Source organism: Perca flavescens, chromosome 9 (assembly GCF_004354835.1).
Source record: "Perca flavescens isolate YP-PL-M2 chromosome 9, PFLA_1.0, whole genome shotgun sequence".
Lineage (NCBI taxonomy): Eukaryota > Metazoa > Chordata > Actinopteri > Perciformes > Percidae > Perca > Perca flavescens.
The window spans coordinates 29,656,007-29,800,185 of NC_041339.1; the positions used below are offsets into that span (position 1 = coordinate 29,656,007).

Consider the following 144,179-nt stretch of genomic DNA (forward strand, 5'->3'; position numbering starts at 1 on the left):
ATTTCCCACAAGCCACACCTACGACCAGCCTACACTGTACACCAGTTTTATTTAAAGTGCATTAACCATAAAGATTGCTCCTGCCTCATGTGTCCTTCCTCCACCAATGGATATTGGCCACCTTTTTTCCACCTTATGTAACAATTCAGATACATTTTACACTTGGAGCAATCAAAGCATCACATTGTGGATTACATGCATCAGGTCAAGTTTTTGGGGGGGGTTTCTACAGAGTTTAATTCTACAGTACTTTAAAACACAACTACACCATCTATGGCTGCCCAGTTGTAGTGATTCTGACTTAACTGATGAGATCTGCTCCCCCTTTTTTTAATTAATTAATTAATTAATTAATTAATTAATTAATGCCTTTTAAATGCTAATTTTCACCCCTCATTCAGTGTTAAAACATGGTCACTGATGCACATGTTTAATATAAAGTGTGTCACTGCTGTTAAAGAACACATGTAACTTTGTAACTGTGATTTTTGAGTTTCACTGTCAACACCCCAACCCGCTTGGTTCCCCCCCAATGACTGAATGAAGAGTTTGCCCTTGAGGTCGAAAATCAATTTCTTTCGTATTGTACCCTTCTGTAACAAGACCCTCAGAGAGAGACTGTGCTAGCAACCTGCAGCACATGACCTTGACAGGAAATGGCGTGCAGTGGAGAGCAAGGTTTAAGGATTGTGTGGGTGAACACTAGCAAACAAAGCTACTGACGCTCCCACTGCTGCCCTTCCCCGGGAAACACAGAAGCCCCACTGCTGTTTGTTCCTGGTTAGAAGGTCAGTCCAGAGGTATTTGTGGATGACTGACATTTGTGGGTGTTAATCTAAAGTTTGTGCCGGCCTATGTGTGGTCTAAATTTAAATTTGATTGATGGTCATCTTATTTTAAAATTCAAGTGCTCACGCGCTGAATATGTCAAAATAGTGCATAAGTGCATCATTATAAGTGTTTTGGTACTTTCTGCCAAACATCCTGAGTGAAATCGAAATGTGGTGTGTCAGACTAAAATATTCATTAAATGTCTAAATATTCAGACTCTGCGGTGTGGACTGAGTGTGAGGAGCTCAAGAGGTGACACTTTCTTTGGTTGTCAAAAGATTTCTTCACTCTGTGTTTTTGAATACACTTTCTTGTCTCTTTTTCCTCTGAATTTTCTATGAAGGCAGACAAATTGGAGGAATTATAGTTAAGAGAGTACTTGGTAGCTTGGTTAACGACATGCTCCCTAAATATTTGGGATGAAAATATACTTTTCTAAGTGACCATCATCTTCTAACAGAGGAAATGTTCTTGCACTACTGACCTCTTATTAGGATGAATATGTCTACTTTTCAATTCAATCAGGAGAGACTTTGTTGAAGATATGCAAAGATTTATTGAACATATGCATAATATAAAATGTACAGTCTTTGGAGATTAGACTCCATCGTAATAAAATTATTTTTAAAGGGGTAGAGAAGCAATGACATATTTAATATTTTCTAAAATGAATGTGTTTCAACATAGTACTGCTATTTCTTGATCATTTCACTTTGCCTAGAGTTATATTCACCAAAAATGAATGAGAGGTCTGTTTGTTCTGCTTGGGGCTTTTATTTGCTGCAAAGTACTGTGTAAACTCCCCAGATGGATGAGAAAACAGGTTTTAAATGTCACACTTGTTCTCCAAAAATATTTATGTGAGATCTATTCCACCTATTCAGGTTTGCATCACCTGTAATAATTAGATTTTGAGATGGAGAATCTGTTAATTTAGATTTAGATAGATTTACATTTGCATGCAAAGAAAGCGCCCACATTGTCCAAACATATCAAAGAAAAGTGATGATTGATCTCCGAAGGGGCACCTGGGCTGCTCAAGTGCCCCTCTTTTTTTGTGAAACTATATTATAGCGGTGATGTGTAACATTAAGACACAGACATACATTATCCTGTTCAACAAAGCTATGAAAGAAAACCTGGGCTGAACCTGCATGTTTCAGATGCAGACGACCACTACTTTAACTAGGTTGGGTGTCTTGCTTCTGGATAGGCGCGGAGGACTTTTACCAATGACAGTAAAATAAATGGACCAACAGATCCCGTTGCTCCGGACGGAGACCAGTGAAGGATATTAGAAGCACTTTTCCGGTGCTGGCTGAGCGTTACTGCGCAGCCTCCAACTGAGCTTGAAGCCGTAGATGTGACTTGAGCAACCTGTCTGAAAGTTGTAAGTCTTCTGGTAGCTGTGCCAAAAGAAATCTCAATCATTCCCAATCTTGCAGAGACGGAGAACGTAGGTATATGTAAGGAGATAACATGGGCACAGGCTAATTATTGCTAACTAAAATGCTAGTTAACTTAATTAGTAATTAAACTTAAACAGCTCATGTAAGTCGAAACTGCCTGCGAGGTTCTCCTGTACTATATGGTAATTCCTCTACTACGTGACAGTAAGTCGCGTTATGACACAATCGCTAGCCTATTTTTACAAAAACATCTGCTACGGAGCCATAACCTGAGATACAAGGTAATGGAGCCTTTTATACATTGTTGTGTTTCTTTAGAAATAAACAATGGACAAATAAAGTCTTTAAACGCTTCAGATGTAAAGTTATTCACTGTCAAAATGAATGGCAGTCAATGGAATGCTAACGGCGGGTGATGGCTTGTTACCATCAAAATGGCGCCATAGGAGGTACGTGTTGTGGAGAGAGGCTTACCCCCTTGACTTTTACATGTCTGTGCCAGGCACCCATTGTCTCATAATCAGAAACCCCGTCTCATGCAAAGAAAGAGTGAGTCTTGCTTTTTGTTAGCTCACAACTACATTAACAGTTAAAATAAGATATGATTCCATTATTGTCATTGCTTTCACATCCAATGAGATTCAGGTGCACTACCTGAGACGGTGCTCAAAAATATCCTTTAAACATATATTAAATATACCTATTCAAAACATCTCACATTCACACACATGCAACTCACATACACATGTCAACACATGCATGTTAAAAGTTTAAGAGTAAAACCGTTTTGTGTATTGCACCATTAATATTAAATTAAAGATGACTCCAAGAGAAATTCATATTGCACAGTTGTGTCTGAAAGGTCTTGGATTTCAGTGTGGTGATGGCTTTAGGGTAATAACTGTTCATCAGTCTTATGGTCCGTGCTCTGATGGACCTGTATCTCTTCCCCGAGGGGAGGAGTTCAAACAGTTGAGTTAAACAGCAACCTAAAGCCACATGCTCTCCCTGCGCTGTAGTGAAACCAGTCCTGGCACTCAGGAACTATATCTGAGCTTCTTCAGGATCTCAGTGTGGGAGGCGTGCGCTGGACTCGGACCCGCAGCAGTCTCGTAAAAACACTCCCTCATCTTTTCCTCGTTGCTTCTTTATTTCCCCTCCATCACTTGGCGGAGGGCAGGCGGTGTGAGAGCATCCTCCTCCTCCCCACTGGGTACCGACCGGCCCCTCGTGGTACGCAGGGCAGCAGGGCCACTTCAGCGCAGCGCACCGGAGCGCAGCCAGAGGAGAGAACCGGAGAAGAGAGGAGGAGGAGGAGGAGGACGGACAGACTGTCTCCCCTCCGACTGGTGGGATTAAACTCTGCAGCATCCCGTCGCTACCAACATGCCTCAGGGGAGTAAAAAACTCGCCGGGATTACTGCGCTGATCGGCTCGCTGCTGCTTGGCTCCTGTGGGACAGGTGGAGAAGGTGAGCGGCTCTCTGTGCGCTTCCTCAGTAGGAAGAGCGGGATGTTGAGTGCGTTGTTTAGTTGAAAGGGACCACCACGGTTGATTCTTGCACTAGACTGTAGGGATACTGGCTAACATTGAGGAGGGGGGGCATACTGTATTTGGCTGTGTTGATGCCATGTGGCTGTTGAGACTAAACTGTCTGATAAATCAGCTCTTTCAGGAAGAAAAGAAAAGATGAAAGTTTTTTTAATTTTTTTATTCTTTGTCTTGATATAATAGCTAATAGCAAAATGGAATTGGTCAAACATGATAAGGGCTACTTTCCATAAAGCTAGAAAGAATCCAAATAACTGAAATATTTTTTTCAATATCTCTATTGATTAATCAAGAGAATCCAAACTCAAATATTCTAGGGCTGTAATGAGGGGTTATTTTGGGGTAATTTTTTTCCATGTCAAATGTTAATTTAAGAGGATGCCTTCAGATGTCCTGTTTTTTTCTGACCAGCAGTCCAAAAACACCCAAATATCTTCAGTTTTGATGTCAATCAGAGAAAAGCTGCAAATCCTCACATTGGAGAAGCTGCAGTTTTGGTAATTTTGCTTGAAATTAATTCAAAACAGTTCATCTAATGATTTGACTAATTGTTTCCAACTCTAGCCTATGTTCCTAAAAAAAAGTCATGTCATTTTACCACTCTTCATTTTGAGCTCTCACTTTTTATTCTTTCTAAACAAAGGCATGTAGCATAAAAGAGGGAAGTTAAGGCAGCAGCTGCCTGCAAGTCCATTCTGATCTGCGTTGCGACCCGTTTCTACACTTTTGGGAAGAAGTCCTACTGTAGCTCATGCAGTTTATTCTGTGAATTTAGCGAATTAAACAGTTGGCTGGGTGTGAGCCGACCACCGCGGGGGGCTTGTTGTTGAAAGGGAGCTCACATCCTCTGGGGATTTACGGTTGTCAAGTTTTCAGAGAGTGAATCCCACAAGTTGTGTTCTTAGCTTTTTTCCCTGCATTAGATTTTTCCTCATGAGAGAAAGAGAGAGGCGGAGAGACTGTGGTCTTTCTGTGGAGATGTGGGAGAGTGGCACAGGAGGAGGATGCTGCTGCTGCTTCAGCACCGTTTTTTTAGGCTACCGTAAACAGGTTTCATAAAATGTCCTAAAAAGTGGGTTCTTGAGTAAACGGAATATTTCATAAGTGAAGTCGCTGAAAAAGTTGCTAATTTAATGTCTATGCGAGAAGACCGATTTTTAAGGAATCAGAGAATTTACCCTGCAACAAGTGTGAGAAATAGATCTCCCATTCACCACCGCTGTGAAGTCCCCGAGTGCATTTATATACAGTGTATGCTGTCTCAAGAGGTTTTAATGAATAGTTCCAGTAGCTGCACTCTTGAAGTAGTCAATCTGATGAACCTTCCTCCCCACTGTAATTATACTGTACTCTCTTGGAACGATGCTGTAAATAAGGTCATCTTTTAACGTTAAATCCCTGTAGGCAGATCGACAAAAACCTCACTAATGAGCCTTTTCTCCACAGATTGGTGGTGCTGGGCATGGATGGTACATAGGAGGGATGTATTCATGAATAGGCATCGTGGTTCTTAAACTGCATTGATTCTTTGGGAAGACGCGGCCGTAAAATGGAACAAACGTATGAGTGGTATCGATAGGAATGAAATGATCCCAAATCCTAGATGAAATGGGTACAGTGTCTGTGTTGGCTCAGACACAACAATTTCCAAGAGACAAGTCACAAAACCTGAGACTTCACTGTATTTTTCACTGGGCTTCATATATTTTGCTCTGCAGCATACTGTCTTATCAGTCAGAGCGTTCATCATCCACTTAATGACCTGTCTTCTGTCCAGATTATGCCTCCTAAGCAATGAAAAGGTTTCAGCTCATCACTCATCCTGTTTTGTACTTGAAGGACAGGAGGTTTCTGTCATTGTCACATTCATCATCTTCAGCGATACGCTGTCTGTCTTTTTCTGTTGATATACTGTATGTCGCCCTCTCTCTCTTGCACACCCATTTATACTAAAGCTGCCAGGATGGTTCATCACAGGTTGGACAAATAACTTATGCTGCCATTTGTGTGGTGGGTATTGTCAACCAATCATCATCTTATCATCATCACCATTACTAACAATTTATCTGGAAAACAATCCTTACCTTCTTCCTCCCTTCAACTTCAACTCAAAGGGGGGGAGGGGGGGATGTGTCATTTTGCAGTTCCCATCGGTACCACTTCACAGGTAGACAAATTGATTTTGCATTTTTCTAAAACATTACAGAGAACACAACTTTTGCGTTCATTTTGATGTATTGCACTGGTGGAAGCAGCATGGTGTCTTCAGGGGTGTTTCAATTCTCAGATGGCTGAGACTGTAGGTTGGGTAGATGTGCTTGATTATTTAACTAGCTGAGGCTGAGGAGGGGAGCATTAGGGTGCTATTATTTTCTCAACCTGCTGGAAATTCATCTCCTCCTGTCCACCGCCAGACAGAGTAAAATAAAAACGCTGGGAGACGAGTTGATTTGAATTTGGGCTTAGCTCCCTGCTTCATATGCGAACAGCCCTGTCTCATCAGAATGTATTACTTTTCAATGAGGTGGTGCTGTGCACTGAGAGAACATAAACCTCTGAATAAAATCAATTTGGTGTGAATGTGTGAGACATTTTCTCTGCAGAACCCCGCTGTCCTTTATGCTTCATGAGACGACGGAGTCTTGGAGAACCACCGCGAGGAAAGAGTAAAGCAGTTGGGGATAAATCGCCCCGTACTTTTCTTCTAGAGTGTCATTTATGAAAATGTGTTTAGTAAAAGTGGAGCCATGAAGAGGTTTTGATTAAGTCAAGGTTACATAAAGGTGGCAGCAACTGGCGGTGTGAGCCTGGAGCTGCCAGTCATGAATCTAGATTGATTAATCCACGGACATGTAGTTAAGCAATAAAAGTGACAGAGAACTGCAGTCCATCCATCTGCCTTTGTGACCTGAGGGATTTTGTGTTTGCCCAAGGCCGACTCCACAGTGGATGTCTGCCTCCCTAAAAACAGACCCATTCATCAAATGGCCCTGTCATTATCTCAGATGACTTGTTATTGGTCTGAGAATCAGCCACATTCTGCTGAGGTCACTGTTCACTGTCACTCTCTAAAGCAGGAGCAAAGTAGAGACTGTGGGCATCAGCTATTAAAACCCCACTGTGTGGTAATGATGTGACACGTTGATATACTGTGAATTTATCACCTTTTTTTCTGACAGCCTGTTGGAGCTTTTCACCTTTTTTCTGACAGCCTGTCGAGGCTTTGTGTGACACACAAACACAGCGACAGTTGATATCCAACTCCTAAAAACTGTATCGCATTGTTTTTGCTTTTTGAAAAAGCAAACATGGTGAGTAAGAAATTTCTCTCAGGAAAAAAAAAATGTTCTTTACTTTTAGACTTATTTATATTTATATCATGTTAGGTATTATGATGCATTAACACATAATGTGTTTCTTGTGTTTATGTGTAAAATCATAATCTGTAACGTAACTGCAGTAGAACAATAGCTGTGAGATTAGTATAGTAAAAAGTACATTATCGTTCTCTGAGATGTAGAAATATAAAGTAGCGTAGAACTGAAATACAAAAGTAAAGTACAAGTACCTCCAAATTGTACAAATGTGTAGTTCAGAAGCACTAAAACCTTTACAGAAAACCTTCAGGAAAAAGAACTTACAGTGCATGATGTGTGATTGACAAGTGTAAAGAGTGCTTAGCACCAAAGTTATATTTTTTGCTTAGCTTAAAAGAGTATGATTTCAAACCCGCATTCATTTTCAAATTGCTTCTTTGCCACTTGGGGGCAGTACAACAGGTTGTAAACACAACATTGATGGAACGGCAAACAGTTGTCAGTTTAATATGATAATACATAATTTGTAGAAATATTGTTCATAGCAGCTTTAAACTAGTCATAACTATAATATGTACTTAAATATTTCAATTAGAGGCCATGTCAGGGAAAGAGTTACATTAGTAATCACCAGCCAATGAAATTATTGACTTGAATCACAAGTTCTTTAGCCTGGCAAATTTCTCCCTATCCCCTTTTTCAAGAACAAAAAAAAAATCTGCCTTGATTATTGTGCATTGTAGGGGTTATCCAACTGGTTTTGAATGTCTCATATACCAAAAAGTTTTAGGACTTTTTTTTATTAACTGAAGGAGATCAATGTGATCCATCCATGGCCAAAATGACGTTCATTATTAAGTAAACAGGTGGTAACAGTGGACAACGCTGAGCTCAAGCCAAACATTGGAAGTGAAACAAGAGATGTATGATTTAAAGGACCACTGTACAGCTGGAGTTTGAAGAAGAGGGAATGCACACAAAAAAGAAGTGGAGTTTGGTTCAGTGCCCTCTGTCTTGCCATGCAGTGAAACTCCTTCTCTCATTTCACCCATCAGTAGGTTTTTCTTTTTTTCGTGTGTGTGTGTGTGTGTGTGTGTGTGAGTGAGATGTCAGATTAATTTGTCTGACTCCCCTCATCTCACCTTCATGCAGCTCTGTGGCGCACAGCAACACAAGTTTCAGCAATAAAGTCCTGTTATTCTGTACCATGGTGCTTTCGTGCAAGCGGTGTGACATTACTGTAACATGTTTTTTAGTTTCTTTTTTTTTTTTTACACGCAATTGCCTTTTTACTTTGATAAAACCCCTGCTGTTGTGAAATAGGTTAAGTGCTTTATTTGAAGACATTGTAGCTTTCTCCATGGTAACGATGATGATCTGCAAGCAGAACAAAATTCATACAGTAGGAGATGTATCAGCACCTCAATTCTTCTAGACATTTTTAATGTTAAATGGCCTCTCACGATGGAAACATTTAATGTTCGGTGAGGTTCCGTTATGTTGATCTAATTTCTTAGCTTTAACTGTTAGAGTAAACCAATAAAAAAGCAAAGTATACATTGCAGAACATTTTAATAGATGTCATGTGCCTGTAACAGACTTTTCTTTTGCTGAAAACTGCCATCACATTTTCTCCAACAGGTCTTTTGCTATTTTCCTTTCTTACAGATTATTTAGTACTGAAACTACAAGCATGGTGCCTTATCATAAAAAAGGCAAATACCTTAAAATGTAGTTTATTTATCAGCTTAAATATGACTTTTAAAAACTGCCTAACAATGTTGCTTATCTCCAAACTGCCAAAAGAAGACTCAAGTTGTAATAAGCTAGTTTAAAAAAAAAAAAAGTTATACAATGTAGTAATGTGTTACTGCAAGCCTTGTGCTACTGATCCTCCCTCATTACTCACATCTCAATCAATTAAATAGCAAAATAACATCAGATTAGTTATGATTAATAATTACTTAACCTGCTGCTTTGACCTTCCTTCTTTTCCGATTAAATGACAGCCTTGATATTTGTTGGCTTGAGGAGTGGAGTGGTGCAGTGGGAGCAGGCCATGTAAGTGCCTCTTGAAAATAGTAATCATAACCATCAAGAGTCTTACTCATGAACTGATTCTGGTCTGACCTCCCCCTTGTTGGGAAAAGAGCCTTATGTAATGACACTAAACTTCTGCTCACCCTAAACAAGACACCATCAAATTAATTCTATTTCTGTAGGTCATCACCCCATTTTCTTATGGTAACATTTTACATCAGACAGGTTTAAAGCCCAGTTATGTTAAATATGACCAACCAGAATGATGACCAAAACTACAAAAGAGGTAAACCCAGGATGTAAAATAAACCTTGAATTTTCTTTTTTCACAAAAAGCATTTATCGAAGGCTATTTTGTAAGATGTGAGAGTTGGGGAAGAGGCCTTGGGGAATGGAGTGGTTTTTCAGTAGCTGGATCTCACCCAAAGAAACTCTGTCCTTGCTCACAAATAAGCAAATACAACAAAATAGGAGTCAGGAGCATGTACTGTAGTATTTCAATTTACATAGTATTTGTGTGTGACTTTGAACATAGAGAACCTTTTCATATGTTATTGTTTTAGAACATTGAATCAAAGAATTTAATGCTGCTTTTTTCACTGATTGACAGAATAATACAAAATACATGTTTGCCAAATTATTAATTCCATAAAAGGACATGCTTGAATTCTCACAGTGACATAATTAGTAAAACAGAGATCTCTTGTGTGTAGTTATGGGGTTTCAGCTGATTGTAAAGGGAGTGTGACTTAGTTATAGAGCCACAAAGTATAGAGGGAGGAGGTCGGGGTGGATGGGTGGGTCAACAAAACAACAAAAACACTGCTGTTCATCTCCTGTTTCCCACCAACAGTCAGCATTGGTTTCCTTTAAAGACTGCAGTCGTTCACTAACCTTAACCAAGAAGTTCCTATGATGGCAAAGGTCTCCTTCACTAAACAAAGTAGTTATTTTAACCTAAACCATGTGTCATTTTGCAGATCAATTACAACATATTTTGTAGTTTAATTAGGAAGACTTGTTGCAATTTACCCACATCGTCTTACATTATCTATGTATCTTAAGGGTTAAGTCAAGCACAGATTCTTGTCTCAACTGTTGTCTTTCAGAAAAGAAGGCAATGCTTTGCTGTATCATTAAAAACATTGTTTTAGAAAATTTTAGTTCTCCAATAATTGGGAAAGCCAACCCTTAGTGCTCGAGGCAAAAAAGAAAGAAGAGCATGATAATTTGTGTTTAAAAAAAAAAATATTGTTTTTAGCAAAGTGACTTAATGTCCTCTCAATGACAAAAAAGTGCCATTCAATTTCTTGTCCCTATTTTGAAATGCAAATATCATCCATTAATGAAATGCTCATTGCATACTCCACGTAGTAGCTCCCGTTGGGTCCAATAGTAGAAGTGATGTAACCTGCAGCAATTCTCCAAAATTTGCATAAGACTGACATATTTCATTGTGAATGATTTTTGAATCTCCCTTCTCATTACTGATGTGTTTAGCAGTCATTTATTTTGTTGCTTGTCTCAGCACTCGGCATGTGTGATCATGTGTTAAACCTCGCAGACTCCAGATAAATGTTTTAATTGCTGCTTTGTTACAGTGCGGTTTTCTTTTGATCATTCTAATTCTGCCCATTAGGTCTGCCTCCCATGGAGCCACATATTAATGCAGTTAGCACGGAAGAAATTACAGCATTGTTTTCATACCATTTCACAGAGAAAAAGTAGTTCATTATGTTGCAGAGAACAGCACCTACAAGTGTATAATATCATTTTCTAACAGGGGAGGTCTTAGATGGTGAGAGTCAGCAGAATTACGGGGCCTGCCTGGTGTGTCATCAACAGACAGATGAAGGGCTGGAAATGAGGAACAACTATTTCTCATTGTTAGCAGTCAGACCGGCAGCAGAGCGTCTCATTTAAGCTGTCAGGCTCCAGTCTGCAGCATTTACATCAGTCTCAGCCAAACTACTTGACTTGCAATTTTTTGATGACTCATCAAAATACTTTTAGTTGACGCCTCAAAACCCAGATATAAAGTCACAAACTGAGTTAATAAGTTAAGTTAATTTAGTTATAAAGGCTTTTGGAAACCTAATATCAATTATAGCGGACTTGTAGTACAAAGTGGGCCTAATTTGGTCTGTTTTAGAGGAAACTATAAACTTTGAGTAACAGATCCTTAGAAACAAGATTAGAGTTACAGCCATGCTCGAGGCTTAGTGAAACTACAACGTTCATTTTATAGAAACCAAAGTGTTTGATAGTTGAGGTCCTTTTCTTTGGATGGAAATGTTGGTCTATTGGTTTGATCTTTCCACCACTTTGGTCCAGACTCAACACATTTTTGATAGATTGCCATGAAATTTTGTACAGAGATTAATGTTCCCCAGAGGTAGAATCCTATTGACTCTGGCAAATCCTTTGACTTTTCCTCTAGCACCATGAGGTTAAAATGTTGGTTTACTTTACAATGGATTCCTCTGTAATTTGGTACACACATCCATGGTATGAGTATGAATTGTAAAAATAATTTTCTCCTGACCTTTCATCTAGTGCCATCATCAGGTCAACATTTTAGTTTGTGCAATACTTTGGTTTATGATCAAATACCTGCAAAATTAATTACATTCCCAGTATTTCAAATTTTCTACTTTGTGTTCAGTGCTAATTATCAAATGTGAGATTGCTAACATGCTAAACTAAGATAGTGAACATCGTTAACATTATAACCTGCTAAACACCATTATGTTAACATCATCTCTGTGAGTATGTTATCATGCTGAAGTTAGCATTTAGCACATTTGTGCCTAAGTATAACCTCACAGAGCAGCTAGCATGGCTGTAGTTTTGTTGATCTTTGCAATGTAGGTGGGGAATACAGTCTTTATTTTTCTGAACATTTTGGCATGAACTATTTATAATATTTATAGTACTGGTTGTCATTTCTATATAGTTTAAACATTGTAAAGAACCACTAAACACAACATACAGCTGAGGCTGACGGGAAGTTCTTCAACGTTTGAAGGTTGCCTGAAGGATATTTGGTCATTAACCAAAGTATTGGGCAAATTGAAATTTTTACCTGATGAAACTAAAATCAAAGTTAAGCGATCACCAAAGTCATTAGGGTTCATCCTCTGGGGATCATGGATGTCTGTGCATTTCATGGCAATTCATCTAATAGTTGTTGAGATATTTCAGTCTGGACCAGCCAATTGACTGCCATTGCCATTCCTAAAGCTAAGCTGCTAACCTGGCCAAGTTTTTCTACAGTGTGTTGATTTTACCATTTTCTTTATAGCTCACAATAAGAGTTTTTTCTTGACATTTCTGCAGTGACATGCTTATTAGTGAGCCTCACAGAGATGACAAGATATGTGACATATCACACAGATTTGCAATCTGCAAAAGACTGCTTGTTTCTAATTAAAGTTGTAAGTTGTGTGATTTTTGACATTTTTTAGGCGTCAACCCACTCTTTCTTTAGATACAGGTGGGTTTGAGTTTATGTGGATTAGCCTATTTAGAACCCTTTTAGTTTGAGTGTCTGTCACCATCTCCAAAACCTAGACATACCTGTCTAAAATAAACTCTTATTGTTTATATCCATTATTGTGACGACAACATTTCAGAAGTTTTGATTCCAAGTCCTAAAGTGTATGTGTTTGGGTTCAGGTAGTAAATTCAAGTTTGAAATTAATTATTTTAGTGTTACCTCCCAAAGTTAGAAACGTTGTTTAGTGTTGTAGTGGACGTTTGTGCTCTTGTGTGCATTTTAGTTTTCAGCAGTGTTTCCAACAGTGTATGATAAAACAAAGGTTTGTAAAGACACAAACAAACAAGCACAGCTGTTTTCCAAATGACAATGTTGTTAGATGCTGGGACAAAAATTCAGCACTGGCACTGTAGCCACACCAGCCCACATTACCACGCCCATGCAGCCCCTTCCACGGACACGTGCATTCACTAATTACATTTGTGTACAGATGGTGAAATAATATAAGCAGGACCTTAACAGATTTTTTTTATTTAATGTAAGTAAAAGATTTTGAGGGTAAAAGACTTCAATTCCTGCATTCTGATAAATTTTTAGGCACCAATTTATGGTAAAAACGTCTATATTTATGGCATGGAAATCACAAAATTCTGGTGTGGCAATAATATTCCATTATATTATAATATATTATAATATAATGGAATATTATTATATTCAGTAGTCCAATAAGGAGGCTTTCACATCTGGGACATTGGCCGGATACGACAACACTTGACCTCAAAGTCCAATTGTTTAATTAGCATGAACAGGGATTTATGGGAACGTTTTTCTTTGGCTCCCAAGTTGAACAATGTAGGATTGACTTACATAGGCTACTGCTTTTACTGCTTAATTGTACAATAACACAATCATTTTATGAATACAAAACGTTGTGAAGTGTAATGTTTTCTACATTCTATTGATCAAAAATGATCAGTGACGTTGAATATAGCCTACAGTGTAATGGACCACCACAGTTCATGCATACATGTGAACCGCGGATTAATTGCAGAGTTTAACCTACATAGTGTAAAACTAAACACTGCGTGAATGGGGGGGATAGTAGTCTAGAAGTCTACCAAATTAAACTACAAAATATTTGGTAATTGACCTGCAGAATGCACTACTTACATGTCCTTACAACCCTTTGTGACATTTTAGGTTTCTGTAAATGCGATCTGTATTGCAATCGAATCCCCTTCTGCTGTCAGTCTAGCGCCTTCTGTCAAGAATTGAGTAAATAAATTGTGCATTCTTTGTAGCTCTGTTTTAGAAATGCTTTGTACATCCACATTTCCGTGTCTGACAAAGCCCTGGTCAGTGGCTGACAGTTCATTTACATTCATTTTCCTCTAAACCTTCTGTGTTTGTGCTTTTACCTTTTTATCACAGTCACCTTTTAAATGTCACTCCACCTCGGAAAAATCAGCCTTGCCTGTTTAAACTCCTCTGCTTCTAACCAGCTATTCTTGCCAATGCAGTGCTCTCACGACACATTATCCCCCTAAGGTCTTACAGTGCTCTTTTCACCTCTCAACACTAATTCAACTGTATCGGTGCTCTGCTATAATCCATAGCTTGCTCTGTGTCTTCGTCAGCTTCAGACCTGGCTGGATGGGGATGAAGAAACAGCAGCATTATGAAAGGTGTTAGGATCCAACAATATCTACAGTATACAGGTTGTTTTCTTTAATTACATATCAGAATCAGGAGTGAATTTTTTTTTAATTCATTTTTGATAAAAAATAAACAAAATAATGATCTCTGATAGATCCTAATAGCGAACGGTCAATAGACTTTTTTTTTCAGCTCACATACATCAGTATTCTAAAACTAAAAGCCAAACCGGAGTGTTGCATCTTTTTTTATCCATCTGTAATCAAATGGAAACATTAACCAAAGGTTTGAAAATTGAGAACTGACACATAAATACCAATTAACAAACAAATCAGGGGTGAGCAGAGCGATGATGGTTCAAAGATTTTCCAATATATTATTGTGCACTACCACACAAAGCCGTGAGTTTCCTGCAGATATCTTTCTGTCTGAAGATGCTGCAAATGGCCTGAGCTTGAATGGAAATGCACAAACAAGCTCTGAAGTGTCTGCAGAGACAAGAGGAAATAGATCGGGTAGACTAGAATATGACAGGCTATTCAAAACTGTCAACAGCCTGTGGTTTATAGTCTCAGGTAATGAAAATCCCTCTGTGATTGAAATGAAGTACAATAATGTTGACAAAGTAATCTCAGCTGAAGCCTTGCTGTTGGAGGAGGGAGACAGGACATGGCACTTCTGAATGGGTTGTAAATAATTGGAACTAGCTCTTTTCTCAGGGGTGGAAAACAACATTCGTTAAAAAAAGAATTTTCAGACACTCATGCAGTAATTATGGAAACAAATGGACATTTGATAATTTGTTAATAATCAGGTATTCTGGGGAAACTGCTCGCCCATGGATACATGGCAAATCAAGTCACCGCTCCTGTCTAATGGCCTCTTTACCAGGGTAGATCTGGCTGATATAGATTTTCTACTGGACAGGTGGCTTCCTACTTTCCATGTAAACTGTTGTATACTGTATTGAAGTGGCAGTAGAAGGACTGTTGCCATTGCCTTGTTTATTGGCGCATCAGCGTCACGTGTACATACATTATACTTACTGGCTGTGGTCGAATAGTCTTTTTTTGATTAGGAATTTTCCTAAATGAGTGAAATGACCCTGAAGTATTTAAGTGGCAGCCATGATAAGAGCTGGTCGAATTCTCTATATCTATCTATCTATCTATCTATCTATCTATCTATCTATCTATCTATCTATCTATCTATCTATCTATCTATCTATCTATCTATCTATATCTGTTGGGTCTTTGTAAATTATAGAGTGTGGTCTAGACCTACTCTATCTGTAAAGTGTCTCGAGATAACTCTTGTTATGATTTGATACTATAAATAAAAATTGAATTGAAAAAATGTATTGAATTGAATCTATGGAAAGGTGCTTTAATTCTTCCTTTCTTATCGCCCTTAGCATAGGTGTTACACTGGACCAGAAAAAATGCTGCCCCACAATTCCTTAACGAACACAAACAATATCTTGCCTATATTTTCCAATTGTTTCATATGATTATAGTAAAATATGATGAAAGTATGATTATTTTAATATCAAACTTGGTGATGAAGTAATATTTTTTGAGTGGGTTGTCCATGTTAATAATAGCCTGCATGAAACATCACGGTAAGAAGGCACAGGGCAGAGTATCTAAGACACACTTTTAATAGTTCATCTTTGGAACATTTAGTTTTAGTTTCACATCAATAACATCTGTCGTTCACATAATGAGGTAGCCTAGTGTAAGTGCAGTTGGATTCTCTTACCAGCGCTGTTGTCTTTTCCTGAGTCCTTGCATGCATTTTCCGTCACATCTTTCCTAGATCTCATGATGTTTTCCATCAAGATCAAGGAAAAGTGTTTATGAATAGAACATACTTTTTCAAAGTGTATGAGGCATGAAAAGGTATCCGCTGACTTTCCTCTCACTCTGAAACCAAGTTGTCTTATTCATGTTCCTGCTCTGTGTGACCCATTATCTGCCCCAACCTTCAATTATCTGTTCCGGTGTACTTGAGAGAGCTTCAAGTTAAAGGTTAAACTATTAGAAGAAATCTTCCTCGCTTCCTTCAGTCTGCTTACCACCGACATTAAAATTACACTGTGACATATTGATCCATAAGTTCAATGACACGATCAATGATTCTAAACTGTCTTTTCTTCTTTGTGATTTGTTAACAGAGGTATGTGACAACCCACTGGTGGCCAATCTGCCGCTGTCATCATTCAGAAGCTCCTCCCAGCTAACCAGCAGCCATGGGCCAGTCTTTGCTAAGGTCAACAGGAGAGAAGGTGAGGAATCATTATTTGCTGTGTCCATTGTCCAGCTTAAATATTTTACCATTTGCAGATGCGGCACACTTTGAGGCAGATTTATTGTCATAAATAATGACTGAGCTGATCCAGACATTGAACATGGTAAATACTTTACTTGGTGCAGGATGTTGTTTCAGTGTCTCATATTTAAAGCTACACTAAAAAGCTTTACACCTTGGCAAACCCAAGTGTTTTAAGTTTTAAAGGTTTGAGGGACTTTATTACCCAGAATTACTCAGAGTTAATCTAGCAGTAAAATCCTTTGACATAAATGTTGTCTAATGTTCAGACATTGCTGGTGAATCCAGGTTTTTCCCTGGAAAGGAGCTCACTCACTGCAGTTTATTAGACTATTTTCGGTTTGCTAGTAAGAGATACACCTCTATATCATATCATGCACTTTAACTTTAAAGGTGCAATATGTAATACTGACCGCTAGTGTTTAAAATAGTTACTGCAGTACAAATTCAAAATACTGCAAGAGTTGTCTCCCCTGCCCCCTCCTCCCCAGTCTCGAAGTTCACGGAGGTTGCCAGGCTGAGACCGCAGCATCCACAACAATGTTGCTAGACGCTTGTCTCACATAGCCAGACATTTCTTCACAGCACAGCGGAGTAGCTAACATTAGATGCAAGCTATATTGACAGTCATAGAAGCCCGTGCTCACGCGGAGCTCTGTACCCAACTGACAGACACACCTTTTCAGCTTAGGACGGTAGCAGCCGCTAAAAATACCACTACCTTGCCGTCCTCTCCACCTGACTGAACACAATTTATTGGCTTAGAATTATGGCAACGATCTCTAAACACACTGCAAACTCACAGTCCTCTCTTCCCGATTTACAGCCACCCTCTCTTGGCTTAAAATAACTTAGCATTGTCGGCTACGGCCGCTGAACAGGCTACACGTTGTAAACAGCCGTGGCCCGCTTGCCTGGTTCTCTGGTAACGTTAGCAGTTAGCAGGGTTAGCATGGCGGCATTAGCCAGGGCCAGTCGGGATCACTTTACTGGCTGTGTCTCAATTGTTTTTGTGAATAACCAACTTGGGTACTCTAGCTATATAATTCAATGTGAGTACACAAATGTTAAAATTACATAAAATGCCCATCCCTTGTAGCTGTGATAAATTAGCCTGAAGCTAATGCTTAGCTACCTGTTCAGGAGGAAATTAGCCAACTCAGCATCCTTTTGGGCTCTAAGCTCTCTCCATCTTTCAAATATCTCCAATATTTACCCAAGGTTTGTTTGTTGGTCACGCAACTGTTACAAACATGCAGTTTTTTTTTATGTCTGGTAGAATCTATCTCAATTGATCCTGTTCATTTGTTTGCTACTTTCATGGCTGTACTAATGTTACAGCTGTAGCGCACTGGGTTTACGTTTTTACATATCTGGCAACCCGGCCTGGATGTCAAACTGGGCAGTTGTTAACAACACACAGGCTAAAACGCAAACAGAAATTCCGTCACGGAACGGAAATTTAATTAGGAGCAGATACTGGCATTAGCATTGTTGTCAGAAAAGACTTAGCATGTTTCCTTAATATCTGATGACGCATTATTGTCATTTGTGGATTTATTACAGTAAATATATTACATATTGGACCTTTAACTAAAGTGATATTTTTCAAGTTTGTTTTGTTGGTTCGTGTTTTAAATCAGCTGTGTAAAAACAAGAGTGATATAAAATGAGAGAAAGAGTGCATGAGATGAAAGCATTAGAGAGACAGAGAGTGAGAAAGAGAGTGGGAAAGACAGCATGCAGCGGTTGAGAGAGCTAGCGAGTGAACAAGAGAAACACAACGTTATATGCTGAAAGCTTAAAGGTGCCCTGCCATACAAAACCGTTTTTATTTGCATTTTTTTAAATATGTTAGGTCCATATGTGTTTGTGTTATGTTGTGAATTTGAAAATGAACTGCTACCTCCTTTGTCAGCTCTAGCCACTGAAAAGAAATAAGCAGAGAAATCAGGCCAATTACAAAAGCTGGTCAGTCTGATATCATGTTGCCTGAGCTCATTACTATTCATTAGCTCGCCCAGTTGGGCTGGGTAAAGGATTCGGACAGCCAGGCTCTCATTGGTTAGCTGTTAGCAAATCAGATTCAAACAGAATGAATATTAATGAGAACTGGCGGAAATTGAGCTGAGTCTTCCTGTAGGTTTTCTATACCACGCTAGAATGGCTTGAAACAAGGAAACCAAGGCATTTTTTCCACAAAAAATGTTACAGAGTCCATGGTAGAACTTCAGACATTACCACAAAGTAATGAAATACATGTGGCAGGGCACCTTTAAATGGCAGTTACGTACTAAATCACAGCTACCATAGACCACTCAGTACTAGATTGTTTACTTTAGAGACAAACTTTGTGGAGTTTTTAGTCTCCTTTTTCATCTTTGTATCCCTCCTTTGTGTTCATTCATTACATCCAACCCAAACATCAGAGTCACACGACACATCAGTGTGACTATGTTGTTTCCTTGTGTGTGAATATTGCATTTCGAATGCTAGCGTGTTTTTTTCAAAACCCTTCATTGTTCTAATTTACCTAATCTTCACAGTTGATGTTGAGATGCAATGAAAACAGGAATGGTTATTTGTTAATTATATTTTTATATATTATAATTATATGTTATTATTATAAGTTTCGTTCTACTGCGACCATTTCCATTTTTTCACAGTTGTGTTTCAAAGTATAAACAGTGAGGGGTCTGGGGGGCCGATTCTCCATAAAAAGTTTAGTCTTGCACAGCTCTAAACCTTATGCACTCGGTTAGTTGTTGACATCAACTGTCAAGAAGCACCTTCATGCCAGTGAAATGTTGGGAGCCGACGCAAGAAAAAGCAAAAGTCCCTCGACTGAATCTCCCTCTTTTTACTGAAATGCGTTCTTTTCTGTTCAGTGGTGCATTTCCCCCTCAGTGCAGGAGGGAGTCTTTGCCTCTCTACAGGACGCAGAGCACCAAACATCAAAGGCAAACCTCAGCTGGATTCACACAGTCTGAGAGACACAGTACCTCTGTGGAGGCAAGGAATAGAGAGAGGGAGGCAGAGATAAATACAAAGATAGCTAGATAGCTAGATAGCTAGATAGATAGCTAAATAGCTAGATAGTTAGATAGATAGATAGATAGATAGATAGATAGATAGATAGATAGATAGATAGATAGATAGATAGATAGATAGATAGATTAAAAGGACAGCCGTTACTGCCAACCATCTGTATTGTATATAGAAATGCATTGAAATTTTATTAGACTAGTACATCAAAAACTCTCCACAGGGCCACCTCCTATAAACCAGAGTTATCATTCACCCACCACAATAAAAATTCAAGAGGGACCGCTATACTGGAGTGTGTGTGTGTGGGTGTGTGTGTGGAGGGGGGAGGTCTTTGTGAGGGGCTATCATGGCTGGTTTTGGAGCTTTTGGGAGGGAACGATTTCAGGTTTCTCCATATAGCTCAGTGGCTGACTATGGTGCCAGAGTCACCCGGGAGTCGAGGATTTCTTTTCCCATTACTTGTACGAAGTTTAATTGTGACGGCTGCACAGTTTTTTCCCCTGTAAAGACATTCCAACACATTGCATGAAATTATATCAAAACAAAACTGGTGTGCTCATTTCATCGGTCTGTAGGCACCACTGAGATATAAAGCCAATCATACAGCTGGACCCATTCCAGCAGCCTGCAGCAATGGTTCACAAAGTGGGGTGCCTTCAGGATGGACCAAGGGTGCCGCAGGATTTATCATATCATTGCACATTTATTGTGCATTTTTTAATAGCAATTCACCACATTAAAAAATTCAACTACATTTACATTTATTGCTTTATATTAGGTCTTCAAACATATCAAACTGAATAAAAACAACTATAAAAAACACCATATTGAAAACTCTGTACAGCTAACGACATACAGTAGCTAACGATATGACAACTCATGGTTGCCGGTTGTCGTAGTAACACAACATGCTTTCTAACTCAGGAGTATTTCAGAAGCTCAGCAGTCAAAACAATAGTCACCGTCAGAGCAAGCCATGTAAAGATTTCATACAGTAATCAGAGTTCAAAGAAACACTGACACATCTCAGCCCTCAACACAGACAACTGAATCTGAGCCCAACAAAAAAACTAAAATCTGACTGAACACTGCGTGTATAATGGCTGAACTGAGAGGTTTTGGCTGCTTGTGGAAGACGAATATCCATCATTCTCCAAAAGCACATTCACTCTGGTGTTGCACGTTCCCAACATCATATATGTGTGATATGGCTCCGTCATCCCTGTCAGTGGAGTCAGACCTGCGGGTTGCCATGTTATGCATCGTTTATTTAAATTCAATATTTATTTGTAAATCTGGAGGGCACCTGTTGGTTTTTATTCTGAGAGATTGAGAATGGGCCGTACTTTTAATTTATAAAATTGTTAAACATCTGTGTACATACAGTATGTGATATGGGGGTTTTGGGTGGCTTGGGGAGCCATGACATGAAGGGGTGCTGTGGTCTAAAAAGGCTTAGGAATCACTGGCCTCTAGTATACAGTATCAGCATATAGCGTGTCTTTGTGCAATGCAGAACCAGAAAATACCAGCAATATATGTAAAAATATGTATGTTGACCCAGGCAACATACATATTTTTATTTTTTTAAATGTTTATACATTCACCTAGTATTCACCAGGAGAAGACTTCTCTGACTCCCCACCCTGCTGAATAAGGAAAGAGGAAAGCAAAACGGAAGAACATAGCCCGTCAAAGTGTCTCGTCCATCACAAAGTAGTTATAACAGATTATTAGTGATAATCAAATCTCTATCAGAGGCCAAATGACACACTGGGGGGTGTAGAGGTCACAAAACTCCCACATGCCTACGTGGCCCTCGGGGCTGCCAGTTAGTCCCATCTTGGCTGGTCATGGGGCCTGGCATTGACAGGAATGTTCACACATTACGACCATTTAATCCCATTTCGGTGCCTCATTTTGGTGCTTCTAAAATGTCAGCGCTGCCCTCTGATGCTCCGAAACGGACGTTAGAGGCAACAGAGGCATCGCTGCATGTGACGCTAGTTAACATAATACACTTGGCAGCAGGTAAAGATACCAAAGCTAATCAAGACATAGCAAAGTCACATTAAGTGAGGTTGCTTCTATATCACATCAAAAAGAGCAGAAAAAAGCATTTACAGTAGGATGTGGTACCTCCACTATTATTGGGCCTTAACTGTGCCATGTCATTCCTTAAAATACAAAATAATGAGGCCAGTCTTGCTAAAAATGTCCTTCACAGTGGCAACCTGATTTTCCTCACAAAAAGGTTATTAAATTGGCAACAAGTGCTCTTTATACAAGCTGATTAGTGCTTCTGCAAGCCTTCAGCATTTGGTCTTCAGTAACAGCAATGTAAAATAAGCAAAATGAAGCTCCAAATAAAGGTAGTAATGGAAATATTCATAGTGCTGCAGTTGTTCTGCAAAGCCCATCAGTCCTTACACTCTGCCTTGTCATGCGTCCCAGTGGCAGCTAGGTCTGTGCCAAGACACTTGAAGTCTCGGTGATTCACCTGATGTTCAATAATCCAACTGAGTCAGTCAGCAATCTAATCTTTGGCTGTGTTGTTGTGTTAAAAAATAAGCATTGAAGGGCATTCCCCACAGGGTTGATTAGGCATATCCTAATTGGCTGCATGCCTATGTGCAAAGCACAAAGTCCTTGTGAGGTGTGGTCTGCTGTAATTGTCATTTTAACTCAGCGCCATGTGGGCTGGCAAGAAAACATTGAGTTAACTTCATTCCATCTTATAGCCAAATGTTAATGACAGCATTTAACATTTATAGGCAAATGTTAATGGCAGTATTTAACACCTAAGTGTGCTCGGTTTTTCAGGGGGCCATACTGATAATTGCATATTAGAACCACTGTAATTACGCTAAAATAGGCTTGGAACACTTCATCAATCCCACGTAATTATTTTCTGGGAGCTAATTTAGTTTTAAAAAAGGGATTTAAACACCAGCAGGAGGCTGTAGGTTGAAATTAACTATGTGGAGGGAACCATAGCATGAGGTATTGATTTTTGTGTAATGTTTATGCGCCACCTCTGCCTCTCCAGGTGCCCATTTAATGCTCCTCTTAAACACTTTATCTGGTTAAATAACACAGCTCCTCTGCTCAAATCCTCTTAATCTGAGGTAGTCACTCTCTCCATAAATCTAATTATATGTGTAAATATGGCCTGATTCCTAGAAAAAATGCAGCTAAAAGCCTCTCAGCTTTTTATATTGCTTCTATATCCCTCACTCAATTTATGTCATATATTCTTTGAGCCAGTTTCAGGCCTTTTTCTGTGTTTTCCAGATCAATAACTGTCCATTTTACTGCTAGAAAAGCAGATGTAATAAGGCACCATACCTACTGTACTTTAGCTTTACATTTTCCGAGTAAGCATGAATCATTTTTTAAAAGGTTCATGTGGTTCTTTTGGAAGATGCAAGTTCTCTATTTTCCAATTTTGTCCTTTAGCTATAATAATAGAGTTGATGTTTCTGTATGACACTGCCATCAGCTTTGCCAAGTAAACACTCTTGATGCCTCCGCAACCTGCAAACTTGATTGATTTGTTCTCCTTTATTAAACTACTACCTGTAAAGTTAGTCTAAATCCCATTACTTAGTAATCCTGTTGCTCAATGTTGTTTTAAGCCCCCAATGTCAACTATAAGGCAGCGCTGCAACTGTTGACTTCAAGGCACCTAACTCTAAACCTAACCCTAACCCTAACCATTGCCTAATCCTATAAACGACGTTGGGGGCTTAAAACACCAAAACACCAATCCTGTTACTTAATTTTCCATGTGCCTAGCACATTTTGTTTAAATTCCCCAAAGCCAGTATCTCCAGGGCCCGGTTCTAATTTTACTCTGTTGCTGGACCCCTAAAACTAGTGTCATTGCTGTACCTGTTTTGAAGGTTTTTTAATTACCTCACACACATGTTCCAGTGGCCTGCAATGTTAAAAAACGCTCCTTTTCTGACTTAGTTCCTATTTTGTTCCTTCCCATCTCTGAGAATGTTAATATGGCTGTTTGCTCTAGTGCAGTCTTTTTTTTATTTATTTTTTTTATAAATAGAAGCATATTATCTCCCATGTTGTCAGAAAAACACCTTAAGCTCGACCTTAAAGCCGCAGCAACTATGACTCTCCAACTCAAATCAGTTTAAATCCCTCTTAAATTCCCCCAAGCCCACACAGATGCATTTACAAATCTTGACCTGGTCTGTCTCTCTGCTTGGCTGTCTGTGTCTTACCGCCTCCCTTTAAAACTCGGGGGATTTTTTTCCTCCGGCAATGACTTTCTTTGTCTTCCTGTCGTCTTCCTGTCGTCCTAAGTGTTTTCCCCTTTCCTTCACCAATTACTGGGTGGAACAACAGAACATTAGTTCTAACCAAACATTGCTTTTATTTGGCGTACACATCCACTGTCTCTATTTCCCAGTCAACACTAATATGGAGGAGACTGCAATTAGAACAGAACAAATAGAAATAATGTGCTGGGTGTTGTGTTCTTTTACTGTCTTTTTAAGAGAGACGAGGGCTGAAGTTAATTCTCCTTGTGGAGATAGCTCTGTCTAACACCAGGAGGGACTAGCTGAAGGTGTGGTGTTAGAGGAACTGGCTGATAGCTTGAAGGGTCTCTCTGTGTTTTTGCTCGTACTTTACACTCTTTTGTCTTGGATGATTGTACTCACTTTATATTTCAGCCAGGTATATCATATCAGGAGAGGTTAGGCCACCCAGAAATGCCATCATTTGACATTTAAGTAGTACCATACATGTGCTATACTATACATATATGGGTTAAAAAGGTTGAAGGGCTGGGGTGGCTTCTAGCTCACCCAGTAAGAGCATTCACCCCATATTGGCTGAGTCTTGCAGCAGTGCAGTGTTCAAATCCAACCTGCTGCCCTTTGCTGCGTGTCATTCCCCATCTCTCTCCCGCTTTCATATCTATCCACTGTCTAATAAAGGGAAAAAGCCCCAAAAAATAGTCTTTAAAAAGAAAGGTTGAAGGGCTTAAGATCAAAATGTTTCCAGTTTCACACATTTTTTGTTGTTGTCTTTAACATAGATTGTAGAGTGACGTGGATCGATACAAAGTTCTTGACTAAAATCTGCTCCACATTTAAAATAATCCCAGTGGCACATGGAGGTTTCCCAGTTGGTTCCGCGAATGCAGATTCTTATTTTGATTTAAAATGACGTTAGGCACTGAGATGTTGCTCTTATCTGGAGTACATCAAGGACACTTGTAAAACGTATGCAGTCTCTGATGGGCGCAAACTGGCTGCTGTGGGATCTGAACTTGTTATCTCTGAGTTTCTGTTCCATCTCACACCCCTGCTGCCAATAAAAGAGTCATAATGCAGCCTTGACACCACACATCCTTGGCTTATATCCTAACACTGTGCCAGGAGGAAGCATCCAAAATAACATTCCCTTTGATGCTTTCATTCTAGCCCAAATAAATCCATGTTTGATTTGCAGCAATGACACATATTTACTTATTTGGAGGAAAGCACTCTTTTTGTGCAACCTGTTTTGGACTTGTTGGAACACTTAAGTTAATGAAAACATGGACATCAAAACCATTCAGGTATCATCAGTAGATTAGCACAGGATTGACCTTTTTTTTTTCATTGGCCTGCAATTTAGCTAGGATTATTTTAAATTTTAATATTTTTATTTTATCTGTTTCTCATGAGCAACCATGTACTAATCAAACTTGTATTGATTTTTAGGTCCCATATTATGTTCATTTTCAGTGATGTATTTTATTTTGGGTTTCTACTAGAAAATCTTTACATGTTTTAATGTTCAAAAAACACTTTATTTTTCTCGTACCTGATTTCACCCTCTGTCTGAAACGCTCTGCCCCCTTCCAAAAAAGCCCGGTTTGCTCTGATTGGTCAGCATTTCTGAGTCTTTTGCATCTACGCTCTCGGAGTCTCTGCACCCTCTTTTCAGCCGGGGAATGACTGTAACGGCACTGTAGCCAAATGTTCGACCTATATATAGTATAGTTGTGACATCACAACCATACGGAAGTCCTGACGGCTCGTTTAAAGGCACAGTTTCCAAATACAGTCTGTGTGCATTTCTCCGTGGATTGAGTTTTTTGATACTTTCACAGTATTTATATAGAAGCTCAATCTGCTTTAAAATAAAAAAAAGACATTGAAATCTTTTTACTATATGGGACCTTTAAGCTGCACAGTCTCCCATTGACCAGCACATACACATCCTCGGAAAATAAGGTCACACTCGTGGTTAGAAAGAACTTTTGCTTCAACAATAGGCCAATTAGTCAAATCGGAAAAATGCTTTTTATCTTTAATCTTTTTTATCGATAGGGCTCGCTTGTTTACACTTTTCTTTCCAGTTTCAGAATTGTTTTATTTAGAGACAATAAAAAGCTGATTTTTGCACAGCATATAAAATGAGGGAATGTTTTTGGGTTCCTTTTGTAAAACAAGAAAACAGGGTTTGTATAAATAAATGTTACAAGGTACTATGAAAGTCTTTTGCACAAACATGTAACTGAGTATAACTGTAATGCTGTGGTATTACAAGCTAAATCACAAATGCATTGCATGCTTACTGTAAATTGGTTTCTCAAGAATATCACATTCTTGCATCTTGCATAAGAAGGTGCAGCAGCCTCTCAAAAAGTTAAATGAACTAATTCATCAATCAATCCCTTAATTCCAACAATATCGTTTAAATAAAATGATCTCCTATTATTGTTTTTAAGGATTGGCTACTTGGCTGGTTGCCTTTATAATATCCGGGCAGCAATTACATTTCTTACTAAATGTATTTGACCAAACAATCTAGTAGTAAGTTGGTCTTTCTGGGGGACAGGGATGCCTGTTTTTACCAGACATGCTAAAGTGTTTGCATGGTGCTAAAGTGATCTACCTACTCGTAGCACTGATGTGTACTGTTTGACAGTGAACAGTTCTTCATGGTTTGTGATTGAGTGTCTTGTTCATGGACACTTAAAGGTCCCATGGCATGAACATTTCACTTTATGAGGTTTTTAATATGCGTTCCCCCAGCCTGCCTATGGTCCCCCAGAAATAGTGATAGGTGTAAACCGAGCCCTGGGTATCCTGCTCTGTCTTTGAGAAAATGAAAGCTCAGATGGGCCGATCTGGAATCTTCTCCTTATGATGTCATAAGGAGCAAGGTTACCTCCCCTTTCTCTGCTTTTTACCCACCCAGAGAATTTGGCCCACCCATGAGAGAGAGACATCATGGCGTTCAAACGAGCAAAGTGGCAGTTGGTCAAAGCCACACCCCCCCCCCCTCCACCTTGCCCCCCCCCTCTCTCCTCCTCAATAGCTACAGACACAGACATGACACATCCTAAGGAAAGCTCATTGTGGGACTGGCTCTAGTGGCTGTAATTCTGCACCAAGGCTGAATTTTGGGAAAGAGACTTCAGATACAGTATTAGGGGACCAATAAGGTCTATGTAAAAGCATCCAAAGATCACCATGTCATGGGACCTTTAAATGTTTAATTTGTGTGCAAAGGAACATTATTCACACACACTTTTTCTCTCGGTGGTTGTTTGGTCGCTTGGTCTTCTGATGTGGTTGTCCCTAAAAGTCACAGCCTCTTGACTGGTTAATTCCTTGAGGTAAGATGCTAATTTGACTGTCCAGCAGAGCAGCAATGCAATGTTCCTGACCTGTTATTAACCTCAATTACCTTCCCGAATGGAGGAAAAAAAGCATTGGTGTCATTACAGTACAGACAGTGATGTAGAAAAAAACAGCAGATTTACTGGATCAGAACTGACAGGCATGCATGACAGACACTATTGTTTTGGTGATCAAACAAGGGATGCGTGACTAACGCAAAAATGAATAATTTTCTCCACACAGCCCTTCTTCATTTTTGGCTCTTTCTATTTTCTTCTCCAGTCCTTGATGAGGTATTTACCTATCTCTCTTTTCTTTTCTCCCTCTCTTCTTATTACCTCCTCTCCAATCATGTAGATGTCAGTTTCTCTCTCTCTCTCTCTCTCTCTCTCTCTCTCTCTCTCTCTCTCTCTCTCTCTCTCTCTCTCTCTCTATCTATCTATTTATCTCTCTCTCTCTCTCTCTCTCTCTCTCTCTCTCTCTCTCTTCTCTCCCCATCACTCTTTCTATTGTCTGTGTTCTTCACTTCTTTCCTCTCCAATCCAGCCATAATGAGTAAAGGTCAGTCTGTCTGCTCTCTCCTGTAGTGCTGTCAGTGTTCATGTCTGTTACTGCAGCACTTATTAGCGCTGGCCTTTAGCTGCTGCCCTAATAAGCAGGCAGCACAGCACTGAAACACCTGCTGGAGGAAAAAAAATGCAATATGACCTCAGACACAGCTAATTCATCTCACATCTATTTCCTATCAATTATTTTGGTTTTATTTTAAAGTGCTCATATTATTCTCATTTTCAGGTTGTACCAGTAGCTAGGTCAGCACTGCTAGCTAGTTTAGCTTTTTCACTTTGAAAACCTATAACGTGCACAAAAAAGATATATAACACAATAAAGGAAAGGGAACAAGCCAAAAAGCATAATATGAGCACTTTAAAGGTTTAAAAATAGAAAGATCAAATCATGTTGCATTTGCAATGTTTATTAGTGGTGTTGACAATATATTGTAATTGTGTTGCCACCAAAAGTGTTTATGTAGATGGTAGTGTAATACTTTGCTGTAATACACCAAAATAAATCATGTCAGGAAATAGATTATATTTATATGCAGTTTTATATTAATAAATCTGTATATAAATATAATCTATTTCCTTCCCCAAAGACAGAGTTAAGTTCTAGAAACTATTAATCAATCAAAAACTATTTACCTTAACATCCCCTTTCAGCTGGAAGTAGAAAATGTGAAACTAACTAAATTTCCAAGTGGGCTTAAATGCATACATGTTTTTTTAACATTTGTAAGTGCATAATGCACATAAATATTATGGTTGAACAAGACAAAAACTTCATAGCCATGCCCCTCGAGCCTGCAATGGTCACTATACACTCTTTTCTTTGGAAAGATAAGACTTTGCAATTGATTACTTGATTCATTATGTCGGGAAATGGAGGAGGTACAGATTCAATTATTAGCAATTTCTTAAAGATGTTTTATCAATATTAATAAAGTTATGAATAACTTTATCAAGTTGATAAACACTCAAAACGGGGCACCACCCTGAACTCAGGGGCCGATAACTGATCCGTGAAGAATATAGATCTTAATTAATTTGATTAATTTTTCTCATATCTATAAAAGGAACAAAGAAGGGTGAAAATCGAGCACTGACCTGTATAACCAGTTGTTATTACAATATGTACACAAATAACCACACGACAACTTCTTGTTAAAGTCTAATAGGATTTATTTAACTTCAAAAATACTGATCGGCAATCAATAATTCTTCAATCATCAAACTCTATCGACTTGATACAATTCTAGCAAATCAAAGCAGCAAGCAAGCTTGTGTGTGTGTGTGTGGGACAGGAGGAGGGAAAAGAGGTAGGAGTAGCGGGGTCACTTGGTCAGGCTAACCACGCGAGATTCAAGATGGCGGTCGGGTGACCGCGTGAGTTGAGGCTATTTTAGTTTTAGTACAAAGGCACAAATTGCTTACTCCTAGCGCTGAAATGGCGGGGAACGCCACGATATTTCAACAGGTGTTTCAGACAAAAGGGAACTCACCACGGAGCGTTATTATGGTGCCATAATGGCATGATGACAGGACTGCTGGCAAGACCAGGTGGCCAGGTGGTCAGGTGGTGTGTGTGTGTGTGTGTGTGTGTGTGTGTGTGTGTGTGTGTGTGTGTGTGTGTGTAGGTTAGAAAAGGGAGAGAAAGAAACAGGAGGGAAACACGATTGAGAAGAAGAACAACACTTGAAATCTTGTGGAAGTTATAATAACCACTCTCTTCATTCATTCAGGGCTCTGACCTAATGTGAAGTTACGGCAGGGGTCTGAGAACGAGGGGAGTGTTTATTTCTCTGCCTCTAGTGAGCAAACAGCTGACTTCTTGCGGCGATAATAACCAAACCTTTCGTCTAACACAGGGCTACAATATAATGCGAATTCTCCGCCCCCTCGTCAAAGCCAGGCGACAAAAGCACAAAGCAAGCCGATCCACTTTTCCATGTTGATAAGAGCATTAAAATGAGAAAAAGCAATCAAGGGACATTCAGAATAGATACAAATGTGCGATTAATTGCGAATAATTGTGAGTTAACTATGATATTAACGCGATTAATCGTGATTAAATATTGTAATCGTTTGACAGCACTAATAGTAAGATAGTTGCAGCAGCAGCACTTACTCATTAATAAAACACACTGTTCTACATCTGCCCAGAACTATAAGCCTCTTACTTTTTGTGTTGCAGTCCGTTGGTTTGTCCGGCGGATTCTCCGCGGTGAACAGAAACGGGGTTAATCACTAGCCAGTGACTAACGAAACAGTTCCTTCCAGGGCAGTGGAGTGGAACAGTTTAGTCGACTTTGAAGAAAAGCAAAGCGTGATGTCCTTCCTTTTACTCGAAAAAAGGGGTTGATTACCCTCTCTGCAGATTCGGTGAGACACTGAGTTTCAGTGGCTCGTCAAGATCCCTTGTATCACGAAGGATAGAGAAACAGCTCACTCGACCAGCGAAATGATACTATTTATTCTCGTGTAAACGTTTAACGATGTGCCTTCATTCCACAACGGGGTTGCAATCGAAAAGCACTTAGGAGAGCACCCTATTGTAGCTTTCACGTGCAGTGGGTGACAATGACAAGTGGGTGACCTGAGTATTTATATCCCCGGTCACCTGGGCACGGACCCCTGCTGCGTTCAGAGACCCCTGGCCAATAGGGAATTAGAGTTCTTGAAGGTAACTTGTAGGTGTGAACTACAACTATGTAGTTTTTTAGACCTCCGGCCATCTTCTCTCATGGAGGTGTGACTTTTAGGCTATTTGAAAAGGGCGCTCACAGGCCGCATGTGGGACATGTGGTTTCCTTTGTCTCAGAGGTCACATGCTCTGAGATCTTTGTTTAAAAGATAGTGTTTTAACACACTGCTCAATTCCCAACTATTAATTGTTGCAGCTCTATGTTCTATTTAGGTCGTACAGTTCCTGGGTGTTGATTATTGTGGACACTTGCTCACTGGACTTTTTTTTACAGGGACACAAAATGGTACCGAGTCGTGTTACAACTACAATGCTGTGATAAATATAAATGTCTGCCGTGAAAAGTCATTGAGATATTTCCCTCTATTTCAAACTGACTGCCATTACCAACTGTCGCCCTACACCACTTTCATAGCATATTATGTGGAACAATCCTAATGGGGTTCACAGTGGGTTGTGTTATGATAATTTGCTATTTCAGAATAAAGTAGCTTTATAATAGATGTGATGAGATGAGGGAACGTGTCCAGTGATGAGATGAGGGAATGTATCCACTTCAGGCTGTGTGTCTGAAGTGTTGTCGTATATTGATTTGTGTCGGCCTCCTGTCAGCATGACATTAGCTTGGCAATCTCAAGCGTTCTTTAGGCTGGCTGTTTTATTGTGTGTGTGTGTGTGTGTGTGTGTGTGTGTGTGTGTGTGTGTATGCGCTCTGTAGGGGAAAAATCCCTCCATCTGCTGTTTAGGCGCCATGGATATATGCTTTGCCCTGACTCAGCACTTTTTCTTTTTAAATATGTGTGCGGGCACACACACACACACACACACACACACACACACACACACACACACACACACACACACACACACACACACACACACACACACACACACACACACACACACACACACACACACACACACACACACACACACACACACACACTTCTCAGTATTGTTATCTTGTAGCAGCCTTTTCCATCACCTCCAATGTTTCTTCATAATCAGGTTCCCATGGCTCTTGCTTTCTATCCCTCCCTCTATCACTCACTAACACACACACACACACACACACACACACACACTTTGAATAAGGGATGCCAGCAGCATCCAAAGTAGAAATGAAATTGTAGCTGGATGGATTCTGGCAATGTCTCTGCAAAGGTTAGCTCCTGTTTTAAGTCACAACTCGGTCTCCCTACCTTCCTCTGTTCACTCTCTTTCTCTAACAATGCCACAAATCACACAGCTTTCTTTTCTTTCACCTTCTCTCACCCTCTGACTTTCTGCAACAATTTCAACTTTTCTGACTAACAACACATCCACAGGATTACGAGGGTTGTTTGTTTCCTATTTGGAACCAATTGGAGCAGGACTACTTAGGGAAGTTCATTCAGAACCAAGACCTTTCTTTTTTTCAAATCAAGCCATTTCTTTACTTGCAATGTTTCTTGCTGAGCCATCTGTTTTTAAATTTCAATTAAAGGATGACTGTGCCAAAATATTAAATTTGAAATTTGAGCTTAGGACATTAACTGGACACAAGAAAGACAATATCAAACTGGAGCTTATTGTGTTTTCTTTTATCCAGGAATTTGTCATTGTTTAGTTTGTGTCTAAAGGTGAGTGAAAAGATCAAATATTAGGGTGGAAATCATATTTTAAAATACTTTTTGCTGCATAAACACAAATGTACCTTCTCCCTTATTTCATGACACAAACCACTCCCTTTAAAAGAAAATGTGTTGAAATATGACACAGTATTGATGTAGCCACTGTATAATGTCCTGCATTCCAATGAGGATTTACTGTCTTTTGGTATAACTGAAATCTTTCCAGTTTCCTGTTTTGCCTACTATTAGTGTTAAATCACATTGAACTGTGTGTTTATAATAATCATAATAAACTGAAAATGAATGTCACACTGCAGTCAAAATGTCAAAATCTAATTATTTTCATAATTTGAGTGTCTTATTTTCCATAAGAGTTTGCTAATGCGGTGACAGGCATTCTACAAGGTTCTACAGTTCTAATTGAACTAACTTTTGTTTGACTAAAATATGAAAACAGTGTGAGTTAATGCATATATCTCTGAAAGTCCACTCCAGCTGCTGCAGCAGCTGTCGCCAGGACAAAAAAGGGAGCATATTACCCTGAAAAACAAAGGAGGGACGCCAGCACTGCAAATCACTTTTGAAAAGACAAATGCTTTAGTGATTTAGGTCATACCAGCGTGGACATGTGAATGAATGATTTCTCAGCGTATTCCACTACCCTGTGGTAGTCCCATAAGACCAGAGCAAATGCATTAAATGGCAGGATACATGTTGACACTTCAGTTGTGGAGAGTCATCAAATTGCTTTAAATACCATCCTGGTGCTGCTCAGTCTAATCCATTTCCTTGTAAATGTTTGTGACTCAAATATATACCACGTAATGTCTTTGATTAGGAGGATTTATTATTTATCATCATGAAACCAGAGGAAGTGTTTGATATACTGCAGGTCTGTCAGAGTGTAAGTGGACTTAAATCAAAGCCAGAAATGGGGATAAACCTTTTTAATACTCTTTTTTTTTTTGCAACATTTAAGCTTAAAAGCAGGGTTTCCTCTGAACGTGCTGACTACTAATAACTTTAGAAAGGGCGCATTAACCCAGTACGTTAACCCTTCTCTTTAGCATTCCTGTAAACTCTTCACCACTTATCTATGGACATTACACAAACATATAAACAGTTTGTAATAATAGCCAAACTGTGAGATTTATTATTGGCCAGCTTTAAAATCGTAGCACAGAGCGTCTGCTTCAGACTATAAATTCACACTTTTAAAGATTAATTTTAAGTAGATTAAAATGTAATGAATCACATTTCCCTCCGACTTCTTCTACTATCAAACTTTGCTCTCTCTTCTGTCACCTCTGCTACCCTCTTCTCCATCAAACACACACACACACACACACACACACACACACACACACACACACACACACACACACACACACACACACACACACACACACACACACTTCTCAGTATTCAAAGTGTTGTTATCTTGTAGCAGCCTTTTCCATCACCTCCAATGTTTCTTCCTAATCAGGTTCCCATAGCTCTTGCTTCTCTCTCTCCCTCCCTCTATCACTCACTAACACACATACACACACACACACACACACACACACACACACACACACACACACACACACACACACACACACACACACACACACACACACACACACACACACACACACACACACACTTCCTCTCATCATTAACACACACTCTTTGTAATTGTCCCATGTGCAGGAGCTGGAGGTTGGTCCCCTCTCGTGTCAGACAGATACCAGTGGTTGGAGGTGGATCTGGGGAGGCGGACCCAGATCACTGCTGTTGCTACGCAGGGACGCTACGGCAGCTCTGATTGGCTGACAGCTTACCTCTTGATGTTCAGCGACACAGGACACAACTGGAGACAACACCGGCAGGAAGACAGCTTAGGGGTAACTGTTCTGTAATAATCACCAGCAAATATGTTTTGAAAGAAACGTAATCTCACTCGGATTACTTTTGTTATTACCATAATGAGGAGGACATACTGTTTTGGCCAAGATTGCTCTATTTCACTATACTAGAAAAAAAATTGGCAGTGAACATAATCCAGGTAGAAATGCAAATAAAGGCACATGTCGGTCAGCTGAAAGAACGTGATTTGTTAAAGCTTGTACTGTAGGTCAGTAGGGCTAAACACATCAGCTTGTAAAAATAATGATATTGCTTTGGACAGCAGATGTCTTTGAACAGCTATGAAGACAGCTTTGGAGGTAGTGCAGGATAAAACTCAGGTTTATTGAAGTTAAAATATATTTGGCCTCACTATCATAGACATAATTTACATGATGCGTGGGGACTGGTAGTGCCTGCAGCAGCAAGACTTCTCACCAGGAGTCTTTCACTATTTATTAATAATGGATGGAACAATGAAAGGAACCTGGTTAGGGCTCTGTCGACTGCATGGAGCTGCTGTCAAACAGTTGAACCTCTGCTGACGAGGAGGGAGGCTGGTGCTGTTGTTAGAAAGACTGCCTGGCGTACAGTCACCGCTTTGATTCCTTTGATTCCTGCCGAGGCGAAGGTGTCCATTATCATCTCCAAGCAAGACGCTGATGGAACACTTGCCAGTTCATTGTGAGCCACAATGATATACAATTATTTTGAGAAGTGTGTCAGCTCAGTGTCTAAAATGTAAATGTGACTGGAGGACTGAGACATGCATGTGGTGACTTAAATATTCTGTAGTGCAGCTGATACGTGGGCTCATGTATGAAATCCTCCCTGCAGACTGGTGAGATATCACAGCTATGGCACTTTTCCTCTGCTTTCACATCTGTATATGTTTTCGCACTCAACATCCTTATTTTCTAGCATTTTCTAGCATTCTTTAACCTAGTGCCCTTTCCATGTTTCAGTCAGAAGAGAGAATACTTGACTGCAAAATGACTGATATCCACCAAGCAAACTGTGTGTATGTCAGAATGACAGGAAGCCATGCAGGCTACCGTTGATTGAACAGCATAAGATATGATTCAGAGGCAGTCAAGCATCTCCTCTCTCCTTTATGGAAGACAGTACACCCTTCTTGTTACAGTAGCAGCCCTGAGAACAGCTTTGGATTCCGATTTGACAGGATAGGATTCTCTCACAGTGAAGGATAAAAACTCTGAAGCCTGGGAGTCATCACTAAAAAGAGAGAGAACAGGGTATGACTTCTTGCAGCTTAAAAACCTGTTAGTTTGACACTCAGCATGAAAGGTGATAAACCCAGATCAGCTCCCGGAGTGTTTTTAAAGCTCCATGTATTAGTCAGGCCAGCTTAGTGTGTCGGTTAAGGAGGAGATTTGACTGCAAAAACAGCTGTTTCAGTTGCAGCTTCTCCCTGACTTTTGATGCTCAGTCTGTCCCCCTTTGCTCTCCTGGGGTGGAAAAGAAATGAGTACATTTACTTAAGTACTGTACTTAAGTGCAATTTCAAGGTATTTGTACTAAGTAATACCAAATTGCTGCTACTTTATATTAATCCACTACAAGGCAAATTTGTATTAATTTATTTGCCAGTCAGTAGTTACTTTTGAGATGGAGATTTTACATGCAAAACATTGGTTTAATTTGCCCACATACCTACTTTCAGCCCCAACACCACCCCAGCATCCACCTGCAGGCTCCGGCCAAGGGAAAGCTACTTTATCATCACTCCCCAATATCTCATGTAAACCCAACTTGAGGTCGGAGTCTGGCCACCAAACACAATGTTCTGCTGTTATACTATACATTTCAAACATGAGTTGTCTGACTGAATGTACTTTTACTTGAGGAACATTTTTGATGCAGGACTTATACTTGTATTGGAGTACTTTACGGTGCGGTAATGCTGCTTTCACTTAAGTAAAGAACCCGAGTACTTCTTCTGCACCTGTTCTTGGAATCTTTTTCCTGCCCTCCCTCCTCCTCCTCCTCCTCCTCCTCTTGGTCTCATGCTCTACACTTCTCTCTTTCTTTGACTGAGGTCTTGTCAGAGGCTACTCGTATTTCAAAGCATGCTTGGGCAAGTATATGAGATGCTGCTCTCCTCAGCCTCCTCAGCAGGAAATGGAGCCGTTTGTTGGGTTTAGCGCACCGCTGCCCAGCCAGCTCAGCCCTTCAAAGCACTGAAGACGGCGCTGAGATCACAATTATGCAGCGCCAGGGAAGCCAATTTCACTCACGTAGCCACATCAGGACAAACTCAGCGGACACTCACTGTGAAGTATAGGGAGGTCAGACACTGGCAGAGCACATGCACACATAACCACAAATGCAGCTTGTTTCTTTTCCCTTTACCAATGTTAGTGCATGTGTCGCTCTGGGTGTGCTGTTCGCCTGTCAAGTAGAGAATCCCATTGGATTTCTACAGGCAGCTGATTGGGGAATTTTAAGAGATGCTTGGTATGGAGACTTAATGCAACTTGAAAATGCAGAAAGGTTGGGGAGGGTTTTTCTACACAAGAACTAATGAATTTTTCTTTTAAAGAATCATCACAAACGTATCTACATATTGGAGTTTTTGTAGCTTTAAACCTCTAGGACTTCAAAAGAGAGTACATTCCCTTAATTAGCAGCTTGATTATGAACGTCAAAGTACAAAAAAAGATCCTCTGTTCCTGTCTACGAAGGTACTCGAGTAACTAATTACTACAAATGGTTTACCCTCAGATCACCCCTGCTGCATCAACCAGTAAAACATGGATGGTTGAATGTAAAAATCAGGCAAACTAACATGTTGTTCTGTTGTTTCAGGCTTTTCCTGGTAACAGTAATGCAGACACTGTGGTCCAGTACAAACTTGAGCAGCCAGTGATAGCTCGCTTCCTCCGCCTGATTCCTCTGGACTGGAACCCCACTGGGAGGATTGGACTCAGACTGGAGACATATGGATGTCGATATAGTAAGTTTGATCTCTGTATTTTACTTCTTTAGTTGAAGCTCTTGGTAATCCTTTAAAATAATGAACTAATAAATCTGAAGTTATGTATCTGGTTTTTATTTTACTACTTGGGTTTATTTGATTTACTAGGATTTTCCTAGATCTACTAGAACATGTTTACTTGCTTTAGTTAAAAAAAAATAATCTTTTTCTCATACTGTCTGAATATACCCGTATTCACCCTTTGTCTGAAACGCTCCGTTTTAGCGCGTCTCCTGCCGAAAAGCCCAGTCTGCTCTGATTGGCTTGCGAGAAAAATATGGTGCTCCTTTCCAAAGGTAGTTCTTAAACCGTGGGTGGAGCTACTCAGATTTGGGGCGGTATATTCTAATGAGCCTACATGTGACATAGAAAGGGTAGCCAAATCTGAATGGCTTGATGAATTCCAGTTTGTGGGTTGGTAGGCACTCAAGATACCCAAATGTATGTGCACAAGCACTGAAAAATTGAGTTTTTCACAATAAGTCCCCTTTAGTTATGGATTGGTTTTGGCAGGACAATTAGTTGATTGGTTTATGGCACAAAGGAATGATTGCTTTATGGTTCAAACAGGCTCAAGTTCTTTTATTCATAGTTAACAGTTTTGACTTGTCACATCTTATTATGAGAATGTGTATTGGCTGTAGTTATCAGAAACTGATTGTGGGTACAGAAAAGAACAGCAAACACAGTCTTTGCTGAAGGATTGTTGGAAATATAATCTTATCTGGAGATGCTTAGGACCAAAAACCTTTGACTGTAAAGAAACCAAAGAATCCGACCGCAAATCTTTATCAAGTAAAATGTAACAAAATTGAATTTGACCAGATGACAGTCTGAATAAGCTGCAATTGGCTGTCAGTGTGCATGATTCTTTAGTCAAATTAGATGACACAATGCTGCAGGGGGGCACTTTTTACACTTTAAACATGACATCGGTTTTTAATTGGAGCTCTGAGGAAACACTGATACTGGTAACACATTTATTTTTATCTACCAGATTCACACACATTCTGCTTTCACAAGAGTAACATTTAATTAATCTCACTGGTCTCTTTTGCTGCTCTAGGCCATACAGAAGCAGAAACTAGGCCATACATACAATCAATACCTTCAAACAATAAATATACAGCCATGCACTCAAAAATATGGGCTGTTGTTTGTGAGGTTTACAGTGACCACATTGTCTCATATGGTGTTCAGTGAGACTTGAAACAATACATGACAAATTCCTCGGCAGTGAAATACAAGCGATTCCAGCATTTGAGGTCACTGCAACCAAAAAACATCCTAAATTGAATGTCAAGATTGTTCCTGTTGTGTTGTTTGCAATAATATTTCTTTGATAAGAAGTGGACAAATTCATATTCTATAGGTGTGCTTGTCTTCAAGGTACAACAGGGCTTGACGTTTTTCACAGTAACCTCTAAAACCCCACATCTTGGTCAATACAATGTCATACCTTTCAGCCAAACATTGTTCAAACTCACAGAACTTTATTTTAAATTCTCGTAGAGATTCCAAAGATACCGAAATATCAAGGCTGAGTTTTCCCCAAAATTTGTGTTTGAATATTTGACTGCAAACACACAGTAACATGCTTCAATGAACAGTTGGGACACATAATAGATGTGATACTTTCAGATAGTGCACGAAAGTCGGTGGACAACACAATTTTCTGAACATAGCCATACTAAGAAATACAGAGATAGTTTTGTGGAGCTGATAGTCTTAATTAGCTGTGTATTAACTCTTTTGGCAATGGCTTTAATGTAACGGACATTCATTACTATAAAAAAAATTACGCAATTGAGCTTTAATGGGAAAAAGGGGAAAACTGTGTGTTAAGAGGTGAAAGCTCCAGCTATGAAATTTAAAATGTAATATTGTGGTGAAATCTCAATTATTACTGTTATTGAAGAAGTGTCTCTGTTGTTTGTATAATGAAGCTCTTCCACCTCCTTATTTTAATTTCGTAGCTTCTGACGTGGCCAACTTCGACGGCAGCAGCAGCCTGGTCTACAGGCGGAGTGTGAGGCCGAGCTGGACGGCAATGGAGGTCGTCTCTCTGAAGTTTAAAACCCTGAAGAATTCTGGGACGCTGCTCCATGCAGAGGGACAGAGAGATCACAGCCTCACTCTGGTGTTGGAGAAGGGACGGCTGCTGCTCTACCACCAACAAGGTATCCCTACATTTTACAGCAGCACAGAAATGGGCTAAGAGGCAAGAAAAAGATAAAGGAACAAATCAAATTAAAGAGATTGCATTAGCAAAAGTTATATGTATATATTTATATATACTAAATTACTTACTTATATACATATATGTGCATTGTGCAAAACCTTTTGCAAAATAAATCTAAAAATCAAGTAGTGCAACTCCTGCAACCATAATGTATGTACTATAATGTAAGTATAAGTATGCAATATACACTCAGTACACATAATAATATGAATTATTAAAGTATTTAGACATTTTTATGTTCAGCCAAAACAAACCACAACATAGGCGGTGCCCTACACTGCCTAAAGGATATTTACACCAGGCGCTGCAAGAAAAAGGCCAAGAGAATCATTAAAAATCCAAACCACCCGAGTAACAGCTTTTTCTCCCTGTTGAGGTCGGGTAGAAGGTACCGGATACACCAAGCCACTACTGAGAGGCTCGGGAGGAGCTTCTACCGTCAGGCTACTAGGATCCTAAATAAGGACAATGCCTAAGACTTCCTTCTTTTTGGCCATCATACATACATAAACATATATTTATCATCATCATTATTATTATTATTATTATTATTATTATTATTATTACCGTCTTTAATGTATAAATGTAAAAAATCTGACAGGATTACATTTCACTGGAATTTTATTTTATATGACTTCATTTGACAAATTGATTGATTGATTGATTGATATACATACGTACTTACTGCAATCTCCTTGAAAAATATTGTATCTTAAAAACCAACAGCATACAAAGCCTTTGGTGTAAGCTGGCTGAAACTTTGGATATTTCAGTTTAGTTTTTTTGAAGTTGGACAACTTTTCCGGCAAACTCTGCAGCTTTATCTATCTGTTCATTCATTGCTCTGAGTAAATGTCAGCTAAACGCCTAAATCGTACAGTGTAATTACTGTATTCACTCGCTCAGGCTCCAGAGCATCCACCCCGTCTCTATATAAAGAATTTAATATCTTGCACATTTTTGTGCCTACAATGAAATGGAGGGAGCTTCAAGTCTGTCTCCGTCCATCTGGTGGATTGCTTGCGTGCTTGTCAGATGTGGTTTCTAAGATACCACTGATCCAATTTCGAGGAAACTTAGGGGAATTATGCTTCTTTCTGCTTGTGCTGATTAGCTCAGTACAGTGTTTACTTGTTTATCCATATGTCGCAAGCAATATCTCAGACAAAACTAATCAGATTGAATAAACTTGGGGAATTGGTGCAGTTCACCATTGCAGGCGTGCAGTTACAGGTCAATGACTGTGGAAGAGGACAGCATCATTTGTTGGGGGAAAACATGTTTACTTTTAGTTTTTCCCAGACCTTTTCCTCACTTTCCCTCAATGAACTGCGCCTCTCTCTTTCTTGCTCTTTCTCTCTCGGCTTGACATCCGCTCTTATATTTTCTCTCTTTTAATCTATGATGGATGTTAGCAACATGCACTATGGGTGAACTCTGTGGAGCACAGTGGGCTAGCACAGCATAGCATGATCCATGGCCTCTAACTGCACATAAGGAGCACCGTGGAGGCTCTGGGAGGTAATTTAAGTGTGTGCAGTGACAAGGAAGGAAAATCTGTCACATTTTATGCATTTTGTTTCAGTGATTAGCATGGGAGAATTGTTCCTTGGCTTTTAGCTTTTACATTAGGGCTATATGCACTTCACCTGTTGAATCACACGCTGCACTCTGATTTGGAAATTGAGCCTCCATTCTGTTTAAAGTAAGCTATGGTGCAGCTTAAGTTCATGCTTTTTTTTATTTTTTTATTTGTATTTTGGCTGGCATTTATGACTTTCTTTACATACCTGACATTAGATATGGCATGAAATGAGAGAGACATGGGGAATGATATGAAACGAAGGTCCCCTGAACCAGTGATGTTATGATCGTTGCACCTTAGTCCGCATAGACAATTCAACATCAAATGTAGTTGGAAGAAATTGCTGCAGTGGAAAAGTTACAGTGGTAATGGCATTTCAAGGTTGGAATTGAGTATGTATAGGTATCTACAGTTGCATGGTAGTATTATAATGTTGTTTGAAGAAAGCATCCTTTATTCAGAGGATGTACATTTGCTGTATTCATATATGTTTCTCTTTTGGTTTCCTTCCATCCTCCATTCTGGTCTTAACCGCCCCCTCCGCTCCCTATCTACATCCCTACAATAACAAAAAACGTCTATTCCCTTAAGTTGATAAGGGGTGGAAGAGTATAAATTCCCTGGTGGTATTGTCTCTCTGTTGCCAGAAGAGAGGCGTTATCTGCAAAAGCCATCAGTCTGACATCAGCTCCCTGAGTGACTCCTGTCACATCTCCCTGCTAGACCCGTGCTGATAGTCAACAAACTGCTCAAAGAACTCCAGGTAGCCGGGAACGGAAATAAACACTGCTGTTTTTTTCCGTTGCTGAGATTAGATTGAGCTATGATAATCCAGTGATACAGCCAATAATAAAAGAAAAAGAAAAAAAAAACTCAATCACAGCGTTGTCACTGCATGCTTCTCTCTCTGGCTCTTGTTGTCTCCCTGCCTCCCAGCCTGGCTGCCCCCTTTTCCTTTCTTTTTCTGCCTTTTCTATTTTCCTCTCTCTCTGTTGTTATTTATCACAGCCTTTCTCATCCGTCGCCCCAATTCTGGCCCTGCTCGATTTTTTTCAGAGGCGATTATTTGCCTTTTTCCATTGCATGCTCTTTGTCTTTCTACCTCTCTCTTTCACCACCCTCCCCCTCCCCCCTACCCACCACTCAACACTCTCCCTGGAGTTTGCCGACTGCAGACAGTGTAATTTAGATCAATAGCTTGGAGCATCCACCCTGAGTCTCAGCATGCTCCTCCACAGTCAGCTGTTGGCTTAAGAGAAGAGAAGCTGAAACTCGGGAAGCAAAGATAAAACCTGAAGATTTAGATGCATTATATTCATAGCTCCAGAGCTTGAGCTACTCTCTGGGGCTCTTCATACTTTATCTCTCCCATTTGGCAACCTGCTCCTGTCGGTCCCGGGCCTCTTTTTAACAGTGATGCATGTCTGGCTAAGAGACAGAAGAGCTAAAGATGGCTAATGATAGCTAACATTGAGCATCAGGGATATGTGTAGCTTATAAACACACAAACATAAAGAGCTTGGCTGGAGCCGATGTGTTTTTGTTGGACATGGTGTAACTTCCATTAGCATAAATTAATGATGAATGAAAACAGAAAGACAGGCATGTATGCAGTTTAACAAACAGATAAATTCAACAGTGAGACAGTTAGGCCCTCTCTATCTGCCTGGGGCTGTCCAAGCAGTTGGAATAAATTGGCTGGCTCATTAAGATTTATGTCCCCTATTCAAAACCATCTAATTTCCTCTCTGCTTTACATTTATCAAAATGTCAGTTTGCTCTAATGTAGCCCACTGCCTCATAGTTCAGTTCAATTCTGAACTGTCAGGGAAGCTGTAATACACAGCAGTAAATACACTGAGGGCTGGTGTGTCCTGCTCCAGTGCGTTCTGGATGAGTGGTGTTAAGTATTGCCGACTAAATTAGGATGGCATCAGAGAGGCGTGCAGGGCAAGCTGCATGCTAAGCGGAATCCTGTGTTTTCTCTGTATAGGGACATGCTGTGGTTGGATTTTGGTTGCTGGGTGTGTGTTAAAGTGTGAATACATATTTCAAATGTTACAGTAACAAAACATAAGCATAATCACAAATAGTTCCACTAATCGCACAGAGCAACAAAAGCTACAATCAGATCTTCCCCGAGGCATCTCCAGAGTCCTGTTAAAAAGAGATGATTCTCTTTGGGCAAAGTGTGCCAGTTGGCAAAGAAAATAGAAGACAATGAATCATGGTGATTACTGTTGCACTTGCTTACGCTATTCCACTTTTTCTACGGTGAGTAAGCCTCTAGGAGTTTGTAGGCAGCCTCTCTATTTTTGGAAGAGCCTGAAATTGCTAAGATTTAGGGACTCTTAGTGTAACACACTCCACTGCTGTATAATAAGTTGCTGAGTGCTGATTTCTTCTGTGTGCAGCATCAATACAGTTTGAATCTCAGAATAAAAAAGATGATAACTTACACTCATACGTACATAGTCAAGGGGATGTCTATTGTTTATCAAGGATCCCCATTAGTCATCACCGTAGTGAGGACTATTTTTCCCTGGGTCCAACACAACACAAATATTAAAAAGCAAAATACATATTTCTCAAATCAGAACATAAAAATCATGGTAGCATGCCCTAATTTAATAAAAACAAATGCACAGTAGCATGTTTCATGTTATAAAAAAAAAAAAAACAGTGACATAAAATCAAATTAATAATAAAACTAATGGTCATTATGAAGACAGTGGGAGGATAAAATGACAGAAAGCTTGTGTACTTTTTATAGTGGATAGTAGAGAGGTGACAGAAAATAAGGGTAGAGAGATGGATGTCATGCACTTTGTTCTGTTTATAAAAAATGCTTTGGCTACATGTTTTTTTGATCAAAACATCATACCAATAAAGCCCCAATGAAGTGAATTGAAGAGACAGAGAGAGACCTGACACATCAGTTCCCCCATGAATAGCACTGTACTGTTGTCTTTTTTCCCCTTGTTTAATGGTAATGCACTCAACTCCCAAGAGTGTCTAAAGCTAAGAATTGTTTTTTTTTTACAGTCAAGCTGTATTTCAAATAGCACCACATGACGCTGAAATGCTGAAACAATTATGACAGTCTGTCTCCCGTCATTGACCTGTCATTGTCGTCCTTCATAAACAGATTTCGAGCTCGAGCAAAGAGCCATAATGGAACAGCCGACAGAATGTGATAAGGTGATATTGCCTCAGGGAGATGTCTGGAAAGGTAGACTCCTGGAAAGTGGAAAGTAGTGTTGAGCGCAGACTGCTTAGCTTAAAGACAAGAATATCCAATATTAGTCTACTCGGAACGGATAAATCCAGCAGTTATTGCAATGTAACACAGCTGCGCTCCTTCAAGTTAGACTATAAAGACAACGGCAGTTTGTGTGCTCTCAGACTGAACCTTCAGCCTCACAACTTCCTCACAGGCGAGGAGAGGAGGTGTGACGGGAATTAAGACTGACAGAGAGTAATAAATAGCGAGGGAGTTTCAGGAATGAATGTTAAGTGTTTCTATAATTGTTTGCCCTCAGACTTCTTGTATCGATCGCCACCTCTCTATTTCTACTTATTCAAGTTGGAACCAAATACGTCACCTTATCAAATGACATTAACGGAATAGTTAGACATTTTTGGAAATGTTATCAACTCTCGTATCTGTGTGCGTATAAGTGTGGAGCTGGAGCCAGGAGGCGATTAGCTTAGCTTAGCATAAAAACTGGAAGCAGGTGGGGAAACCAGAAGCATGGCTCCATCTGAAGTTCACAAGTATACATACTGTAAAACAAAAAGGTTCCCGGCTGCCCAAAAAAAAAGATATGAGTTAACTAAACTTGAGTCATTTCAAAGTGGGCTCTTGAGTTGTGAAAATGTAAAACTAGCTGAATTATGATCAATAACGTATGCAGTACATTTACCTTAAATAAAAGATAAAAGTTGATTAATGTTTTACAGCATACCAACACTTCTAAAGCTCACAAATGAACACATTGTATCACCTTTTTTTTAAATCTATGTACAGCAATCTAAAAAACAACAATTTGTCTGTTTTTTTAAGTAACGTGCAGTTTCTTGGTGAACAGCAGCTCCATCGAAAACCACAAATAGTTGTTTGTACATTTCTGTTTGTGTGCGAAATGAACAAATGAGATAGAACAGAAGCTTTAGAGGTGTCATTAGGTGTATTTCTTAACTTTTGAGAAAACCAGACTAGCTGTTTCCCCCTCTTTTCAGTCTCCATGCCAAGCTAAGCAGCGGTCGCTGTCGATATCGATATTTTACTAATTGTTGTGCATAACTTTTTTATACAATATCATATCATGATAATGCGTTGCAGCTCTATACCCTCTGTTTCAAATATTAAGGTAAGTATTATTCTACCATATTATCATGATTAGATCAGCAACAACCAGGTTTGGGAAAAAAGTCTTCCTTTAATTAATTTAATTAGTTGAAAGTGTGACACTCAACAACTAGACTGCAGTACTGCCAACATCAACCCTGTAAGCACAGCTTCAAACAAGTAAGATAAGCACAAACAAAATACAGAAATAATCAGAACATTTTTCATCTAGGACTCCATCCAGACGCTGGTTGGGAACATGGTTTTTTTTTTATCTATGTATCCTTCTATGTATCTATATATCTATGAAGAAAATGCCCTCCATAATTAATGACTTTGTGTATTTCGCTCCTTCTGTCAGCAGAAACTCTTTTCTCTTACAACACATTAGGGGATGCAGAGATGGATCCACTAATTTGGACCTGCTGGTGTTGGGTCTTTCTTTAATTATTTCCTGCTGTCATGTTGCAGCCTCATCATTTACCGTGCTCGGTCCTCCTCCCGGCCAGCATGCAGATATGAGCGCTCTCTAATTAGAGAGGCTGACACCAGTGACCCGCTACCTGTTTGAAGCAAAGATGAAAATATTCCACTGAAGCGGCAACGTTTCCACGACTTTTTGTTGTGATAAATCAAAGATGAACCTTCCTTCAGGGTTTCCAACTGCCAGCAGAAAAGAAAGTATTTTTAAAAAGGATTTCTTCAAGCATATTTGTCCTTGCTGACCCTGACGTGTTTTTTGAGGTAGTAGCCTACACCTCAGGAAAAAAGTTACTCGAGGAAATGCACATAAGAGGATTCCTGCATTAGCTGGAGTCATTGCTCAGCCACCATCAACAACAACAAAATTGATTATTTTTCACATCCCCGACTCTCTTGCAGGTGTGAGTTCAACCTCTGGCGGGCAGCTTCTTGTTTCTATGGGGAGTCTGCTGGATGACCAGCACTGGCACCATGTAAAGCTAGAGAGCCTCAGCACTCACCTCAACCTCACTGTGGATAAAAACACTCATCAGGTTCACATACCAGCTGAGCTCAGCCACTGGGACATTCACCAGGTGAGAGAAACATTTCAGCACACAAACACGCATGGTTTAAAGTGGGACTGCAGTTTTGTCTTTTTATGGAATATGGCAGCTATGGACAGCTTGAGTTCATGTTGGTTGCAATACTGAGCATACTGGAGCAAACTGAGTCTATGAGTAAAGAGAATGTATCGAAGATAAGATACACTTTATTGTCCCAAAAGAAATTTGTCTTGTGCAAAGGTGCTAACAATAGCTACATACAAACACAGTCATTACTTGTCAATCATTCAGTACAAAACAGACAATACAATACATGACAGTATTTATATAACAAGACAAACATGTACTTATTCATCCACTTGAGAGGGTATGTCCTATTATGCACATGCCCTATTATAAAATAAATTGGGGTATTGCACTAAATAAAAGAACACAAATTGGATATGGATATGAATAGGTGTTTTTTTTATCCATGTCAAAACTTAAGAAGTCTCGCTTTGCCAGACCTTCACCCACAGAAAGGTCTGGCTAGTCCACACAGCATTCTGGGATGGGAGAAAAGCATGCTCTGGTTTATTGGCATTTCTTTGAACCAATCACAATCGTCTTGGGCAGCGCTTGGCGCCGGACGCAGCCACGGTGCCGCTGCAAAATTGCCTCAACAAGGAACTTGTTAACCATAAATCGACCGGAGTTTAAAATTCCAACACAAAGAAAGCGGAACGTAACGGACATCCGGCCGAAAAGAATGAAATCCAGCGACCAATCCCGGAAGTGGAACGTCGTGGATTTGGACTAAAACTTAAGTAACCTTTGAATCCTAAAGGAGTCAGTGGTTACTTACGTGTGTTGTTTTCTTGTGCAGCTAAGTCTGGGAGCTGTCCAGGGCCATGGACTTCAGAAACCCATTCTGTCCAACAAGAACTTCCATGGCTGCCTGGAAAACCTGCTCTACAACAACCTCAACCTGATACACCTGGCTAAACAGAAGAACCACCAGGTGTCTGTGGTGGTAAGCTATTGTGTTTCTGCATCTTTGGATTATCATTATGGAAATCTGCCATTCAGTGTTCACCATCTCATGATCCTCGTAAAGCCTTGTTTTTGTCCTGTAGCTTCTCATTATAATCAATTGCTGCCATAATGAGAAACAATTGAACTCAAGTTTAGTTTGATTCAGACTCTGTGATCCTCCTCCCAACTGTTTTCTCCTCTCCCTTTTTCTGCATCCATGTCATTATTATGCTAATGGACACTGTCACGATTATTATTGTCATCACCAGTGTCATCACTTGCACATTTTTGGAGTTGCAAAACAAAGAAAAGCAAAACCCAGAGAAGAAAAGTCGATACTTAGAGAAGTAGAAGAAATTGCAGCAGGAAGGATATGGAGAATGAAAATGAGGAGACAGGGAGCAGGGAGAAGAGCGAAACCGGCACTTTCTGATGTATAGTAGTCACAACAAAAGTTTATTTAATAAGAATTTTATGTTAAATACATTTTCAGTTTACATTTGTTATAGGAGATTCCCCTGAATACATTATACTAACTATATTATATATCCATTGTGCTGAGTATCTTTATTTCCCTCCATAGGTAATATAGTTTTTGTAATTTGTAATGAAAATTAAAATCATGCTTCAGAACATTGGATCGAACTTTTCTGAAAACAGTTCCTCCATTGAATCATTTCCCCGATGCAATGGCGGGATAAGGAGGTGTTAGACAAATAAAAGTGAAAGTCAGTGCAAGCGCTGTGTGACCCCGATGCTTCCGGGGCTTTTTTGTAGCTTATTTTAGCTGCTCAGCTAATATCAATATGGTAATACAGATGTCCTTTTTCAGAGAGCTGCTGATGAGACCTCTGTGACATCGAGTCAAACCGAGTCAGCCTCTGCAACCAATGAATATTCATTTTTTATTATCTCTTTCCTAATCATTTCTTTCTTTCTCTCTCTCTCTCTCTCTCTCTGTCTCTCGCTCTCTCTCTCTCTCTGTGTCTCTTTCTGTGTCTTTCTCTCTCCCCCTTCCTTCCTCTCTTTTTCAGGGCAATGTGACCTTTTCTTGTGCTGAGCAAGTTTCAGTCGCTGTGACATTCACCGACTCCAAGAGCTTCCTGCAGTTGCCGGGACTGACATCGTGGTCATCAGGGCTTGTTTCAGTGGCGCTGCAGTTTCGCACGTGGAACAAGGCGGGGCTTCTCTTGACCTTTGACCTCCCGCAGGAAGAGGGTTCAGTCTGGCTGTACCTGAGTGAGGCCAGACTCCGCCTGCAGATCACTAAAGCTGGCAGGGCCCAGTTGGAGCTCAGCGCAGGTCGGTCCAACCGTGATTTTGCAGGTCTGAATCTGTTTACGGCGTTTTTCCGTTGTGTAACAGAGATGTCATAACATGTTCTCATAGCTCAGATTTAAACATAAACATAAAATGCCAGCAAATTAGAGTAACGGCCTGGCCCGTAACGGCCTGGCCGGCAACGTGCAGCGTAATTCTTCCTAATTTATGGTGTTATTTAAGTAATTAAATACAGTATTGAGGGAAAAATCATCTGGAAACATTTTAAATTCATCACATTGACATTAATGTGTACCTATTCTATTATTCTGGGTTACAGTATAACCAACTGAAACAACAACAAATTCTAAATTGGGATTTTAAAAGAGCCTCGCCAAATTTGTTCTAAGCACAAAAAAACATTGGAACCAGATGTATTCCATAGCATCTTAGTTAGCCGTTTTGCATGCGCCTCATTTTGCGCTCTACATTGTACAAACTGTTCATTCTTGTGAGGCGTGTGAAAATGAAGTAAAAAATCAAAATCTAAATCTTTTAGTGTGAAAGTTGTTTCTGGGCTTTTACTGTAAACAGTTTTCTCAAGGTCCACTTACTAGCTTTACTTTACTTAAACCTCATGTCACATGTCTTCCTCAGTGGACAGTTTGCTCAGTTGTCATCATGTTACCTAAGTACGGAACTTCGGTCACATGATAAGAGGTGGTCATATATGGTGGAAAGCCAAACTCGGCCTGCAGTGGAAGATTGTGAGATGTGGTTGGAAGTAAAAAGCTCCAATAAAAGCTAATAAATGGACCTTGATTTAAGATGTTTTGATATAATCAAAATGTTGCTTCTGGCTCATTAAAGTCTCGAAATGTCATATTTCTCCAGGCTACTGGCAGTAATTTAAGTATAACACTGAAACTTATTCCATAATTAAATCACAACTCTAAACCGCTTTATAAACAAAAAAAACGGAGTCATGACTCTGATTTGCAGCCAAACCCAGACAGCAAACAAAATAAAATCATAGCTCATATAGTCAAATAGTGAGTAAAAAAAAAAAAAAAGTTGAATTGTCTGTGTGTGCATAAAGGCTCAGGACTGAATGATGGTCAGTGGCATTCTGTGGAGCTGACCTCCAGGCAAGATCATCTGAGCATCACAGTGGACAAAGATGAAGGAGCCACCGCCCACACCAGCATCCTGCTTCCTCTAAACACAGATAGTCAACTCTTCTTCGGTGGTAAGAAGACATAAAAAAAAGATGTGTTATGTGTACTGTTTCTATCTGTTTTTGTAATGTGTTAATTGTAGCTATCTGCCACCTTTGAAATTGTACCTCAAGAAGACCTGAAGATGGGAAAACTGCTGACATGGACATTTAGGACTGGTTATATTTCACAGAGGTACTCGGGTAATAATTATCATCTCCAGATCTACTTTGAAGGTTTAGTGCCACCCAGAGAGGGGATGAAGCCATAAAGCTGCTTAGTCCCTCCCTCTCCACTCCCTCCTCCTCTTTCCTTTCTCTTTTTTTTGAAGATTCCTTTCTTCACATTATCTTTCTTCTCCCCTTTTTTCAAGTTACCTCTTTCCCGGTTTCCGTTTTTCTCTTCTTTCCTTCCTCGATGCATTCCTCATTCCTTCCCTTTTAATTTATCTCAAGCTCTCTTTCAATTCCCCCTCTCCTGTCTCTGCAGTGCTTACTCTCCTTCCAATTAGTCCACACATACTCTAGCTCGCACAAATAAAGGGCTATGTCTGCTGTAGATGCAAACATTAACCCACTAAACACATCTCACACATCTCTTAAAATGATTGTGGCCTTTAACAGCCGCTTTTCCAAACACAACATAAGTCACGTGGTAGTTCACCTTTAAGATTAAGGATCAGTTTTTAAGTGATTTTAATCCTCAAAGTGAAACAGAATTTCAGAAGCTTCCCCCTTGAGTCAATGTCACTGCCATAAGGAAAACGGCTCCAACTAAATCTTCTTTTGAGCTCCTAATATTTAAAGCGACAGTAAACAGTGACTCATCTTTCCTCCCTCCTCTGCTGGGAGGTGTCGAACTGTGTGCCTGATGGGCTGTCTGTAATTAGAGCTACGCAGAGCCCGGAGCAGTAATTCTGTATATGGCCACAGATTGCCACCATCCAGGATCAACCTCAAGCATGAATCTCTGTTGGATAAGAAATGGAGCTCATTCACATGCTTTGGCGAAGAGTGGTTTTATATGACAGCCACCTCAGGTCTGCCTATGCAAAGGGCTTAAATGAAGGTAAACAGAGAATCAAAATCAGTCTCATCAGATATTTTCCTCTGGAGAGAAACCAAACAGCAGCTAGATGCAACAGTGGAAGAAGTAGAAATACTTTACTACAAGTAAAAGTCATGCATTCAAAATTGTACTTGCGTAAAAGTACAATAATTTTAGCATCAAATATACTTAAAGTACACAAAGTATGATAACTCATTATGCAGAATGGCCCATTTCAGAATAATGCATATTGTAATATTGGATTATAATGATTTATACATTAATGTGAACATCACTTTAATGTTGCAGCCTACGATAATAGATCAATTTTATTTGTTGATTATATTTTGTATTGTTAATCTCAATGTGCAAAGTAGTACAGTAACTAAACGTATCAAATAAAAGTAGTGCAGTAAAAAGTACAAAATATGTCTCTGTATTGTAGTTGTAGCACTCAATATAAATGAATTTAATTCCATGTTTATGGGTAGTCCTACCAAGAAAACAGCACATAAACAAATACCCAGCTGTAGGCCGACCATTAATTGAGTGTCGTGTGTTTCCTTCCTCAGGCTGCCATGTTCAGGAGAGCAGACAGGAGTGTAGGAACCCCTTCAAAGTGTTTCAGGGCTGTATGCGTTTCTTGACTCTGGATGGCCAAACTGTTGACCTGATCAAGGTGCAACAAAGGCTGCTGGGAAACTACAGCCACTTGCAGATTGATATGTGTGGCATCATCGACAGGTTAGTCTCCAGTAGTGTACCATCTGATTTTTCTTTTTTTTTAACTGCTTACTGTGTAGGCTGTTTTTAATGTAAAGCACTTTGGGTTTATGTGTAATGAAAGGTGCCATACAAATACAATTGACATTGACATTGCAGTTCACATGCACACTGTGTGTTGGGCTGATTGCTCCCATTAACTTTTCTGCCGATGTCCCTCTGCTTTGTGTGTTGATTTGGTTCAAAGTGGTTTCCGCAGTCGATTTGGGATGTGTTAAAACAGTGATAGGAATAAGTAAGTACTGAGTAATTTATTTTCATTTTGCTTCGGGTTTGGACCTCTTTAAAGGAAGTTGAGAGCCCACGTGCAGAAAGAAGCACTTATTGTCTGCAAATCCTATGATCCTACTAACAAGTATCAACCAAAAGTCTGGCGTAGCTTAAATAGCTTATGTAGAACGCCACTGAACTCCTATACTATAAATTTGGCCACTCTAGTGTATCTTTAGTCAGTCTCACATACATTGTACTGCTGCCATAAATACTCACTATTATACCAAACCTGCCGCTGAAAATAGTACCCAACAAATACGCCATTTACTTTAAAAAATAAATAAAAATGAAAGAATAAATTCATGATGCATTCGTTTGCATACATTTTTTGCATACACTTTCAATAGTAACAAATGGGCTGAGAACCAGATAGACAAATGCCCTGTTGGTTCCGGCCTTTTTATAGGCTGTTTTGATAATAACAATATTATAGAATATTGCTAGGTGTCTTCTTTAACTGAGCTGTTTGAGAGATACAGAGATACAAAGGAGTAAAGTGGGGAGGCATACTCAAGACTCAGCAACCAGAACAAAACGAGCACAGAGTATATTCACGCTACCAAATGATGAAGCAATTGGCTGGAGCATCCCAGTGGCTGTCAGTGTGGACAGAAGGTAGTGCCTTGGACAGCTCTCTTGCTGTTGACTAACTGCACATTCAGGACCTTGGACAGCGCTGTAGCAGCATCCAGACTCTCATTTCAGAGTTGACTGCATTTTCAGGCATATTTGTATCTTTGTAAACCCATTCATATAACATAGATGTATTTACATGTGCTTTATAATGGGTGCATTTTTCTGTACAGCATACAAGTTCTTAACAATTCTCAGTGTGTACTCAGATAGAAATAAAATACACATTCACTATTAAGTATTGCTTTTAATAGGTGCCCCTTACATTATAATTAAGGGGATGCAAAGAACATTTGTGATTTCAAAATATACTATCTGGCAGCCTGCTGACTGGGGCTTTTTAATCAAGTAAAACATCTGGGGGAGAATATTTCCTATAGTCCACACTCCTCCTTCTACACACACTTGTTAGTTTCCAAATCTGAACAATCTCTCTGGGGTGGCTAAATGACTTGTTTATAACACGGAATGAAAAAGATCATGTTGAAAAATCCCTCCCTGAGGCCCAAGATAAATCAGGAATTGAAAAGGGAGCACCAGTAGCCATTTATTAATCCAAAACTCACATTCTTGGCCACTTAGCGCATCAGCTACACCTAACTGCCTTCCTGAAGAGAGATGGAAAGACTTACTGTAAGTGCTGCTAAGTGGATTAATTAGCACTGAGAGGCAAATGTATTTCATCTCCTCGTTCACTTAAGGTGATTATGAAAGACAAAATGGGAAGGAGGTTCTTCCTAAGTCATCATGGAGTGAATAGAAGTTAAGTATACCCTAATAGAGCATAGCTATACAATTAGGGATTGGCAGCGAGCTTCAGGTCCTGCTACTGATTAATGCTGGGTTCTCTGTTACGATGGTCAATGTTTCAGATTAGAAGATTATAAAGTTATAAATTCTAGCTGGGACTAACTGAAGTTCTAGGAACTGGCTTCCAGGAACAAGAATCATACGTCATGATGTCACAACGAGTATTGTATGTAAACCTCATGGAGGAGGACACAAGAACTGACAAGGATGCAAATTTACAAAGGCCTAAATCGGTTTGACATTTTGGGAAATACACTTATTTTCTTTCTTAAGTTTCTTTCTTAGTTAAATTAATGTAAATGTGTAAATAAATAAACAAAGAGTGATACCACGATCATCATCATCTGTCAATTGAATATGAAGCTAGGATTTGCCTAGCTTAGCATAACAACTGGAAACGGGGAAAACAGCACCTTTTAAAGCTTAGAAACTGAGGTGCAAAAATGACAAATTGTGTTTTTTTTTTCAAAGGTATTCTGTGCCAGAGTATTTTTTGGGGATTTTCAGTCTTGGATAATTACTAAAATTTTTGGACAGCTTCAAAATCTGACATGGGAAATGTGTCGAGGGAGGGGGTTTCAGACTTTGTTTGAACAAGCACTTTGTTTGAAGCATACTGACACCTTTAGAACACACTTGCTTTCCAAGGCTATGAAGTCTCTGAACTTACTACTCCCTCCTACCGACCTCTCTCCTCACTGTGTGTGTGTGTGTGTGCGTGTTTGTGTGCGTGTGTGCATGCATGTGTGTGTGTGTGTGATAGATGAAACAAGATAGATGAAACTGTCTGAAGGCAGTAATTCTGACCTCTTTGCTTCTGTCAGGTTCCTGACAACTTAATAATACACCTTGTCAAAACACACACACACACACACACACACACACACACACACACACACACACACACCACACACATTCATAAATAAAAAGAAACATAGGTCACCAAGAGATCCAGTCTTCTTGTTTTGTTTGACTGCCTGTGTATCTGTCTGACTGTCAGCGAATTCATGACATGTTTGTTGCTCCCTGTGACCAGAGAATCACACATACCCACATCTTCCACTTCACACTCCTGTGTCATCCCCAAACTCACCTGTGTGTGTGTGTGTGTGTGTGTGTGTGTGTGTGTGTGAGATGTGGCAGCTTACCCAGAACCAGGTGCAGAGCAGACTGAAAGCATTAATATACATATCTTTCCTCTCTCTCTCTCTCTCTCTCTCTCTCTCTCTCTTTTTCTCTCTCTCTCTCACGCTGTTCAGCAGACAGCAGTTATTTGAAGTCTTTGTAGGACATCCCAGTCTACCTGTCCAGTAATAGTGTGTAGATCGGGGGCTGAGCTGTTGTGGTTTAGCCAGAGGCAGTAATAGAAACCAGGGGAGATTGGACGCGAGCCCTGTGATCCAAGCTAAGTTCTAGGACACTGTCACACCGCACTAGAAACTTTTAGATAAGCTACAAAGTCTTTTCACTCCAGTTAATCCAGGAGTCCTGTGATCTGAGCTGTGGTGCAGTATGCTGTCACATTGCATTGCAAATTGTTAGTCAAGCTAGGAGCCCTCCAGAGATTTGGAGGACAAAGTGCTTGCAAAATTTGAAACTTTCTAGCCCCAGCAAGTTTTATAGTAGATTTGGTAATACGGGCTACAATGCAGTTCACCGTTTGACCCAGGCTTGTGTTTCTGAATGTCTGTAATTTTCTCTCTCTGTGTTCCTGTTTGAGGCTGCATGCTCCGTTACTCTGCCAACAGCAAACTGGGTGTTGAGACAATGGCAAAAAAACTCTACCAACGCTGCAGAAAAGAGTGGCCTCCTGTGACAGTAGATGGTTTTGGGTTTCCCAACTTTTGCCGAGTGCAGTGGGACTAGGGACAAAGTAGATGATGAAAAATCCAGCAAAATAGACAGACACAGATACAGTATTTGTCTCTTTTTGTCAACTCTTACAATGAAGAAAAAAAATGTTCTCGTTGATTCTGGAGCCTGAGAAGAAGTGGCCTGTTGGTAAATTGTGGTATTTGTATGTGATTGGCCTCCAATTCGGATTCAAACGGGTTGGATTCAAACCCATGGCCGCTGCCAAGGACTCAGCCTACATGGGGCAAACACTCTACTGGGTGAGCTAGAGGTTGGCCGGGTTTAATATAGTTTAATCCAAATGTTGATGATTGGTCATATTAAAATGAAAGCGATTGTTGAACAAATTTAAAACAGTCATGTTCTTAGTTTTATTTTTCTCCATTTTAATCAGGAGAGATCTGTAGGATTGTACGATTAAAGTTGGACTTGTTTGCTTTCTTGCTAAGAGTTAGATGTAGAGATTTATACCACTCTCATGTCTCAAGTATTTCTTTAACATTTAAAAAAAAATGTGTGTCTATTGTGATTAGACTTGCTTTAAAACGAAACACTGTTACGATCAACTTAGAAAATAAACACTGAGACCATGATAAAATTATATAGGACAGGATTGGTAATCATAAAACTTTCAGGATGGGGCGGAAAGTGGAAGAAATGAATTAATTGGGCATTGGCTATAACAGGAACAATGTTTCCCTCGTGTTTCATTCTAATGATCACAGCTCTTGTTTATAAACACCAAGGTGAGAAAGCAGTTTATCCATTGCTATTGACTGCCATGATTCCAACCAGCATCATTTTTTTTTAACTGCAATGTCACAGCACACAACCTTTGGTCCAGTCTCTCTCTGGCTACAGTCCCCTGACCTGATTTCCTCAGGTTCACTGTTCAAATATCCAGTCACTGCCTCCATCGCGCTGCTGCTTACTTCATCTTTCTTTCACTCCGTCACCCTCTGTCTCACCTCTTGCTCCCCACCTTTTCTGCCCTTCCGTCCTGCCCCATCCATGCTGCCTATTTCCTTAATCCTCTGACTACCTACTTTCTTATATCATTTTGGATATGTAGCTTTGCTCCAGGAAGAGTATCTACATGGCTCTCTTGTACTTGTATCTTTGTGAGAACCATAGGGAGTTTTAGAACTTGAGAGTGCTGACATTTTGGTTGAGGTTAAGGTAATGATTGGGGATAGGAATAGAGTTACGGTGGTAATTTAGGGCACGTAAATAAGGATACTCACAAGTGTAGAAGTGCAAACATGTACAGTATGTATGTGATTGTGTGTGGTGACAGCACATTAGTGTTAGAATTAGTGTTTGCTAATATGGAAGGTTACAGGAAACAAACTTCAACCCAAGCTGTTTACTGAGCAACAAAAGTTATGCTCTATGGCTATGTTTTATGAGTGTAGACTATGTTGTATGGACCAGTATTTTTCCACTGGTGTGGAATTGACTGTATTTTTTTGGCTCACCCAATTATATTTGTGTCTTTATTTAACAGTCAAACTCTGCTGGAATTGTACATTGATGTGAGATTGTATAGATTGGAAAAACACATTCTTCATATTGGATGTTAGAATCACTGTTAATGCAGTGCTATTGTGTGTTGTAGATTCTGCCCATGTGACTGCAAATTACAAATTGGCTTATAAGCACTTAACTAGAGTTGATTAAATTGCACTTGGTCCTGGCTAAATATACAATACATGTTTAATGTTATAGGCCCTTAACAGCAAATTACCTCCCCTCACCTCTGAAAGCACCACTTCAACCACAAATACATCATGTGGGAAACACTATGGACATCATTTACTGGATGGATAGCTTATCTGTTGTTGGGAGGAATTTTGAAATCTCTAACACAGAAAAGCATGGGATTACCCTCTTAGCAAGCAGCAGCCTATCAGTTGATTGGACACTATACAAACTCATTGTGCAGCCAAACAATCACCAATCTTGTGGAGATGCCAATATCAAGGTTTAAATACCTGACTCAGTGTAAACATTCAGAGTATAGGACACAGTCATAAACCATACAGCAGAGATTGATTGGCCGAAAAGTTGATGCCTAAGCAAAAGAATAAAAAGGCAGAAATTAATAAAAAAACAGTATCTCATGGATTCCACTTTTTGTAGAAAAAGTTTGATTATAAACTGTTAAAAAGAAAAAAAAGGAAAATATCCTGTGTGCATCTTATGAGCATCTCAGCAAATGGGAGACTAAGGAAAGAAATATTGTTCCATGCCTTGAAAAGTTTAGTCTCTGGCTGAATGTTAGTTAACAATACTAACAAAGGCATGTTTCAACTTCAGCTTCCTCTCAGAACGTACACCACTTGACATGAAAATAAAGACTTATCAAGTTTTTGTTTAAAAGATTGAAACTTTTTTTTGTTTTAGGACTGCTTTTATTCAGGTCCCTCCTACGCACCAGAACAGGCAGGTGTGCTGAAGGCCTGCTGTTCCTTTTCATACCAACATCCTTGAGAAACTTTCTTTTTGAGAACTTTTTTACAGAAACTAAAGTTCTCTCTCCCTCTCTCTATCTCTGTCTCTGTCTTTCTCCCAGGTGCTCCCCCAGTCACTGTAAACATGGAGGTAGATGTACTCAGTCATGGAGCACCTTCCATTGTAACTGCTCCAACAGCGGCTACAGAGGAGCCACCTGCCACAGCTGTAAGCAACCAGCAACAGGGCATTTGCAGGTCTTTAAAATGCTTGAAGCCTAAAATATAATGATGTAAATAGAAGTTATTAAAGTGTTGAAATGTGGTCAGTACTTTTAATGGCCCTATTGTCTGTCATTGTCAGCAATAAGGACTCATAAGTATCACCTTATAAAGCTGTTATGATGAATGTGTTGCCAAACAGTTGCCTATTTACCTCTTCGGTAGATAAAGAGACTTTAAATTCATGTTAATGTTCATTTGAAGTCGTGTTTTTGGACACCAAGTGAACAGAAATTGTACAATATTCACTCTTCTATAACTCTGTTTTTGAGACTCCTGTGAGATCTATATCTGGCTCTTTAGTTGGTAAATGCTCAACTATGTTCACCCATTAGTAGTTACAGTAACATTGTCTGTCTGTGGTTTGGTGCCAACAGTGGCTTTTTCTGTTTGTAACAGTAAGAGTGAACTAGTCTATGTCCACAATGTTCCACTTCCGGGATTGCTCTCGTTCTGCCAGAAATTTCACCGGATGTCACTCTTTTCGGATGTCCGTTCTCGGATGTCCCATTACCTTCCGCTTTCTTTGTGTTGTAATTTTAAACTCTGGTCGATTTCTGAGGACTATGGTTAACTGCTCCTCTGATCTCTGCAGGGTAAATCCAGACAGGTAGCTAGCTATATATATAGCTATATATATATATATATATATATATATATATATAAATTCATTAGAGTAGCTTTCAAAGTAGTTACTATAAAAGGCATGAAAAGTTAGACACACTTAATTAATTGCTTCTCAAAACTTTTAATATGTACACAGAAAGAGTCATTATCTTTCTCCTTATTCTCTTAGTGCAACATTTGATATTTGAATGAAATATCAAATGTTGAAGAAACATCTAACAAATTGTAAATGAACCATAGATTAACAGAGAACAGGATTAATACATTATTCTAGACATGTTTTCATTGCTTCTGCTTTATGTAATAACAGAGAGACCCCATGTCCCCTAACATTTTCCTTTTGTGTTTCAGAACTTTAATTAGCCCTGTTCAATCGGGAATAGACTAAACAGATTGTTGGTACTTTATTATACTGAGAAAAAAAAAGTGCAAAAACAATGTGGGAAACTTGGTTGGTCAGATTGTGTTAATCATTTTGTGATTTCTTTTTTGCATACTGTATATTTAAGTATGAAAAGAAACTGAAATAAGTTGAAAGTTTTATTAGCTATTTAGTTTTATTTTTTGGCAGATTTTGGTGAGAAGACAGTTACAATAAATGACAAGATATATTTATTTAATTATGATTAGATGGATTGCTCTAGTATTGAATTGACTTAGCTGCATCTTTGACATATATGAAGCATAGTGTTTGTTCAGGCCGAGCACAGAATTTGTACTACTGTTCCTTGATCGCTGTCAGCTATCACAATATAATGGTCCTATTACGTAATGCTACTGATCACTATCACTCTGCTGATTCTCTGATTGCTGTTGCCATTGGAGCTCTGTTATTGTTGTCCTGGGGGGTAGTTCTCCAAGCAGACTCCTACTCTGATTCTTTGAAAGCAGAGCCTTTTCCACCAAATCTAACTGTATAACCCTTTGCAATAAATTGTCAATTTCTTTGTCATAACTGTCTCTGACTGAAATGGAGCCAGCATTATAGACGGAAGTGTAGTAGTCCTGAACTTTGCTTTTAGGAATTTATAGGGGCAATGCTTCATCACAAATCAGATAGTAAGAAGATAATATTATTGTTGATATCCTTTTATTGCATTTTCTTTCACAGCGAGATATGAACAGTCATGTGAGGCGTACAAACACAAAGGCAACACATCAGGACATTATCACATAGATGTGGACGGCAGTGGACCAATCAAACCCCAGCTCATCTACTGTAACATGACAGGTAACACACAAAGACACACATCTTTACACATGATCATACAGTATATCAGTACATATGTATTTATTTCTCTCTTTCTGTCTCCACCAGAGGACATGTCATGGATGGTGATCCAGCACAATAACACAGAACTGACCGGAGTGTATTCGTTTCCTGAGAGAAACCAACATTTAACCCACTTTGACTACGCTTCTGATGAGGAGCAATTAGCATCCATCATCAGCCAATCGGAGCACTGTGAGCAGGAACTGTCCTACCACTGCAGGAAGTCCCGCCTCCTCAACACACCAGGTAAGACTTACTGTAAGCTCGGTGATGTTTTCTGTTGTATCCAAGTTACTGAGACGGACCATTTTGGAGGACAGTTGGATATGTAAGTTCTGTTGTATGTGATGTTTTGTTGTGTGTGTGTTTGAGAGGGTGGAGAATGGTGTGGTGGAGCGGTGTTGTTTAAAGGGGAATGGCACTAGATCCAAAGTTCTTTGCAAAGCAAGCTTATCTAAGGGATCTTTATTTGGAGCCAGAGAGGGGTGGTGTGAAATGCTGATATAGTTCATTTAGAAACAAATTCAAACATTAATTAAATTTAAAATGTGCATTTCCTCCTCTTTACTTCACTGCAGCAGCTAAAGGTTTATTTGCACCATGACTTGATTTCTCAAGTCAATCAATAGCTGCTTTGTTTGAGTGTTCTTGTTGTTGTGTTTTCATTTAAAAAATGTCGCAATGGATTGTGTTAAAAAGGAAAATAGAATACTTTTATTTAAAACTGCACTGAAGAAAGAAGCCCATCTTGTTTTTACCTCGGTCACCACTACAAAGCCTACTTATCATCATAAAGTTTTCTTCATAAAAATAGCTCCCCATTTTATGTCCAATTTTAGCGGAGAGAACAGCAGTGATGCACGGTAAAGGCTGGGCAGCAAGGCTGTAAGAGTTCAATAAAGAGCAGGGACAGAAGGGTGGTGGTTTGTGTTGAAATCCTGTTAGACGGGCAGATGGAAGACACAAATAGAAGAGGGGAAGTGAAAAGACAGGAAGACCTTTCTATGTTCAATTTGATATGCAAGTGCCGACTTAGACAGATACATCTACAAAATGTGTTGTGATGAAAACATAGATAAATGACAATTCTCTCTCAGCTACTGTAGGATGCATTATCTTACCTCTTTATTGATTAATGTGTGTGTGTGTGTGTGTGTGTGTGTGTGTGTGTGTGTGTGTGTGTGTGTGTTTCAGAGGGTACTCCTTTCAGCTGGTGGGTTGGAGGTCCGGGTCCAGGTCAGGTCCAGACGTACTGGGGCGGGGCTCTGCCGGGCAGCCGGCAGTGTGCTTGTGGCCTGCAGGACAACTGTCTGGATTCAAATCACTACTGCAACTGTGATGCTGACCACGACCAATGGTACTGTACTTTTAATATGGTTCTGTGTCCTAAAATCCATTATATAATAAGTGTTTACAAGAAGGAGTTTGGAAGTTCTCCAGAAATATTACTGTAATGAACCCAGTAAACACTGTTCATGTATTTCTTCATCACAATGTATGGGTCTTTAGAATCTGACCTTTTGATTATTAATATTAAATATGAAATAGTGCATGATAAGGTGTCTTGGCATACGGTTCTACGCATTCTTTTTCAGTATAGATATAAAACATTGCAGACATCTATTGCTTCTAAGACTCAATTAATTCAATCAATGCATTCAATTAAATGATTCAGTAAAATTGTTCTCACTGTTCTAATTAAGTCATTGATAGAATTCCATGTTTCTCATCACATCCTACCATACTGGACAGAAAAGAAGCAACATCCCTGTCCGTGTTTTATCCTGTATTTAAATCCTTTTATTCATGCTGTAAGCAATTCTGTATTTAGGTCACCTTTCCCAATCCTGTGACCAATTCTGCAGTAAGACCCATTTTCCCATATTGTAACCAACCCTGCTACTGTCTGCATAGCCAAAGGTTCCTACTTTCTATTATCTCCCTGTCTAAATCTGTGCGACTCCTGCTTTATTCTAATAGACTTTCTTCATGCGGTCAATATCTTATCACATTCACCTGCGCTGTACGTGCCTACTGTCCTAGATTTATTTTTTAACCAAAATTCACAGCAACAACGCCGACTGCTGAAACACAATGGAGCAGAGAGAGTGAATGGTGGTGCTGAATGTACAGATGAATCACTCCGCCTTGTGTCAGCTGAAATGCTTGCCTTCATTTGAACGTCTACCTGTAACCCCCCGAGAGCAATTGAACACAGTCAAGACATTGAGTGTTACAGTATGTCCCCCTGTATGAAACACAGTTGAGTTTGAGTTCAGGTCGGCACAAGTTTGCTGCCTGCATGATCATTCAACTTTCTAATGTTGATATCTTCTCCACCTCCTCCTTTTCTTTTTCTTTATCTTATTTCACACGTCCTACTCTCCTTTCTTCCTTTTCTAATTGATTTCTTTGTCTTCTTCATCATCGTCTTCTCCTTCTCCTCTGTGACCTTCCTTTTCCTCCACCTTCTTCTTCCAATCCATAATCCCTCTTCCCCTCCTTTGTTTTCATCTTCTACTCCTTCCTATATCCTCTTTTATGCTCCTTCCTTCATCTCCTCCTCTTTCGTCTTCTCTGTCGCCATCTTCTTCCTTCCTCCTGCCCTTCTTCTTCATTTCACTTTGCCTCTTTGTCATCCTCCTCCTCCTTCATATTCCTGTCTTTCTCCTTCCCCACCACCACTTTATTTTTTCCTCTTGTCCTTTTCCTTTTCCTTCTCATCCTCCTCCACTCTTTATCTTCTAACCCACCTCCTTCCCTTATTATCCTCTTTGATGTTCCATTTCTTCTTTCTCTTCTTTCCTCTCTTTCTTCTCCTTTTATCCTTTATTTACTTCTGTGCTACTTGCTTCTCCTCCTCTTCCTTATTTTCTTTCTTCTTCTTCTTCTTCCTCTCATCCTTCTTCTCCTTCTCTATCTGCTCTGCCTCCTTCTTCTCATCCACTCCTTTTTGCTTTCCATCATTTCCTTCTCCACATCCTCCCTTCTACCTTCTCTTCTTTCTTATTCTTTTTTCTCCACCCTTTTTCCACTTCCTTCTTTTGCTTCTCCTTTTCCTCCTCATTTTCCTCTTTGTTTCCCCCATCTCCATTTCCTTCTCCTTCTTCCTCTTATCTTCCTCGTTCTTTTTAACCTCCGCACCTCCGCCTTCATCCCCTTTTTCTTACTTTCTTCCTCCTCCTCCACCTACTATAGGGCTAATGACTCAGGTTTGCTCACCCATAAGGAGACCCTCCCAGTCAGGTCTCTGGTGCTGGGTGACATCCAGCGGCCGGGGTCAGAGGCTGCCTACAGGGTGGGACCCCTCCGTTGTCATGGAGACAGTAAGTACATTTCAGTTGTTGGTTATTGCTTTGCATGATGCTGGCATCTAAGTTGCTACAACCTGATCTCACAGAATTCCGTGAAATGAACATGGCCCCTTAAGTTAAGGAAAAGGATGTGGCAGGACAATGGGACGGTTGGGTTTAGGAAAACAATAACGGGACACGGGACAACAACGGGACGGGACGGTTGGGTTTAGGAAAACAACAACGAGACGGTTGAGTTTAGGAAAAGAAGAATGGGACGGTTGCATTTAGTAAAACAAGAAAGCGACCGTTTGGTTTAGGAAATGTAACACACGGGACACGATCCCCGGTCTCCTGGGTGAAAGTCCTGTGTTTGACCCATCCGCTACCCCAACCAACCTCCCTACGCAGTTGTTTTCCGTGGTGGCCACACGGAATTTTCACACATTCCGTGCCACCACCACGTGATGCGCTGTTAACAGTTCGTGCTCATTTCATGGAATTCTGTGAGACCAAGCTGCAAAGTTTTTTCCACACATATTGTTGCTTGTTTGGATATTCTTATAACAGTGTTCTGATGGTGTTTCATATAATTCAATAAACTGGTTTCATTCAACTATACAGTGAACTGAACTAAAGGAATCCCTGTATCCAATCTTCTCCCTGCCATTTTATTTCTTAACAGAAAAATTGCCTTTGGCCAATTAAATGAGCTAATTAGCAGACCAGTCGATAAAATATGATTCTCTTTACTAACAACTTCTAATGAAAAGCTATATACTAAACTAATCTAAGTGATATATGTTACCTTGTTTTAATTGCTTCTAATTCCAGCCTTCAGTTTAAATGCCATGTAAGATAAATCAACATAAATGAGATAGCGTAGCTGGAGTTGTGCCTTTGTTCTCAGCTAATTAGCTGAACAGTTGGTGCATTTGTTTACTACACGATTTTCATTATACAGCCATCATAATGACATTTCTTTTAATTAGCTTTGTTCCAGAGTGATACATCCACTTTTAGGAAAAAGGATTTTTCATCCCTTTGTATTAAAAAAAGAATTAAGGAAGCATATGAATTATTTAAGAACTTTGTCTTTCAGGGAACTTCTGGAACGCTGCGTTTTTCGACAAGGAGACATCTTACCTTCATTTTCCCACCTTCCACGGAGAGCTAAATGCAGACATCTCTTTCCTGTTTAAAACAACGTCGTCCTCTGGGGTCTTCCTGGAAAATCTGGGCATCAAGGACTTCATCCGGATCGAACTCAGCTGTAAGTTAGAACTCGACAATGTTCTGCCTTATTACCATATAAATGTTTCCTGGTTATTTTCTAAAAACCTGGTAGTGGGAGAAGAAAAAGGACAGATCTATCAAAACTGACATGATGATGTTAAATTCACCCGGTTACTTCACTTGCAGAGTTTAAACATAGAGAGCTGTTTTCACAGCCATCTGCTGAAGGGGGGGAAGTGTCTCTGTGCTCACCTTAAATCTGAGTTGAAGAAGACTACAAATTACCATGTTTTTGGCACATCGCAACTTGTGTAGACGCTAATGTGCCACTTACACAAGTGCAATGTGGAAACTTGAAACCACCAGAGCACATACACTGAAGATGGACTTTCAGTGAAGCAGGACACAACTTGTTGCAGTTGTGGCAGTTAAACCTTTGAAATAAAACAAAAAAGTCCATATTCATAGATTCTGGATTCTTCAATTTATTTTACTAAACTGTTTTTGTGGATAAACCAAATCAGACGCAATGTGTCTAGAGAGGATCTTTAATGTTCAAGTGACAAAGCCCTCTAGCAGCTGAAGGAATTATCACTCTTGCCTGTCTGAAGAAAAGGAGGAAATAGTGTTGGTGTGGATGAAAGGATGGATCAATGTCAATTTTGAGAGTGCTGTTTGCTTCTTGGCGCTATTGAAAGATATCCTTTTGATACGGGCATCAGATCTGAAAATGCTTATATGTGTTGTTCTGTATTAGCACAATCATAAATGATTCTGCTGCACAGAAAGCTAAGAAAGTAGAAGAACAAGAACAAGAAGTCTGTAGCATGAAGTCCACGGAGCCAAGTACAGTACTGGCCAAATTGTGCGTTACGTTATCTGTGGGAACTAAAGCATAATCTCTCTTTAATACATAATTTTCTTGCTTTCTCTCTATCGCACACACACTCACACATACAGTATAAACACACATTGACACAAATAAACACACTCACGTAGGACAAATGCTACCCCTCCTTCTTGTGAAAACCCCATCATTGTCACAGCAGAGCGCATCTCTTATCTCACGGCAACATTATTTCTGCTATTATTATGACAGCAGCTGGTGTTGAGATGACTCTGTATCATTATTACCGCTGTTAACATGACTGGAGCTGGGCCAGAGAGCAGCATCTAAATTAAGTTATGCCTCTGGGTTTTTCTATGAAATGGCTCTACAATCCCACAGCGGTACAGTTTTCCCTCCACTGTCAGCATCATCCATGAGGGATGATGACCACTCGGCTAACTTCACCCCTAAATGTAGGTATGCTGGCAGTGTTATGATGGATGACAGGACTCCATGTGGCCTTCAGCTCACCTCTCTTTATTATAGGTTACGTTGTTAACCTAATAGAGCTGTGACAATGCTGTGAAGATTAATGACTACAGCATGCTAACCTGCATTAGGTTTGGACGCGTATCCAAACAACTAAGGCCATTGTGTCCACCAGATGACACCTGGTACATTCTCATGTATTTAAATTGCTTGCTGCTAAAAATATTGAATGTTGACTTTTGAAAGTTACTAAGTAGGCTGCATTTTGAGGTGCTTTACTTATGTATTTCCATTTTATGCTACTACTTCTACTCCACTACCTTTTAGAGCCATTTATCATACTTTTTACTGCAGAGAAACTAACAGATGTGAGTCTGTAGCTGCAGCAGTAAAGAAATCCCTGCCTTGGGCACGTCTCTGAATCACCTCAGATCTGTGTCCAGCTGTCAGTCCATCGTGCTAGCAGATAAACGGGTGGGAGGAAGTCACTTCACACTTCTGCCAACAGATGATGATGGAGGAACAAGACTGACTAATGGGTTCACTGAAAGATGGCACAGTCTGGTTCAATGGATTTCACACATTTCATTTAGAGCATCAGAAATATGAGATAACAACTTGATCTGGAACTTACATATTTACCTCAGCTAAGAAGGTTAGGTTTTTGGTTCTGTTTTGTTTGTTTGATTGTCTGTCAGCCCAGGGTTGCGTGGGCCAAGGAAGAACCCATTACATTTTGAAGCTGATCCGAAGCAGGGGGCGGATACACAAATCATTTTCACTTTTGTTAACGTTGCGAGATTTGGCGTTTGTGCTGCATTCATATGATATCAGAATAATTGGAAAAAGGAATTCTCAACTAGGAAAATTCAGACTGCATTAACATTGTGAGATAGCACATGCCTTGGCAGAGGTCTGCGCTCTCTGAGTTACCTTCTAGTAACCTTCTAATTTTCGTAAACAAATTATTTTAAATAAATAAATAAATAAAGTAGCTGGAGAGGTGCCAGTTTGCCCCCTGGGCACTTAACCCCCAACTGCTTCGGGCGCTCCTCCAAGGAGCAGCCATCTCCCATCTCTCCATCGGTGTGTAGAGCATGTATAGGTCCTAAACATGTGTGTAATTCAGGCCTGTGTTTAATGTGTGTGCAACTGTACTAACAAAGTGAAAAATTGTGAATAAATAATTATTCTACTACAGCTTGAAGAGTGTCAACATCATTACACACAGTGCCATGATGGATTGTTTAAAGTGTGTTTCTGTCTGTGCAAAGATAGCACTGCTACGTGTTTGGAAGCGACATAAGGGATTTGCAAAGTGTCACTCATCAGAGGACACAATTATCGCAAAGTGTCAGGGAAGATTTGTTAATCAGCCCAATAGAATTCGACGGGAACAAGTCAAACTCACTCTGCTGATGTGGCAGTCGCCCAAGCATCCGAATGCATCTTCTTCTGTACCATAGTCTGTGTGTACAACAATTTCACTCTTTAACGTGTTTTTATATTCTTACTTTATCTGCTGCTGTTCTGATCATTATCCTCCTTTCCAGCTGCCTCAGAGGTTGTCTTCTCTTTTGACGTGGGAAACGGGCAGCTGGAAGTGCGAGTAGAGACGAACATCCCGTTGAATGACAACAGGTGGCACAGCGTGCGAGCCGAGCGAAATGTGAAGGAAGCATCACTACATGTCGACGAGTTCCCTGCCGCCACGCAGGAGGCTCCTGCTGACGGACACATTCATCTGCAGCTTAACAGCCAGTTATTCATAGGTGAGAAGCAGGCGTGTGAATTGTGTTTTTCATTTAAAATGCCTTCAAAATGTGATACATATGAGTACAATTCAAAGAGTTTAATTTAAAAGGCTTAGGGTAGTGTTAAAGGTCCCATGGCATGACATTTTTTTTAATTTTTAACATTAATATGCGTTCCCCCAGCCTGCCTATGGTCCCCCAGTGGCTAGAAATGGTGATAGGTGTAAACCGAGCCCTCCACCTTGCCTTGAAAAAAGAAAGCTGGAGAAAGCTGCACCTACACCTGTATGGGACCTGCTGATTGTAAAATTGCATAAAAAACATGCAAAATACATACTCATTAAAAACATCATGGAAAACAAGACTTGGAAAGTCCTTTTCCATGCAACATTGAATCAAGCCCTCATTTTGACAAGTAGCTTAAGAATATACAAGCATTTACCTGATGACACACTGACTTTGAATCTGAATACTTTCCGACTTCTCTACTACGTTTGTGACACTCACCCCCAAGTCAATGTGTCCTACTGAAGATATAAATCTTAAAAAAAAAAGATGTTACAAATATTTATCTCTTTTTTTAAAAGGTCTCAGTAATTTCCTAAAAAAGCTTGGCACTATAGTTTTTAGCAAACGGATGAAATTATGACTATTATATACTCTAAATTAGGGACTATTTTCACTTGCGGACCAATACATGTTTGGTGCTTTAGTGAGTATTTCTAGCAGCAGGACAGCCTATGTGGGATTGACTCAAAATAAACTACAGTGGACATGTTGATTGTAGTAAAGGAAATGGTGGCTCACTGGACAACAATGGAACTCTATATTACAAAAGGATAAGCCATATCAGGCTTTAACTGGACAGCAATAAGATCTATTCGTTGTTAGTTTTGTTTCATAGGATGTGTTGAAAATAAGAAAAACATTTAATGTCACTTAATATAAACATTTTGAATTTAAACTGTGACAACTTGTAGCAGGAAAACACCGTAAACCATAAATTCAAGCTGATTATTTGATACTAGAAGGACACATTTTGGATCAACTTTCCAACAATTCCATGTTTCTCGGTTCCTCTGAATTTCATCAATTTAAACTCTCCTATCTTCATTTAATCTTTTCCACAGACATTCATAATTCTGTTTAACCTTGCACTCATTTCTGTCTGTGTTTGAGGCGATGAAAATCCACCTTGTATTATGAGGCTTTCGGCAAATATTACGGACATTCCTTAATTCGTAAACAAGCATTCCGAAGAGAAAATCAACCAACAGCATTGATTGGCTGGCAGTGTTGAGCTAATAATCCTCCCTGAACAGCCAGAAAGAAGTGACCATGAGTCGTTCTCCTTATATGGGCAGCACTTGTCCTGGTATACCGGCGATGCAGAGGGATTCTTTAAATGGAAATTTGATGGCATCATGAAATAGACCGCTGTGGGAGAGGGTGTTTTGTTTTTGACAAAGACTTGATTTACAGAAAAGCAATATGCATTAGGGTATCTGTACTCTCTTGTTATGGAACGTGAAGGGCCATGTGCTCCAGAAATTGTTATTAAGCCATAATGTGAGCAGTTTCCCTTCTGTGAAATCACAATTCACAATACTGCAAATACATCTACATAATGCTATGAATAGTGTGTCCCATAATATATAAAATTGCCTTGTATAACTTAATAAGACAGGGCATTCCATAGTTTGAATTAATAAGCTGTAATATTGCCTTGGCTGAATTTATATAACACAACGTTATTCTGGTTCAGCTTCATTATTGCCATAGAAAGGAATTTATTTTGTGTAAACACTGTAACACACATCCTTGTATGAGCCGTAGTTAAAATAATACTTGTATTAATAAATTATTGTATTCTTATGTGTTGGCTGTTGTGACCGGATGTCTGTGTTTTTGTCTTCCTGCTTAGTTCTTTGTGTCACATGACAAAACATATGGTCAGATAAAATATGGAGGGATGGAAACATCTTTTATATTTATTGTTGGCCATTGTTTTGAGTTTTGTCCACTTTTCTGGTTAATTCTAGTGAATATATTTGTAATTGATAATCAATTGTGTGCTCAGGCTGCAAAGTTCCATCAATAGAAAATTAATGTATTTAAGTTTTGGACATAAGGGCTCTGTGTTGCGGTTCATATTCAGGAACGGTGTGATGCTATTCTATACGTTGACATTTTTTCGCAATTTTGTAGGTGTTGTTTAATTTAATAGTTTTGCCATAACGTTACCATCATCATGTAACCCCCCTTTTGAAAATGTAACACAGTAACGTTTACTCAGTGTACATATTAATAGGTTAAATAGTTTTTCTTTTCACCCCTGCAGGACTTCTTTCTCAGGCACTTCCTGTCCTTTGTTTCTATCCCTCTGTCAGAGGCTCAGGCAAAATTACGAATCCCACTATGGCCACGCCAAGACCCGCCCTACGAAGCAGCTCGATTGGGTGGGGTTAGGCATTTCACCTCGGGTGGTTAAGGTTAGGGTTAGGGGATTGGTCAGGGGATAGGACCTGTACATGTAAGCATGGACGCCTGGCCAATAGTAGTGTGTGAACGCTATTGAAGGGCGGGTCTTGGCGTGGCCATAGTGGGGAAAGAAATATTAGAGGCATCCCTCACAAGTCTGTCATTGGTCTTTAACTCAAAGTGCACCAAAAATGTGATCATTTTTTTGCAGTCACAACCAGTATTTTCTATAAACATTGTAGTTGGCTGGTTAAATCATCATTTAATAGACGTTTGCTGTGCATGTATTTCATTCAGTGTGATCAAATGTTTCCTTATTGAGCAGTCAACAATTACATTTATCACTCTGTGTGCTCTTAATGTGCTGTCTGTGTCATAGAGATTTAGTGGTATGAAAAACTGCTCTGACTGAACATTTGAAGCTTTTCCAGACTCACACTGTGAGAGTAATATCCTGGCAATCCCAGTCTGTAAGAACAATAACAACTTTCATGCGTGGATATACAATAAGATGTTGGCAGCTTTTAACTGCGAGAGAAATGTCATTTTGCCAAGTCTAAACTCTGTGAACAGTGTGTGGTTGCTATATTAGAATGTTAATTGTCAGGTGAAATGAGGAAAAAAAGTTTATTTTGCTTGCCTCCTGCTTCTTGAATCTCAGACACCAGATGGCTCATCCGCCACGCAGTTAGCCAATCAACAGCCAGCACAGTGATACAGGCAGTGTCCGTGTCTCAATGCCCTGCAGAGCACACATGGGGTCACAACATGTGCCTGTCAATAATATATTCTTTATTGCAGAGAAAACAAAATAATTACAGATTTACAATCATACAGAGACAGAATGAAACAGGTGTGACCATTGTTGCCAGATTTGGCGGTTTTCTGCCAAATTGCGGAGATGCTCTTGAACATGGGCAGGTTTTTAGCTCTGATTGGGCTACTTGGTGTCAGTCAAATCCAAGGCAACTCACAGTGAATGTGCTTGTACTAGTGTATCATGTGTACTGTTTTTGTTGGCAGGAGGCACTGCGTCCAGACAAAAAGGCTTTCTGGGCTGCATCCGCTCTTTGCAGCTGAACGGCGTCACTCTGGACCTGGAGGAGAGGGCGAAGATCACCCCAGGGGTCCAACCTGGGTGCCCAGGCCACTGCAGCAGCTACGGCTCACTCTGCCAGAACCAGGGTCGCTGTGTGGAGAGGGACAATGGTTTCTCCTGCAACTGTGACCAGTCAGCCTACACTGGAGCCTTCTGTCATAAAGGTAAATACATTTAAATACACACTGGAGACTTCCTGCCAGTAAATACACCGATCCAAAGACTAGAGCCCTGATATCATTAACGTTGTGCCGATCCAAAGACTAGAGCCCTGATATCATTGACGTTTTGTGTCAAATTAATGACATTTTAATGCCCAGAAAGGACAGTTGTGCTTCTGTTTCCAGTTTTTTTGTTATTTTATTTCTCTTTCAAGCTACTGCTAACATGACCTTTAATCGTAGGTACAGATAACATGATTTTAGATCTGTGAATCTGTAAGTTCACTAGACATTTTAAGATCCAACACTCCAGACAGATGCAATTATATTTGACTGACAGATGGACACACTGGACGAAAAAAACTTAGAGGAACCTCGTCTGATTCTCGCAATTAGGTTTTGTGTCCCAACAATTGCCATGACAATTTAATTTCCTTGAGATGATAGGTTAATTTAGCAGGAAGTTAATAATAGGTTTGTTTCTCAGTCAGAGAGTTGTATGCTGTAAAACTGTTCCAGACAAACTACATTGGGTGAAGAATGAAAGAGGAGTACTCACTGGTATTGTAGTTTTTAAAGTGCTCATATTATGCTTTTTGGCTTTTTCCCTTTCCTTTATTGTGTTATGTATCTTTTTTGTACATGTTATAGGTTTGCAAAGTGAAAAAGCCCAAAGTCCACCCCAAAGTGACTTAATATCTGAAAATGGGCATAATATGAGCACTTTAAAGATAACTATGAATAATTTTCAGCACTTTATAATATTCTTACAATTCTAAGGGACTGATTAAGTATTGATTGCGACTATAATAGTAATACAATATATTTAAAGATTTCAAAATATTTTGTGGTGTTTTTCTGTCTCTCAATATTGAATTGTTACCCTAGTACCTTAATTTGTTATTTATGTCATATTGCACCTTTTACTCAACAGCGAGTTTATATTTATCTCGTATGGTATCAGTATAATATTAAAGTCTTGACTGTTTGATTTAAACAGCAGCCTATTCTGCTGCTTTTCATTGCATTTTATTTGCCAGCTCAGTCTGTGCTATACCGAGGCTCTCCAAATAAAGACGTTAGAGATTTGTTTGCTATTTAGTTAGATATGGCAGTCACAGGCAGTGATGCATTAGTCAGACTCAGAGGAATAACACACCTACTGTATGTCAGGAATGCCACATCCACTGCTATGGTATATGAAGGTCCAGTCACAAAAATGTATTTTTGCTACATTCGTTTCTGTGCATTTCTGAAAAACAATATGATTTTATCTGGCTCACCATCCCTGGTTGTTTATGAAAGCCCTAACTGTCGCGAGCAAACAACATTGTTTCCAGCTGACTTTTTAATGTTTCAAGCTGACTTTTAAAGCAAAGATCCTCTAAAAGTGCATTAAGTATACATCTGATATCTTGCTAAAAGACTACAGGCTAAAGCTGCATGGGGCAGGGAAAAGATCTACATCCTAACTGTTAGTGATCTATGTAGAAAATATTTAAATAAAGAACCAGCATTGTTATTTCTACTTTTATAAGTATAATTAGAAAAGAAAGATCAGACTGTAATTTTATACTGAAATAACCCTGTTTAGCTGCTTAGCTTACACACTTTGAAAAGCAAGACAGGTTAGATTTTACTTTATTGTTTGCATTTTCAAACTTTGTTCGGGAAAAGGCTTTTATGGATGACAATTAACTTATGGGTTTGGCAATTTTAATGATATCTTGACAAGTTTGGCTAGGGCTATTCTTTTATTTATTTTTTTTACATGTAATCTATAACCCCATAAAGTAATGTATGAAAGGCCCCTGCCTTTGGAAGTAATGCTATGCGTACGTATTAGCCGGACATGCAAACATTTGCAGCTTGGTCTGGTCTGTCATGTCCAGTTACCGTTACTATGTGATTGGACGATCCCTGTTTGGGGGAGGGGTTTAGCAAACCGTCAATTGCTACCAACCTAGTCTCGCACAGTGCTGCGGAGGAGGGTCTGGCGAGTCCACACAGCATTCCGGGATGGGAGAAAAACATGCTTTGGTTTATTGGCATTTATTTAAATCAATCACAATTGTCTTGGGCGGTGCTAAGCGCCGAGTGGAGCCATGGTGCCGCTGCAAAACAGCCTCTGGAAGGAACTTGTTTTGGTGGAACGCGTACGTTCAAAAGTTGTTTTAGTTGTGCAACAGAAAACTCAGATTGGACAGATAGTTTAGCTAGCTGTCTGGATTTACCCTGCAGAGATCAGAGGAGGAGTTAATCATTGTCCTCAAAAATCTACCAGAGTTTAAAATTACAACACAAAGAAAGCGCAAAGTAACGGGACATCCAAAAGCGGACATCCGAAAAGAGTCTCATCTGGCGGAATTTCAGGCAGAACGAGAGCAATCCTGGAAGAATAAAAGCAAACAAGAATAAAAATGTTAAGTCAAGTTTTGATTAATTTGTAAGCTGACAACTTTACGGAACACAATTATAAGGCTATGACCTATCCCTGGTGCTCTAATGAGGCAGAGAGAGCAAAGATCAGACGGCTTTCTGAAGAAGATCCTTCAGTCAGCAGACATTAGCCTGGCTGCCTCTCTCGTTCAAAGCTTGGCCTCTCAACACTCGTTTGAAGTGGGTCAAAATGAGCCTGTTCTGTCCTGAAGGTCAAGCATCAGGATTATCTTAAAGGACTCCTCTAGCCCACCATGCCATTGTGTCCGCCACGTGATGCATCAAGGGCTTGTTGGACAGTGTTGAAAGTCAACATACCGTAATATCAAACTCAGTGACTACTGGAGAAATATGTTGTTAAAAAGGTTGTTAAACATTTTGGAGAATACACATATTCGTTTTCTTACCGAGAAATAGAGAGAATATACCACTCACATGTTTTTTTCTGTTCTGCAGCAGGGAGCTGGTTAACTTAGCACAAAGACTGGAAACCGCTAGCCTGGCTCTGTCTAAATGTAACAAAATCAGGATTGGTATTTCCCCTACCCGTTCCCAGTCGTTATGCTAAACTAAGATAACCAGCTGCCAGTCTATGCTTCATATTGAACAGATATGAAAAGCGCTATCAATTTTCATCGAAAAAAAACTTCAATTCATAGACAGAATTTACCAGTTTAAGCCAAAATGAAAAGAAAAGCCATTCAACAAAAATATTTGGGATTTGTTACATGAAATTTCAAAGTACCCTGGCTACAAATTGGTTTGTGCTGAAACCTTTTCAGTAGTTTGATGCATGTAGAGTTATGTTAAGGAAAAAAGGCTACCGATAAATGTGGTTCACTTGACTTTTATCTGCTGATATTATTTCAACTGTAAAATTTTTGTATTATATTTCCGGAACACTAAACATATAAAACAAACAAGAAAAGTATTTTTACACAGGCTTTTTTCTTTTGTTTTTCACTCCCAATTGACCTTTAATTTCAGTCAGTGATAAGCAGTTTCTTATGCAAAAGATATGAAGTTCACTAGTCAACTTTCTAACTTTCAGAGGTTTCAGCCAGCTTTAAGTCTTCAACGTCCGTCGCCTACAACCTCAAGGAGCCCTATGAACTCAGCAGGAACAGCAGCGCCTTGTCTTCCTCCATCTACTCTGATGTGACGCTGAAAGGAGAAAACATCTCCCTGAGCTTCAGGACCAGTCAGTGTCCTGCTCTGCTGCTCTACGTTAACTCTTTCTACAGGGAGTACCTGGCCCTGCTCATCAACAATCATGGTGAGGGCACTGACGTTTTTTTGTCTTTTCGTTTTGTTCGCTAGATTCAATTCTACAACCCCTTGTCTTATCTCATTCTTCTTGCATTTGCTAATGTTCAACTCTCCTCTCCTTTTCTTTATCCATCTGCATTCAGTCTGCCATCCTCTGCTGCCTCCTTCTCCATGCGGCCATGCTAATTGCTATGCACAGTGTCAGGTTCAAAGAAAACATTTGGTGCAGTTGCTATTAAATGATAAGCAGCAGGGGGTCCTTCTTCCCTTTTTCTTATTTATTCTGTACAAATCTTCTTCACTCATTTCATTGTAGAGCTTTGCTCCCCTCCAGTTAGCAGGGAGCAATGCCAGTATTCCTGCATAGCATTATAGGATTTGCCATTGTCCGGTGTCTGCAACTTGTAATTATGGCTGAATTACATGCTATTTTTTTTTTTTTTTTTTTTACTAGCGTGCAGTTTTAAATTAGATAAGATTAGATTCAACTTTATTGTCATTGTGCAGAGTACAAGTACAAAGACAACAAAATGCAGTTTGCATTTAACCAGAAGTGCAAAAAATGCAGGTGGTGCATAGACCTGACAATAAATGTGTATATATATATAGTACAGGCCAAAAGTTTGGACACACCTTCTCATTCAATGCGTTTCCTTTTTATTTTCATGACTATTTACATTGTAGATTCTCACTGAAGGCATCAAAACTATGAATAAACACATATGGAATTATGTACTTAACAAAAAAGTGTGAAATAACTGTCTTATATTTTAGATTCTTCAAAGTAGCCACCCTTTGCTTTTTTATTAATAAGGGAAAACATTCCACTAATTAACCCTGACAAAGCACACCTGTGAAGTGGAAACCATTTCAGGTGACTACCTCATGGAGCTCATTGAGAGAACACCAAGGGTTTGCAGAGTTATCAAAAAAAGCAAAGGGTGGCTACTTTGAAGAATCTAAAATATAAGACATGTTTTCAGTTATTTCACACTTTTTTGTTAAGTACATAATTCCATATGTGTTCATTCATAGTTTTGATGCCTTCAGTGAGAATCTACAATGTAAAAAGTCATGAAAATAAAGAAACACATTGAATGAGAAGGTGTGTCCAAACTTTTGGCCTGTACTGTATATATATATATATATATATATATATATATATATATATATATATATATATATATATATGACAATGGATTGTGTTTAAAATTACAAAACAAATCTTCAACACCGGAACTCAACTGTATGATTTGTTTTGTAATTTTAAATATATAAATAAATGTCATTACGGCAGACAAATGTTAGTGGAAGCAGCTTTCAGCTTTTTAATGAAAGAGAGAAAGCTGAGGGATAACAGGTTTTGAAGAGCTGATTAAGTCGTCATCAGGTATCTGCACTCTTGCCAAAGTATCTAATTAAATCCCTGAGAGAGGTTTCTTTTGGATGCACCACAGAGGCTTTTCTCATCTACCTCTCTCCTGCTGCTGCAGTAACAGGAGCCTCAGCTGCTGCACACAGTGAAACTTAACTATCTTAGTCATTTGCTGAGAGTCTGAAACACTCTTTGCCCTCTGCAAGATTGTTATTATCAAGATGGGCTTTTATGATAGGGGAATTGCTCCCTATTAGTCTCTGAAAAAAATAACATAGGGAGTAGAAAAAAAGGGCATTAAATACTAAGTGTTTAGATCTTTAAAAATAGATTATTTCCTATTATTTCTGCTTATCTGTAAAGTCTGCAGACATCTCGGAGCATCCAAATTATCTCAGTGATGTGTAATTTATTGAGTGTAACTGTAAAAAAGGGGGAAATTGATTTCATATCATGGAGTTATTCATAGAGATAACATATTAATCCTCGAAGTATTAAATGGTTTGTAGCTTCTTAATTCAGCAGCTGGTACCATGGGACATTCAGATATACAGATGAAATGCTCTTTCTTTAAAGGAGTGTCTTCTTAGATGTTCACTGCCAAAAATGTGGAAATGTTTGAGTAAAACAGCCGAAGTGCTTAATTAATTATCACTGACTAGTTAAATGTTGTCTTGGTTCTTTAACTTGAGACATGTTTGTACCACAGACTGTTAAAAATAAGTTGTGTACCAATCAGCAACAATGTAAAGGTTACATCAGATTATCTATGTCACTCAGTTTATAGCAGCAGCTTGTATTAGATCTGTTTTATATCTCATGAGTAACATTCATTATTTAGTGACCGAGTCAAATACTGTATTGTTCTTCTGTGTTTGCAAAGATGAGCTAGAATTGAGGTACAAGTTGCACAGCAGCGGTGATGTGGAGGTGCTGGGGAGCCGAGTCACAAACTTAGCTAATGGACGTCTGCACACGGTGATCATCAGGAGACAGGCAGACACTGTCTCTGTTCAGGTATACACACACACACACACACACACACACACACAAAAACACTCAATAATTTACACTGTGATCACACAGATCACCACATACACTGTGCACCCGAAGAGTAGGAAGAAATCTTTTGTAATTCATTTCAGATGGTTGATCTTCCTTTACAAATTCTATCAGACTGACATCCAAATAGAGTATTGTATTGTTAATTAAACACACTGCTTGCACTGCATTAATAGTGTAAAAGCAGACTGCACAGGGACACTACTGGAGCTGACGGTGGTTGTCATTTTATTGAAAGTGCTGGCTGACGCTTATTTTGTGGCCCTGCGGTTCACTCGCCCACTGTAAATTAATCATGTATAGAGAGATATGAGTATGGACCTTAATTATGATTCCTTGCAGTCATATCATAATATGATTCTAAGTGGGATAATACTCATAAACTGGAAACTGTGTGCACAGATGTGACCTAAACTCTACTCACCTACAGCACAAGATAAAAATGATTTACAATAATCTGAAATCAAAATGAAAGTCAGGATGTCCTAAGCTGATCCACAGGAACAAGATCGGTACAAATCCCTGTATTTTGATTTGTAGGTATCGGCTAATAAATCCAGATGTTTGCTCCATGAATGACAGCTGTCAAAAACCTCTCACTGTGTTCTGTTAAAACGCTTAATGCAGCGTGAGAGTGAGTGACCAGCCACAAAATATTGAAACAGCAGCCAGCACTTTCAAATAATGATACAGTATATGACAGTGAACATCAGTGAGCAATAATCTTCAAATTGTTTTATTATCATAGTATAAAAAAATTGTATAATTACCATAAAAGATCAGTCCCCTGAGGCGTGCCAGTGGATAACTTACCTAGGGCACCGAAATTTTCAGATATTCCTCCGACCAAAAGCTTTTGGAAACCTAATAGAATATGAATTCATAAATGTTACAGGTCCTCACTTTTTTCAAGCTATTATTTCCCTGTTTTAGCTCTACTTTAGTTTCAGGTCGATCAAAATTAGCAGATGTCTCTTTGATAAATGATTCCCCAAAATGAGTCGCTAAAGCCCACATCTGATTTAAAGTAATACATCAAACACTCTTTTTATTATAAAAGAGTGTCTCTCTCTGAGGCATTTACCACCTCAGAACCTGCTCCACTTCTCTGCTCAGCTACTGTGAACCACTGTGTCTCACGGGTCGATGGGTTTCCAGCTTTTGGGGTTGAATCCCATTTAAATATGCAGGTCAGACCTCCGGCTAGCTTTAATTGCTTGCTTCTTTGCAGCCGTTTGTCGTTTCTTCACAGAGCAGCCTGTGTTTAAACACTTAACGATAGAAAGCTGTCATTGACAGTTTGTTGCCACCATCAGTCTTTGCTTTCTACCTGCTAAGCTTTTACCTTTACAAGTGTGTTATACATTTATCTTTCAGATCGACCAGAATACCAGAGAGGACTTCAACTTGACATCTGATGTGGAATTTAACAGCATCAAATCACTCATTCTGGGCAGAGTGCAGGGTAAGTGAGGCACTTAGACAGACTCATTTGAATAACAGCACTGAGATGTTTGGGCCATATGCAACAAAACACTGTTCTGGAGCTTTCTGCGGTTTTCTATTCATCATGTTGGGTGGACCAGAGGGAAAGCTGCAGTATGAGCAACAGCCGTGGCACTTTTATAAACAAGTTAACATCCATATTCAAATGGTCACAAAGAGAGCACTTTACTGTGGAGAATAAAAACCTTACAAATGGCTAAAGGGGGAGCCACACACTTAAGTCCTTGTGTGGCATTAGATGCGCTTACGAGCCAAATAGGTACGTAAAGTATTTGTGTAAATGGCATTGTTTTTTTCATTAATGCCGAAGTTCAGAAAATACAGTATACGTTGGTGCGCTTTGTCTTTGTTATCGAAGCGGTGAGTAATACAATCTTTATGTCTGTCTCACTGAGCGGGGCTTCAGACAGCTGTAATGGTTATAACTTTAGAAAAGGTCCTTCACTTTGTATGGTAATGAGGAGAGATTGAAAAGAACAAATTACTTGGAAGATTGGAGTTAGTGCCCTGCGATACAGCATAACAACAAATAAGTCTCAACTGCTGTGGGAGGGGTCAAGCTAAACCAGGAAGTCAGACAGTACAGTTCAGCCTCTCCCTGCCTGACAGAACATTTCACTTTCACATCACTGTTATTCTCCTCTACAGGACTGATCCGTCTGCCCCAAGCTTATCTTGAAGAGGAAATACTTTGTACCAGAGTTGTGATGTTTTTGAGTTTACCTCTGTTATATATATATATAAAATTTACTTTTGGATAGCACCATCTGAGACACACGTGCTGTTACAAACGTGGGGCTGAGAATAGTGTTGGGTATAGAAAGAAGTTCTCAATTAGAAACTATTCTGGATTTATATTATTAAATGTAATTATTTAATGTATAAGACCAGTATTTGTTAAAAAATCCCACATATTTCTAAAAAAACACATACCTCAGTGATTATGCATGTCAGTTATGGTAATCATATAATTCATTATCCCTTACCTTAAAGCTGGATTTTATATGTGACGATAGGGGTTAACAGCAATCTCAAACTTGATACGTACAGTGTAGGTTTTGGTTTTGTTGATATCGCCACCACAGCACTACATGGATGTATATGTGATCAGGCCCCGTGTGCCTGACTGCAATGACTGCCTTTATGACAGTTGGCTATGCACATACTTATATAACTGGAGTTCAGCTCTTCCATGTGATCAGCTCATTATGGCTGCTTCACTAGCAAGGACCACACCATCAACAAAATGCATTTAACGATGTAGAAAGAAAAACATCATTGATGTGCGAGGCCTGAACTGGGGTGGGACAGGAGGAGTAGGTTAGGCAGATATTTTTGGGAAAATGCAATGACATGGTTGAGTTGTGGTCCTGCTCCTGAAATTACACTAGGTGGATTCAATTCTTGGGCTAATCCCAAGGACTTAGCATCCACTAACATTGGTGACTAAAGCTACTGGAAGCTGTAACTGCTTCACAATAAAAGTCATTCAATCTTTGGCATGTGGAAGGCAACAGAAGTTTAACTGAGATGCCATTGAAAGAGTTTGCTGTGTAGGATTTGTTTTTGTTGATTGATGATGGAGACATAGAATCACATAATATGTTGTCATCCATCTATGCATGCATTCAGACATTTTCTAACCCTCTTATCATGTCAAGAGTCTCTTGGAGCTGGAAACCTTTGTTTTTTTCTCAATTAATATGACACAAATTGAAACCAGGAAGAAGCAAAATTGATAAATAGAATCGAAAAAAACAAAAAAACATCTCATGCTCTACTCAAACCGAAACATGGCATACATGTAGGAAACAAAGTGCTGGTGATTTCAACATTCTGGTTGACAACCCCCAGGACCGAGGGACCAAAGAACTGTGTTGTGTTTTTGAGAGCTATGGACTGACTCAGCATGTGACACAGCCCACGCACAATAAGGGGCACACTCTGGACTTGATTATCTCCAAGGGTCTGAACATTTCCAAGGTTGTGGTGACTGATGTTGCTCTCTCTGATCATTCCTGTGTTTTCTTTAACGGCACTATCTCTGTGCCCTAAAGTGTTCAAACAAAGTTAATCAGAAAACGGTATATCACTGAAAACACCAGTGAATCATTCATTCAGCTTTTCTCCTCTACACCCACCCTCACTGGGGCCTCAGTCACTGAGCTTATAGATAATTTCAACTGTAAAATTACGAATGTTATTGATGCTATTGCTCCCACTAAGGTCAAAGCTGTCTCTGATAAGAAAAGATCTCCATGGAAAAATTTTATAGTTGTGAGAACAGAAAAAAGAGAGTGTCGAAAAGCTGAACGCAATTGGCGAAAATCTAATCTCCAGGTCCATTATAACACTTATAAAGAGAGACTTCGCATTTATAATATGGAACTAAGGAATGCAAGGCAGTCCTTTTTCTCTGACATTATTGCCAGAAACAATATTAATTCACGTGCTTTGTTTGCTACTGTTGATAAATTAACCAACCCTTCAGTACCAGTAGCATCTGAACTGTTGTCTACCAAGGCTTGCAATAACTTTGCCTCCTTCTTCACAGACAAAATTCAGAAAATTAGACAAACAGTCAGTGCTTCCATATCAAGTACAGGATATGTGTTGTCACAGTGTACACGCAAAACAAATTCCAACATGACACAAATTCATACGATCAACCTTAAAAACTTGGAGGACATTATACAACATCTGGAAACCTCCTCCTGTTGCCTTGATATTCTACCAACAGGTGTTTTCAAAAATGTTTTGAATTATTTGGCTTCTGATCTTCTACAGATTCTAAACACATCTCTGCTCTCAGGTATCTTCCCACAGGCCCTGAAAACTGCAGTCATCAAGCCACTCCTAAAAAAGAACAATCTTGACACGACACTAATGAGCAACTATAGGCCAATATCAAACCTTCCATTTTTAAGTAAAATCATAGAAAAAGTGGTTTTTCAACAACTCAACCTTTTCTTATCGCTAAACAACAGTTTTGATGCCTTCCAGTCAGGTTTTCGACCACACCACAGCACTGAGACGGCTCTTGTTAAAGTCTTTAATGACATCCACTTAAACACAGATAGTGGCAAAATTTCAGTCTTAGTATTACTTGATCTCAGTGCTGCATTTGATACGGTAGACCATGACATATTGCTTGACCGATTGGAAAACTGGGTTGGTCTTTCTGGCTCAGTACTAAAGTGGTTGGAATCCTATTTAAAGAATAGGGACTACTTTGTGTCTATAGGTAATTATACATCTGAGCATACAAATATAACGTGCGGAGTTCCCCAAGGCTCAGTTCTGGGGCCTCTTCTGTTCAACATCTACATGCTTCCACTGGCTCAGATTATGGAAAACAACAAAATAAGTTACCATAGTAATGCGGATGACACACAAATTTACATAACCTTATCGCCAGGAAACTATAGCCCAATACAACAATTAAATATGTGCATTGAACAGATTAATGATTGGATGTGCCAGAACTTTCTTAAATTAAATGAAGAAAAAACGGAGGTGGTTGTTTTTGGAGCAAAAGAGGAATGATTGAAAGTCAGAGCTCAGCTTCAAACGACGATGTTAAAAACAACAGACAAAGCAAGAAATCTTGGTGTAGTCATGGACTCAGGCCTAAATTTTAAAAGCCACATTAACATAATTAAAAAATCAACCTATTATCACCTTAAAAAATATATTAAGGGTTAAAGAACTTATGTCTCAGCAGGATCTGGAAAAACTTGTCCATGCTTTTATCTTCAGTAGACTTGACTACTGTAACGGTGTCTTTACAGGTCTCCCTAAAAAATCAATCAGACAGCTGCAGCTGATTCAGAACGCTGCTGCTCGAGTCCTCACTAAAACCAAGAAAGTGGATCACATCACTCCAGTACTGATGTCTCTACACTGGCTTCCAGTGCCTCAAAGAATTGATTTCAAAATACTTTTACTGGTTTATAAATCACTAAACGGTTTAGGGCCAAAATACATTTCTGATCTGCTACTACATTATGACCCACCCAGACCTCTCAGGTCGTCTGGGACAGGTCTACTTGTTGTCCCCAGAGTCAGAACTAAACAGGGGGAAGCAGCGTTCAGTTTTTATACTCCACATATTTGAAACAAACTCCCAGAAACCTGTAGGTCCGCTAAAGCTCTCAGTTCTTTTAAATCTAAGCTAAAGACCTATCTTTTTGATGTTGCTTTTCTTTAAATAATCTATTTTATTAACTTTAATTTCTTATACTGCACTGTAACTTTTATTCTTATACTGCACTATCAATTTTATTCTTGTCTTTTAATGTTTTTACTTTGTTTATTATTGTTTTTTAATTGTTTTCTAACTGCTCTTTAATGTTTTATGTAAAGCACTTTGAATTGCCCTGTTGCTGGAATGTGCTATACAAATAAAGCTGCCTTGCCTTGCCTTACAAATTGATGCTGGGGCCGTTGTTACATTCCGCTCCTTAAATTGTTTTGTTGTTGTTGACCCAGACCATGTTAATGTGTGACTCAGCCTTCCCTCTGCTGAGCCAGAGGACTCGGGCAGTCATATCAGTATCAGAGAGGCAGCAAGATAGTTGATAAATTGTCATTCCCTCCCACCATTGTCATCCATCAGCCTAACTAATAGACCAGGAAAGAATGGAAAGACTGAGCTGCTTACCGAGAGAGGGAGGGAGGCGGGATGATGAAGAGAGAGGGAGGCTGAGATACTGATACAGAGAGAGGTGGAGGTGAAGGGCAGCAGCTGGGTGAAGGTGGACAGTAATCGTCAGTTGGTGGATACAAGGCCAGTGCTGTCAGTTTGGGATTGGACTGCTCGCACAACTGGGCAGAGACTCTATTCAGCACTTTTAAGACCTAATACTACCAGTGTTCATTTGTATATTAGAAATGTTGCAACATCATCCAACAGTATATTGTTTCTATTCCATTCATGCTAAATTTTACTTATTTAGTTCCAAATTTTGGCTTTTGTTTTGACCATATTTTTGAATATTTCCTTCATCACAAAGATGACATGTTATTAACTTTTTCTCCCATCTCAATCATTTGCACGTCATCTTGCAGGCTGCTCAATAGATATACATGTGCCATGAGATTTATAATTCAAAGTCAAATGAGTCCCTGCTGCTCAGAGGATCACATTCAATTTAAAACTTAATCACAGCCTGATTAAATATACAGCTGATAAACGGCCCTCTCCAGCCAAGCCACTCTGCAGTGTCCCATTTACAGTATGTGGTGAAAAGTATCTCCTTTCTGATAATAACTTACATGAGTGACAATGATGTGCTGTGCAATTAAATTGCACTGCAGGAATAATTGTAGTTTACACTGACATTTATAGATACTGAAGATTTTATGTAGCACCTGCTGTCATAAATAGTGACATAAGCACATTAACCACAAGTAAGACTCCGTGGCACTTCTTTAAGGTGTGTAATTTCACGTTTTGTTATGACAGTTGAGAGGCAATCCGGTAAGTGACACAATTGCACACGTTTTACCTATAAGTAGCCACATGTCCATCATCATCAGCATTTTCACTTGAGCAAGACTTAAGTCCATGAAGGTGAAGGTTTGAAAACTCTTGGCCAAACATTTATTGAACTTTGAAGATAGTCATGGTCCCCAGAGGATTGAGTCCTAATGTGTTGGTGACCCCTTAGACCTTTTCCTCCCACAACACTTGCACCAGGTAACATAATAATGTAAAAGGCAGATTACCATGAATCTTCCTGCACAAAAGGGAATAAATCCTTTTGATTTCAATGACCCAATTACCTCACCTAGCAGACTCTAAAAATAGAAAAGTATCTGTTGTGCAGTTTGTTTCACCTGGTACAGTGTAATTAACATTTTTTTGTCTCCACTAGTGTGGCTTTAGAGTTGTTGCTTACCATCTGTTTATTAAAACTGCTACATGTGGAGTTTCACAATAAAAAGGTAGCTTCCATTTCAACAAAACAGGTCAATTTGTTTTACAATACAGTGAAAACAACCATCCCTCCTCATTCGTTTTGAATGGGAGTCTTTTTGAATGCAAACATTATCTGGCAAGGCATTGCAGTTGTACAATCATTCCTCATAATATTAGAAATGTCTGTGTGCTGTGTTTTGGCACCTTATAGGCCTTCAAACTCATGGATCTGTTACAAAAACAGAATGTTCTGTATTGTATAGGATGCGAGGATCAGCCTGTCTCCACAGAATTAGTTTTCATATTGGTAGATTCTGGAGGACATGATTTATGTCTAGTCTAGATGCAAAAAGTTGTGCAACCTTTATGTAGTGCTGCATGACAAATGGAAAGAATACAGAACATAACGTGTTTGAAAAACAGTTTATTTTTTAATATATGTAACCATATAACCTAACAGTTGCCTAAGCTTCCAATACTATAACCATACTGAAGTTAGCATGCATGAAAATGTTTGGAATAATTGTTTCAATGATGATGATGATGATGATGATGATGATGTGTTGCTTTTCAATCAGTATGTGTATGTGTATTATTCAGCAAAATAATTTCCAGCAGGTTTATCAGATAGACAGATACATACCACTTATCATCGCGGTCGTGGCCTCGTCAAGATAAATGTTTATCACTCCTGCATTCCAAATGTGTAATTGGAACTTGCTGATAACAAATCTTCTCATTCAGCCTTTCTTGTCTCTGTGTTTCTCTCTCTGTGTTCAGACTCTGATGAGTTAGATGCAGAGCTGGCCGGCTTGGCCTCTCTTGGGTTCACCGGCTGTCTGTCAGGTGTTTGCTTTAATTCCATCAGTCCTCTGAAAGCTGCTCTGCTGCACCCTGACAGCCCTGTTATTGTCAGCGGTCCATTGGTCCAGTCGAGCTGTGGTACTTCCTCTCCAGCCAATCCCTACGCGGCAGAAACCACCCACTCCTTATCAGGTACAAGACACAGACTAATAGGCCTATATATACACAGTATATATATATATATATATATATATATATATATATATATATAGTAGGGGTGTAAAGATTCACAGATACAAATCGGTATCCGGTTGTATTATGACAGATACGACTACATTGATACAGAGAGCCCTGGATCGATCTAAATGGACCAAGATTTGAGTGAACGTTACGAATCGGTTGAAGATCTTGGTCATTCATGTCCGGGTTGGCGGGGATCAATCAGCCAATCAACGCTTTTATTTGGGTTTGCAGAAAAAAACGTGCCAACTGCGAGGTTTTGTTTTTGGAGTTAGCAGTGGGAGGAATACATCTGGATATTGTAAATTGTACTAGCTGCAGTCTGTGAGTCATGCATCCGTGTGTGTTCATGCACATGTTAGTAGACAGGTATATAAATATATATATATATATATATATATATATATATATATATATATATATATATATATATGTATACTGTATGTGTACTTAGTGTATAAAACATTAACCACCCCACCATCTCCCTTTCTGATATCTTTTTTAATAGTATTCTGCAGGCTGTTCATTAGACTTTTTTATGGGCTCATTAACCATCCTCTTCGGTAAGCAGATAAAGTGATGGCACTACGACAGCTGAGGTTAGTCAGACAACTGTAGTGAAGTCCTTTGAGGCTGTGCTGAGGCTTTCAACAAGCACTGTCTGTTCTGACTATCTCACAGTGACTATCTGTCCCTATACACTCCTTTACCTCATCGTTCTTTTTTATTTAATGTTTTCTATCTATTTGTTCTCCCCCTTTCATCTTTGCTTTACATTATTTCTTTGTATATTTGTATCATTTTATTATTTATTTTTTCTCTTGTCTTTCTCTTGACAGACCAAACTGGTCCTGTGGATCCAGGTCAACCTTTAGTCAACGCCATCAAGAGTGACTCAGCTCTAATCGGAGGTAATGCAATCCATCTCAGCAGGAGTAAAAACAATTCATTAAAATATCGTAACAGTTACATTGCAAAGGACGGATGGGAAGGACAAAATTCTCCAGTTTTGAGCCGGATGCAAGTGAGGAGAATAGTTTTGATCTTTCTGGGGAGGAAAAAAACAGGCAGTGAGGAGAAGTAATGGGTTGGCTGTGATAAAGAGTTTGGGTGTGAATTCCAATGTGCAATGTGTTTCCATTTTAAAACTCTTTTGGTGTTTTCAACTCAGTCAAGCTGTAATTTGTGCCTCAAGTTAAGTTTGCTTTACAAATAAAACCAGAAGTTATAGTGATATATATTTGGGTTTGTTTATACCTAAAACAATACAATATATATGTTGATATCTCAGGAGTAATCATCTTGTTTTCATCCTTTAGCACTGCTGTCTCGTTGAAACTTCCCATTGATGTCTTTTTTATGCAAATGTGGGCATTTGAAAGACCTTGTCAAAAACCCAGTAATACACAGTGTTGGGAGTACAAAGTAACGCGTTACTGTAATTCCACTACTTTTAGCAGTAACGAGCATGTAACTAAATTTTTTTTTTAATCAAGTAACGCAATTACAATTACTGAAATTTAAATGAGTTTGTTACTCGCATTACTCTCTTTTGTGAAAAATGAACACTTGCAGACAAGAAGACAGATAGGTCTACTTTAGCTGCTTCTGATCTAACGTCGCAGGACCTTATGGTGGCGCAATGATACACCAATCAATGTAGAGCGAGGCGGTTGTTATAACGGATGGAATATTTATGTTGATGTTTATGTCCTTATTCATCTTGTTTCCTTTTTGTACAGCCGCTGCAGTTGACACACCTGTAACGTTAAACATGTTGCAATGTAAGCTCACTAATTAGCGTTGTTTTCCCTACGGCTGTTAATGCGTAGCGATCGTAGACCGTATATAAAGATGTAGCGATAGACGCTCACCAGATCTGCTGTTGAGTAGCAATTCAAATCTTATGAAGCACCTGTTGAAGCAACAAGCTTCGACAAAATCCTGCATCGTTTACATCCATGTTTAGCCATTTTTCTTCTTCTTCTTCCCTTCCTTTGCTTGTGCATGGTTGTGTTTCTTGGCATTACCAATTACCAATTAATATTAGTGTCAAACCACTGACTGCGTATCACATTGTCACCTTTGTGCGTGTGCACAATGAAAACAAGATACCTTTAACGCACATGAGAGTGTTATCGATCTTCTCATCTATGCAGCTGTTGGCATGATAACGAGTGGTCCGGATGAACTATTCCTTGAAGAAATCAGTTTACTGCTGAAAGCAGGTTACTTACGTTCATACATGTGATTTTAAATCTTTTTTTGTGTTTTTAGGGGTGATCGCCGTTGGGATCTTCGTCACCGTGTCTGCATTGGCGATAATGGCCAGATTCATCTGCAGCAGGAAAGATACTTGTCGAAACCAGGAAGTCAAAGCAGCACAGCCTGAAGACGGCCACGAGTTCCCTTTCAGTAGCCAGGCGGACTGTCTGAGCACTCCCAGTGAAAACCAAAAGGAGTACTTCATTTAGCAGGAACTCCGACATCCCACTGATCTGACAGGACAGAACGGCATGATTCACCCAGAGCTCAGTGCGTAACTAGACACACAGAGCCCCTGAGCCACTGCTACCAGTGGATCAATAAGATGTGAAGTCAATAACAGACCAATTTATGATTTTCTTAAGTTCCTTTGTGCTGTCATTTTAAGGATGTAAATATTAAAAAATGTAAATGGGAATTTATGTGCTTCTAACAATATTTCTCTGCCATATTGAAAACAATGCATTAAAAGTCAACATGCAGAAGTGATGTGTTGATCAAAACACAACAACTTTGTTCCAGTTAAATTAAACTTTTGGACTTGGTGTTAATTTATAAAAAGCACTTTTTCTACTAGGATGATGAACCTTCTGTGAAATTTGAGATTTTAGAACCATACAGTATGTGTCAAAATAGGAAAGAAATGACTGGAGGATTCACATGGGTGTTTCATAAATGCTCTGCCAAAGCACAGTCTCAGAAGTTATAAGAGAACATAATTTGAACACCTGCTGTATATAGGAATACAAAATGAAAGTCACTCTAAAAAGGTATTTCATCCACACTTTATGTCTTTGAGTTAGTCAGAAAGCTTTTATGTTACTCGCTGAGCTTTTTCTTTATATCATGAGAAAAATAAAAACTTTACAACAAGACTTTTGTACTTTTACTTATTGCCTGCACCACCAACAGTGAGCAGCCAACACCAAAATCCCTCTCTTTCAACAGTGAAGCTTAAAGCAGCATGGACTATAAAACACTGACGATGTCACTTTCTTTGCTCTGCAGACATTTAATGTGTTTTTGCTGAAGCACTAATCTGTGTTTGCCTGACAAGTAGACTAAGATCATCAGACACGGAAATAGAAAGAAATGAGAAGCTGACAATGAGATATAAATTATGTAATGAAAACCAGCCATCCAAATATTAATATTGGATATTTATATTTCCCTGTCTCTGCAATACTTTGAATCATGGGTGGGACTTTACTTTTAGAAAAACATGTTGAAAATGCTTCCCCCCAATCTTAGTATAGCTTCAGGCCCAATGATTTTACCTCATTATAGCTTAAGTATTTGATCGTTGTCTCTCTCACCCAGCTCTGTCTTCAAGATGTTTTTTATGGTTTTTCATATAAACAAATGTTTCTTTTGATACTCTACCACAGAATAATCCCACGCAATAATGATACACAGTTCATGAAAGCATTTGCTCTTCTAAACACCTGCTGCTTGGCAGCGCTTCCTTTGAAAATGCCTGTGTAAAACAAATAGCGAGGCAACACTTACAACTAGTTACAGTATGTGTTTTAACAGCACTAGAATTGTTGTTCCTTGTATGCAGTATTTGTTGCTCACCTGTAAAAACGTATTCAAAGTTGGCAAAATGAAAAAAAACAAAATCAGTGTTTTGGGGAATTCCTGCAAGAATATGGTGTTTACATTTTTCAAACTATCCTCTGATAACATGACTATTATGTGACTCTACATGTCTTATTGACAGCATTAACACTACGAAAGTAATAAACAAATCATGGTGTTTACACGAGACACATGCCTCAATCACAGAATCCCAGAACCAGTGTGCATGTAATCACAGCCTGGTAGTCATCTGTCAAACCCTTGTCAAAAGCCAGGACAAAGATGTAAGAACAGTTTTATATTAAAAGTGGCTTCTGAGTCGCTGTTTTCTGAACAGTTAAGGTCATGTTCTTGGTTAGAAGTGAATTACTTTGTGCTGAGCCTGCCTAATTTAACTGAACAGCCGTAACTACAATAATGTGACATATTTTGTGAATACATGTAATTTGAGTGACTTTCAGTGATTTTCAGTTTGGTTAACTGAAAACTTTTGCTGCATAATAATAAAAATGTTTTCAAATGCTGAATTGTGTTTGATTTTACTTTAATTTTGAAATTGTGGAAAAAGTGGAAATGATTCTAATCAATAACAATGGCTTAAAAGAGCTGAATAATACCAATATTGTAAGAAAGTTACAAGCTGATGCTAAACTGAATTGCCAACTTTAATGTGGATGAAGAAGTAACAGAAAGAGTAATGAATGAGTTGGTAAAATAGGAAATGGGTGGGTCAAATTAAGAAATCTCAATCAGCTGTGCACAATATATAAGAAGTAAGAATTGTGGTCGCGAGAGCAAGTTAAAGAGAACGTTTAAGTAATGTTCTATCATAGTATAGTCATAGTATAGTATGTCGAAAAAAGTAATAAAGTCCTAGTATATAGTATGTCATAAATAGTGATGAAAAAGTCATAGTATTATATATTGAATAAAAGTCATAAAAGTCATGTTTTGTTGAAAATTGTCATGTATGATGAAAAAAAGTCTTAGTATAGTATGTCGAAAAAAGTGAGAAAGAGCCAAAGTATAAAAAAGTTGAAAAGAATGATAATTAAGTGTGCCGAAAAAAGTAATAAAAAAGTATAGTATAGTATCTTGAAAAAGTAAAAGTATTGGATGTCATGTCATGAAAAAGTAATAGTATAGTATGTCGAAAAAGTGAGAGTATGGTATGTTGAAAAAAAGTCATTAAAAGGCATAGTATAGTATGTCAAAAAAAGTCAGTGTGTCGAAAAAAGTGATAAAAAAGGCATAGTATAGTATGTCGAAAAAAGTGGAAAAACAGTCATAGTATAGTATGTCGAAATAAGTCATTGTATAGTATGTTGAAAAACGTCATAAAGAAGGCATAGTATGTCGAAAAAAGTCATAGTGTGTCGAAAAAAGTGATACAAAATGTCATAGTATAGTATGTCGAAGAAAGTCATGAAAAATGCATAGTATACTATGTCAAAAAAGGTGATTAAAATGTAAAAAAAAAAGTATTCAGGTCATTAAATTATATTTTTTTCAAACTATTTTATTATACTATTATATCTACATATTGATAGTTTTTATAAGAAGAGAGGGCCAGGGCAACACATATTTCATTGCATTCTCTCTTGACTTTGTACTTTTAAATGCACATGACAATAAATGTGAATTTTAAACTTGAACTTGAAAAATCATAGTATAGTATGTAGAAAAAAGTAATAAAAAATCATAGTATAGTATGTTGAAAAAAGTCATAAAAAAGTCATAGTATAGTATGTTGAAAAAAATTATAGTATAGTATGTTGAAAAAGTCATAGTATAGTATGTCAAAAAAAGTAATAAAAAGTCATATTATAGTATGTTGAAAATAGTAATAAAAAAGTCATACTATAGTTTGTCGAAAAAAGTCATAGTATATTATGTTGAAAAGTCATAGTAATGTCAAAAAAACTCATAAAAAGTATAATATGTCGAAAGAGGTGATAATAAAAGTCATAGTATAGTTTGTCGGAAAAAGTCATAGTATAGTATGTCAAAGTCATGAAAAAGTAAAAAAAAGTATTCAGGTCATTATATTATATTTTATTAAAATTATATCTATATATTCATAGTTTTTTATGAGAATAGAGGGCCAGGGAAAAACACATTTCATTGCATTCTCTCTGTAAATTGTACTTTTAAATGCACATGACAATAAACTTGTAAAGACATAGTATAGTATGTCGAAAAAGTCATAGTATAGTATGTTGAAAAATGTCATAGTATAGTATGCCGAAAAAAGTCATAAAAATGTCATAGTATACTATGTTGGAAAAGGTGATTAAAAAGTAAAAATAAGTATTCAGGTCATGAAATTATATATTTTTTCAAACTATATCTTTATATTCATAGTTTTTATGAGAAGAGAGGGCCAGAGCAAAACATATTTCATTGCATTCTCTCTTGACTTTGTACTTTTAAATGCACATGACAATAAACGTGAACTCTTAAACTTGAACTTGAAAAGTCATAGTATAGTATGTTGAAAAAATTAATATGTTGAAAAAGTCATAAAATGTCATAGTATAGTATGTTGAAAAAAGTCATAAAAAATCATAGTATGTTAAAAAAAACATAAAAATTCATAGTATAGTATGTTGAAAAAAGTCATAAAAAGTCATAGTATAATATGTCGAAAAAAGTCATAAAAAGTCATATTATAGTATGTTGAAAAAAGTAATAAAAAAGTCATAGTATAGTTTGTCGGAAAAAGTCAAAGTATAGTTTGTTGAAAAACGTGATTAAAAAAAGTCATAGTATAGTATGTAAAAAAAAGTCAAAGTAAAGTATGTTGAAAAAATAAATAAAAAAGTCATGGTATAGTATGTTGAAAAAAGTCATAGTATACTATGTTGAAAAAGGTGATTAAAAAGCCATAGTATAGTTTGTGGGAAAAAGTCATGGTATAGTATGTCGAAAAAAGTCATAGTATACTATGTTGAAAAAGATGATTAAAAAAGTCATAGTATAGTTTGTGCGAAAAAGTCATTGTATAGTGTGTCAAAAAAAGTCATAGTGTAGTATGTCGAAAAAAAGTCATAAAAAAGTCATAGAATACTATGTTGAAAAAGATGATTAAAAAAGTCATAGTATAGTTTGTGGGAAAAAGTCATAGTATAGTATGTCGAAAAAAGTCATAGTATAGTATGTCGAAAAAAGTCATAAAAAAGTCATAGTATAGTATGTTGAAAAAAGTCATAAAAAAGTTATAGTATAGTATGTCGAAAAAAGTCATAGCATATTATGTCGAAAAAAGTCATAAAAAAGTAATAGTATAGTATGTCCAAAAAGGTAATAAAAAAGTCGTAGTATAGTATGTCCAAAAAACTCATAAAAAGTCTAAAGTATAGCATATTGAAAAAAGTGATTAAACAAAGTCACAGTATAGTATTTAAAAAAAAAGTGAGAAATAAGTCATAGTATAGTATATCAAAAAAAGTCATATTATAGTATGTCGAAAAAAAGTGATAAAAAAGTCTAGTATAGTGGCTGGGTTGGAGCAGTGGTTGGAGCGGGCGCACATATACTGAGAGGTTTGTGCCTCGACGCAGAGGTCCAGTGTTTGAGTACGACCTGTGGCAGTTTCCTGCATGTCTTCCCCCTCTCTCTCCCCTTTCTCACCTAGCTGTCCTGTCGAATTAGGGGCGGAAGAGCCCAAAAAATCATCTTAAAAAAAGATAATAATAAAAGTCTAGTATAGAATGTCGCAAAAAAAGTCTTTGATTTGTTGATTGCTCGACTTTTAAATTAGAAAGAAAAAAGCTTAATATTTTAAAAAGTATAAATGGTAGAAAAAAGTTGAATACAAGCACATATGTCCTTAAAGAGTTGAACATTTTGATATTTGAATGATGTTTTTTAGCTGTAAGTATGCATTAGTAGTAGGTGACCAAAACGTTACACACGCAATACTGTGAATGCTGCTGAATCAGCATTCACACAATAAGCATTATCATTAATATCAACCCTTTGTTTTGTTTTCGCCTTGTATAGGCTAACCCCTGTTCCCGTCATTCCCCATCACCTGACTGCCTCACCCACCTGTACACCTGTTCCCACTTTCCTCATCAGTCTAGCAGTATACTTCACATCTGAGTAGAAGGGTAAAGGGTAAAAAATGTTCGTCCAATTCAAGAAATTAGATAACATGGGATGTGCAAACCCTTCTTTTCACTTGCATAACAGGTTTAACCTGCTCCCTCTCTATCTCTCAGTCATTAATCAAATTGAAGTGATGTGCATCCTTTTATCTGCACTAGAATGCTTGTGACTGACGGGGCTGCCCTCGATGTTAATGAAGAATGTCTTTAGAAGCCAGATGAGCTTTTTGAGTCATCTTTGTGTACATGTTCAATTGTTTTACTCAAAATGTGCCAATATATCCAACTACTGAAAATAAGTTACTGTACATTTTGACCGGCCTTAATGTTGGATTTACCCATAATCCTCGCTGATGGCCTCAAAGTAAACTTTCACGGATTACATGCAAATTCAAACCCATTGTGGGGAAAAAGGCTAACAACAGTAGAAGAAAATGTGGTGTTAAGAGGCAGCTGAGGTCTTTTGTTTCCCTGTTAAATGAAGCTGAAACACAGCAGCACTTTCCCTCTCTCTCTCGAAATTAAATTAACATAAATTTACATCACATATTGTTGTTCCTCCCAAACTTTTCAGCAGAGGGTTCTCTTTATGCACTACATGACATTAATGATGGGTATTTATATGCATCTGTCTGTGGAGTGGAGATAAAGACGGCTGACTAAAGGACTAAAGCATCCAGGAGATGGAAATGTCAAAGTGATTTGACTACAAAATTTTCTCAGAATTCCAAAAATTGGAGGTTAAAGACTGATTCAGAAACTGGAAATTAAGACATAATTTGATGTTGTGGTTAGTGATGCTGTACAACAAAGAGCATAGGTCAACAACAGTTTTTCAAGAGTCCGTTCCAACAGAGCCGTCAACATAGGGCATCTCGATGTTTTCTATTCATTTACTTCCAGTATTTCTGAGATACCAAAGTGGTGGCTCGACCGACAGACTGACATTTAGTGTGTCTTAAAAAAAGTCTCATTAGGCGCCTCTTCGTTGTTGAGTGCATTTAGCAACCTGTATATCCATCTATATACTACACTGACCAAATATGTTGGCGAATAGGCTACTGTGCATCATATAGAGACAGAGCGCATTGCGTCACACTCTGAAAGCCATGCCTACCGGAGAAGAAAACAACTCTTCGCTCTCCATTGACTTGTATTGCATGAAGGCGCCTCCTCGTCAATTCTGTCTGGTAGCAAACAACAGAATCCATATAAGCTGCTGTGTTGTGATATTCACTACCAACAGGATAAATAATAATAATAATTATGTCCAAAAGGATCCCACAATCTCCTCACTCTCTGTTAATTTCTCACGTCTGTATCCACTTTTGTATTCATAAAAACTCAGTTTTTGCGGTTCGGCAGCTTACAAAAATTTAAGTTATGAGTTCTTTACATTGTTAGTAGTGAATTTTACCACACAGCAACTGTTAGGCATTTTTCAGTTGTTTGCTAGCATGGAGCTTAACATCTCATTGCACACAGGATGCCGGTAAAAGTGCAGTGTGCATAAACACAGAACACACTCATGAAGGACATGCAGGAATATTATCATGCCAAGACTCTTACACCAGCAGCTGCATCACATCATTTTTACAAGCATATTAAATGCATGTTTGCGGCTCATTTGAGATCAGCATGTTAACAGATACTTTGTTGCTGTGCTTGTTTTAATTACTGTACGCAGCAAGCCGCTCGAAAGTGTGTCGCAATGGTGTTGTTAATTAATTTGAGGTTGGTCTGTTGCTGTCAATTTTTAATAATCATTTTGTATCACTATCATTACAGGCTTACATGATTCAAAATTGCCTAAATACCATTAGGATTTCTGCTTGTCTCTAATGTAACGTGTGGGCAAAAGCATTCCACGGCTCACTGGAATGATGATTAAATTTAACACACTGCCCACTCAAGGTTGGTGTCAAGTGTTATGTATAAATGGGCTCTCACCTGAATGAAGAGAGTTGATTAATGCTTCTCCGTGCAGATGAAAAAGCAGCAATCAGTGGTAAGAGAAGAGGCGGGCTGAGACTGCGGTGACTCTCTGGTGCTTTTTCCTGCTGCATTCTAGAGGTGGCCTGGATAATTACCAGCGGCCTTCTCCCTGATAAGTGATCTGATGAGACGGCAGCGCTGCGAGCAGGAACGGCATCGCCACCCACATGATTATAAACGACATCGCAGACATCTATTGTCAGTTTGTATTTATCATAACCCTACTGGAAAATGTATGTGGCATACCAATGTGGCGTTAACGGTGGCAAAACAATGTGTCGAGTTGAAAAATACGATTGAGCAAGCAGGTCCAAAAACAAAACAGACTTTTTATTGGCATCATTCACTGCGCACAGTGTGTATGTATGGTTCCAAAAGTGTCAGCATTAAGCGTTGTCATCATGATTAGATTGCTCGGCCAGAACAATGCAAGATAAGTTTGTTTTTGCCTTTGCTACTTTTTGTTGTCTTTGTAATTTGGAGACATATCAATGGTCAAGGGGGGGTCAAGATTGCCCACCTCTTTAAGCACCTCCACAGTCTCCGCTTTGCTTGCTTCCAAGGGGATTTAATAATTCTCCTGATACATATCAATTATCACTACCAAGCCACCTTGGGCCTTCAACGTTTGATAATAAATTAATTTCTCTTCAACATTTTTCAACATCATCTTTGTCTCTTATCACCAGGGCAAATACGTGTGAGGAAGAAGGCGTATAGGGCTGAGGTTAGAAGCAGTAGTTGGTTTTTGACACCGCAACATCTACACATAGACTATTAATTCAGAACATTGCTACATTTCGTCCCTGCGCCGCCAGCATTCAACCCTTCAGTGATCAGATAAGAGTATAGACATAGATCACTGAGCTTTGCGGCACCGCTGATTATATCTTCAGCAGCATTATGCAGAAGAAGCTCCATAAATAAAAGCGATCTAGCGGACACAAAGTCTCTAAACACCTCATGTTTTATTGATATTATGCACGCAAACGGTCGGCATTCATCCCTCAGATCGTTCACCGCTTCAGTTCCTCTCACAGGATGCCAGCAGGACCTCAGTATCACCTGTTCAACCTCCAACTGTCTTGACAGATGATGGAAACTGGATGTTTTGCAGTAACATGCACAGTACATGTTGGAACCTGCTTGGTTATTTGCTTACGATACATACAAGAGGTCAAGATGGCTTACGCTGGAATCTGTTTCAAAACAAAAGTTAGAGGTAAAAGGAAGCTGTAGGGCACTGTACTCCTGCTGTACATGTCAATATAGATATTTCTAACTAATGAATCAAATATTGAGCCACATTCTAAATACACACAGGATCGATAGCTGAATTTGTACAAAATAAATAGCCCTTGCTACCTCTGCCTCCACCCTCCCCGACTGTGGGTCGTGGCCTTGCTGTGGTGTGATTTGTTGTTTTCAGCTCCATCCCTGAGGGTTTTAACCTGAGTTGGCACAGTTCAGTGCTTCTCAAGTTTTCCATAGCTCTAAAGACAGCTTAATATGAACAATCATTGCACTTTTGAGGGAAGGTTGGAGGGTTTCTATAAAGTTTAAGTTTAAAGTCTTAAAAGTACAACCTGAAATTTGAGGCTGGATGGTGAATTATATCTTACACCTGCAGTAACTACTTTTCTTTGGCCACCTGGGGATAGCGGATATAATTTGTGAACACAACACTGACATAATATCACATTTTAAATTAATATTGCGAACTTCTTAGCAAGCAGTTGCATAACAACTGCGTAGGTGCAAAAATATACTATCAATATATTTCAATTCAGAGAATATTTAGCCTGGGACAACAGAAATATTCAATGTTGCAATTAGCCAGAAGACGCTCATTTGAAAGACAAGGTAAGGTTCACAAAATGTCTTAAATGCGCGCCCACGCACAGATGGCCACGGCAGCAGTAGACAGCATTGTGTTCATTAGACAGAAAGGATCGGTAATTTTATGCACAAATAAAGACTGTGCTTTACTATTAAGCTATTAATTATTTAAAAAAAAGAAAAATTTACAGTTACATTATAATAAGTTGATTGTTGACATGTTGTTATAAGAAGAAATTTCTTTTTTGATGGAAGCAATAGGCTGCCTTACACAATAGCTGGAGTGTTGCTATTATAATTTGCCCAGGCTTACCAAGACAGTTTTTTTCTCTGCAATGCGATATCTCTGGATTCTAAACCGTTCAGTTTTTCGAAACAGACTCATCATGATCACCACCCACACTGTGATTTTACACCATACAGAAGAGGCATACCTCAACTTAAATGACATGCAGTATTGACATGCATCCATGCTTGGAATATCCAGCCTCTTGTGCTATGTGTCAAATTCCCTCAGCTCCTCCGTGTAAGTATTCAGTCTCTGCTCCTGTAATACATTGGTAATGCTGTTTCTGGCCAAAGGTCAAAGCAGAGGGGCCAGGGAGCCAAGTCTGTAATAAAGGGTATGGTTGAGGTCCATGTTAAGGTACAACCGCTGATGATGTATCTTCAAAGGGTGGTAGTTGATCCATAAGGTACTAATATGTACTTTTTCTAGGCTGATAAGGTAATGTCAAGAAAATTTGCGTTATAGCCATTTTCAGACGTCTGAGTCATGCACAATTTTATGTGATATTTGGCTGAAGGCTGTTTCTCATGTTGTATTGAGTTCAGATTTGCCATCATAAGGTAGTGCTTGTTACTGGTGTAGTACCCTCCAAAGTACAGATTTGTACAATTTCCAAGGGCACATTTTAGCTTTTAAAAGCTAACTACCGTTTTATTTTTCAACATGGACCCAATTTCCCCATCCATCCATCCATCCATCCATCCATTTTCGTCCGCTTATCCGGTGTCGGGTCGCGGGGGGAGCAGCTCCAGCAGGGGACCCCAAACTTCCCTTTCCCGAGCAACATTAACCAGCTCCGACTGGGGGATCGGCGTTCCCAGGCCAGGTTGGAGATATAATCCCTCCACCTAGTCCTGGGTCTTCCCGAGGCCTCCTCCCAGCTGGGCGTGCCTGGAACACCTCCCTAGGGGGCGCCCAGGGGGCATCCTTACCAGATGCCCGAACCACCTCAACTGGCTCCTTTCGACGCAAAGGGCAGCGGCTCTCCGAGCTCCTCACGGATGACTGAGCTTCTCACCCTATCTCTAAGGGAGACGCCAGCCACCCTCCTGAGGAAACCCATTTTCGCCGCTTGTACCCTGGATCTCGTTCTTTCGGTCATGACCCAGCCTTCGTGACCATAGGTGAGGGTAGGAAGCGAAAACTGACCCGGTAGATCGAGAGCTTTGCCTTCTGGCTCAGCTCTCTTTTCGTCACAACGGTGCGATAGATTGAATGCAATACCGCACCCGCTGCGCCGATTCTCCGACCAATCTCCCGCTCCATTGTCCCCTCACTCGCGAACAAAACCCCAAGGTACTTGAACTCCTTCACTTGGGGTAAGGACTCATTCCCTACCTGGAGAAGGCATTCCATCGGTTTCCTGCTGAGAACCATGGCCTCAGATTTAGAGGTGCTGATCCTCATCCCAACCGCTTCACACTCGGTTGCGAACCGATCCAGTGAGTGCTGAAGGTCGCAGGCCGATGATGCCATCAGGACCAATCCATTTGTGTCTAATAGACTGATGTGACCAAAATCTTTGAAATTGGTCTAGCATTTAGCGAGATTGCGGTGCCGAGCCGGCGCAAACTGAGCTGTAATGTAACCTAATGGGGCAATTGTGCAGCCTTGATTTTTGTCCACTAAAAGTGATTGTTACTAGAAGTGTCTTATTACATTATCGATCTCAGGACGTAACTTTTTGTCCGAAGACAGCAGTGTGAGAGTGGGAGTTCTGGGAGTCTGTTGTTTCGGAGTAGGCTACAGGTTATAGGTTATCTTAAAGATTTTCAATGCCATGGCTCAATATTTAAATTATTTTGACAATGTGGATGAGGTCATTATAATCAGATGGCTGTATTCATTTGAGCCAGAGCATAGGCTATGGATGAAGTATACAGATAAAGAGCGGATAAGAGCGGCAAAAATTAACGCGTTAATTTTGACAGCCCTAATATATATATATATATATATATATATATATATATATATATATATATATATATATATATATATATATATATATATATATATATATACATAGAGAGAGAGAGAGAGAGAGAGATAATTGTCATATCATAATTGTCTCACAGCTCTGTTGATTAGAGGGGGGAATCCTGACGTGGTGACACAGTGTTGTGTTCGAGGTATATCACTGGACACATCCAGACCACAAATATCTGGCAGCAATGATCCCACTCCTGTCAGCCATGGCACTGACAATCTTTTAAATAACAGGATCCTATCATTTCTGTAGCCTCCCCTGAAACAACAGATTCCCAGAACGCCTTCTTTTGACTCCCCTTACCTTCTCCACACCGCTGTCCTCGGACAAGAAGTCACCTCGTGAGATTGATAATTTTTCCAATTTGAGAAAAACGGTAGTTACCCTTTAAGGTCTATTATTGTCCCCATAAGTTACAAACTGTAAGGTCACAATTGTGTACACCAAGGGTACAACAGGGGTACCACTGCCCCAGTGACGAGCCATTGGACCCCTGAAGGTTAAACATTTTGCACATTATTTCTGAAAGTGTAAATGTACAGTCTCCAAGGCTTTTAACTCTTTAAGACTGACAAATTTTTAGCAAATCAAGAAAGACCCCCTTTTATATACTCATTTTCTCTGACACTTGAGAGGAGCGGGGTGAAAAGATGGCCTCAGTGTTTCTCTGAGTGTTGTATCGTGATCCGAACCCTCGTCAACGACACAAGGCTAAATCGCATATCTAATGTTAAAGAGGCAGAGCAAATGTATGTGTGAGAGGCAACATATCCACTTCAGATTTGTTACTTTTTCAGGAATCAAAATCCATGTGATTACCTTCAAATAAATTAAAACTAGTGTTTTCACAGGTGTAAATTACTGATAAGAGAATTTGTAAAACTAGTTATCACTTTCCATTCAAATGTCATTGTTATGCTGATTAGAGGCTTAAGACATTGATGCCATTCATCCATGAGTGATTCTGCTTTGCACTTCTTTTCATTTACAACTAAACACCTAATCATTCCGCCTTGTTCCATCTCAAAATCCAGATTAATTCTTGTTTGTGCTCCTCTTCACTCACAACTAAATAATCAGCCGTTAAGCCTCATTTTGCCTGAAAAGATGTTCAGAATGCCATGGGAGAACTCTTGGCATCCACCTTGAACTTGAAAGGAAAGTTGTTTTTGCTTTGGGCTTCTTGTTCATCCACGGTTCAGTTGAATGCACATACAAAACCAAGGAGCTTGTTACCCCCGCCGCCAACATCTCCCTCTGTGGTTCGTGGCCTTGCTACAGTTTAGATTTGTCATTTGCAGCTGCAGTCTCCGGGGTTTTAACCTGAGTTGGCACAGTTCAGTGCTCCTCAGGGCTTTTATAGCTCTATGGACAGATTGGTAGGAACAGATGAAGATGGTTTTGGAGTTTCTAGAATGTTCCGTGGCCATGAATTTTAGTGGACTCAATAGACAGGATGGAGGACAAACTTTCCTGAATTAAGAATATTTATTTTCTTCTTAAATGTATAATCTAACTGGATAGGAATGTGTATATTGTCAGGAGATGCATAAGCCTGAGGGCTTTCAAGGTACTGTATATACTTTAATCATACATCTGTATTTGGTCTATTGCTATCTTGAATGTAACCTGATGTGCCAAATCAGCCCGGTCTCATGGCAGTTTGTGATATGGTAACGTTATTGAATCTATTGATTTGTGGACAGGACACCATAATGTCCTTTTTTTTTTTGTGTGGTGATTACAAATTTTAAAGCAATGTATTTCAATGGGAAGCATATTTTGTGATCACAGAACTATGACAGTAGCGAGTAGTATTGATAAGATGAAAGCCCGCGCAGGGAGGTTGGTCGGGGTGGTGGATGGGTCAAACAACCCAGGACTTTCACCCGGAGACCGGAGACCGGAGACCGGGGATCACGTCCCGTGTGTTGCAGTTCCTTTCCGCGTTATTCTCTTCCTAACCACAATCGTCCTGCTGTTGTCGGCGTGTCCTGCGTGTGACGGTTCCTTTCCACGTTATTATTTTCCTAACCACAACCGTCCCGTTGTTATGATGTTTCATTTCCCCGTTGTTGTGTGCCCCTGCGCCCGGGGATTGCGTCCCGCAAGTGGCAGCTGTTCCCGTTGTTGTGGCTGGCGTGTGGGATTTTGTTTCCCCGTTGTTGTGTGCCCCTGCACCTGGGGATTCGCTAGTCCGTCCTGTTGTGGCACCTCATTTCCCTGTTGTTGCATCCCACAGAGCAGGTTCGAAAATTGTGACCTGTACACGTTCAAAATTCGTGACGTGTACACGAAATAAACGTCAAAATCGTGACCTGTACACAAATCAATAAATCAAAATTAAAAACTTAATAACTTAATTTCGTTAATTTTTTTTAACGAGTTAAATATAAAAAAATTAACGCAAAAATTAACGCGTTAATTTTGACAGCCCTAATATATATATATATATATATATATATATATATATATATATATATATATATATATATATATATATATATATATATATATATATATAGAGAGAGAGAGAGAGAGAGAGAGAGATAATTGTCATATCATAATTTTCTCACAGCCCTGTTGATTAGAGGGGGGAATCCTGACGTGGTGACACAGTGTTGTGTTCGAGGTATATCACTGGACACATCCAGACCACAAATATCTGGCAGCAATGATCCCACTCCTGTCAGCCATGGCACTGACAATCTTTTAAATAACAGGATCCTATCATTTCTGTAGCCTCCCCTGAAACAACAGATTCCCAGAACGCCTTCTTTTGACTCCCGTTACCTTCTCCACACCGCTGTCCTCGGACAAGAAGTCACCTCGTGAGATTGATAATTTTTCCAATTTGAGAAAAACGGTAGTTACCCTTTAAGGTCTATTATTGTCCCCAGGGGTACATATTTGTCCCCATAAGTTACAAACTGTAAGGTCACAATTGTGTACACCAAGGGTACAACAGGGGTACCGCTGCCCCAGTGACGAGCCATTGGACCCCTGAAGGTTAAACATTTTGCACATTATTTCTGAAAGTGTAAATGTACAGTCTCCAAGGCTTTTAACTCTTTAAGACTGACACATTTTTAGCAAATCAAGAAAGACCCCCTTTTATATACTCATTTTCTCTGACACTTGAGAGGAGCGGGGTGAAAAGATGGCCTCAGTGTTTCTCTGAGTGTTGTATCGTGATCCGAACCCTCGTCAACGACACAAGGCTAAATCGCATAACTAATGTTAAAGAGGCAGAGCAAATGTATGTGTGAGAGGCAACATATCCACTTCAGATTTGTTACTTTTTCAGGAATCAAAATCCATGTGATTACCTTCAAATAAATTAAAACTAGTGTTTTCACAGGTGTAAATTACTGATAAGAGAATTTGTAAAACTAGTTATCACTTTCCATTCAAATGTCATTGTTATGCTGATTAGAGGCTTAAGACATTGATGCCATTCATCCATGAGTGATTCTGCTTTGCACTTCTTTTCATTTACAACTAAACACCTAATCATTCCGCCTTGTTCCATCTCAAAATCTAGATTAATTCTTGTTTGTGCTCCTCTTCACTCACAACTAAATAATCAGCCATTAAGCCTCATTTTGCCTGAAAAGATGTTCAGAATGCCATGGGAGAACTCTTGGCATCCACCTTGAACTTGAAAGGAAAGTTGTTTTTGCTTTGGGCTTCTTGTTCATCCACGGTTCAGTTGAATGCACATACAAAACCAAGGAGCTTGTTACCCCCGCCGCCAACATCTCCCTCTGTGGTTCGTGGCCTTGCTACAGTTTAGATTTGTCATTTGCAGCTGCAGTCTCCGGGTTTTAACCTGAGTTGGCACAGTTCAGTGCTCCTCAGGGCTTTTATAGCTCTATGGACAGATTGGTAGGAACAGATGAAGATGGTTTTGGAGTTTCTAGAATGTTCCGTGGCCATGAATTTTAGTGGACTCAATAGACAGGATGGAGGACAAACTTTCCTGAATTAAGAATATTTATTTTCTTCTTAAATGTATAATCTAACTGGATAGGAATGTGTATATTGTCAGGAGATGCATAAGCCTGAGGGCTTTCAAGGTACTGTATATACTTTAATCATACATCTGTATTTGGTCTATTGCTATCTTGAATGTAACCTGATGTGCCAAATCAGCCCGGTCTCATGGCAGTTCATAATATGGTAACGTTATTGAATCTATTGATTTGTGGACAGGACACAATAATGTCGTTTTTTTCGTGTGGTGATTACAAATTTTAAAGCAATGTATATCAATGGGAAGCATATTTCGTGATCACATAACTATGACAGTAGTGAGTAGTATTGATAAGGTGAAAGCCTGCGCAGGGAGGTTGGTCGGGGTGGTGGATGGGTCAAACAACACAGGACTTTCACCGGAGACCGGGGATCGCGTCCTGTGTGTTGCAGTTCCTTTCCGCGTTATTCTCTTCCTAACCACAACCGTCCCGCTATTGTCGGCGTGTCCTGTATGTGACGGTTCCTTTCCACGTTATTATTTTCCTAACCACAACCGTCCCGTTGTTATGATGTTTCATTTCCCCGTTGTTGTGTGCCCCTGCGCCCGGGGATTGCGTCCCGCAAGTGGCGGCTGTTCCCGTTGTTGTGGCTGGCGTGTGGGATTTCGTTTCCCCGTTGTTGTGTGCCCCTGCACCTGGGAATTTGCTAGTCCGTCCTGTTGTGGCACCTCATTTCCCTGTTGTTGCATCCCACAGAGCAGGTTCGAAAATCGTGACCTGTACACGTTCAAAATTTGTGACGTGTACACGAAATAAACGTCAAAATCGTGACCTGTACACAAATCAATAAATCAAAATAACGTGACTATTTCACTACCTGGCGTGAGACCGGGTTGGCCAAATGGTTTAACACAGAACTAGTCATGCTTTGCCAGACCCTCCTCCACAGCACGCTGGAGAAGGGTCTGGCTACTCCACAAATGTGCTCTGGTTTATTTGCATTTCTTTAAACCAATCACAATTGTCTTGGGCAGTGCTAAGCACTGGAGAAAAGCTGCGTTGCCACTGCAAAATAGGCTCGGAAGGAACTTGTCTCGGGAACATGTGTACGTTTAAAAGTTGTTTTAGTGATGCAATAAAAAACTCAGATAGTACAGATAGTCTAGCTAGCTGTCTGGATTTACCCTGCAGAGATCTGAGAAAAGGTTAGCCATAGTCCTAATAAATCGACCGGTGTTTAAAATGCCAACACAAAGGAAGCCCAAGGCAACGGCAATCCAACCTAAATGAGTGAAATCTAGTGAATTTTCCAGTGGCAACGGAGCAAACCCAGAAGTTTAACGTCAAGGATATAGACTAACACAGAACCATCTGAGAAGCTGTCAATGGAAACTGTTTGGAAAAGGGCAGGCACTTTAAAAAAAAAAATACCTCGCAGATGATTGGATGAATCATATGTCTATTACATCTGCCATTGTTGTTTGAACGAACATAATTCATACGCATCACACACACCTATGATGCCTCTAGCTACCTGTAGCTCCTCACCGGAAGCTGATTGGTTTGGTTCGCTGATACTTCAGACACAAACATTACTTATATGTGATCCTGCGATTCTCGCATGATCTCTTGATATCATGTGAATCCAGCTGCTGTGCAAGGTATATCTTGAATGGGCTATATACACTAAACTAGTCGAGTGAAGTGGACGCACATATTTCATGCTCATTTTCTGTAGTAGTTACTGTAGCGCCCCCATAGTTTTAGATTCGGTCAACATTTCTACCAGATCAGTCGTCATTTGACGTACAGTTTGAGAAGGGTCACAAGAGCTGACTAATTGCCTGAATGTTTAATTATCAAAATCTCAGTGTCTCTTGAAAAAGACTGTGATATAAAACTGAACTTGGCTGCACAACAAACAGACCATATAAATAAAGTCTACATCTTTCAGCCATCTGCTGCTCATTTATTCCTTTGTTTCTCTTACTTTCCAATCATAGTTGAATTGCAACCCTTGTCATCATTGTTGAGGATGCAGTTGTTTTATTTGCTTTTGAAAAAGCTAAAAACAAAAAGACACCTCTCCAAACTCTGTAAATGCTGATTAGGCCTATAGAGCCCCATGCACACTTCTTCATGTGAGGAAATTGAATGCTTGTTAGGCCTGCCATGTCTAGTTAGGGTTGTTAAGCTATGACTGAAAAATTGCTATTCGGGGAAGGGGTTCCGCAAATGGTCAATAACTTACGATAAAATTAACGATAAAAATAACATTTATTTAGAGGTTATCATGATATGCATTTCTTTATTTTAACAATATTATTTCGGTCTTATTACCAGTGAAATATTACAGTAAATAAGACAGAACAGTAGGCTACGACATGAGCCAAGCTGGGCGCATTCAAAGCCGATATCCCACAATGCAATGCGGGCATTCATATCAGAGAATCGGACAGCGATCAGGGGGTCTTTAACGCCAGTATCACTTCAATGTACATTTTTAATCTGTGGTTTTGTCACCAGCAACAACACGTTGCTCAGTTTTGTTCCAGTAAGTTATGCACCGTAATAACATTTTAAAAAATCAGCTGAAGACTCCGGAAGTGAGTAGTAATTACCGCTCGGCGGATAGGAAAGTACAATATACAAATACATAATATTCGTAATATTGATGTTTTTGTATATGTTGTATTTGAGGATTCAAACAATAAAGATAACAATAATAATAAAATACAGTTTCATGTATTTGTCTCAGTAATGTTTGCTCAGTTGGCCGGCAGAATGAAGCCCATTCACGGCCGACAGCAGAAACACAGGAGCCGAACAAATCCAGCCACCCACCCACCCCTGGAAGAACTATAAGTACACTATCTTTGTAACAGGTTCTGGGGCGTGTCTCTAGTGGGAGTTGTAGTTTTTAAATATATTGGTATGATTCTCATAAGGAGAAGTTGGCAGTGTAGAATTTTGGATACATCCTGGGGTTTCTTGGGATGGGGGACACACTGGTGTCATCAGATTTTAAAAATCAAAGCATTAAATAGGTGAAAATAGATTATTACCATATTTGACAGTGCTTACAGTGGGTAAACTTTGGAGACCATATCTACGTGACAGCTGAGGTCCAGAGCTTTCTATAACTATGCGTGTAACATCTCCTGTTGCTAAATGACAAGTCTTCAAAGATGTACTGGGTTCAAGGTTCAGTGGTCAATATTTCAAAGCAGGAGTAATGTATCCTCTTCAGACTGACATATGTTACAGTCGAGGTTGAGACCTTTCCAACGATGTGTTTGCTATAGTCCTATGCCACAATCTATTGCTCATCTTTCACAAACAGTGACAAGAGCAACACACAACCCTATATCATGAAGCTATTCCACAACCCTTGCAGCCTCAAGCAACATTATTTAAAGTTTTAATTGAGGTAGGTTCAAATTAGGACTATATTTTAGAAATATTTACTTTACACTGGGGTACCCTATATCTTCTGCCAGAGGATAAGAGCTACTTGGCATGGAGAATAAAGATGGATCAGACCATATTCTCTGTGCTTGCCTGGAGAGACTGGTTTCTATTCCTCTACACAACCTTCATGACAGTCCCCTGACAAGCGAGCTTTAAATGAGATGTTTTTAGATATTGCCATGCTGACATATTAAAATGCTCTGTAATGCAGCCTTGTATAACATAAGCCCTCTGATTCACCGTGAGTGTCTGCTCTAAAGGATAACACACACTTTGAACACAGGCCTTCCAGCCAAAGGTGTTGTCCATATGAACACCAAGGTGCCCATAGTAGCAGAGCCGATTGATTGGTTCATCATTTATGACCTCTGATACCTTCTGACTCATGTCACAACCCTTTCCTCAGTTTGTGAAATGGTTGAATGAGATCGTTGGCATGGCACCACAGCACACAGGTCTCTGTTTCAGCAGAAATTTAAAAGTACTTGTGTCTCTGTGCAGTATAGGCTGAGGTAGAAGTGTGCCAAAAATGCCAAAACACATGTTGTGTATGTACATATACCCAAACAAAGCTATATACATCTTACTCTGTGAACCAAAACCTCGGCAGCAATCATTGTATCCTTTTAATTTCCTGAAAATGCTTCATAAAACTAGTCCCTTCTTAATTTTTGAAAAGGTAGTCTCAGTAAAGGCTACATAGGTTAGGATGGCTACAAGCTGTAACCATGGTGATTGATATAAGGATCATCTTCTGAATATAATAATTAATATGTTAGGCCTACCATAAATTGTTATTTCAAAAAAGTAATTTATTTAAAACAACTAATAATGCAGTGTGATGTTAAATCAAACTAAGTCCCACACATAAATATGCTTATGTTATTTTCCCTTTAGTCTTTGCTATTAACATTCATCAACTGCAAAATTAGAAATTTTTTTTTTTAAATAACAATGCATGGAAAATAAAATAAAAAAATGCAGTCTTTTACATATGCGGAGCGGTAATTACTACGTCACTTCCGGAGTACTCAGCTGATTTTTTTTTAAATGTTATTTAAACCACTGATTAAATATGTACATTGAAGCGATACTGCCATTAAAGACCCGCTGATCGCTGTCCAATTCTCTGATATGAATGCCCGCATTGCATTGTGGGATATCGGCTTTGAATGCGCTCAGCTTGGCTCATGTTGTAGCCTACTGTTCTGTCTTATTTACTGTAATATTTTACCGGTAATAAGACCGAAATAATATTATTAAAATAAAGAAATGCATACCATGATAACATCTAAATAAATGTCGATAGATCTAGCGTTATAGTTTTAAAAATATCAATAAACAACAAAGCAATCCAGTTTCCATTGCAATAAGACCGAAATAATAACCCTAAAAGAAATACATATAAACCATGATAAGATCTGGTGAATAAATGTTGATTTAAACAGCGGTTATTGGGCTAATAATACCAATAATAGCAAAGCTGTATACAGCTTCTCTGCTGCAGCCGTCTGGCAGAAAGAATCGTGCTGTGATCACGAAATATGCTTCTTATTGAAATACGTTAGTTTAAAAAACATGACCCCATCACGAAAATCTTCTAAATATCGTGATGGTATCACGATATAATAGATTTCTTTTCGTGATGCCATCACAAACTGCCGTGAGACTGGGTTGTGTAGTCCAGCCTTTACCTCCTTGATAAAAATGCGTGTCATTTTTCATCACTTTGTAACACTTTATAATGCTCGCCTAGCTGCTAGTGTGGCATGCCTTCAAACCAAGCTAGTTAGAGCGGAGGCCTGAAGAGTTCAGAAAGTTGCATTGCCATGTCCAGGAGACAGTGCAGAATTAAAACATTACTTATTATTTAAATGATAATCCCCCCGCCACCCTCTCTACGACAGCTTTTCACCCCGCCTTTGAGTGTGGTCGTTCGGAACAGTTATAAACACTTTTGCCCTCTGGCATGTTTGGACGACACCTTGTACAAACTTTCCAGCAAAACCCTGCTCTTATATAACATTTAGCTTGATCCAACTGGGTAATCTTATACCTGTGATAAAACAGGTTTAGGATAAGATTACGAAAATGCATGAGGACTCTACAGCATAAGCATTCGTTTTCCTTTGCATCTAGTTTAACCCTCTGTCTTTAGATTTCATTTGTGAGCAGAACCTCTGCCATGCTGCCTTTACACAGAGCCATCACTTGCAATCTCCTGAGTCCCCTCCAGGGTCCACCTTGCTGTTAAATTGACATCCCAAATGTTTAACCAACAAAGTGGTCAGCCTCAAATTTAATATTAGTAAAATTCCTGTTTACGGTAATATGTGGGACTAACCACACCATGAGTAGAGGTTGCTCAAATCTGTTTTAATTTCATCCACATTGCACAATTTCCAATTTTCTGCACTGGCACAGACAAAATTGGGAGGCTGCAAAGTGCTGATTTGTTTTTCTAATGACATTTGGACATCAACGTCCAGGAACAATTTAGCAGATGGTGTGGCATTATCCACGATTTGCTTCAGAAACAGGAATCTGTTTTTTTCAAACCAATGCACTTTGTGATATTAGATGCAGAGATCCCTTGAGAATGAATGGATAAATGTGTAGTTGGTATGATGAGATGTGCAATATTGTTTCACTGTTCTGCCTTTTCATTTATATATCTGCAAGTTGCTTTATATTTCACGTTACTAATACTAAGGTATTTGGTATTGATTGATTACCAATTAGCTAGGAGTTTCCTGCAGAAATGAGTGATTCTTTTTCTATAGTTTTTTCTTTTTAAAAAGGACAATGTCAGACTGAAAAACTGGTAAAAAGTTTTTGAGGGAGACAGGGTTGTTGTTCAGTTATCAGATTACTCTTCAAAATCTGACATAGTTTTATGTGATTATATTACTGCCAGTATTGACATTTTAGTGGCTACATGTAACATACCACACAGTTTAGGGAATTAAAGGGGTGATAGAATGATTATGTAGGGTATTTCACACTGTTCCTTAAGGTCTCCTAATAGGGTATTTAACACTGGTTGGCTGAAAATGGCTCAGGTGCTATTTTTTTGGCCCATATGCATCCCTGTGTAATGGCTCTATTTGGAACGACAGCTTTTCTTCCAAATATGGTATGCTCATGAATATTTAGATAAGCCGCGCGTTGATTGGTTGAGGAACCACTCACACAATACATTGGAGACGATACAGCAGGTCTCATATTTCAGACACACACACACACACACACACACACCCACACTGCTGCCCTGCGCACAGCGCACACACACAAACACAGACACACACACACTGACACACACACACACACCACTGCACAGCGCACACACACAAACACACACTATAAAATATTACAAACCCATTTAGTTATGTCCACTTATTTCTTATTTTTAACTGAACGAGCTTATACAAGTTGTCGATTTTGAACTCAACTTTATGAGTTTTTGAAAGTTAAACTTGCATAATTCGTTGGGTTGACTATTTAAAAAAATGTATGTGTTGATTGAACTTAGGTATGTAAGTTAAGTTATCAACCAATTGCAGTCAGGACTGCAACTGGTTCATTGGCTGGCCAATTCCCATGATGCAAGGCGGTAAATAGAGTTTTGTTAAAATTTGCTGAAAAGTTTGCAGTTTGTTTGAAATACAAATGTAACTTTATCAATTCCGTTTATTAAACGTGTGTTTAGAATGTAGTGTTTTGTTGCCTGGTAATTGTCATTGTTGTGCTGGTTTACATTTGTAACCATGAGTTAAGTGACTGTTACGTTTGATAAGAAGAGGTGGAGTATTACAGTGTCAGACATTGAGCAGTAATAGGCTTCCTTCAGCCATTAATATGTGGTGTGTCACTACACTAGCAGCCATTTTATGTCAAGTGACACAAGATCAGCAGAGAGGCAGCTATTTTGCACGGGGCCGTGGGGTGGCCCCACCCAAGCACGCACGGTATCTCTGCTATAAATGTGGTTATGTTGTTTTAACTTAAAAGTGTGAGTTGAAATAAAGCAGAAAGGTATGTCTGTTATACTAGGCAAGGAAGGTTTCTTGCATTATTAAAGAAAATAAATGATTTGCTTTAACTTAAAGTATGAAGTTAAACCAAGTAATACAAAGTTAAATTAACTAAAAGAACAACTTTAACAAAACTAGAACACTGTAGTTACATCAACATCATTAACTTTAATTTCTAAGTTGAAACAAAGGCAGTCTTCAAGTTGAGTGAACTTCGATTTTCAAGGCAGCAGAGGAACTTGCATTTCCATGTTAAACTAACATGAAATTTATTACAGTGCAGACACACTGTCTGTTACATGCCCAGACATGCCCAGGGGCAGCCGCCGCCTGTCCTGGAAGATTGTGGAGCTCGTAAAGTCCGACACTGTCTTACCAAATTTGCAATTAGCCATACATTTTCATAAAACGGTCCATATTTGAGCTTTACATAGTTTATTTCTCGCATAAAAAAGTCTCAGAAGTGAATTTTGTAATGGAATAGCAGAGATCTGCATGACCTAGATTTAGAAGACTAACTGACCTCAGATCAGTTAGTGGCCTATGTAAATTTTGGGGCGTTACAAAGATAGAAGGTAGAGCCAAATGAGGATGAATTGAGAAGTTGATGTCAACTTTTGGCTTTGTTCAGATTCACCTGTTTTCAGCAGCAGTTTCAAATTGTGAGATTTGCAGAGGAAAGAGGTGTCAATGGGATTTTGAGGTTCTATGTATGTCCTATTTACCCACCAAACTGTGTTTTTCAACTATGACAGAGTAAAATCGGTTTTGCATTCTATCACCCCTTTAAACGTGTAATTAAAAAAAAGAGAATTTGAATGTCTAGGATTAAAATATCTATTTACTACCTCCATGTTTTACACTCTAAAAAGACTGAGCCCTGCATTACAAATGTTACTTAAGTAAAGGTATGTAAGTATAAAGTAAAAGTACTGAATGCTGAAAAATCTTTACTAGGTCATTATTCATTAAAAGCAGCATTTGACTGTTTTAGTTGGTTGAAGTGGAGCTTATTTTTAACCATTTTGTATAGGACTGCAGCTGATTATTTTTACAATGGATTCATCTACTGATTATTTTCTCTGTTAATCAATTGATTGATTATTTGTTTTGTAAAAACTTTGAAAGTAATCCAAAATGCTATTACAATTACCCAGAGCCCAGAGATCCAAAGGGACTCCTTGACAAAATAATTAAATATAAATTAAAATGATTAAAATAGTAAAAGTAGCTCAGGTTTTGGATGTTGCCTATGGACCTGGACAGTTGGCTAAACTAGTAAAACGGTGTAATTACAACTTCTGTGTCCTTTACGTGATGCTATGGGGCCCAAAAAGCCTTTTTCTCATAGACTTGCATGCCGATTTCATCATTTCATCATGCATGTAAATCAGTGCATACATTCTTTTGAGCGAGAGAAAATAAAGCCTTAAAAGTACTGAATTTTTTCAAACCAAGGGTGCTGCGGTAAGGACTCAGCCTTTATGGTACGCACTCTAGCTGGTGAGCTACAGGGCGCCCCAACACATTAATTTTGGGCAGAGAATAATGTTGACAGAGGAACAAGTACTGATCTAATAATATGTAATACACCATAGCTAAAAGCCTACATAAGGCCACAAGGGTAACACTGACGTTTTCACGCTGGTGCCGTCGGGCTTCTACTTCTAGTAAAAAGTCTGCTATGTCTTCGTACTCTGGTTTTTTGGGTGTTTAAGTATGTAATAATATGTTTTAAATATGCAATAATTTTCATTCTATTCTAAGATGGTGCCATGGTAGTTTATTTGAAGGTTTTATGAATTGCTCCAGAGTATTATTTAATTATGAAAGCCTGTAAGTGTGCCTCATGCTGCTGGTGTAATAATCTCACGTGAGCCTGGTTTTTGCAATTATAAAGCAAATAACGTCACCGTCTGAAATTGGGCTGGTAAGGGACGGAATTGCCAGGGCAGATTTTTTGTCCCGGTCCGCCCCTGCCATCAGGTATAAAGAAGTTTATGTCCAGGAAGCCGGACTCACCTTCAATTGTCCCATCTCTGCTCTGTGGGATCTTGAGATTCTGAAGAAAAAAAGGCAACTTGGTACAGGCAAAGCAAAATAGATAGATAACCATAGCTTTTCTAAAACAAAGAACAAAAAACCCTTCAATTTCAAGTCCAGGGTCAAATAAAAAGCACTTATTGTACCATCTCCTCGATTGTTTTGTGGCTAAAGAGTGAGGAAAATAAAAACATATGGTGAGCAGTGAGGACTGTGTGAGTCCCTGCTGAGTGGTTTGAGTGTATGACTAGGTCACAAGATGAAATTGGGACTTGGTGAGAAATCTGTGAGAGTATAGAGGTTTGTGAATAAAGAAGAGACTTATCAGAAGCCTCAGACTAAAGAGTGGAGGTGTGCAAGAGCTCAATGTGAGAGTTTGGGCTGGGACAGAGAGCTGATGTTGGTTTCAGGACAGGAGTTGTTTTTTTTTAATAATTTGAGGTTTTATCATCTGAACCAAGCTCTGTAGGTTCACCACGAACAGACTTCTATTTTAGTTATCAAAGTAGAATAAGGTCGAACTTAATAAAACAAGTCAATGTCTGTAGATTCATATTTCATTTAAATATTATTGCTAAAGTGTTTCGACCAGAGACCATGAACCCCTTTTGGGTGGGATCTGCTGTACTGCACACCTGTGTTGAATCAGGGTTTGCCTCTGGCCAACAAGTCAGCAGGTGACCTACATGCTAAACTTGTATATATACGGTATCCTCTTTTGAGCTCCATATCTTATAAGGATGCAGAAGTTTTTGACAGACATCTGCCATACTAACACATGTATCAACAAGCTTTTGCTTAAGTTTGGGACTCGTAGCATTTAATAGTGCGTTCCATTTACCTCAATACTCGGAAGCCGGAGCTGGATGTAGCACCCGAGTTGAATGCTTTCCATCTTACCATTGGGATTTTTCATTGTGGGGTTAGCTCTAGCCAGGTAAGCAATTGTTAGCAATTCTTTTTTATTGTAATTATTCATTACGCTGTTTTATGTACATACAAACAGTGCAGCAACATGTAAGACAGAAGTGCAAGTAACTGCATATTACTACAGCTTTCACTACTGTTAATGCACGGGGCATCCATGTTGGATTGTTGTCCAAAAATCCGACTTCCGAGTACAAATGGAATGCACTATTAGCCGGGATGTCCATTACACACAGTACATTTTAGTACATTTACTTTTGGTACAATAACCCTAACCTTATAACTTTCATAAATCGATAATTATGTTATGTTAATTATGTTTGTACTGTTCACTAGCTGGGAACAGAGAACACCTCAGAGAACACCTGCAGGCCAGGTGTGTCTGTAACAATGGCACTCTGAGGAAGACAGGCCTGAGCCTGGTGTTTCAGAAACACTAAACACAGGTCATTTTATGGGTATTGAAAGTTTAGATTATGTTTTCAAAAATGAAATACATATAGATCTATGATGTTATCATCTTTTGTATAATGCTCATAATCATAATGTGACTGAAGTGCGGATTTTCTTTTTGAAAGCCGGTGGGCAAAGTTTTCACAGAAATGTCAGATTTTTCCTATCCTCACTGACCTTGTCATAAAACTCATTTAAATGATCACACGACCATTCAACGCCTCTTTGCTGCTTTGTCGCCTCCATGCTGCTTTTTGTTTTGATGACGCATGCGGCGGTGAGACGCTGGTGGCTGGTGTTGCCAGATTGGGTGTTTTGTCCGCTACATATTAAAGCCCGTTTACAGTGTGTTTTAGCCGGGTTTTCGCCTGGAAGGCTCTATGGAAATCTGGCATCCTATTGAACAAAGTTAAACTGAGAGAGCGTGTCGTTCACAGACACCAGAATGAACGAGTTCACAGTAACGTTCATCAGGCAGTAATACAGTACGGTCAGTTCATGTTCACTCAAAATATGAACGAGTTCAATGAACGCGCAAAAATGAATATTTATTTATTAAATAAAAGAAATTTGCTTTATACATATTAAATGTAGCCCCTCAAGTGGTAATAGTTCTCTTCCTAGTGCAGGCGATACTGAAGGTGAAAATTGTCTAAAAGACATTGAAAATAAGACATTTACTAGACATTTTTTACTACAAAATAAGGTCACTGACCTGCTGTTTCAACTAATGTTGCTGCTTAGTTTAAAGCCATGAGCAGAATTGGAAAATGTTTAACTTTGGTAAACTTAATTTGGAGCAGGTTGCTGTACCTTGTGGAACAGCAGACATGTTCCTGGTGTTCATTTTCTGCATTAGCAGAACTAAGCATTACATTGGAAATCTATGGAGCACAGCACAAGACACAGCACGCTTCTGAGTTGCTTGTCAACGAACTAGAATATGGCTGCATCATGCAAATTAGTCAATGAGACAGATAGAAAATACAAAAGCCAGTTGGAACAGATTTATTACGGATTGTGCTGTCAAACACTGAGCCACACATATAAATGAAGACCTGGAGAGGTGGCAAGCTGGGATGATTGATAGCAAAAATACTAACACAAAAGCAGTCCACAGACAGGTAAGAAATGCACACACAAAGAGTCATATAAGAATATAAACACATTTTCAAAAGATATTCCCCCCTCTGTCACTGGTGTGGATATGGCTTTTCTACCGACATGCCTATAAGAATAATGACTGGGCTGAGACAGTTTTCCTGAAATCCATAGATACCTATACAACGTGCTCATCCTGCTCTCGCCTTCACACACAGTGTACATCCGTCTTACCTGCTGAAGATTTCAGGAAGATTTCTCTGAGTCTAGTCATGGCTGCCTGGAGAAAAGAGATGAGTTTGCTCTTCTGTTTGTTGATGATTTGGTTTTTTTTTCAGCTGTATGAGAATTGAAGAAAACAAATTACAGTTTCAATAAATGCCAGATGAACCTTTGTGGACCTATGATATTAAATGTAGAAGTCTGTGAAACAGTTTTCTTTTGCTTGTGATATTCAGACTGAATCACCAATTTGGAAAGGAGTGGTTATTTTGTTTTTGACTGATGTATCTGTCCATGCAACACAGAAGCTGCATGTGTGGTGTATATGAACATTTAGCTCTGCATTCATCATGCTGATCAAAGTAGCATGTCCTTTGCAACATGTTGATCTTCATTTAACTATCATTGTCGATGTGCACTCCAAACTGCATGGCCACCCTGCCTTTTCTTTCATTTTTCATTCAAAAATGTAATGACCTGACTCAGGAAAAACCTATCTGAAGAATTATAATTAGTAGGAGACACAATCCAAAAGGTACCCGAAGGATAATTTAATCCAAACATAAATGTCCTGCACTTCACTGTTGTCACTATTTTAGCTTCACCTAAAAAGGTGAAGAAAAAGATGTATCCTGCAATCATCTACTTGGGTATTATTAAAGGGGAGATATCATGAAAACTAATTTTTAAATTGCTTGTGCACATATATTTAGGTTTTTGGAGTGCCTATCAACCCACAGACTGTAAAATAAGATGACCCAGTCAGTTTTTTATAAGCTGCCAATCAGAAAACATTGGATTCAACGAGCCATTCAGATTTGGCTACCCTTCCTATGTCTCATTAACATATATCACCACCCATCTGAGTATCTCTACCCACGGCTGTTTCTGCATGCTGAGATTTTTAAAGATCCATTTTGTTAAAGTTGTAGAGAGATCTTTGGTCCAGATCACGTCTGCAGTGTGACATACAGTGTCACACAAGTGTGACTGTTGCAAGATTGATGCATGGCAGCAAGAGAGACCTAGCATGGCACCATTAGGGCATGTGATATTGCACACACCAGAATCTCAGTTTCCTCCTCAATGGCTGCCTTAATGACAGCAAGAACCTCAATCTGGGCCGCCAAATATAACACTGGGACGGGCCTCAGCAGGTATCTGCAATCGAATCCACTAGCAGTACTCCCTGTTGAGATATAACTCAACTCTTTTATTGTGAAATGTGCTTAAATCCACAGGTGAAGCAAGATCAAAACAGTATTCCTGGTGTACAGCACAGCACAGTATTCCTATGTGATTCCATTGAAATAATGAGAATATACCAAGAATATAAACCATTGTCTGAATTGAAAAATATTTTTTATATGAGAAAGACAATAAACAACATAGAAATGAATGAATTTAAAGGATATTGAGTATTGCAAAGACTGGCTGTTAGCAGAGGAGCATGCGGTTTAGAGAAAATAAAAGAGGAACTGAGAAAATGCAATCAGTTTCATTTAGTAAGATAAAGAAGGAACACATATTTTCTCTAAATTGTGCTTATATTTTAACAATAGGTCATTACTTTAATAGCACATCAGCATTTCCCAGTCACTGTGGTTCTGTGTTACAGTCCAAAATCCTCTCTCAAATCCTCTCTCGAGGTGAAAATGCATACAGGGTACAGAGGTTAGGCATGGATGACTTCACAGTGGGATTGTTTATATATATATATTTGATGTTCCCCCAATTTTCTCACTGCCATTTCCCAGGCCAACTCCACTGTTGATATATGAAAGTTACCATGTTATGATGTATGTTGTGGTGTTGCCTGCCTGCAAGGACCAGCACATATGTAGATCAACTAGGTATTCTTTGCAGGCAATATTTCCCAGTAACTATGCACCCTGAGCCTAATGCATTTTTTCCAACAAAATAAAAATGTGTTTGGTGGTCCACAGTTGGAAGTTTCCATCCAGAATTGAACCTAGCCCAATTCAGGTACAATGTTAGCCAATAAGGTTTCTAGCCCTTACTGCACCAGTGACTTAATACTGGTTGCCTACCTGGAGTGTGGAGGCTATATCTAGGGTTACAGTATAACATGAATCTTACGCCTTACCGGTAAAGCTCATCAGTTTCTAGTGAAGAGAAGCAGTTGACGCTGTCACAGCAATAATTGTCTACACCCTCCCCTGGCCAGTGGCATTAGTGGTGACAAGAACTGCAGTGCACAGGAAATCGCATCTTCCAAATTATTATCAGCAAATATGAATCTACTTTTTTTCTAAAAACGAAAGGAAATTTGCTTACCTACAAATTAAATGCAGCCCCTGAAGTGATGATTATTATCTACCTTAAAAGCAGATGTTGGAGAACTTACTTTTCCCATGGGATTTCCCAACGTTCTGATAAGTACGTTTGTAAGTAAGTAAAGTTTATTTATATAGCACTTATCACAGACAGTCTCAAAGTGCTTCACAGGCCAAATAAATAAATACATCAAAACAAGTCAATAATCAAAAAGCACAATAAATCACAGTAAATCATAGAAAACACAAAAGCATAAGATACATTGTAATGAAGTCAACAATGAGGCTAAACAAATGGCTGACTAAAAAGATGTGTCTTTAGCTGCTTTTTAAAGATTTCAACAGAGGCCGTCACTCTTAAAAGAAGTGACAAAGCGTTCCACAGTCTAGGAGCGACTGTTTCAAAAGCTCTGTCACCCTTAGTTTCAAAAACTCTGTCACCCTTGATACTGCATGTTGTTAGCATGATGCTTAGCACTGGTTCCTGTCTTGCTAACCAAACTGCTGATTTGCAATTAGTGCATTTGCTTTTTAAGGCTGTTAGCAGCAGACCAAGGAAACATACATATTTTGTATGAGTGTGGAGAATGACAGCACCCACACAGCAGTGGAAAGAATAGAATACAGCTAAAGGCCCGGACACACAGAGCTGTTGGACAGTCTGGCGAGGTCAGTGACTCGAGTCTGTTCGGTGTGTTCCGTGCCGTCGTCCGTCCAAGGGGCCGTCGTCTTTCATTTTGGCTGATTTTACATGTATAATCGCCGATGTGGGCACTGCCGGCAGTCGGACTCAAATGACCCATCTGATTGGTAGAGTGCTAACCCGGAAACAGGGAGCGAAATGAGCGTGACTAGAGTGTCTCAAAATCTGACAAAAATCTTTTAAACTGACCTTTGTTGATCTGAAATGAAGACAGATTGAGCAGCTGCATGGCCTATTTCCCTCTTAAAATGTTTTCAGAAACACGTTTCGGTGAACTATTTTAGTACAATATGAAATTGTATTCTGAACAAGCCGCCATGACAGTCTGTCTTTGAATTTCCGAAGAAACCCGCGTGACGCGTTTGTCCAATCAGCTGCCGGTTTTAATTTTTGGCCAACAATACAGATTAGCGCCGCCTGCTGTTATGGAGACGTATTACGTCTCGTCGCTTTGGTGTGTTCCGAGGCACTTTTTTGACCAATTTGGGGAGACTGATCAGCCCAACTGCCTTTTCTGCCGACATTTGGCCGTCGGCCCTGTGTGTCCGGGCCTTAAGACATGTGTGACAGGCAGAAACAAGAGAAGGAAAAAACCCAGCTGATACATTTTTAGTACTTTACAGCACAAATATATAATTTGACTTCAATCCTCACACCCGGGGCGTGTTTCATTAGCAGCTATTTTACCTGGCTGGCAATACACAGTTTCGTGAAGATTGTGTACAGTAAGCAATGCAAGGCTGTTCTCATAAGGGGTAATATATGGCATGTGATATGCTGTGACTGTAACAAGGCTAACTGGCAGGATTATGTGGGTTAGCTGGGTGAATCCTTGGAGGGTTGGGTGTCAGTTAGGTGGCAGTTAGGTGGCAGCTCCTGGCAAGAAGCTTTTGAGACAACAGGTGGTCTTGTTCTTAACGGACGGGTCCTGTCTCCCAGAGGAAGGTTTTTCGAACAGGTGGTTGCCTAGGTGGAAAAGGTTGGTGACAGTCCTTGCTGCCCTTTTCTTCCCGCCGGTGGCATTTGACTCGTCAATGAAGGGCTGCTGACAGCTTATGGCCTGCTCAGCAGTGCAGACAGCACTCTGCAGCTTGGCTTCAGGGCCAGAGGTGTCCTGCTGATTGATAGGTCTAGAGGGCATCTGAGCATCTCAACTAATTATGATTAATACCTCGCTGTCTGCTGGATCGCAAACTGCAGATGCGTGAAATTAACTTTAATTACTCAGTTTGTACAGTTCAGTTATTTTTGTTTTGTTTTGCTCTGATAGACCACTGACTGAGCTACTGTGTGGATGAGCTAAATACATCAACCGTTTCAAAATAGCTCAGGGTGTGCATTTAAATGTGCTGTGTAAAAGGTATATACAGTAGATCCATGGTTTATTATGTGATTATTATTAATAATAACAATTAAAGCCATGCATATTAAAAATTTACATTTGATCTCTTTCGTCAACATCAAAGTCCCCCTTAACTCAAAAATGTGTTTTGCGTGTTGTCTACTCTGATGTTTGACATTCATTGTGCAGAATGATGTAGTTTGACAATTGAAGTTTTCACATTTAGCTGCTGAAGGGGGTGGGGGAGGGGTGTCTTTGTGTTCTCAGAATGAACTTTTGTATATTCATAGATTCTGGATTTTCGAATGAAGAAGAAGTATATGTACGTTTAACAGATTTTAACTTGAACTTTTTGTGTGGATAAACCCTATCACACACACAAATGATTGTTCCAAGCAGAATAGTTTTATATGTCTTGAATCATGTGTGGAGGGGATCTTTAAATATTTGATGTAACCTGAGTCATCTTCACCTAAAAGTGTTGGAAAAAAAATGGATATAAACTTCTTCTCTGTTTCCACTTGTGTTGATACATTTCTGTTAGATGCAGATGTTTAATGTAAACTCACAAGGCTTTACCACAGTTTCTTACCAAGATGTTCAAATTCCTATTGTGTTGCTAGAAATGTGCCTTTAACTGGCTTATCTCTTATCTAGCGTGAAAAGCTTTTCCTCGTGGTTATCTACCTACTGTACTAAACAGTCCCACCTTAATAGGCGGCCGCACTGATGTGAACATGATAAATACTCTTTGGAAGCTGCATTAAACAGCATCATTTCATGCTGGCTGGCTTAAAGTTGCAGTTGCATATATAAAACTTAATGGAGTCATAGGATCCCATGCAATATTCATGAGCTCCTCTCACATTCAGCCAGCTTTATCAAAATCTGCTGCGCAACTTTACAAAAACCTGCTCTCTGTCTCTCGCTCTCGCTGGTGTCTCGGTGCCAGTTTTCTTTTGGGTGATCAGCGACTTGACTCCATGTATTGATTTAAGGTCAGTGGCTGATGACAATATTATAGCGTCCTAAAGCTACATTCATAATGAAGGTTCAAGAAGATAGACATAATGGCTACATTTCTTAATATATTTTTTATCTAAACAGGACATTTAGGTTTCTGCTTTACAAAGGCTTTTGTGTTTTTCAGGTTCAGATTTGACACATTCTGCCCCAGTTTTGTGCAGTATTTATCAAGCAGATGCACCAGGATGGAGTTTGTGTGTCATTTGTGCGAGTGTCTGCAAGGTGCTCTTTCTATGCATTTAAGGGAGAATTGTGCAAATACAGTAATAGGAGGAGATGTTAACAGAGGCTGATAATTAGGTCACAGAAAAAGAAACATGCATTAAATATAGGCTTGTATATCACTAAAAACTGATTGTTGGAAACAATAGTGAAGCAGTTAGGCTGTTTTTAAAGGGGGGATAGAATGCAAAACCAATTTTACCCTGTCATAGTTGAATAACGACAGTTCGGTGGGTAAATAGGACATACATAGAAGCTCAAAGTCCCATTGACACCCCTTTATTATGAAAATCTCATATTTTGAAACTGCCGCTGAAAAAGCTCTTGTTCCAAATAGAGCCATATTCACAGGGTAGTTAAGGGCCTAATAAAATAGCATTTGGGCAATTTTCAGCCCAACCAATGTTACATACCCCATTAGGAGACCTTAAGGAACAGTGTAAAATACCCTATATAATCATTCTATCATGTCATTTTCTTAATAAATCTGGCCCTAAGGGACTTTGTCTTTTGTAGGAATTGTTTGTTGCTTGTTTTTATTTTATTTATTTTTTATAGTCATTACTCAAGGCTGCAATGGAAATCATTCGTCATGGATTTGCATTTTGCAAGCAAAGTAAAGTCTCAATAGCTACTCAGCATGGAGACCCATTACGTTTCAGTTATATCCGCTCCAGAGGTAATTCTGGTCCATTGCAATTTGCAGGACATTTGCCATTTAGCCTAACAGAGTTGTCTCTGTGTGGATGCTGTTAAACAACCCACAAGCCTGTTGTCCTCATGCTGCAACAGAGGCAATGAGTAGAAAATTATTATCATTTCTGCTTGTGCATTAATGATTTTGTTTATGTATGTATACATGAATTTAAATAAAATGATTAAGCCATAGATAAAGCCAGTTCAAATTTCAAAGATGGATGAGTTTCTTTCCCATCCAATATGTCTGACTATAAAGCTGACTATGGTCACTATTTATCACCATCCTATTCATTATGTCGCACATGGGTTTTGCATAGCTGTGCATACTCCCAACATTTCACACCATGATACATTTCAGGCTCCAGAATTTATGTTCTCCACTGCTTGAGTTTATATAAACATATTTCAGGATGTTATGGTGCACCGCTTTATGAGAGGAGAGGTGCATTGTGGGGAGGTGTGAGCATTGTTTACCATTGTGCTTGATGTGCTTGAAGCAAAGTCCCATGGAAAAGGAGCGGCAGTAACAAAAGTAATTTACGGTGATGAAGCACGCTCTCTCGGTTAATGTTTTGGAATAAATGCTTCAAGGCAACGGTGTGGACCATTTGTGAAGTTAATCTGGGGATTTATGGACAGTTACTGAAGTTGAAGGCCTTCCTTTAAAGGGTTGTTGTTGTGCTACATCAGGTGAAGATAGTGTCAGCCATCTGGGCCATGGAGCTTATTCAAATAGAATCATGTGCTTCTATGAACTCCAGTTAAGAAACCGTGCTTCCAATACTTTTCTTTGCATTTCTTTATTTAGATTTGACTGTATGTTCTGCATTGTCAGATGACTTCCTGATTTTTTTTGGTTTGTCCGCAAGTTTTAAATGTAAATATTTTAAATATGGAGTCTGACCTCATGGGAAGATAAATATTTTTTTGGTTCAATTAAATCAAGTAAAACCCTATCTTAAACTACAAACTAATTTTGCCTAAACCTAAATTAACATGAGGCAAATTTAGCCTAAAAAAAACTCAAGGTCCACTTACCTGCTTTTTCCAGAGGAAAAATTTGCACTGAGAAAATTTCATCTGCTGAAGAAGACTCAGCGATGCAGTTGAAAACTAAAGTTTAAATTCCACAACTGATAAATATTCCAACTGAAACTGTACACATCAATCTATTAAATATATTCATATATATATATATATATATATATATATATATATATATATATATATATATATATATATATATATATATATATATGTATATTTCATTTTTTACTTAGCTTTAGTAACTTACTTTTAGTTGGTAAGCATTCATAACCTTTGAAAAATTGTGTTTTTTCTAACTCAATGTTTTTTTATTGATCTTCTGATTCAGTTTAAAATATTGAAAGAGAGTGAATGGCTCATCTCTGCTGATTCATCTTTGTTTAAAACTTTAGTCTGCTATTTCTTAATATATTTTTCCTGTAATTACACACAGTAAGATTGGTCTTCTGTACCAATAAGGTTCTTAAATTTAATCTCTTACTCTCCTCGGGGAGAAAGACGATTGGTTGACTCTTGCATGAATTTATATTCAAATGCAGCTTAAATATTTTCCACAATTTGCACCTGACAGAGATTTAAACTAAAACTTAATTGCATTTTTAATCTCCAAAAGCTGAGTAGATGTACACACAACTCATCCCAATTAAACATGCCAGATCATCCACAATGGTTGATTTTCATAGCAAATTGTTAATATAGATAATTTTTCAAAAATAGAATGTATTGATAGAGTGGAAAGAGATCCAAACACAAATGTTGGTTGGGTATGATCCAAAAAAAAGAACTTTAAAGATGTGTGTTAAAAAGACAGCTAAACATTTATCAAACTGGTGTTTATGATTTAACTTGACATTACTTATTGTAGTGTCCACTTGTCCTCAGTATGCCCTTATAATTCAGAGCACCATCATACAAGATAAGAAATGACCCCCGAAGAAAACAGATAAACTCACTGTGGGCAGGCAGATTATTCAGTGCCTTCCCCAGGAGGTTCTGATAAGCTTAGAGTTTACGAACCGTTGTCTGAACATGCAGACAGTGAACAATTAAGACCTTGGAGAACAAATCCTTTGACTTCTCAGCATGGATTTGTCTGACTCTTTTGTTGGTTTAATAGCTTTTCTTTTGATTAAGCCTTTATTTTAGTTTATTTAGGCTTGCAGAGGTTTAAAAAAAAAAAAGCTCACCCACAAAAAACCTGGCTAAGACAGCAACAGCAAGACTTATTAGTAAGTGTGATTACAATCTTGATCTTTAAAGGTCCTATGACATGGTGCTTTTTGGATGCTTTTATATAGACCTTAGTGGTCCCCTAATACTGTATCTGAAGTCTCTTTCCCGAAATTCAGCCTTGGTGCAGAATTACACACACTAGAGCCAGTCCCACAATGAGCTTTCCTTAGTATGTGCCATTTCTGTGTCTGTAGCTTTAAATGCTATTGAGGAGAGAGGGGGGGCAAGGTGGAGTGTGGGGGAGTGGCTTTGACCAACTGCCACTTTGCTTGTTTGCAAGTCATGATGTCTCTCTCTTTCTCATGGGCGGGCCAAATTCTCTGGGCGGGCAAAGCAGAGAAAGGGAAGGTAACCTTCTTCTCCTTATGACCTCATAAGGAGCAAGATTCCAGATCAGCCTATCTGAGCTTTCATTTTCTCAAAGGCAGAGCAGGATATATAAAGTGAAATTTTCATGACATGGGAACCTTTAATGCTTATTCAGCCCAACATTATGTTTCATATCCTGAGTACAGTAGTTGTTTTTTTACCTATAGCAGTCCAAGTCAGGGTAAGATACACATCAGCATCCAGAACTAGAAGATGGTGTTTGGCTCAAGGGCACTTCAGTAGGGTACAGTGGATGCTAAATGTACTTAGTTACATTCCACCACTGTTTTCATCTTTGTACAAAGAGAACAGTGTCCACTTATTGCCTTTACATTGGGATATCCAGCCTGTTTCAGAAAGTCAGAAAACCTTTATAGAGTTCAGGGAAAAAGAGAAAATCCAACTCCCTAATTTAATTTAGAACACACACACACACACACACACACACAGAGACACACACACATACACACACACACATACAGTAGGGTTTGGTTTAATCCCTATCGGAGTAATTAGAGGTTCGTCTGGTCCATTTGGGAGCCCCCTCCCCAAACCCCATTACACACACTCAGCAGAAACAGGAAGCACAGCACTCGATTGTTGCAGAATGAGTCACCAAAATATTTTAAATTTACCTCAGCAGCATGAGATCCAAAAGGAAGATCTCAGGATAAAAGGTCAGCTCGTCCTCCAAGACAGCTAAATCTCTCCCACTCTTTAAAAAAGGTCAAGCTCTCTCCTGGTCTTCTTGGCAGTGGAGAGCTCAGGGAGGGAAATAAGAAGAAGAAAAAACAGGAAAAACACCCTTATTCTAGTTAAGTGTGAGGTCTGTACACATAATTCTCACTTCAGGAGAAAGTCCAAATATCCTTTTATAAAAAAGGATAAAAGTTTCCCCGGGAACACAGAGGTCATTAAAGCTCTGCTCGAAACTGTCTTCAACTGTCTGTTGAAAAATTCGGCTTCACCACAATACCAAGTTACTCTTAATGCTACACAGAATAAAGTCTGCAATGCACAAACTATTGTTATACATCTACATGTCAACATTTTGTTATTCTGAAAGTTTATGCTGAGAGAAATTCAACATAACATACAACTTTTGAAGTATCATTATTCATATAAATCTCATATTCATAATGACTTCAACTCATTTGCATTTGTAGAAAAACAGCATACCTATATCACTTACTATAGGTAATACAGCTTCATTCATCCAATAATTACTTTCCATCCTTTAGATAACTTTTCTGACCACGCTCATTGGTGTGGAAGAGACAGAAATTAAATGTCTGCTCCTTATTGACCTGCTTCTGTAGGGTCCTGTTTGTTTCCTTTGTCCTAATGTTGCATGGAGCAGCTGTGGCCGAGGAGAGAGGAAATACAAGATTTTCTGTTCCTCTCCATCAGCTTTTCCTCACAGATCCTGTCAGAGCTCCCAGATCTCGCCTGCAGCCGTTGCTTTTCAACACAATGCCAGTGTCTCTCCCCTGACAAGAGCCTTCTTTAGCATGTTATATGGAAACTGGTTTCAGTGTGACAGGGTAAAAATAAGGTTTGTTAGAAGACCTTGTGCACAATAAGCACAGTGACAAGCAGAGGAACCGTTTTCCACAAATACAGGGACAACAGCTGAAAAATAACCTTTAGTCTAAATCTGACACGTGCACTGTCTTATTCATGTGTATAAGACATACAGTAATTGGTATTTCAGTGTTTATGTTGTAGCTTCTGTGTTAATTAAAAGTTCCTTAATAACTTTATAAACTAACTTGAATCATTTACTGGCTAATGGTGTTGCAAGTTTACCAGAAGAGAAAGTAAATGGACTTCTGCACCTGAGAATTCCCATCTACGTCCTGTTGGTCCGGTCAACAATTACAGTAAACATATATATTAACTCTGCTTTCTGCATAAATAAACAGAATATACTATAAATATGTACTTGTTATGTAACCCTGCAATGAAACATCTTCCTGTACAATGACTTGCACAGTGAGGCCGTAACAGAAAAGGAATTAATATACAGTATGTACCGAGTACAATGGCAGAGTGGGTAAAAAACACTCACATGATGAACCCCAACATTATTCAGTTACCTAGCTACAATTGTTATTCATAAAACAATCATTGATATGTTTAACATTGAATTAAATCTCTCTATTTTATTGTGCTGCTATGAAAACCCTGGTTATTACTGTATCAAAACAAAAACTTGAATTTAAAGGTCCAGTGTGTAACGTGTTTAGTTGTTCATTATCAAAATCTGTGTTGCCCGTTCACAAACTTGTCCTTTTTCATGAATATTTACAACCACCATCAATTCCAAGTATTCCTATTGGCTTGAAATTTTACATTTGCGTTTGCATGAACTGGGGTAGACGCTCCATATTCATGCGCCATCTTCAAATACATAGGGACATACAGGACATACTGCTCCGCCTTTCGAATTTTCGCTGTCACATGATAAACTCGCAGGTGCTGCTAATGGGTATCGTCGCTTCCCGGCCCCGGCAAATTTGAAGAAGGAAAGGTGGAGGACCACACATATTCAAAATCCAAATTTCAGGAACAGGAGTCTTCTTTGCCCAAAAAAAGAAAAAGGATATTGAGAAGAGCAAGAGACCGGCGTCATCTGAAAAAAGCGTGAAGGCTACCGTAGCTGTAATACGTACTTTGAAGTGCGTGGCGCGAAAGAGTTGACTGCGATATATGATCTCAACGCTAGATGGGAGAAATTCCCACACATTGGACCTTTAACGTGACTTGTGGCCCAGTAAAATACACTTGACCTGCTCATAAGACCAGAGCATGACCATTAGTAGGCATCTTCCAACAGAAACCTCATGTAACAAGGCCATGACATACAGAGGAAAACAAAAAGTAAAATATTCCTAAATTGTGGTAAAGTTCCTGGGAGTCTATCCAGATAGAAAATTGCTAAGCCTTGCCATGCAGTCAAACCTGCAGCCTCTCACATTCTCTGCACCTCTTCTACTCCACATAATTCATGTTGCATTTTCCAGCACCAGCCTTTTGACTTCCTTGTAATTGCATTCAGTCTATTTCATCATATTTTTTTAGCCAGAAGCCAGGAAAGCACAGAGATGCAGGCACCCTGAGCAATTAGGATGCCTTGAGGTGCTTAGTTTATGGCATGGAAGTTGAATTTCATCAGAAGGAGTTTTATAGGAGTGTTGCTGGCTGAGCAAAGTTGATCACTAGTCGACACATGCACCACATTTTAGAGTAAATGGAGATGTACCAGACGCTGTTTCGACACATCCAATATTCCTGTAACTTTATGTCTGGTTCCTCCAAACAGCAAACCAAAGACTCTTCAGCAAATCGCAGAGGCAAAATTACAGTAAATTCGGTAAAGCCGATGTTGCATTCATAAGCTTGTAGCTGTGAAACCATCAAGCAAAAGTTTTCCACCTCAAACGTGAATGTGAATGAATGTTAATGAGAAAGTGGTATGAAGTGGTAGCTCAAGGCTGCAGAGGAAGGTGGCGGGATGGCAGACTGTGTGTGTTTTCCTGACGTACAGAATATCATCAAACACTACAGAATCCCTGATACAGCATGATAATTCGGTGAACTCTCTCTGACTTCTCCCTGAGCTCCAGCCTTTGACTGTGGTCAACGATACGGTAAATGTCTCTCAACATGAACATGACTAAAATAAGGATTTAGCATGGTTAGCATTGTGTTGTTCTAATGAGGAGCAGAGACGGGCAGCGAATCAGAAAGACAGCTAAGACAGACTGACAGGTTTTCATTAGATTGTTTTGTTACGGGTTCATAATTAATTCTTCTGAGACCTCTTCTGACTATCCTCTTGACCACCGGAGAAATGAAGAAGCATATGAACTGAATGCAGATACAACATACAATGTGCTGTTGGAGAGTGTATCCTTGCATCCATGCATACTCAGAGAATGAAGTTGTACTTGTGATATAACTATTTGCTGCTTTAAAAATAGATTTTCAATTTCAACATTTTCCTTGCTTGTTTTTTCCTCACAAAAGCACAGGGATCACATTTTATTGTGACACAAAGTGAGAGACAGACACAGAAGACAGGAACCAGCCAGTACTTGGCTGTATAATGGCAATCATGCCTCCTTGGCACATGCTTTGCTGTATGATCCAGACCGTCCTCATCAGAAAAACAACAAAAATGTTCATCCGTTCAAGCATTTTAAACAACCCACAATATGTTTCCGTATTCCAGACGAGGACCTCTGCCTGAACAATGACTGTTGTCTCTTGGTAGGGGAGGCGGATGTAGCATGACGTTGTTATTCGTGCCATAAAGCATAGTTTAAAGGCATAGTATGTAACTTTTCCCTCTTTGGTTCCCCTACAGGTTGTCTCATTGGAACTACATCTCACGCTGCTGTAGTTCCAATGAAACAACCTGTAGGGGGACCGAAGAGGAAAAAGTTACATAGTATGCCTTTAAAATCAGAGACTGTTGTTTGTATCCTATATTGTCCAATGTCAGCATTGGTTTCATTTAACCATAACAATGATAATTCCCTAACCAAACTTTAAAGGTACAGTAAGTGATTCTGCGCAAAGATTGTTGAAATTTGAACTCAACTGCCAAACAAATACAATGATTTTTTGATATCTTCATTATACTGTCATAGTTGCAAGAAAAGTGACAGTAATTCATTTAAAATATTTCGATGTTAACCTCAATAGGCTCCAACATGTTTTAAAAACGTGTGTTATATGTAGCAAGCCGACTGACCAATTCAGGTAAAGGACAAGTGTGACACTTTCTATTAGAGCGCTCAGGGTGCGAAATATGAGTGAAATAAGACACTCAGATCAAATGAATACATGCAGAAAAGTAACTGCTTAGCAGGAACCTGTGATGGTAGCGTTATGAAATCCTGTTGAAGGATCTGTGGACATCCTGGCTATTTTAGTTTGAAATTCTGTGAGAGCTGTCTATTCTCAGACACGGATTAGCAGCATATTATGCTGAAGCCCCCCCTTGAGGTCAACTTTATCCTGTGTCTTTGATTTTGAGGCTCATCTCTCTCAGGCCTGCTTCTTATTAATCAACCAAAAGCTGCCACAAATCTTGTTTATGGGCGGAAGCAGTGTCTGTGTAGTCTTTGTCTCTTTCCCTCTTGTTTCAGACACAGGACCAAACAGGATGCAGAGCAAAAATGCTGTTCTGACAGAATAAGTGCTGATACTGTAGATGTGAAAGGTCAGCAGTATGGAGGAGTAGAGGATGGTCGTTAGGATTTCAGAGCCGTCTGCCTGTCAAAGGGATTTCCTTTGACATGGGATCTTACTCTTTTGGGAGACAAAGACAGACTAATGGGCAGACATGCACAGGAGCAGATCAACAAACAGAATGCAAGACAAGCAGGAAACCACAAAGAGAGTAAGGTAAGATGACGGGAAGACAGGCCAGTGAAAAACAATAGAGACATGCATGTAAACACACAGACAGACAGCAGCCAAAGAGAAACTGATACGCAAGCAGACCATCAAATAGCCTCATCCATCAAAAAGACATTGAGACTCAGTACAGTTTTTTAGATGACGATTACAGTATTTCCTTCTGTCTGTGCCTAAAAGGTAACAGATTATGATGAATGAACCATCAGTTTGAGGAAAGAGAAGACTCTGAAAAAATTATTCGGAAACATAGGTACTTTTTGTTGTTTTGGTGCAGTGTCTAATCAATTTGAACATGTTTAAAATTATTGTCCTCTCCAAGAAAACAACAGCATTGGATGTTTGTTCTCATGAAGGGTTGAAGTAGCATGTTGTTGGACTGCCACGCATGTCCACCCTTGGGTGTCCACTGGATGCAGCTCTGTTGTATTCCACTTGTGCCACGGTGCAGCACGACTGTTCCAAAGTTGACTGAAAGTGGGTTTTTTTTAGAAGTGGAGCATCTGTTTTTGTGCAGCCACATTTCCAAAAAACCCAAAAGTATTTTGTCAACTTTTTTGGTGTTTAACAAGTAAAACAAGTTTTGCTAATAGACACACTTTAATTACACCTCTACTCTGTGGGTGCATTGGAAACTTGAATCTAGCCAAGTCCATTGTTATTCTGAAAATGACACCTATTGAAGGTAAGGCTCTGTAATAGCAGAGTAATACTGTAGCTGTGTGATCTACGAGGTACCTGGTAAGGAGGGGAGGCTGAAGAATGAAAGAGCAAAGTAATACGCAGAACCTTGGGAAGAAAATCACTTCTGTCTGATGCTTCGGTTGGCCATTCCTCACGCTGTAATTACACATATCTTTGGATTCCCATGCATTCCCATGCCTATCTGGAATCTGACCACAGCAAGCAGAAACATAAATAATGGAAGTTTTTTAAGGAGTCTCAATCATATTGGGGGAAAATGAATGATTCACATCTTAATATCTTCAGTGCTCAAGAGGCTTTTGGAGATTTCTGACAGACCATTATATAACTTATTACCGCGCATTGAGCTGCAGCAGCTTGGCCCTCAAACCATCAGGAGTCACTATCAGAGACAAAGAGAGAGGCATGTTATTGTAATTCCACCCCATCCATTTATGTTTCATTAAACAGCTTCATAATATACAGTGCAGGCCAACGATGGATAAAGAGGATATGAAAAGCATCAATAATAAGGAGGGAAACATTGATAGTCAGACGTGTGTGTGTGTGTGTGTGTGTGTGTGTGTGTGTGTGTGTGTGTTTAGCCACCATAGGAAAACCTGACACTCTCACACTCACATACTGTCTCCACAGTCAGTCAAACAAGGCCTCCCCTCTGACTCTTGCGATCAGCTTTGCATGATGATTACATACACTTCAGTGATTTATGTGTTGCTCACCAGCACACCTCTCTGCTCTTAACCCATTGGGAAATGCCAATAGCCATCTGGGTTGAATGTGTTGACATTCAGTTAAGACCACCAGGGGGTTCATTCTATTGAGGAACAGAACAGAACAGACATATCACGCTCACAGGAACGATGGACCCACAAATGCACAACTCTCAGGCAACGGTATCCAGAAAACAGGCGGTAAGGGAAAATTTAAAAAAACAGGCAGAGGTCCAAAACACTGTCACAATGGAAGCAGACAATCTCGCAATGAGGTAGGGAACAGGTGGGTTTAAATACACAAGGACAGGGGAGATAACGAGACACAGGTAAAACACATTGGGGCGGGGGAAAGTAATCACACACGCCGGGAAGGCAGACAAAGACCAGGAATTAAATAGACCTGAAACGAGACAAGACGGTAAGTATCAAAATTAAACAGGAAGTGGAATGTAAATGGTCTGTATTTATATACACCATTCACACACTGTGGCCGAGGCTGCCGTACAAGGTGCCACCTGCTCATCAGATAAACACTCACACACATTTACATGTGCATCGGGGGCAACTTGGGGTTTAGTGTCTTGCCCACGGACACTTCGACATGGGACTGCAGGGACAGGGATCGAACTACCAACCTTCCAATTGGCAGGCAACCACTCCACTGAGCCACAGCTGCCTGTGGAAAACCAAACAGAAATCATAAAAGGAACTAAAAACCTTTAGGCCTTTAATTCATGTCAACCATGGGTAATCTTCATACATCACAGTGCTTCTGGTTTATGTCAACAGGGTTGCTTTTAGATGTACAGAGCAGCGTCAATGTTATAGATAGCTTTGTGTAAGATATTTTTTGCCTCACCTGAATCTGGCTTATGACTCCCTTTACACCTTTGTTATGGTCACTTTCTGCTAGGGCTGGGCAAAATATCAATATTATATTGATATTGTGATATGAGACTAGATATCGTCTCAAGTTTTGGATATTGTAATATTGTAATGTGGTAAATGTTGCCTTTTCCTGGTTTTAAAGACTGCTTTACAGTAAAGTGATGTAATTTTCTGAACTTACCAGAAGGTTCTAGCTGTTTGATTATTTGCCTTTAACCACTTAAGTCATTAAATCACATTACTGATGATTATCAAAAATCTAATTGTGGGTTGCTGTTCGATTGTATTTGTTTGTTCTGTATGTTGTGTGTTCAAAAATATAAAAATAATAAAAAATGTATCATAAAAAAAAAAAATCTAATTGTGAAAATATTTTGTGAAGGCACCATTAGTCAACCCTACAATATCGTCGCAATTTTGACATTGGTGTACTTGGTAAAGAATATCATTATATCTGATTCTCTCTCCATATTGCCCAGCCCTACTTTCTGCTGCAAACAAGACTACTGTGTTGCTAGCTAACAAGCCAAGTCTGGGTGTTGGAGCCATTTCACCACTTTGTTTGTATAGGCTAGTATGTTGGTTATGTCAAGGGGCAGTTTTATGTTTGAGCACTGGGTGGAGCATGGCCTTTGGAAAGGCATAAAGCTAATCAACCACAGGTACACAGGTGTGTGGAAAACGGGGCAAGCAGACAGCTTTTTACCATGTCAGTTGTGTCAGTTTGGGCAGTGTTTCAGTTGTTTGACAAGGAAACTAAACCAGAAATGAAATGAAATGGACTTTATGCTTGTGCGACGGTAAGCAGGCCATTATACTGAAAATAAATGGGTCACAGCACCGAAATGCAGACAAATTGTGGACATTGATTATTGGCACGCAGAACACGCGTCCGAGCAAGTTCTCCCCTGATCCCACCATATTGGCCTAATGTAGGAGTTGATAAAAGACTCTACACTGGGTATGCCAAGTAATTAAAGCTACACATTGAAGCCTAAACTAATTAAAGTAAAGTTTGCCTCAACCCAAAGTGAACCAATGTTTACATGCTCAAAAGAAACGGGTTATGCAGGAAATGGGACGACAAGACTGTAGCACTGTATGCAATAGGTTGTAGTTTTGTACCTAAAGTGTGTCTGAATTTTACAAATACTCAAAAATTAATTGGTGGAAAAACTGACTCATTTAGACATCTAGATTTTTTTTTGAGATTTTTAAGTTTCAGTTTTGAGTCAGACTTTGAAATAAAATATAAAAAATACAAGGGAGCGTCGCTACATGAAAGATTTTCTTTCATCTTATACTGAAGTCTTGTCGTGCACATGCATCCATAGTATAAACATGACATCACATGACTTGGAAAGTTGACAGTAACACCATTACTTTGACTTACTACTACTACTGTAGATGGATTTATGGTAAATGAACTGCATTTATAGAGTGTTTTTCTAGTCTTAGCGACCTCTAAAAGAGCTTTACGCTGTAGGTACCATTTACACATATTAATACACTGGTGGCCATACAAACTCATGCACATTCAATTTGGGGTTCAGTATCTTGCCCAAGGACACTTCGACATGTAGATCGACCCACTGACCTTCTGATTGGTGGACAACCATTCTATCTCCTGAGCTGCATCATTGTATATTGTGGACGCGCCAACAGTTTTGTTGTCATTACATTATTCTTCATGGGGGCGGCAGAAACTACGCACTATAGCTTTAATAAGAGATACCATTTATAAATATTAATTACAGAGTTCTACAGATTATTCTGAATACTGAAAACCTGTATTTTTGAGTGTGTACATTTGTTGTTTACATTAGGTGGGAATTTAGAATGTTATTTTCTTTGCATTAGAAGTGTAATTGAGGCATAATTAACAGTTTATTCAACCACTAATGTCTCTATTAACTCTATTAAGACTAGTTTAGGGGAACTGCAGTCCCAAGTGCTCAGTTACCTCTCTCTCTGTCTCTCTCTCTCTCTTTCTCTCTGCTGATGGGAACCATTTAAAACAGTCTGAAAAAATAACGATGCCAACAATATAAACCTCGACAATATAAACCTTCCGACGGGTGACCTGGCTTTTTAGAGTGCTATTCTGTGATTTAAGGATATTTTATGTACATATTGTCTCATTAGAATCAGAAAACTACAGAAGCATGAAACATGAGTCTGACTTGTTCGTGTACTCTGCTTCTGGCTGTGATCTATATAATTACTGCAGATACAGGTCTGAATATCTAGGGGTTATTGCTGTGCTGCACATTATATATTATTACATTATTAACTCCAAACATGAATGTTGAAAACGCTTCAAAATCAGCTGTACCATTATGTAAACACTGCATTTAACATTACATCAGAAATGGTCTTTTTGTTTGCCATCTTTTGATCCACAAAGATACATTTTGGAGATGTGAACCACTGAATTTAATGGAAAAGGAACAGACTCTAAGGTTGTCTGGGTTTTAAAACAAAAACTCTGCTTTCTGTTTAACAAATAGAGCAAGATCTATAACTTTGTTACTGCCGAGTGGCTACAAAAATCTGTACGTTTTCAACTTGCTGGACTGCTGTTCTGTGGAAAAACAAATCCACTACTTAAGCAAACTGTCTGCTGAATATAATCAAGATCAAGTAGAGAAACTTTAAACTTTCTAACTTTCCCTGCTTTACATTTCTTTTATTTTTAAACTCTTGGATGTATTGAAGCAAAAAATACATTTGTTTTAACTGCATTATAAACATAATTGTCACAATTTGGGTTTTGAAATGTGCTGCATTAAGGGAAACAAAAATAATAATAATGTGCTTTTTCATTTATACTACAGTCCTAAGAGGAGGTCTAATCAGGCAACATAGGTGAAAACACATTTGTTAGTGGACTATGAATGTGTAGGGGCGGTAATAATATATCAGTGCATATCATGACATATCTTAGAATCATCACACAAGTATGTCTTGGCATTTATAAATACAACTCATAGCTCATTTATTTAAAGAACTGTAGGCATTTTTTAATTTTCAGAAACACTACCGCCAGCTATTGCCACTGGTGTGGGACACAGGCTACTTTCTTGACAAAGGTTTGATTTGTTTATGGTAATTATGTCTATTTAAATTTAAATTAAACCTTAAGGGATCTTTGGATGCTGAAAATGCTACAACTATCTCTAATTGAAGAACATGACCTGCTTAAAAAACAATCGCCACTTCTGTGTTTTTCCAACTGAGAAAGTGATTCACAGCTCTGGGAATTGGGCCAGGTTGAGGCGAACAAGCAGTGAATAGTAAACTCCCGCTCCACATTACAATGAACAAAAAGTGTCTGCTCTCTAAATGTTTGATCACCTCATTTGAATTCTCTCAGCATCTGGGGCAAAGGTGACAATTTTCTCTGATATTCTGGCGTGGTGAGTGACAGTGGATGAGTGTCTGACTGAGTTAATGAGAGCAATCCATAAAGGCCATTCTGCTGATCAAAACCACTGACATTTGTCAACATCTAGCTCGATGGATACTCAACTGAAACAGTGAGACACTGACTAAACATTAGACATATACAAGATACACATGTGCAGTGTTGGGAAAGTTCACTTCCTACATGAACTAGTTCAAAGTTCAGTTCACAAATTTTAAAATGAACTAGTTCAGTTCATAGTTCATACTTCAAAATTTTGAACTAAGTTCACAGTTCCAAAAATTAACTAGTTCATAGTTCTTTTTTTCCATATGTTGCTGCGAGCTATTATTTTCAAAATTATTGCCACAGCCCAGACAGCAATTATTTTATCAGTTTTAACACTGAAACTATACGTCAGATTTCATCTTCATATCCAATCAGTTCAATGTGCCGTTTCAGGTTTGCTGTGGATGTGACTGAAGTGCGGATTTTCTTTTTGAAAGCCAGCAGGCAAAGTTTGCACAGAAATGTAAGATTTTTCCCATCCTCACTGACCTTGTCATAAAACTCATTTAAATGAACGTACAACCATGCGACGCCTGGGTGTTTAAGGCCCGTTTACGGTGTGTTTTAGCCGGGTTTTTGCCTGGAAGGCTCTATAGAAATCTGGCATCCTATTGAACGAAGTTAAACTGAGAGAGCGTGCCGTTCACAGACACCAGAATGAACGAGTTCACAGTAACGTTCATCAGGCAGTAATACAGTACGGTCAGTTCACGTTCGCCCAAAATATGAACAAGTTCATGAACTATCATTCAATGAACGCGTTCAGGAACAACACTGAACACGTGACTATGATTTTTTCACACAAGCTATAATTTGTGTGTGTGCTATGGTTGTCATAGGAACCGTATTGATCAGAAGAACTGCATTGGCATACAAAGAAGAACCATTTGTAACCCTTACATATTTTAAGACATAATCCCTGACCAATCACAGCTAAGTATTCAATAAAGTCATAAAATAGTAAAAAATAAGCTCAACAATTCAATTATTCCCCACAATACTCTAGTATAGATTTTCTTGAGTCAAGGACAACTTTAGTAGAAAAGGATGAGAGCTTTTTAATGAAAGAAGAGCCTTGAGGGATGAACCAAGGACAACAGGAGAAGGCTGTGATTTCAAAGTGGGAGCGTTTCCTCTCAGAATATCTTACCACAAATCATCGAGGAGTTTCAGGTAGTTTGAGAATAAAACTGTACAAGCTGGTTGTCATCTTTAATGTTTTAAGGGTTTAACTCTGAAGATAGCGATGGTTTTAGCATGAAGTAAAAAGTTTTTTTATTGGCTTTGGGTTAGGCATGTTTAAACTTGAACAAAAGTAGGTCAATTCAATTTCATTTTACACATTCTCATTGAAGATTCTCACTGAAGATTTAGTTGCTGCTGATTCTTCTACACCTTTGGACAAGGAACCAGAAAGATTCAGCCAACTGAAGCGACTAATAGTACTGAAAGCATTTCTCTGTACTGTATCTCACTACCATCACCATCAGCTGCAAAATAATTTAAATGTTCTGAGTAAGAGAAATAAATTGATAAAAAAAAAAACAATATATATATATATATATATATATATATATATATATATATATATATATATATATATATAAAAAATAAAACAGAACAATATCTCAGCTTGGCTGCTCTGGAAGCTCTGAGTAAAATTTTTTATTTCCAAGTGCCGTTATCAAGGCTGCAGAACAAAATGCCTCTGCTGGACCCAATTGGATAGACCTTCAACCAATTAGAGCAACGACTTGTGGTCGATGGAAACTCTCAGTTAAATCTCCCTTAACATCCTAGAGGTTTTGTTGATGATGGGGATGTGGTGGGCTGTACAATAGTAGGTCTGGAATGGCATCATTTTAATGATATTCAAAGAATGACATCCGGTGGAAAATTGGATTGAGGGAAAGCGAAATCAGAAAGATCATTGGTCCGATGTTGTGTCATAAAATTGTGAATGACAGCGTGGGAAGGCAGAAGTGACGGAGAAAATTAGAACGGGAAGAAATAGCAGAAATGGAGGAATAAAAGCAGAATGTAAGAGAACTTTCACCAATGCGGTTACATCAAATTTCCAACGAAATGTGAAACAGTATCAAAAGTATGTTTCAGCTTGAGGACTAATGCTACAGGGTTTTTCACTTGCACTTTCTGTCTAGTTGAGCCTCATATAATATCTTCAGATTGAGGCTCAGAATGGTGTTGTTGGACATGCAATCTATCGGTAAAATCAGTTGGGAGACAGGCTCTCTCTATCCAAACAGCCACTCTGCCATCAACACACTCTGCACCTCCAGTAGGACTAAATCAGCTGGATAGTCATTATTTTTGCTCATTGTTCATTCAATCCCTTTTAATCACTGGATTTAAAGAGGGACATCATCTGCACCAAATTGTTTCCATTCAGTTCGATCAGGCTTAGTGCAGAGAACAGAAATTATTTATGACTTAGTGACTTAAAGCTGCTCACAACAAAGAATTCATAATTACTTTTAAGGTGGCCTGAAAAGTTGTCAGTGACCCGAAACAGAATTACAATTTCTGAAGAAACTGGCTGAAACTGATGGGAAGTTGAGTGGATATTAGGTGTTGCATGCAGAGCCTACAATAATAACGGCCTTTTAAACATGTAGTTAAAGAAAGTTGAAAGCCGCTAATGAAGTCTGTGCATTTCAAATTGGCTGAACAATGTAAAGCATGTGTAGCCTTTTAGAGGAAATACGGAAGAGAAGCGGGACTTCTGACAGCAACTCCGGGGAGTCTTAATCTGTTCTTGTTAAATGCTTGTTAAATTCTTCTGAAAAACTTGACTCTTAAGAATCAAAGTCCCCAGATTCAACAGCACATTGTTCCAGAGTTTGACAGCAACAAACAAACCCAAGGTCGTTCACTCACAACACACAAGAGGCAGTTTTTTTTTGTCACCAGGAGAGTCAACTACAGAGAATAGAAACGTCAGAGCGCAAAGATGTCCTTGGCTAAACTCCACTCGAACTGTCTCATAGAGACTCTCATTAGACAAGATGACCAGCTGGCACAAAAAAAGAAAGAAAAAAAACAAGCTTTGAAATTCCAGCTGGACTGAATTCCCCATCACATGTCACTTTGCCTCTCCTTTTGGTTGTTTGTTACTGAAACTCTGGATAACAAGAATTAAATCCTAACTTTAAACAATATTTGAGCACTTGTTTTTTAAGATTATTTTATTTGGCATTTTAAGCCTTTTTTTGTAAGGACAGCTTAAACATGAAAGGGGAGAGAGAGGGGGAATGACATGCAGCAAAGGGCCGCAGGTCGGAACCGGACCCACGGCCGCTGCAGCAAGGACCGATCCTCTATTTATGGGCGCGCGCACACTCTACCAAGTGAGGTACCAAGGCACCCAATATTTGAGTACTTTTAAGATGTAGTCTCATGGTAATGATTTGGCACCAACTACTGTAAAAATAACTCATATCTACACTGTATGTGAACATGTTTGTTGCTACAAGTACTGCTCTTGTCTTTATCTAAAATTAAATCTTTTGATTACACTGGTTTTGAGTACATCTGACTGCACCAATCTGCTTCACAACCAGAGTGTCTGGCTAACATTTCTTCTGAAGAGAAATTACTCTCATATGATCTGCAATCATCTTACATTTATCAGAGCACTCCGTGTGAATAAGTTGACAAACCACATGAATAATACACTTACACACTACATGTCAAAAGTATGTCGACCTCCTTATATTACATTACACCAGTGGGTGGTTGCAGCCTGTCTCCTAAAAATAACAATTATTTCTTCTTCTTCCATGTTCTCCATTAAAGTGCTGTGTTTAATTTGTTTCCCTACAATATCCAATCATGACAAGTCATGATTTACGTTTTTATGGATGTGGCAACTCAAAGTTTGGTAAGGTGCATGAAAATGTTAAGAAGACAAAACTGGTTTTCTTTATTAATTTTGAACTAAAACTACCTGTTTCAGGTTTCAAGTCAAGAATAAAAATGTCAAGCTATAATCTAAACTATGATATTGCAGAATGCTAACCCCAGTCTCAGGTGTCCTGTGCTTTTTCACTCTACCTTTCACCATCTACCTCTATGACCTCCCAACAACAACTAGCGAACCCTGTGTGCAGAATAAAATGTAATGCTTCCAGGCCTGGGGAACTGTTTCCTGTGAACATAATCTAGACAGCAATTAAATGTATTCCTTAAATTATATGATATATACCATTTAGCAGTATATAAACATATACATGATGTTAGCAGACAGGGTTGGTAATTTATTCCAAAACCATTAACATTAATTTGCTGCTGCTATGATGTGGGGTTTTACTCATGGACTACCCAGACTCATACCTGGCCTAAGGGGGATTTTTTTATTTTGCTGACAGGTGGCTATTTGGTGTTTTTCTCCTCATGGGAGAGCAAGGAATTAATGTGGTTTGTTTATTAGGGCTTATATATTCAGTGTGAGGGTCACAGATATCACACATTCAGTCCCCTGACACCAGACCTGCTGTTTCCATAAAAACGAGTGCACAGGTATGTTTTCTTCCAGCCTTGCCTGAGGGAAACAGGACCTTTCTTATTGCAACAATGCAAGAAAGTTTTTGTTTTTTTAAGCAGGCAGGCTTTTGGGAAGTGAATCATCATTATCACCATCATAGTGACCATTATAGTCTCACTTGGTCTGTGACCCTAAAGCTGCAAACTTTGCAGGTGTGTTGTTTGTAGTTTGATTGTAGTGCTGCACTTAAATACTTTAACATAACTGTCATCATGTCAATTTCCTGATTTTACTCTTGTTATGTTTTTGGTGATGTATTTATCATTAAGCCCCTTAAAATAATGTTACATATTTCTCTATAACATCACATATTCAGTTAAGTTTTAAGTTAATTTAAGTTCAACATTTCATAATTTAAACACTCAACAAATGTCAATATCAATGCCCTATCAATCAATGGTTTGATTGATATGGCTTCTAGCATAAGAAAACCATCCCACAGCTGTCATCACATTTTAATTGAAATGTCACACAAAACACACTTTTCCAAATGAGCCCTGTCCACTTCAAACCAGTGAGAAAAGCAAGGACAACAAACACAAATAAAAACATCTCTTTCAACTAACAAACTTCAAACTACTGAAATCATCCAAATTGACTTGCGTATCTTACACATGGGTGACCACATCTCAAACAACCGGCTGCTCCCTGTAGTGTAAAAGCTCAGAGGGAGCACAGCCGTCAGAAAACATCTGCTCTGTTTAGTTCTTAGATCTGCAACTTATTTCTTACACGCAGCATGCTGGAGAGCTCACACTGGGCCGATCTGAGTAAGTGTGAGAGACAGAGCGAGAAAGGGAGAGAGCATGTGGGTAGCATGTGGAAAAAGAAATCCCTTCACATCGTATTACCAGCCAGTTTAGCTCTTACATTTGGAATTCATGCCTGTCTCCATGCTCTTTTTAACGCCTCTGCAGTTATCAAATTGTTAATTAAGCTTATGTCGAACCTGCCCAGAGAGCCTGGTGTGGAAGAGAGATACGACTGCAGGCACCACCAGCCATCTGCTCCCAACATGCTGATGTCGCAGGCGATCAGTCCTAATAGGCCCTCTGTCCAGGCAGAGCCAGAACAAGCATTCGTTTCAGCAGCACACTAACAGGGCTTTTTCAGTGCCTGATACTGGGCAGTCTGCATCAGAGAGCATCGCACTATAAAAAATATGACAGAGACACCTCCATGACATGTAACTACACACTCAAAAATAGATGCACAGATGACATACAGATGCCATAACATGCAACGGGCCCTCATGGGAGCTGATTGCATGCCTTTAAATCCACAATAAAGGAAAAACTAGTTTTTTGTTTAGGTTGCAATTTAGGGTTCCGCACAATTTTCTGGAAATTTTAAAAAAGTAAAAAAAAAATTCAGAATGTTAACACAGCTCCACCCCTAGCAGAAAAACAGTCTGCTAAATTTGATCAGATTTTCCTACTGGATCATCGCTGAAAACTATTTAAAAAAAAATGGGTCTGAATCTGTGAGTGCCAGAGTTTTTTTTTCCTTTGATATTTAACATCAGCATATCTCATGAGTCTTCACAGACACTGTGACACTGTCAGTTAATCTTAGCTAATGTTAACTAACATTACAACACACTTACCACTACACTTTGAACCTATCCTTAACCTCAAGACAGAACTGAGCCTAACCTGAGTGTGAGAGAGTTTCATTTCTGAATCAAAGCTTAATTTCACATCTGTCTTTTGGCAATGTTATATGACAAACAACATTTCGGATCCTATTGTGGATTAATACATTTTGGGATGATTTTATTATAGCATGTGTCTCTGTGATATCTTGTTTGCTTTGCTTTCTAAACATATTTTTTCAAGGTCCACTCCCCTTAATGAACACTTGCACTTAAACGCCCCATGCTCTGCCAGGTGTTGGTAGTCAACATGGATGGAATCTGGAGGACGGGAGGGAGCTTTGGTTTCTTCCATCTCTGTGTTTTGTATTTTCTTTTTTTCTGTCAGCCCAAGCAAGACTAACTATTGCTTGAATATGGTGGTCTTGATATAAATTAAACAGTTTAATGAATATTGTAAAATTTAAACAACTTTATGTAACTTGACTGCTTTAATTGTTTGTATTTTTACACCCCTCTAAACCAGGATGTATTTAAGACTGCTTTTTCAGTCCTGCACCTGTTTTGTCTGTAGGGCACAATGCAAGTGCAAGAAATGATGGGTTTTAGAGTCTGCAAACTACTAAAAAGACAAAACATTATTAACCATTAATCGTGTTTAGGGGATTTTGTTCTCATTGGTGTTGCCATAAACTTCCCAAAACTATTTTTTCTAACCTATGGCTGACAAAGTTGAGATTAAAAGTTGAGCCACATCTAAAAATGTGCCTAAAAGTGAACATCACAGCCTCACATGTTGCCAGCACGGCTTTCATACTTTTTTGTTTTGACCTGCACCTTTAAATTGGCTCCAGCTGTGTGTCGTTCAGCTGGCTTCAACTGAAACTAAGAACAGATACACAATATTTTGGCTGAGGCAAAGCCACCATAGTCGAGAGTGAGAGTGAGTGTCAGGCAAGGTTTCATTAGCTGAATGTGACAGAGCTGTTAGCGCATCATTGAGATTCAGTACACATTTAGATCAGAGCTGGCATTATTGGCCACATTTCATGGTCTGAATCTTCCATTTCCTTGCCAGCTAATGGAGGACTGCAGGTGGCTGCTTAGACACTGATCTGCACTCAGTTCAGTGTGTGTGTTTGTGTGTGTGATTGGTGATTATAGCTAATCCTCACAATCTCAGATCCCTTTGAACAATAAAAAGGGCAAAATCAGAGTAAAGTAGCTCCTCATACACCTGTTAAACTGCATATTTATTTTTAAAATGTATCAGAGGCTTTTATCAGAGTCTGGGACAATCTAAAGTGACTCATTACATCTTCTATTTATGGAAGTATTCCCAGAATACTAAACTGAATGTTCAAGCACTTTCATTGTGACACTAGACTCCAGTACTGGTGCGATGTGTAGCAACCTTCAGAAGAGTGGTATGAGTGATTGAAGTGGTTCAATTTCTCATCAGTACTTGCAAACTTAAACACCCCCAAAAAGGTCCCTCTGTGGGACACTGACAGTTGCACCACCTTAAAGGCCCAGAAGTCAATGTGGAGCCAAACTGCCTTGTTCACAGTGACATCAGCTGGATGAAAAGAGGAATTGTCAGCTCTGTGGCAGCATGAGACAACTTTCCTGCAGCGTGAGCTCTGCTTTTAAGTCAAAGTCCCTTTTATAAATGTATTTCATCTAAACATGTTGATCAAGACAACTCTTGCATCTAGACATTGCACTGAAAGTGTTATTGTGTACCAAGTCAGACCATCACACTGCATAAAAACAGACACGTGTCAGCAACAT

General features: G+C 39.1%; 1 protein-coding gene across 1 annotated transcript; it reads left to right on the top strand.

Moving 5' to 3' along the window:
* Window positions 1-3,626: 3,626 nt before the first annotated feature.
* On the top strand, window positions 3,627-88,870 carry LOC114560969 (contactin-associated protein-like 4). Its single transcript, XM_028586602.1, has 24 exons — window positions 3,627-3,711; window positions 16,480-16,590; window positions 33,898-34,091; window positions 36,922-37,069; window positions 39,067-39,270; window positions 46,151-46,326; window positions 47,162-47,308; window positions 48,345-48,612; window positions 49,670-49,819; window positions 51,407-51,578; window positions 57,763-57,869; window positions 59,661-59,780; window positions 59,868-60,068; window positions 61,017-61,179; window positions 63,021-63,148; window positions 64,218-64,388; window positions 67,223-67,441; window positions 70,928-71,167; window positions 74,655-74,879; window positions 77,131-77,264; window positions 78,687-78,774; window positions 85,519-85,734; window positions 86,622-86,693; window positions 88,060-88,870. The coding sequence occupies exons 1-24, from the start codon at window positions 3,627-3,629 to the stop codon at window positions 88,254-88,256; spliced, it is 3,936 nt and encodes a 1,311-aa protein (XP_028442403.1). The 3' UTR covers window positions 88,257-88,870.
* The last annotated feature ends 55,309 nt before the right edge of the window (window positions 88,871-144,179 follow it).

What these genes read in the sequence shown, in the direction of transcription:
- LOC114560969 (XM_028586602.1), top strand. Translation starts at nt 3,627, where the DNA reads ATGCCTCAGGGGAGTAAAAAACTCGCCGGGATTACTGCGCTGATCGGC. An exon ending in TAACAGCCAGTTATTCATAG is followed by an intron (nt 67,442 to 70,927) that starts GTGAGAAGCAGG and finishes TTTTGTTGGCAG; the next exon opens with GAGGCACTGCGTCCAGACAA. An exon ending in TGACTCAGCTCTAATCGGAG is followed by an intron (nt 86,694 to 88,059) that starts GTAATGCAATCC and finishes TTGTGTTTTTAG; the next exon opens with GGGTGATCGCCGTTGGGATC.